Genomic DNA, 125,033 nt, shown 5'->3' with positions numbered 1-125,033 from the left:
AAATATCTTATATAGATATGGCTGCTCTGGGACAAATTTAGATTAACCAATATTTACCAATTAACTGCTGTGATTCTTGTACAGAAAAGGTACCAGCTTCGGACAAACAAGCAATCAGTGCCCCTCTGTTAGACGATAGCAGAGATGATGGTTACCCAAGCTACATTTGCCTTGCTGTCCTGTTCAAATGTTGAGAACCTTGATAACTCATGCACTGTTTCTGTGTCCATTTTCCATTTCTGTGTACCATATGTGGTATGGAATTGCAACCAAACCTTGGAAAATGGAGCTCAGTTGTGTCGTTTAAGGTTATTTTTGGATCCATAAAGGGCAAAGACTGCTTAAATTGGCATTTTAAACAATCTTAATTGAATCAGGACAAGTAATAGACTCTTAGGACATTGATACATACTGGCTATAATTTTTAACAAATAATGAAACCCCAACAGACCAAAAGAAGTTAAACAGCTATTATCGTTGAAAATGGAGTTTGTCCTTGACGTTCAGAGTAAACATGTATTTTTAAGGGTCTAACTATTATTGAGATCACCAATGTCCTGCATTTATAGCTCTAAGTACTGCATTATTACCATATGATTGTGTAAACCTGTACACAGATATCACCAATGCTGCAGTTGCTTGTTTGAGCCATGAAAAGAACCAGCCACCAGGCTTTCTCAGTCCAGATCTCATTCAGTAAATACAGGGTTTGGTTTAAGCAGTGGTGCAGCGTGAAACTGCAAAAGCCACCTCATCTGTACACCAACTCTACCCAACAGAGACTTCAGCTGCAGAACAGAATGAAGGGGAACTGGCTTGGACAGTGTCTGTTAGTGTTCACATGTTGTGAAGTATAATTAAGTCTTATCTGAACCAGTGCAGCAATGTTATCAATACCAAAACTCATGCATTTTATTTAATTTTATATCAACCCACAGGTGCAACCTCCTTTTGCCTGGTGCAACAAATTTAACACCTATGGTTGCACCTAGTGCAAGTTGCTTTCATTTCCCTAATTCAAGCCATGAATTACATTTACAATCCGAAAGCACTGAAGCAAGCCTGAACAAATCCTTCAAGAGATATTTCAACTAAGGTCCAGTGACTGGGCGAGTAGCATTTCGTGACCATTGCCACGAACAATAACACAAATATTGCATCAAAGTGGAAGTCAAACCCATGGCCAATAATTCTGACCAAACCCACTGTCTACTGGTCTTACCTTCTCAAAACCCTGAACACATAAGTTTAGTCTTCCTTGTATCAGTCATTTCATGGGTTATTGAAAAACACTTGTTTCAATAATCATTTAATAGGATTTGTAGTGTGTGTAAAATAAGCCACTCAGCAATGCCCTTTTTTGACCAGATGAGTTAATGCATTTTGAAGTAATAGCAATACATGATCAGACCTGTAAACTCTCCCATACATCCAGAGATTCAAGCAGGATTCAGACTGCCTATGCTACATTATAAGCTGTTCACTCATCACGAGGGGGGAATGGGTTGATGTACCCTCTATATTTGATCATAAACAAACATTGAGCGTACGTACCCATGGGCCCTGAGGGACCAGTGAACAAAGTACGTATCTTATCAAACACCTCATTGTTAATTTTGAAGTGTTTGAAGCAAGTATCGGATCGTACACTTCTTCAGCTAACCTGTGTGAATCAAACGATTTGAATCTTGCATATGACCCACAGGTGCAATTCCCCTTCTTAACATTCTTAATATTTATTGGAGTATTTTCATAGCCATCGCTAGATTTTGCAGACGAAACAAGAAAAACAGATTTGGAGTTATCTCCCTTCCATCCGTTTGCATTTGCACAACATCGGTAATTTCAGTGCATCATGTGTGATTCAATTTATTCAAGATAAAGAAGTACTGCCTCAAAGTATTGAACGAGTTGCCATTTTATGAGGGATACGTAATAATAGAAGAGCGCTTAGCCAGTCAGAAAGCGACATTTGTATGTGAGGTAAGATAATATAAGATGTTCACCGGTCAAAACGAAACATGGGTTGATGTGCCCTCGATGTTTGTTTTTGTTCCCTAAGGCCAAATGGTGAGGGGATCATAAACAAACATGGAGTGTATATCAAACCATGGGTCCCACGGGACCAGTGAACGTCTTTATCTTACTAAACACCTCAGTGGTAATGTTGAAATGTCTGAAGTGAGTTTTTGTAGCCAACTGATTTAGATTTATCTCCCTTCCTTAAATGTGCACCTGTAAAATGTCGTACACAATATGTGACAAAATGTTATTAGAGATGAAGATTACTACAATGAAGTACCAAATGGGTATTCCCAGCAGGGTACATAGAAATGTTACTTGCTTGTAAGCAGGGTACATTGAAAAGGAATAGAAGAGCACTCAGCCAATCAGAAAGCGACATTTATGTGTTTGGTACGATAACTGATATTCCAGTTTGCATGGTTTCATAACACTATATTGACCAGGTCATAGATTAATACTGTCTATTTACACGCGCCAGTTAACACAGATGCTCACAACACATACAAATCTCAAAAAGATGACAGGGCATCATTCAATAATAAATATAAACTCGTAACCTCCTTAAATCATTTGAAAATTTCAATACTGGATGTTTCGATGCTTCTATTATTTTATAAAGAGAATGTAAATGATCGGACTGAATATTTTCACAAGTATTTGAAAGATGTACGACTTTCTGATATTGTATGCAGTGTTGTTTTACTAAATCTTGATGCCAGTGATTTGCAATTTACATTACACACTTGACACTTTGGGGTTACACACTGACATGACAGACTGCCAATTAACATGGCTCCTATTAAATTTCATAATTTACATAAATCTTAAAATCCCTGAGCATAAGAACATGTCAAGTAACTGATGGGAAGGAGCTGTTCCAACACAATCTCAGTCACTGAAGGTACACAAGAATCCTGGTCAAGGCGACACAATAGAGGTCAAAGTGACACAAAACAGATCAAGGTGACTATACAGATGTCAAATTGACACTATGCAGGTCAAGGTGACCAGACGGAGGTCAAACTGACATAATTCAGGTCAAGATGACCAGAAGGAGGTCAGAGTGACACAATACAGGTCACTGTGACAAGTTACCAGGTCAAGGTGACCAGACAGAGGTCAGGGTAACACCATACAAGTCAAGGTGACCACATAGAGGTCAGGGTGACAGTACAGGTCACACAGTGACAAGCTACCATGCCAATGTGACAATATGGGTCAAACTGACAGAAATATGTCAAAGTGACCAGATAATTGGTCAATACCTAGAAGGTAAATTAACATTTATAGACTGCTGATAAAAACATTACATTTTAGCACAATATCTGTCAGTGTCTTGGATAAGCACTCATCCTGAAAACTGGATCTTGTTCCAAGAAACATTGATATCATAAGAATGGAACTGACAATTGACATACACAATGGTGAATGAATGGTATTGTTAAGACAAAACTAACATGATGTGTCTTTCGCTAAACATCGACAACTATAATTAACAAACCACAAAGTGACAAGTAGACGTGAACAATAGTCCCTGACAGACGTGGACTGAATTCACACCAGTGAAGATGGCATCTACCTAAAATCATGAAGACGAATGTCCAAAAGGGCAGTTTTTGTGACCATGGCCTTGACTCCTATGAATGTAATGGCAGCCGAGTGATTGGGTGAGTGAATGTTGTGACATGCTATATTAAGAAGTGATATCAAAAGTAAATCAAAGCTGGGCCTCCACACCTGCAGTTGACACGACAAACACTGAGTTGTTCAAGGTAAGCAAGCACTTCACTGAGCCAGCAGCCATTTTGACCACTTAATCTCTAATTTGTTAGCCCAAAGAGAACAGTATGACACATAACACCATCTTATGACTAACAGGGTCGAGGCCCGTTCACCAAGCGATTGTAGCGCTACAACTGTCAATGTTAAAGTGTGTGAGTTACGATGATCTTAGCACTACAATCACTTTGTGAAACAGGCCCCTGTTAAGCCCAAAAGGATTGACAGCATGTTAAGATTTGGGAATTTACATCAGCATGTGCAACAATGAAAACATTTCAACAAACGACTAAAATGGTGGCCATATAACGATGATTAAGAGCTGCCAGGGAGCTAAGGAAATCTCTCCTGTCAGAAAATACATTAAATAGAAATCCATGAATGATATGTCTAAAATGCCACTACGTAAATGACACAAATCGATTGTGTAACTGAAACAGTGTGAATAAATACATGGTTCATGCAGGTGAAACAATATATATCTACACACAGTAACCATGGCAACAACTGCCACGAAGCAGGGTCTTCATTGGTGACATTTCCAGCACAACAGACGTTCCCTGCCTCGATTACAGACAACCATCACAGAACTACATTAAAATCTTCAAAGACATTGCTACCAACCCATAATTCTTGTACTTGGTGTAATAAGTATCTCTAGAGCATCATATTTCTGATAAATAATTACAAACAATCCAAAAAATTACCAACAAAACATCATAATTTGATGCACACATATTTTCGTGATGTGACTGGAAATATTCAGACTGTTGGCACGAAGTTATTTTGGGTTTTTTATTGAGGACATTTAGTATTGAATATTCCTGTTTTTTCAAATGTTCAGCACATTGTTCATGTCTGCCAAGAGACTTTGAAATAACGGTTAATATGACCATATAATGGCCAGCAGGTCTAGGCCTTGCATCTCCTTCTGCCAAACCACTTTGCTACTGCCTATGTATGACTGTGATACCCTTTGTAACAGTGTGCGAAATCACGTAATGTTTGTTTAACCCATTCATGAGATCACTTTGTTGTATGGCAACTCTTGTGCATCTTGGGAGTCTTTGTCTTCTGTTTTCATCAATCACATGATGATCCAGCATATTCAGACTTTTCTGTGTGTAAGGAACACTTGTATGCAGTTCACCCAGAAGGTGCTGATGATGTCCATACGGTGTCTCTTACACAAGCCCATTGAACTGTAACCCTGTCATTTGTTGTGTTGAAGAGATGTCTCTGAGGAATAACATAATGCACTGTTACCATGGCAGCATGATGAGATCTCATTACAAGTTGTAACCATAGCAACAGCAGCTGTCACCATCAGGTAACCATGGCAGTTTGTCCACATCCTTCACTCTGAGATGCCATCACTAACACTTTAGATATTCTTCACGAATGATATTTACTATCCTTGCCTAGATGGCATTGGTTTCACATGACAACAAGCCAGGAGCAATGACCTTCTACTAGGTCCACTGATCTTCACCTAGATCCAATGACCTTCAGTCAGCACCAGTAACACCATATTCCTCCAATGGTTCCTGCATGTCATGGATCCATAGATTGCAGCTGATCTGTGCTCATGGTCAATACCTGAACATTTCTGTTCACCACAACGATGAATACAGGTTTAGTGAATTGTCTGCATCTTCACATACTGCATACACTGTTTCCCTGCATCCCATATGACCACCACAATGAATGCCATCACAGAATTTGGTACATGTATTCCAGAAGGTCACAGATCAAACAAACTCTTGTCCTAGAGACAGGTCTATCACAACACACAACATTGGTGGTGAATCTCAATTCTGCTGTCTTCACTGAATCCTGTGCCTGCACATTTACTTGTTGCCATCTGGTTGACTCTGACCCTGACCACCTCCATCCTGAGACATGGACTGTCCGTAAGAGTTCTGGCCATAGTTGGCCATCTGACTAGACTGTGACTGCATGGGGTTGCCCATTCCACTCATGGGGCCGAAGGGCATCATTGTTGGCATGCCATATGGCATGTACATTGAAGGGGAGTTCATGAATGACTGCATTCCAGGGTAGGGCAGAGGGTTTGGAGCCATGCCATACATTCCTGGGTGGAACGGCATTGGCATCTGAGGAACACTGGACTGGTTGCTAGATGTGGTCGGGGGTGCTTGAGTGGAGTTCAGGCTGTTGTCAGTTGTTGAGGCAGGTGTGGATGCTCTTGGAGTCTGCTGCTGGGACTGTCCCATCCCACCTCCCATCATCCCATGCCCACCGCCCATCATTGGCATGGAGCTAGCCATGGGGTTGGACATGGGGTTCTGCATGCCGAATGGCATGTTGTAGCCCATCCCAGGACCCTGGCCCAGCATGGACATGTGGGATGGGTAAGGGTAGGAGCTGATCCCTCCACCAGGGAAGTAGGGATTGTGCATCATCTGTGGGTTACCTCCCCCTGATGACCCTGACAACTGATGCGACATGCCAGCTCCCATATTGTAGTAGTTGTTGGAGCCACCAAAGCCTAGATTGTTGTTGCTGTTGTTATTGAGGTTATAGTTCATGGAGTTGTCAGCCTCACCGTAGCCTCTCTGACTCTGCTGTATACTGGTGTCCTCAGTGCCTGAAACAGTCAAAGGAAGAATGTCAGCCATCAGATGTTCACAGATGGTTATTTGTGTTGTTTTCAAGTCTAGACCAGACAATCCAGTCATCAACACCATGAGCATCGGGATAAGATGATGTGTCAAGTAAGTCAGCAAACCTGACCACCTGATCCTGTTAGCCGCCTGTTATGACAAGCAAGGCTTGCTGAAGACCAACTCTAACCCAGATCTTCACGGGTATGACCACAAAAGCATGTCTGAGGAGAACAACAGATTTTATAAAACAGCAGTTACCTCATGCAATGGAGTTGTGTTTCATGGTAAATAAACAGTAGTCTAGATAAACTGACAACCTGCCCAATTATTGTCGAAGTTGGGCTAATACCGATATGAATTGTTTCATCACTTACACAAGTATGCTGAATTCTGATTTTTGCTACTATCAAAGTCCAGTGCTAAAATGTAAGGAACTGGTACATTTCATTTGTTGATAACAGCACATTACATTTGCATACCACTATTTTGAATCTCTAATTACTCTCAGTTCAATCATACATGTATCTTGCACAATAATCTGCAGTCTTCCAAACTCACATTTGTCCAACAGAAAGCTGGGACACTATTAAACTGAGGTCTGACATGTTAAAAATCCAATGTAGGTCATGCTGACTGACTACCAAATCTTTGAATTATATCTTAAACCAATTCTCCACACTTCAGTTTTATCACACAGCAAACAGAAACTATGAACGTGAATTTCAAGATGGTAAACTTTGTTTTCTTGTTAAAGCAACTTAGTTTGGTATTAAGCAGCCTTAAGCAATATTCCAGCAATATCATGGCAGAGGACACCAGAAATGGGTTTCATATGAGGAATCGAACATTGGTCTTCGGCATGAGTGAATGCATTAATCTGATAATCATACAAAAATCAATATTTGATTTCATCAGCCACAAACAAAAAGCATAAGCACAAGTCCCAAAACCATTTGAGGTGAGAAAGAAAAATATAAATGAAATACGACCGTGAAAAACAGTCAAAATTTGTAATTCCATAATGTCAAGACTATTTTGTCACGCATGTAGTCAAATATAGGCAACAACGAAACAATATACGTACAATATAACACAAATTTTCAAAGCTAACAAATGAAGCTTTAGTGCTTAGATTATGATAAACCTAGCTTTAAAAAAACTTAACAGTTAAAGCGAGTCTTTTCAACACTGCTGTGAACAGCATTTCTAACACATCACAGCATGTTACCTTGATGGAGTGAGGGAATTTTACACCAATTTAGCGATATTCAAGCAATGTCATGGCAGGGGACACCAGAAATGGGCAACCTTGATGGAGGAAAGCTTAACGTAATGCAGATTTCAATGTTTACCACTTGAAAAGACCCCATAATGCATACGCATGCAGCTACCAAACCTATAACCCAGGATCTCCAGATCCTGGGACCTGTTTCAAAAAACTCTCATAAGATCTCGTAACTTTTCTCGTAGCATTCATTACATATATTACAGAATAGTTTGGAAAAGTGGTACAAGGATCTTAGGTTTATGAGAGATTTGTGAAACAGATTAGTTTCTGATAAAGTTCCACCCACAGCAGTGGCAAGTAAGTGAATTTAGGTTTTACAGCCACATGGCAGTGGTCTGTAAACAATCATATCTGGACCAGAAAATCCAGTGATCAACAGCATGAACATTGATCTAGGCACCTGGGATACAACAATGAGTCAACCAAGTCAACAAGATTGTCCATCCAATTGCGTTTGTCGCCTCTAATGACAAGCATCCGGATCTTTATGGGTCATGGTATCAAGTGATTACTTCCGAACACTACATGTGCAGTCTTGCAAATGAAAAACTGATGAACATGCAAGAGCAAAGATGGCAGGGAATAGAGAGCATTGTGCAGTGAAAGCATGTCTGTAAGTACACTAAAAGATACTGTCCACCACGGAGTGTAATGACAGTGTCATGACAGTGTCATGACTGTATTTGTTTTCAGTAACTCTGGTTAAGCCTATATTTTTAAAACCCTACTTCCTTGTCATTGCAACAAAATCTAATTTTCCCAAATAATTCTTCGAACCAAATAGTGTGGTTTAGAACCACTAAACATTATTTCTCGGTGGAGACCAGTTGCTTGAACAAAGTATCTTGATGGTTATGAAAATAGCATTTATGTAAATCCCCTGAGGGCTGACGAGTTTCGTTACCTGTTCAAATGTTCGTATTTCAATAACATAAGACGTATCTAAAATATTTCTGTAAAAGGCAAATCTTGTAAAATGTAAAAACCTTTTCCCACCTGTAAGTAATCTATAATAAAATCTCTAACAAAATTTTGTAATTTTAAATTATTGACAAATTTATTGTAAAAGAAACTGTGAAATTTAGTGCATTCATTTACCACAGTGATCATGCATTACCTAAATGTTCACACTGCAAAATATTGTCCTGATACCACTGAAGGAAACTTGTTGGAATAAAGGAAATGAATTGTACTAATATCATGCCTAGACTTATACGTCTCTCTTACACTGATTACTAATTTGTATAACCCATACACCCAACCTAGATTTTCTTAACAATTTTTGCACACGAAGCTGAAGAATTAATCTGGAAATCAGGACTAAAATGATTAAAAGATTCCTGCACCATTCAAACCCGATGACTACAATACACTTGGAGTTGAAACTTACTTGGCAGTTGTGAGGAGGCAGACTCTTGTGAGGTGGTGGAGAGGCCTGGGTACACTGGCTTGGGTAGGTAGGGTGACATGGATACCCCATTCGCTTGCTGGTTTGACCCGAACTGGGCTGTCAGGTGGGCCAGTGGGTTACCAAACATGGACCCTGATGGCACCGGCGGCTGGGAGGAGTGAGACTGAGGGTTTGGTGTTGGGTACTGTGACTGGGCCATAGGGTTCTGTCTGGAGGACTGTGATTGGCTCTGTGGCTGGACCTGAGACGTATACTGAGGATGTGTTGAGGACTGTGATTGGGCATATTGGTTTGAAGACTGATTCTGTGACTGATTGTGATTCTGCATGGTGGACTGTGAGTGTATCTGTGACTGTTCTGGACGTGAGGGCTCAGTCATATTGCTCTGGCCACTGTATTGTGAGTGCATTTGGTGTGATGACAGGCCAGCTAAGTTGGACATGGAGAAGTTGGAAGACTGTGAGTTGTTTGACATCATGGAGGGGCGGGGGTGTGTCGGCTGATGCTGGGGGTAGGATGATGACTGGGGCTGGGATCCAGACTGGGAGGGGTGGGGCTGGGTGACTGGGGTGGATGAAGGTTTCAGGGAGTCTAAGTCTAGGAGTGTGCTTGGGGGTGAAGAAGTTTGATTAGAGTGTGGAGGTTTTGGAGCAGCAGCAGCTGGTGTTTGAACAGGCTGTGGAGGAACAGGGTGAGTAGGGGCAGATGATGTGGAGACTGAAAGATGCACTGGAGGAGCATTAGGTTTGATGGAGGGTGGGTTCTGTGCAGGCTGGCTGAGGGTAGGTGGTGAGGGAACAGTTGACCCGATAGTTTTGGTAATGGACTGGTCAACAGGTAGTACCGAGGATGTGGCAGATGGACTGGGTTTGGAGGGCTGGCCAGAGGCTGGGGAGAGTGCTGTAGCAGAGCTACCAGACTGAGAAGCGATAGATGACATTGATACAACAGCTGATGAGTTGGAAGAAGATGGTGACGACTGCACCACTGTGCCGGCCTTGCTCCACCTACCAGAGTTCTGTACACCTAACACACCAAATTCTGGGAGTCTCAAGTCCTTGTCGCTACTTCCTGCAGGTGAGGAGCTCCCAGACACAGGTTGAGAGTCTGATGTGTGTCCAGGAGAACTCGAGGCTGATATATCTCGACTAGAGTCTCCAATCTCACTCATGCTGGACCTGTCAGCGCTTGATGAAGGTTCTGACTTAGAACTCCCGGGTTGATGGGACTTGTTGAGAATCTTGTTGACAGCCTGAGTCTGCGAGTAGATGGATGCCAGCATGGATGTCCCCTGGCCACTGGCCCCTGAAGCATGACCACGGGGCATAATCACACTGGTTGGGGGTGCTCCCGACTTGAGGGAGATGTTGGGGCGCACTATTTTGATACTTGCAGGAGTGTTTGAATTGAGGTTCTTGGTTTTTGGAATGACAATTGTAGTACATGTTGACTTTGCCTTTCCTCCTAGAGAACCTGAAGGACAACCATATCAAATTGGTTCATTAATCATCCCACATATCACTGACTTACAATGTACAGACTATCACTCCGCCATTCAGCTGGCAAACAATTACTATCACATATTGTTTACATACACTCACCAATGTTGGTGTTCAACGAAGAATTACCAACCACAGCTGTGACTAGTATCCTTAAACTGCTGGGGTAATGACAGCTAACTCTTAATCTTCAATCTACACACAATATTCATGTTTATAAGACGTATACTCTTTATACTACAACATTCTGCATTTTTCCCTATCTTAAACAAAAGTTTTAGTCCTACTAATAGACTGTAGGAGCCAGATGCTTGATGGACATTTGAAAGTGAAGGTAACATAACAACATATGGTATGGATCTACAACTTAAATATTTACAATACGTTTCTTATCTACGTATCTTCTTATTCACCGATCACTGTCACAACAAACATAGAACAAGGATAATATTACTCCATGTTTCACCTGTCACTGTCACAACAAACATAGAACAAGGATAATATTACTCCATGTTTCGTCTGTCACTGTCACGACACACATAGAACAAAGGCAGCTTTACTCCATGTTTCACCTGTCATTTTCGTTAATATGTTTACAATAAGGATCATTTTACTCAATGTCTCACCTGTTGATTTGGAAGTGGTAAGTGTAATGACACCTGTTGTCGTGGTAGTTGCGACACCAGTTACGCTGCTGCCTCCTGTTAAATTACCCGGAGTTTTGGAGCGCACTGCAAACAGCTTGCCATCACTGGTTCTAATGTAGACACCCTTCAATGTCTTTATAACAAGCACTTGTTGACCTGCTGGGATCCTCCTAGGCATACCAGCTTGTGTGTTTGTGTTGTTGCCAGGCAACACAATATCTGCAGCAACAATAAAATGTCATGAAATTCAAAATATTACTACAGCCATCATTTAAAGAAGACACCTTACTGGACACATGGCAATGCATTTATAAAAGGGAATGGGGAATTTCCAAGACGTGACCCAACCCCTATGAAATATGAGTATGTTTTTTCACTGCTTCTAGCAAATTCCAGCAGTATCATGCTGATGGTCACCAAAAATGGGCATCAGATTATTGTACACGTGGGGAATAGAACCAGAGTCTTCAGCGTGACAAGTGGACACTTTAACCATTTGGCTACCCCACCATCGCCCACTAATATCATGAGGTAAAGTTGATTCTGTAAATCTTTGCAGCTGTAGTCCTGGGTATACAAATATATTTCACAGAATTAAAGTGAGTGAATGGAGTTTTGAGTGATAAACAACAAGAACAGGATTATTGTAAATGGGCTACATTTGAGTTTTTTAAATGGACACTGTGCTAATTTCAAACTCTGGGCCTATGCTACACCAGATGGCCTGAAATTTAAGATTCAATCATTTTTAAAGTTTGAAATCTTTTACATGACCTTCAGTGAATCCATGGTCTGATTAGATTCAAAACAATATAAAATGAGTTGAGAGATTGTACCTGTCGTGGTGATGACCTGGTGAACTGTGACCCCTGGTCGCACGATTGTGCCGATTGGCGCTTTGCCGTCTGCCTTCAACCTCATCGGTACTGGAGTTGAGATCATCGGCTTCACACTTGCAACTGGGCGGGATGGACCCACACGCCGTATATACGCTCCCCTGCAATGTTAGAGATGACAATGATGAACAGGACAGAAAATGAGTCAGTGAGTGAGAAAGCAAAGACAGGGCCACAAGAAAAGGGCTTAACCCATCATACCCATGCAGGGATAAGAACCTGGGTTTGGGGCAAACACTTTTATCACTAACCTACCCTATTATCCCCAGAGCTTGTAATGAGATTCGTACCAGAGTTTAAACTGATGCCAAAATATGTACTGGCTTAACCCATCATACCCATGCAGGGATAAGAACCTGAATTTGGGGCAAACACTTTTATCACTAACCTACCCTATTATCCCCAGAGCTTGTAATGAGATACGTACCAGAGATCAAACTGATGCCAAAATATGTACTAGCAACAGCAAAAAAATGCAACAGTACCTCCAAAGAGCCTGATATTTTACTAGACTCCTGGATATTTTTAACATTACACAATCAGGCAAACATTCAAGGTACACTTTCCATCGCTGAGTGTATAAAGAGAAATCCTTGGTTAGAAATCAACACACAGTCAAACCTTGTTAATCCGACATCATCCTCTACACATCAATTTGTTGGATTAATGAGGATGCCAGACTAAATAAATGAAACTAAAACACATATATTCAATTTGATACCAACATAAGTATTCCATAAAGCCGATTGGCAGATAAATGGAGGTCGGATTAACAAGATTTGACTGGATATTATTACTGTGCTCCAGATAAGGGGCGTATTGGTGTCTCTACTACTAAAAAGAATGCAGATATGATTAAATTTGAAATATATCGGAGTCTCTGAAATCTGAAATGCATCACGTTCATAGAAAAAGATCACATTTTTGTTGTAGCACATGTAAACTGTGTCATGCTAAAGTCTTGGGGTTTTTTTCAAACATGGAAAAGTGGTAGTTTATTTATCAGAAGGTGCAATGAACAGCTGAGAGATCTTTCAAAATTACTGCAATATAATGTGTCTTTCATTGTCTAATACAGAGAAAATTCAGTGACTTGCTGTCACAGGAAGACAAATTGTACTCTTGTGGTCATGGAACTTTGGAAAAACAATCAAATACACATCTTTGTAAGACTAACATAGTGATGCAGATCTACACCAAAGCCAAATTTTACCCTGGTACTCCTGTTCAGCTTACTTCAGGGATACATATTTCTGGGGTTACAATGAAAGTAGTTTTACACTCAGGATGAAGGACACCAGATATAGGCATCAAACATAGGGGAATCTGAACAGGTCTTCAGCATGACAAGCAGACACAACCCATTAGGCTACCCCATTGCTCCCCTGGTTAAAAGAATCACGTGGAGCAATGTTAATGAAATCACCTATAGGATTTGTATATGGGGGAAAAATGTGTTCCGTATTTTTCTACCAGTCTTGATACTCTAGAAGGCCTTCACTCTGACACAAAACATGATGCTTACATCGATGACATGGGTGTGTTGGAGGGGCCATGAGGGTAGAACGCTGCATAGGATGGTCGTGTGTAGGAGATGTTCATCTTCTTGTCTCGAGCATATGCCTCCTTCGCCAACTGCTTCTCTCTCTTTGTCAGACGCAACTCTTTCTTGTCAATCAGCAGGGATTCATGAGAGAATGGTTCCTGGAACAAATATCTCTCATTACACCCCAAGAGCCGAAACAATGATAACACGAATAACAGTGTCTGTTCATTTTAACAACCTTGCATCCATACAGTTGTATTCGAGAGAACTACCCCACCTACAAATCAAATCAAGGTCATTTGCATGTTAGTATTAGTGTTGGGAATCGAAAAAGAAATCCACTGCCAATTATGAGTGGACTTGTGAATGATTGTTGATTATAACCAGAATATATACATCTTTATAAATCACCAATTATAAGGGCTTTTTTCTGAATTATGCTTTTGATAACTAATACTGTAATACAATGAAATAAAATGCATGCATGCACTAAAGACACTGGAATCGTAACTAAACAATAATAGTCAGTCAATAATACAAGGTGCATAGGTTTAAGCTTTGAGCACATGTTTGTTCGTGAACATTTATCAAGTTTAATGGTTATTTTACTTCATTCTAGTGTGATATACTAAAACAACAAAATTCGGATGAATAAAAAAAATAAATATAATTTTTTCAGTTGATAACCATTTCTAATCCTTCTTTCGATCGATTTTTGATAATCAGACTACCAATAGTTGGTATTGTTCATTTTGTTTGATTCCCAAGTCAGCAATATACCAAGTCAGCAATATGTGTTGTGACCGCATATAAACCATCAAATTTGGGGGTAATCCAGTACTCAGTGTTACACACAACATCCTACATGGTGTATGATGACGTGAGTGAGTGAGTGAGAGAGAGAGTGAGTGAGTGAGTTTAGTTTTAAGCAGGTATCCGCAATATTCCAGCAATATGGCAGTGTACTGTAAAACCTCAAGTCTGCACAAGACATCTAATGGTTAACAGCATGAGTATCGATCTACGCAATAGGATAAGATGACAGACATGTGTCAACCAAGTCTGCAGTCATCTAAAAGATGTATATGACATTGAGAAATATGTTGCTAGAAACAATTTCCATACGAATCTATCTGAGAGAAAATGGATTATACTTCAACACGTTCTGTGATTGTGATAACCAAATAGCTTATACCCCAGTGTTTTTGCCATTGTCCCAGTTTCAGTGAACTTTCACATGTTTGTTGGTTTTTTTCCCCCACTTGAAATTGAAACAAAGTGGCATGCCATTTGTGCTATACCATTACAAAACTTTGTCAATAGATCGTTCCATGCGAAGTGTATCCAAGTGAAGGTGAATTTTAAAAAACGTCTGATGGCCTGACTCTCCGATCCTATTAGTCACCTCTTACAACAAACATGGGTTACTAAAAGCCAATTCTAACCCGGATCTACGCAGGTCATTTAGTTCCGTGACACAGCCTGTCAGGTTTTGCATTGTTGTCTCATAAATCAACAGATTTCAAGCATGCGGTTCAAAGGACCGTATCTCTTTCAACAACAAGAAATATTACTTCCTTTCATAACCCTTAGACTTTCAATGATATTATGGCTCATTCATACGCACTATTAAAAGAATTATTTCTAAGCATTCAGGGTTTCGAAACTTTTTTAAAAGCGACTTGCCACAATACACAACCCTGTGCACTTAAAAGAACCCACAAATCCATTAGTATATGACGAGATGGTGGCCTCAAGAATACATGCAAACATCCAGCTACTGGTACAGCAATGTGCAGTAAATGTGGACAAAGTACTGTGACTATGTGTCGCAGTCCACTTCAATGTGATTGTGAATGGGTACCTCGTAAAGATCGGAAGGCCGAAATAACTCAGTGTGCCTTGTGGCAGCAAGAGTTGTATGATCCCTTGGGAGATGAGATTGATAGTATGTGATGTGCCATTGAGATTGAAAATCAAATGATCGAGGCAAAAATACCAGTGCCTTGAGCATGCACTACTGTGTGGATATGTGTGCGATATAAATATCCAATGATAATATGTAAAACACTCTTTCCAAGAATGAGGTTTCAGGACCTTGGGACCATGAAGACAGCAGTATAGCAAGGAATCACCATATTTATATTACATGAACTTTGAATAGGACTTAGCACGAGAGGAAAACACAGCACTCACCTTTGACACCCAGTGACCATGATTAGCTAACACTTTTCCTATCACAGTGTCCTTGTAAGTTTCCATAGCTTTGCTGAAGTCTATATTTGGCAACTCCTTGTCCTGTGCAGGAAACAAATATTTAAAATGAATTACATGACACCTGAATATTCCATTCATGCACTGCATTATCAATTCCATTCCAGGTATACCTTGGACCTATCCTCCACAGTTGCTTTGGTCCGCTGAAAATAGCTGGGCCTATTTATTCTTGACCAAAATAGAGGCAGATGATTGTGTACTGACCTGATAGTGCAACAGGTTCCCGACCTGGCTGTGTGTGAAGTGGTTCTCTGGATTCATCTCATCCACAACACGATCTGCACACATTATTATTCCATTTGAGTCAAATCTCATCATACTGATTTGTCTGATATATAAATTAACAACAAAATTCCATTTTGTTCAATATTTTAGAAAAATTGTCAAAAATCATCAAGGAAAATTCACAAACATATACAAGAACAGTTTACAATTGAAGAAACAATACATATTACGGGAACAAAACATCGACTTGTCACACTTGTTACAAGCTTCATGTACCAAGCAGCAAATATAACATTTACCAAACCCTGGATCAGATTTCAGCATTTACAGCGACTGTCAAGCAAACCTAAATAAACTATATCTTCACTTGTCGATGACACAGCATTTGAATTTAATTTCTGGTCATAACAAGTACACATAAAACTGTTAATCTTCTGAACTTGTTTACATGGTACTTTTAACTTCAACCCACCTGAAATGCCCTGTTTTGTGACCTGTCTGTCATAGATCTTCTTTTCTAGACTGTTGTCTGTTACCAGTCGGTAGATATAGGAGTTCTTTTCCTGACCAAACCGATAGACTCGACACACTGCCTGACAATCATGGCATGGGTTCCAAGATGCATCCAAGACCACAACTCTGTTGGCACCAATTAAATTAATCCCCAAGCAGCCAGCCCTGCAGATACGAAGGCAGAATGTTATATTAAAACTCAGAACCACCCCCAGCTGCCAGCCCTGCAGATATGAAGGCACAATGTTATAGAACCAGCCCCAGCTGCCAGCTGGGCTCCGTAACTATCATGTACAGCCTATCGTAGCCCGACCATCAACAGAGCTTCTGACAAAAATGAAAGACAACAAAGAGACCCAACACTTCCAAGACAAAGCCCCCGAGTTGCAAACAGGACAAAATTTGTTTTAGGTTTCAAAATGTGGAAAGCATTTAAGTGGCTGTGAAAAAATATAGTCTGATAACCAGGCATCACGACATCACATATAATCACGATTTCCATCTCCAAATATTTCCTGTGTGGAACTGTATTATGATGCAGAAAGTCTTGTAATGTCAGATCTTTTTCACTGGGGGACCTTCTGATTGTGGCAACTTTCACATTTTTAACTTCATATAAGACATCGTCTATCTTTAAAATCAATTTAGAAAAGGAGATGACTATTGCAGTACAACTTCTTTATTACAATGAATGTTTTAGAATTCTACTTGAGAATGGTGTCAGAAATTCATTGTAATAAGGAGAATTATCTCTTTGATCTTGGTTGTTGTTAGATCAGAGTCCTACCTAGTAGACAGGAGGAAAAGCCAGCATCGTTTGTTCTCAGGGTCGTTGAACTGGTTGATCAGCTTCTCTCTCTCCGTACCCGGCGTGCTCCCATCCAAACCTGGGGTTACAATGTAAACTAGTCAACATTCAGTTTGTGCATCAATAACCAGTGAAATCATCAAAACTTACGTATCTTGACTCCGATATACTAGTAAACACTATGGCCAAATGAATCTGGATATCAAATTGTTTTCAATCTTTCTCAAAATTACTTGATCAGGTATATATCAAAAGAATCATTCATTACTGAACAACCATTTACATAGTTTACAAGTTCCTGGGATATGTTCAATGAGCTCCCAAGTAATTTGTGCCTATCAGTATACATAACACCTCCCACAATGACGGAAAGCTTCTGAAAATTTTCAGCATGCATGGCTGCAATTACAAGGTGAGCTACATGTTCAAAAGATGAAAAATCAATCATGGAAGTAGAACATGTGCAGATGAGCTACAGTGCAAATGATGGAAAAGCTACTGATGGAAGAAGAACATGTTCAGGTGAGCTACAGCAAAAACGACAGAAACACTACTGATGGAACTAGAACACTTGTAGGTGATGTACAGTACAAAATCATGGAAAACAATTGAAGGAAGTAAAACTTGTTCAAAGGCAGTAGAACATGTTCAGGTGAGCTACCGTACAAAATGACAGAAAATCTACAGACAGAAGCTGAACATGTTCAGGTAAGCTACAGCACAAATAGATGGAAAATCTACTGACGGAAGTATGACTTGTTCCGGGCCCACTTTTCCTGCATGTCAGGGCATGGCACATCCACCTGGGACAACAGGTCCTCAATCAAGTTCAATGTGAACAGACTCTGACTGTAACAACAAGCATATAACACAATCAACACAAAATCTCCATTAATGACACAGAGAAATCCATATTTATTATCATCATTATAGGTTATTTATACCTCGCACATGGCCACACAACTAGTACATGCTCAAGGTGTTGATCAAGGCATCCCATCAGCAGCACAACTGAATCATAGGTGATCTAAATTTATCGGACATCAAATCGCTAAAAATAAGTCTACATGCATTGGTAATCTCAAGCATGAGAATTATTTCCCATTCTGCCATTTTGTATAAGGAATGCACCACAATGTCAGAATGTCAGTCCATGTTGGAAACTGAGACAAGTGTGAAAATGTTATCCTTTTAACTGTTTACCCAAAACTTGTTTATAAACCTAGAGAAAGTTTTAAAATTTCACTTCAGATGAACATTTTTCCTGATAGAGAGGAAATATTTTTATACATAATAGGCTGCTGATCATAATTTCAAGCAAACTGTTGGTGAGTGAATTCATCACGTGCCTCTACAACAGAGAAGCGTCCATTTGGGATCGTATATAAAATACAAACATGTTCTTCAATGTTCCAGCTAAATAATCAAGACTGGACCAGTCTGGACCAGTCAGTCCAGTGATAAACAGCATTAGCTTTGATCTACACAGTTAGGATACCATGACATGTGTCAACCAAGACAGTGAGTCTGACCGCCCAATCCTGTAAGTCTTTTTTGACAAGCATGGGTTACTGATGATCAATTCTAACCCAGATCTTCACACAATATAATGCACACTTACCATCTAAAAGATTACGATAATAGAAAAACATCAAGTACAAGAGATATTCTTAATACCCCTCATTGTTCATCAATATAGAACTAACAGTGATTGTGAAACATACCTGAAGATCAGCATCTTTTCACCCAGTGCAAGGGTCTGCTCAATCATTGAGAAGAGGATGGCCATTTTGCCTCCATTCTCAATCAGCCCTGGCTTGTAGTCCTTCATTAAGTCATGAGCCTACAAAACATGACATGGACTCAATTCAGGGCACTGACAACTGCTGGACCTGACCTGGCTAAATGCAACTCAGCAAAGACTGAAGTAGCTATGTATTACACATGAATATGGGGAAAATCACTCTATAAATTCAAATGGCGTCTTCTGTGTGAAATGGTGAAACTATAAAACATGTAACCCTACACGTCAACACAGATTCAAGGCTGAATCTGGCTGTTATGATATGAAGAGTGGGGAAACGAAATATCTGAACTTCAAATCTGGAAATCCCCTTGGTAGCTAACATACTGTAAATCAGAAATATTGCGAATTTGGCGTTTCTGTTCCCCACACGAAAAATACTCGGCGTAGTAATATTAACTCTTTCAGTGCCAGTTAACCAGATGCATTTACTTGTTATGAAATGATTTCTGAAACGATATGTATGGTTGTCTTTTCCCAATATCAGATACAACAGGAGAAAATACCTCTGTTTTGGAAGCTTCTTATCAATAACACGTAAGGCATCGTTTATTGGCGGGTATCGTTCAAAAGCTCTGAACATAAAAAATGTCACTATACCCTTGCCAAGAGTCTTTTAGCAGTTGTAAGAAGTGATTTTACTGGATAAAGACTGGTTGCTAATGATGCTTTTCTGCCTCCATTCTGCTATGAAGACCGTGATTGGTCAGAATCATGCATAAGTCATTAGACAGCCAATCATATTACAGCAGTGGATACTGTCCTCGCAAAAACAACACTTTAGATAGTGATGAAAGTTTTGGGTAAAATCAAGCTAATCTGAAGTAAAAAATCACTACCTACAGTATACTATTGAAGTAAGTGGATGTATCATTCTGGGTTACAACTGTGACAAAAATGCTTCTTGCATATATTTTAGCATTAAACATTGTGTCCAAACATGAAGTTCGAGGCGAGGAAAGCCGAGATGTCACTTGAATCATATTACACGATAACACAAAAAAATGAAAACAGTAAGCTGTAATGTATGTTAGGCAACTTTTATGAGTACTGTAATTGATTTTATACTTCAGTTTATTCAATTTCAATTCAACTATAGTATTGAAACAATAAAGTTACATTATGATGTAAGAAGCAATCTGTTAACTATGTTGTTTTTCGCAAAGCCTAATACTCTTGCAAAAATAATTCATTGCAGAACAGACTGGGGGTAGGTTGACCCAATATTAACAAGACACAGAATATTTCCGGTTAACAGTAAATCCCACAAAATGTTACTTCAGTACACTACACGTCATGTAACGCTGCTGTCACTCAACCTAGGATTCTGTCCTAAAAAGTTAGTAATGATTTACCCAATCATAGCTGATGACATTCTTTTCAGAATCGGATGCTTTTTGATTAGCTTTCTTCTTCTTAGCCCCTCCTCCATCTGGGTCAATGTCAAGGTCACTCTCTGGAGCAGCTTCGTTCTTTTGATGACTAACCAGCTTGTACAGAATGTCTGGGTGGTTCCAGATCTGAGGAGAGAATTGCAATCCAGTATCAAAACTGTGCTAAAGTACCAGATTAGGTACTGAGGAAGATAGAAGTTAGAATCCTTCTTCAGCAGCCCATGCTTGTTGACAGCGACAACTAACACAATTGGGCAGTTAGACTCGCCAACTTGGATGGCACATGTCATCGTATGCCACTTGTGTAGATCAATAAAGTTGATCACTGGATTGTCTTGTCCAGACTCAATAATTTGCAGACTGAGTGTGACGCTGAAGAACAAACACATCAGACTAGGTATCTCTAAGCATGAAGAGATTTGGTTGATCAGCGCTTTCCGTAACCAGACGGTCATTTTTACATACCAAACGCTAAATTATAGATATTTTTGTCATGTATATCCGGATGGCTGAGTACCTGTCAGTATGTTTACACAAGCAAATACCAACTGGCCTTCTGTGCCCTAACATGAAAGAAGACAGCAGTCTTTGAAAAGTGAGAAGATTAACTACCTGTAACTCACAAAGCATGTCAATTAGTTTGTCACTATAATTATGCTGATAAACTGTTGTTGGATCAGAAGTGTTGTCTGTCAAAATGGCATATCAACCAACAAAACATGATCGCCATGCCATTTCAGTGAGGGAGAAGAGAGAAATTTGTAAATTCAAGGAGCAGTATCCCTATGCAAGCCTGGAGCCCCTTAGTAAACATGTGTATGTTTTTATCAGTTTATTAGCTACTATGAGTATGCTGGCGACAGTGACAACAGGTATTATAAGTAAAGTCCTCTCGCTTCTCTACAAAGCCAGCAGAAAAAACTTAGACACATTTCTTCAAGCAAGCATGACTGCACGTATGTTTGCTAGATATTTTATGAATGCATTGATATCTGTTGAGGTTTTATCAATCAATAAAGATGATGTCCAAGGCTTATTACCTTTGTTTCTTTGTACATGTACATATGGTCCATGGTTCAGATATCCAGAAATTTGTTTATTCGGACAATTCAAGAAAAACACAAGTGTTCAGATGAACTGGGCACGACTGAATACAGAGAAAACCCGGCAACTTATTTAGATACATGGTGTGTCGGTTGTTGATTTTGCATGTTATCACACATTGTATCCATTGTATATCAAGTCATGACATACAAACACTTCTACCACTAGACTACCCCACCACCCCTATATGCTGAATGAGATTTTAAAAAGATGTGGGGCTCTTTTCTTTGCTAAAATAAATGATAATGAGACTGAATCGATACCATCAACTCTTTTACTGCCTAGATTTATTCTTCCTTGCTCAAGGATAGTAATGATAAGAATCTAATGTGAAAACATAAACTCTAAATGAGCTAGCAACAGCAGCAATAGTATGGGCAATCCTGGACATAACCCACCTTGCAGCAGACGGCGAAGGCCTTCAGAGCATTCATGGTGGCAAAGGGGCCATCGCCACTTGAGTCCTGGATGGTGTTCATGAACTGGTTGTAAAGTGTACGTTGTAGGGGAGACATTCTGATGAGGAAAACATGTTCATGCTTTGGCGGCAACGCGTTCTGTAATACTGTGTGTCCACGCCTGTAAACAGATAAACAAATCAAGATATGTTCTGTGTAACATGGTAGAAGTGATCTGTAACATGGCAGACATGTCCAGTACATGGTAGACATGTACTGCAATACGGTAGAAGTTATCTATAACAAGGAAGATGTGTCCAGTAAAGGATGTACTACAATATGGTAGATGTGTCCAGTAAGATGGTAGACATATACTGCTATATGGTAGATGTGTCCAGTAAGATGGTAGACATATACCGGTACTGCAATATGGTAGATGTGTCCAGTAAGATGGTAGATGCATCCAGTAAGATGGTAGACATATACCGGTACTGCAATATGGTAGATGTGTCCAGTAATATGGTAGATGCATCCAGTAAGACGGTAGACATATACAGGTACTGCAATATGGTAGATGTGTCCAGTAAGATGGTAGACATATACCGGTACTGCAATATGGTAGATGTGTCCAGTAAGATGGTAGACATATACCGGTACTGCAATATGGTAGATGTGTCCAGTAAGATGGAAGATGCATCCAGTAAGACGGTAGACATATACCGGTACTGCAATATGGTAGATGTGTCCAGTAAGATGGTAGACATATACCGGTACTGCAATATGGTAGATGTGTCCAGTAAGATAGTAGACATATACCGGTACTGCAATATGGTAGATGTGCACTGTTCATGATAGAAGTGACCTGTTACAAGGAAGATGTGTTCTGGTAGAAGTGTTCTGTAACATGGTAGATGTGATGTGTTACATGATCTGTTACAATGAAGATTCTGGTAGATGTATTCTATGACATGGTAAGTGTGTGCTGTTGCCAGGTAGATAGACTCACCTTTGTACAAATCCTCCCAGCAAGCTGTGCAGCACATACGCTCGATGCCTCATCAGCTTGATGTCACTCAGTGTACTGTCAGAACACTGGCCGTTCATAATAGGCCGCTCAAACATGTTTGAGAACTCAGTCTTGGTGCCAAGGAAGTTGGGCCTGACAAAATCCACCATGCACCAGTACTCCATCAGATTGTTCTGCAGCGGGTACCCCGTCAACACCACTCTCCGTCTGAACACAGAAGGGTGTGGTGAATCAACATACACGAAACATTATCATCATGATAAAGACCATTTGTTGCAGAGGCTGCACATGAAAATATTCAAGCTATACCATGCATGTTAATGATGTAGTCTGGCACAAGCCACTATCCACTACCCATGTCATACAATGACGTCTATCCACTGACATTCACCCATGTCATACAATGACGTCTATCCACTGACATTCACCCATGTCATACAATGACGTCTATCCACTGACATTCACCCATGTCATACAATGACGTCTATCCACTGACATTCACCCATATCATACAATGACGTCTATCCACTGACATTCAGCCATGTCATACAATGACGTCTATCCACTGACATTCACCCATGTCATACAATGACATCTATCCACTGACATTCACTCATGTCATACAATGACAACAACCAAGCCACTGAACTTGATCTTCCAAACCACAAAGTCATCACTTACAACCAGCAGGGGTTGGACTTTCTCCAACATGGAACTCAATGGTCATGTACTCAGTGTACTTTGGGCCAGCGGTTATTTCGAACGCTGTATGTACTGATACAAAAGAATGCAGACAGCTTTATCCTACCTTGTGCGGATGTTCTTTAGAGAATGAGAGATTCCTGTATGACTGTTCTTGATTCGGTGTCCTTCATCACATACCACTATATCAGGACCTGGGTTTACTAATGATGAAAACATATCTGAAATATAGATTAAGATTCTGCATGGTTTAAAGTCACACCATGGGTCTGTACATCTCAAACACACGTCAAACACACATGAAGGGTCTGTATGGCTAATACATACACCAAGAGCATCTGTGTCTCAAACACTGCAAGGGCCTGTATGTCTCAAACACTTATCAATGATCTCTAAATCTCAAACACACATCTAGGGTTTGTATGCTTTCAACACAAAGGTCTTTATGTCTGAACACACATGAAGGGTCATCTCAGACTCATGTCTAGGGTATGTACATCTCAAAGACACATCAAGGTTCCGTACACCTAAAACACATTTTGGGTCTGTATGTATCTAACACAAGAGCCCATGTGTCTCAAACACACATCAAGGGTGAATGTCTGAACACACATTGAGGATCTGTATGTCTCAAACACAAGGGTCTGTACGTCTAAAAACACATCAAGGATCTGTATATCTCAAACACACACAAAGGGTCTGTATGTCTAAAACACCCATCAACAGTCTGTATGTCTTAAACACAAATAAAGGTGTATTGAAGTGTAAAGATTATATGCAAAACTAAATTTGGCTCAAAGGAACATCAGCATCAACAATTACAAGAAGTTGGAGGTGCACGTTTTGATCACCTGTAGAGGATACCCCAAAACAATCACTCAGACGCACCCCCAGCATCTAGGGTACATTTGTATTTTTCAAACATACAAAAGATGCCAATTTGACAGGAACAGAATGTTATGTTTATCCTACTTCCCGTTAAAATTGATACATACCTGTCATTAATAACTTATTTTTATCCTCCTCATCAACATCAATCACTTCTGGCTCTTGTGACTGTGAGGAGTTTGTGGTTTTCCTGGATTTCTTTGGTTTTGCAGGAATGGATCTCCTCGAGGAGAGGAGACGATACATCTCGTATCCCATTAGTAGCACTCCTCCGGTTTCTGACCACTCACCTACACACAGACAACACATATGGAATGAGCAGGCACTGCTACCCTGGCCCTTTCCTGGTTTAAGGAACTTTCTCAGCTAGAAAATTACAAAAACAAGACACAGTCACCAATATCCCCCACATTAACTCCAACTTCAGTCTAAGTCACACTTGTTTCCAAAATGCGAAAAATATTTTATTAAGAATACCCAAACTACCAAACGGCACTAGTACACCACCAGATCTATCTATGTGCCAAGTTTGGTGAAGAAATATTGAATGGTTTTAAAGTTCTGCTCCAGAAAAGATAAATGTGCATGGATGGACGGACAGAGGGACGGACGGACGGGGTGCATTTTAATACCCCTGCAAAATACGTTGCGAGGGATAATAATGATATCTAGGAGTGCCTCCTGGCAATACTGACAATTTTCAGACTTCCCCCATACACCAACCATAGCTATCTTCACTTGAACAGTTTCCTTGGAAGCCAGCTGGACCATCCATTACAGTGTTTTTGAGATTAATTTGGCTCTGATTCAACACTACTGACATGAGCACAAAATTCACAAACTGCAGAAAAACAAACAGGAAGGCACAGTGAAATATAGAAACTACTGGAAAGATTAGATCCTATCACTAATTGCTTTAACTGTAGACCTAAGAACAACGGAGCTAAGGTCTGTTGAAGAAGGAACTATTTCCTTAACACTCCTGTATTTCTGTGAACATTCAGTGCTAGTCCAGCTGAAAAGAAACTCTAAAGAGTTCTAACTAGACTATCACGGTGTCTTTGGCAGTGCGGGCATGGGAACATTTTGTTAGAACTTGTGTTGATTCTTGCTGGAAATGTGAAAAACTGTAAAGTTTGTGTTTGTGTCGTAATAGTGATGTAGGTATTTATTTTCACAAAACCATAATGTGAATCAAAGATGTTTCCCATTCAATTATCTACAATTTGGTACCTTGAACGATGTAATCCATTGTGTTTTCTCACAGTTATGATATTTTTATGAACATTATGAAAAAGGTTCTTGGAAAAAAATAACCAAATTTCAAGGGGGATAACTCCAAACCTTTTCAAGATACCAACATGCCCTCAACAAATTACGCCTAATCGCTTCGAGTATAGGCAGGCACCGTCAAAATACAAAGATTGGCAAAATGTTCAGTTTTTTTCAAAATGGTGGAAAATCTATCATGGTGGTCAACTTCTGCTATGAGTTGAATCAACATTCACTGAAGTTCTCTTCAATGAGTGAAAATTTGGTCCATTTATCTCTTATAGTTTTGGAGAAATTGGGGTTGAAAGATTTTCAGATTTTGGATTATCTGCCCTTAATGGAAGTGGGAAGTGAGGATTTTTTGTTCAATGATTCAGTTTCAGAATACAGGCTATCATCCCTGAAAGTGTCATCGAAACCGCCCCAGTGGTTAAGTCAGGAGAGCTGGTACAAAATCTGCACGAATAAAAATAAAGATAACAATAATATTAAGATCCCTTTTGACAGCAATGTGATTGGCAAGATTCAGGAAAAGCATGATAAATATGCGGACCTTGCCTTTGAAATGGCTTGCTTGCATCCCAAATACACTGTCGTCAGGCTCCCCATTGTCCTCAGTGCCCTTGGTTTGGTACCTCCTGATCTCTTGGCGCAGAACAGGAGAGTGCCCAGGTTCTCCACTAGGAGCACAGCCCTTCTGACAATCTGGTTAGTGCAGAAGGCTGCAGTAGTGTTGGGGAGCCTCCATATTCTCTGGAAAGTTCTTGGTGGGTTTGACTAGGCAGTGTTTAGGAAGAAGTCCCATTCGCTGTCTGGGCTGCATGTAGAGGGGGCGAGGGCCCAGAGCTGATGATAAGCTTTACAGCCTGTGCCAGGATCACCTGAACCCTCTCTGCTGCATTGCTATCTCAGTCTATAAAAGATAATAACAATATGTCTTCCAGACTTTCATCTGGAGACCATATAGGAGTACCTTTATAGCACCTCATCCACACCACTAAGTTCTAAGCACATGACACATATACAGTCCTTATTACCCAGGAGGTCAATGTATGGGTATAGGCATACTGATCTCATACGTCACACGAGTGTCAAATCACGCTGACCTGGATCACCAATGACCTCTCAATTTGGCCACGTTGTGACAGAAGGACTTTTTCATCCATAACAAACATATGAATTCATTTTACAACTCATATGCATTGTGGGAAAGTAAACATTTTGAACATTGCCATTGCCATGAGTCGAACCGAGACATCATATCCGTCAAAAAACATAAACACAATGTTTCCACAAGTTTAACACCATCTTGACTACCATGGGACTGTTCATAGCAAAACAATATACGGTAAATGGATATGGTGAATCTATAGCAACAGTGTTAGCAAGGTGATGTGAAAGTCAACCCACACTATATCCATGAGTGTACAGATCAGGCATGTCGCTTAGCTAAAAACAGTTGAGAAATACTGTTAATGCAGGCTGTCATGAAGGATAAACAAAGTGGAAACCATCTAAGTAACAGCAACCTTAGGTAAGCAGACTGGGTAAGTAAACACTATACTTTGGTCCAGGTAAATTTCTTCATTAATTATCACCATTAGAGTCTGGTTTATTAAATTTGGATAAGAAAATTAAAACCCCTTAACTAAAAGTCTTCTCACTGTCCCTGGAGGTAAATTACGTAACAAAAGGTATTGGATAACAAAATTAGTGATCACCAGATAATCTGACATAAGGGGCACGTGTCAGTAGCTGCGAGTGTCAGTGAGTCGACCAATGTCAGAGAGTTTGTCCAAGTTACATGATGAATGACTTGAAGCAGGCCGCCATTAGTCACATGACAAGTAATAAAAGCTGCAATCTAGCAACAAAATCCTGACAATCCCTCCTGAAACCTTTTGTGGAATTGTAAGCTGGACAGTGACTAATCAATCACTGTTTACTATTTGCAAAAACGGGATGAGCATAAGAAACAAACCTTAATAGAACCAGCTGTCTCCATTTTATTCCTAACAGACTTATGATCTGCACAGAGATGGTATTTCATTGTATTTTGGTTGGCAACATTATTACCAATGTATTATAAGCACAACACTTGTTTGCAACATGAAAGATGTGAATGAAGGCTTGAAATTATACTGACTGCTCATTGTGACAACAGTACCCACAGTATAACTAAACACTTCAACTTATTTTCCTTACCAAGTAGTTTAGCCCTTGCTGCCATTGTCTTGTAGTTGTCATTCATCAGGTAGACCTTGTATGGTCTTGATACCATGCCAGGGAACTCCGGCGTCGGCTCTGTGGGTACCCATTGATTGAACTCACTCATCCAGTTCTGCAGAGTGTTGATAGGCACTATGCACAGGGCCGTTTTAGCACTGGTGCTACGCAGGAAGATATCAATGAAGCCTATCATCTGGATGGTTTTGCCGAGCCCCATGCTGTGAGCGAGGATGCAGCCGAAGCCGCTGCTGCTGCTGTAACGATCTAGTGACTCCACCAGATTGTCGTACAGGAACCGAACACCACCGATCTGAACATACAAACAACGAGTGTCACAGGGCAGCTCTTGGTTTCAAATACAAAGACCGTTATTTTTTCACAAGGAGCATGGGTCACAGGCTCATCAACACCAAGGTTCGATGACCCACATGGGTACAATGTGTGAAGCCCATTTCTGGTGTTCCTGCCATGATGTTGCTTGTATATTGCTCAAAAAGACATAAAACCACATTCACTCACTCACTCATATCTCACAAACCTGATGGGGCTTGATGTTTTTGGCAATCTTTGGTGAGAGGAAGATGTCAGGGTCAGTGTTAGGATGTCCAATGTTAACCTGAACACGACCCTGTTCATCTGCTCGGTTGAGAGCGTCATCAATGTGTCCTCCACCATTGTTCATGTCCTCCTCCTCCGCCTCATCTTCTTCCTCCTTGTCCTCAACAACCATGCAGTCTTCATCCGAGCTGATGTCGATCACATCTACAACAACACTCTCATGTAACAGAAGTATAACATACAGTCCTCATCCTAGCTGATGTCAATCACACCTACAACAACACTCTCATGTAACGCAAGTATAGCATGCAGTCTTCATCCGAGCTGATGTCGATCACATCTACAACAACACTCTCATGTAACACAAGTATAACACACAGTTTTCATCCGAGCTGATGTGGATCAGGTCTACAATAATACTCTCATATAACTCAAATGTAACATATTGTCTTCATCTAAGCTGATGTCCTTCACAGCTACAAAAATACTCTCATGTAACACAAGCATAACATGCAGTCATCATCCGAGCTGATGTCGACCATGTCTACAATAATACTCTCATGTAACACAAGCATAACAAGCAGTCATCATCCGAGCTGATGTCGACCATGTCTACAATAATACTCTCATGTAACACAAGCATAACAAGCAGTCGTCATCCGAGCTGATGTCGACCATGTCTACAATAATACTGTCATGTAACACAAGCATAATATAATGTCTTCATCAGAGCTGATGTTGACCATGTCTACAATAATACTCTCATGTAACACAAGCATAACAAGCAGTCATCATCCGAGCTGATGTCGACCATGTCTACAATAATACTCTCATGTAACACAAGCATAACAAGCAGTCATCATCCGAGCTGATGTCGTCCATGTCTACAATAATACTCTCATGTAACACAAGCATAACAAGCAGTCGTCATCCGAGCTGATGTCGTCCATGTCTACAATAATACTCTCATGTAACACAAGCATAACAAGCAGTCGTCATTCGAGCTGATGTCGTCCATGTCTACAATAATACTCTCATGTAACACAAGCATAACAAGCAGTCGTCATTCGAGCTGATGTCGACCATGTCTACAATAATACTCTCATGTAACACAAGCATAACAAGCAGTCGTCATTCGAGCTGATGTCGACCATGTCTACAATAATACTCTCATGTAACACAAGCATAACATGCAGTCATCATCCGAGCTGATGTCGACCATGTCTACAATAATACTCTCATGTAACACAAGCATAACATGCAGTCATCATCCGAGCTGATGTCGACCATGGCTACAATAATACTCTCATGTAACACAAGCATAACAAGCAGTCGTCATCCAAGCTGATGTCGACCATGTCTACAATAATACTCTCATGTAACACAAGCATAATATAATGTCTTCATCAGAGCTGATGTCGCTCACATCTACCCAATCTACAATAATTGTGCCAGAACACCCAATTCATTCAGTCACCTCTAATGACTATCATCAGTTGCTTGGGACTATTCCCTCAGAGGCAGAATTTTCCACCTCCACCATTCATCACAAACGTGTTTTGACTACAAAGAGGTGAAACTAAAGAAAACTAAGATTGGAAAGCTATACATGGTCAACAAATCATTAAATCAAGCGCAGTTACCTTTCTCCTTCTCTGGCTCCGACTTCTTGTCCTCCTCGTCCAAGATCACAACATCGTCATTCTTGGTGGCTTCCTCCTCCGCAGCTGAGCATAACAATGACATAATGAAGCATGTGTGTTGTGGACATGTAGCATTACTACTTGTTAATAGAGTTGACTTGTAGTGAGTGAGTTTAGTTTTACGTGGCACTCAGCAAAATGTCAGCTATATGACGGTTGTCAGTAACTAATAGTCTGGATCAGAGAATCCAGTGATCAACAGCATTAGCATTGATCTGCGCAATTAGGGAACCAATGATTGTGTCAAGCTTGTCAACAAACCTGACCACCCAGTCTTGTTAGTCGCCTATAAGCAAGCATGGGTTAATGAAGATCAATTCTAGCCCAGGGCCCCACTCCTCAAAGCAATCGTAGTGGTGTGTAAGTCTTAATGCTAAAGTAAGGGAGTTATGATCATCTTAGAGCTAAAATCACTTTGAGGAACAGGGCACAGTTCTAACAGTTAGCTACCTTGTAGTGGAGACATACAGTGTAACTATAGTTTAACTCTGTTGCACAGCAAAGCTATGTAGCGTTACCATTGTAACCAAGTAGCAGAACCATGAAGTGTTACCATCGTTACCTTGTAGTAAAGACTTGAGTTGGGAGTCCTTGTCCTTTTCCTTCTCCTCAGCCTTCTGACCCTGTGCCTTGGCAAGTAAGGTCTTCTGGATCTCTTGGAGACGCTTCTTCCTCTCAAACTCCTCGTTCTGGGCAGCCAGAGTTTCGGCATCCAGCTCATCTTCTTTGATAATGGACCTGAGCAGTATCACAGAAATATGGCGTGAGCATGACTTCTGACAAAATGAACATTCTACAGAGACAAGGTGAATGTGGTTTAGACATGGCTACTTTTCCCAGAATAACCACATTTGAGGTTTTTGTTTCCTCCCAAGTTTTATTTTTTGTAAGGAAGACCGATTTCCCAGTTTTACTTTTGTAAGTATGACCTCTTCCAAGGTTTTAGTTTTTTCTAACTCTATATTAACATCAACATTCAAATTCAGATGATATGTGAGTGTTTGAAATCAAATGAAAAATATTGTCAAAATCAATGAATTCAATTGAAAAATATTAGCACAGATCAAAGATCTACCTTAAAGTGTAAATGTTTTCTCTGGCAGGAATGTAACCACAGGTATCAGGTTACCAACAATGATACTAGGTTGAAATTATCTATTTATAGTTAGGTCTACGGTCATTATGCTGATTTTACTAGCGCTTCAGGTACTGTTAAGTAGGGTCATTGCATGAATTAAATGAGCATCGACTTGTCCGTCACTGATGGTTTATATGTACAATAAAGCACTACTCGGTTACGACTGGGCAAAGTAAGCCATCGACTATCAGGTGGCAGGAAGTAAGACCTCGAGTGCTACTGAGTCATGCTTTATCCTATACCTCAACAATATTCCAGCTAAATTATTTAGCAAATATCAGGAGCCTGAAAAGACTAGGAAAATCACTCACACGAAAACATGATAAATAATCCCACAGAATTCACAGAACCAGACAATCCAGTCCAATTTAGTTGCCAGTTACGACTGGTTCACTGGTTTGTTGCTTAACAGTGCACATAGCAATATTCCAGATGCATGGCAGCAGTGTGTAAATAATCAAGTCTGGACCAGACAATCCAGTGATCAATAACACAAGCACTGATATATGCAATAGTGGCATGTGTCTACCACAGATGCCATCAGTCTCCTCTTAAGACAAGCATGATAGCTGAAGATGAATTACAAATCGGACTGTCAATGGTATGTTGCTCATGAAAAGGCAAAGGTGACTTTAACCTATGTTAAGATACATAGACTGTTCAGCTTTGCAGAGTTCAAAAGAAAGCCAGGAGTACTCTTAGGGTAAATGACAAAGACATCTCTCTCTTATGGATGCAAAACATACTCAGGAACTATGATTTTTCAAATCAAAAGATGACTAACCTGATATTTTTTCTCCTAAATCCAGACTTCCGTTTCGCTTTTTTAGCTTTCTTTTCACCTTTCATTTTCTTCTTCCTCTTTTTCCCTTTCTTCGTAGTCTTCTCCTTTGCTTGACTGGTGCTGGGAACACTCTCCTCCGGTACAGTCTTAAGTTCATCGGGAAGAGCTGCTGCCAAGTCTGTATCCATGGCAACTGGCTCAGGACCATCAATGATGCTAGTTAAATCAGGTGGAGGCTCTATTTCAGTTGCCTCTTCCTCCTCCTCTTCTTCTTCCTCCTCCTCCTCTTCTTCATCTTCTTCATCTGACTCTTCTTCAGACTCTTCCTCTGATGCTTCACTTCCTCCATCCTCCTCATCCTCAACATCATCCGGCAATTCTAACTCATCATCTGGTATATTCAACGGTTCTTCATCAGGGAGACTCAGATCTGACTCTTGCAAGTTTATACTTTCTACTTCATCATTTTCAGCAGCCTGCACATTCTCAGCGGCCTCTACAGCAGCTGTTATGGCATCATCAACAACATCCGGTAGTTTTTCTAGATTGGTAAGTTCACTGGTGTCCTCATCAAGCTGCACATCTTTTTCTATAGTCTGTGCATCTAAGTAAGAATCTAGGGACAGTTCTTCTGATAACACTTTTGATAATGTACTCGGCTGAAGAGGAATGTTTTCCGTCGTACTTTCACCTGACATTGTGATCTGGTGATATGACGAACTTCAACACAAATCGCTGCTGCTGATTCTTCCATGCATCCTTCAACAGAAAACAAGAACATGGTATGAGTGAGGGAGTTAGGGAGTTGCGTTTCATGCCAGTTATAACAATATTTTGACAATATGACAGTGGGTGACATATGACACATTTGTTACATTTGACCTCTTTCTAAATGGCATTACATAATCATTGTGTACCCAAGTGATGAACTGATAACAACCACTCCAGTGCATATGTTCCAATAAATCTCCTCTATACTCTGGATGCATCTACGGCTCATGAATTTATTACTTTCCTTGGCTGTTTTTTAATCTTTTTAACTGATAAAACATGTCAGCTCAAAGGATGCAGAAGTACTCTGAAAGAGGTAGGAGGAGTTCTTGAATAGTTTGTAACAAAATCAGACCTGTCAGTTTGTCTATCTTAATGTTTGGAAAACACAAGTCAGAAAATGGCTATTACCACTGAAGTTACTTCATTTCACTTATGCATGGAACATCATCAGCTGAGCTTTCTGGACTGATCCATATTTCATAAAACTTAGGCTTCAGGCCAGTAGGCACAGTCAAGACTGAAATTGTGGCTGAATATGTACATAAATGCAGGAACATTAATAACTGGGGTGCAACAATTCATCCAGACATCAATTCAATTTGATTTCTATCTAGGATCCTTGACATTATCATTTTCAATTTGATTCTTCATACAAGTAAAAACGTCACATTTCAGACTCTCAGAATCGGCACTTTTGCCATGAAATCTATCATGAACTTCTCACTGTCTACTTACAACTATTCTCATTGAATGATTAGCCCTGTGTAAACTAAACATGTTTCACCTTATTCCAGTGCTCGAAATTGCTTGAGTTGGTTTAAATATCATGTTCCGGCAATGTGGAAATAATTTAAACAGGTATTCAAAATAGTGATAATGGTTACCTATGGTTTAACTAAGGTGCAATATTCGATTTTCGATAAATCAAACCAAATCACTGCAGCCGTAATTAATAAGCAAACAGTAAGGCATATTCATTACTGGGCATGACAAACATACACTGAACATAAAAATTCACTTTCAAATTTTAAAAAAACGTGTATTTTTCTTCAAAGAGTGAACATCCAAGAGGGATATTATCTTATGGCCTACAACTTTCATTAGTACATACACGATAACTCTAAAGCTGATCCTTTCTTATAGACTTGTGACAACATAACATATATTCTTGAGTCTTTGAGTATTCCTGGAGTAATTTAAACAACAGAGGCAGACCTGGGGTCTTGATTGGTGGGATTTAAAGTATATTTCCAGCATACTGCCACAAAACATACAGAGGAGGATCACTACTGACGAATATATCGCTAGGTTAATTACCACCTGCTCTCACCCTCACTAAATACACAACAAAGAGAATACACAAGATGCATGTACATCATGGTCTCTAGCCTTGTACTAGTCAGCTACCCTGAGTAAACTGAGTGAGTCTACCTTTATGCTGCTTTTAAAGGTCACATGCAATGAAAAAATCAGACATAATTAAATCACAGTTATCACTTATTCATGATACATAAAATGCATTGTTGGTTAAGAAAACACAAATCAACAAAATTATAAGCATATAATCACAAATCAAATGTGCAATATTTTGTTCTTGGGTTCACATCCCTTGAAACGAAGCAGCCGCGATACCGAACCCAGTGAGAGCCGTTGATTGTGCACAGACGTGCAAATTGCATTTCAAATTTCAATGATTAAAGTTGTACATTGCATAGTCAAAAGCAGAGAGACCGGCAGACATTTAAGTGTCAATAAACCAGACACTGGGTTTTCTCTCAATCAACATGTTATTTTATTTTTTTTATGTAACGAGTAGATTATTTACTTGTTTGTGACTACTGCTCTAAACCTCTTACTCCTGGCAGGCATACTGTTCCAAGCCCCGTGAACCTATTCACTGCACATGTGTTATAAGCGCAGCACAGCATAGCTGCTGAAACCACCTTTTCCCCCCAGCACTGGTGGAAAATTAGTGACTAGTGTCAACTCTGATTTTGTGGGCTCTTATTCATCACGGTTTTTATTTCAATTTTAAAGGCTGAATGGGCATTTCTGATGACTTGTTTCGGTAAGTGCATACCGAAAGGTATCAGAATCTGCAAAGTATCTGCAAATCTGCAAAGCATGTGACCTTTAACAATATATCAGCAATGTCACAGCAGGGCAAACCAAGAATGGGCTTCGTACATGACACTTCTGTGAAGAATCAAATTCGAGTGACAAAATGGAAGCCTATATGCGTAGGCTTGCCCACATGTTGAAATAGAGCAAAGGTAAGCCTAATAGCATTTTTTTTCTGTTGAAAAAAATAATCACAACCTGATACACCTCTACTGTAACACCTGTCTTCATTTTCAAACTTGTTTTAGGTGTTCTTACCTAATGCAGTTGCTAAAGTCACTTCTACTTTCACACTAGTACTTTCACAAAATATTTGATCAATTATAGTTTAATATGATAGCAGGTATTTTTGTCTTTGCATGACTTGAATCTTTTAATCAGTTAGAGCTGCTGAACAAGAGAAAATACATTTAATCAATCTTCAGACTGTGTAGCAGATGTATACTGGACAATATAATTCCGGTTTATTGGTATTTTTATGATTGATATTTCACCAGATTGTGAGTGAATGCATCATTAATCATAATTTCAAAATTTACATACATCCTGATCTATTTTTTGTCCAGTATATTATCCACATTTTAACGCAGAGCTCCAGATAAACTTCAGGTTATGTGTGTACTGTAACAACTGCATCTTTTGGGAGTGGGCTTAATGAATGTTGAGAGGGTACTTCATTTAATTTGTTTAAACAAGTGTGAAAGTAAGATTATTGATCATTATTGTCTACCAAAAACGGCTTAAGTGGTTTATGAATGCATGTGGTCATGTGTGTAATGTGTAAAATACCTCAAAATGCATTTGGGGACCCTTTCATGTAAACTTAATCTAACACATGATACTCTATGTGAAGTCTTCAAAGGTAGATAAACTTGGAAAAAGAACCCAACTCGAGCAGTTGTAATAAGGAACTGCTGTATATTTTAACTTGCGTTTCGTGTGCACTGTTCTTTCATTATCATGAATCCTGAATGCACCACTAAAAAATAACTCAGATCAGCACCAATGTTGAACTTGTCAGACACCAAGAACTATATTGCTTTTGAATTTTAAGACATTATCATATGATGCATCATTAATATGTATGATAAATAGTAAATAAATTCTTACAAATGTTACTTTTTAAACATGCTCTCCAGCTCCTTCTCCAACAAATACAATCGAGTATAGGTCATGCACTAAAATACTCTATTATTATTACTCTATTGTCAGACAGATATAACTAGTTTGCAAACATGCCATGTTCTGCAACTTTATGTGAAGTCATGTCAATGACAGATTTCATTACAACCAAATTCTGAAGTCTATTTTAAGATACCTTTCATTATGGATGGCCCTTTTGTGTAGTGTAGGGCTATACTTAAAAGCTGGGTAATAAATGTCATATTCTGAAATTAGACTTATGAATCAGTTAAACTGTAGTCAGAGAATCGTCATAACCATGTAACCCTAGTTGATAATATACACCATGCTCAGATAAGTGATTATCTCCATCCAAACATAAGACAATAATATTCTGGAATATTCTATGCATGGATTAAGTGATGTGACATTTCATTTTCCCTTAATCAACACTGAAAAATTGATTTATGATCATATAATAATAAGCTGTTGAAACATTAATTTACTAGGAAAACAATGGTGCATATTTCATGTGAGGATGAAACTGTGAACTGTGGCAAAATCACTGTCATGGATTATTAATTAGACTGTCTTATATTGTTTACAGTTCATCCAAAATCCATTCTTAAACAAGAAGAATTCTTTAGGTCATCACATTCCTGCTACTGTGATATTTGGTATGATCTAATGTATAATAATACGGGTGAAATGGGTTACTTACACAACAGAAATTGGCCTTTGACAATATCCTCAACCCATTTGCATGAAGATGTCAGTGACCTGTTAGCTGCCACTTTGAGTTTGATTGGCAAATTATCGGCGTTCCAGATCCATCAAATCACACGTTTCCTTGTTGAATGTAAACCAAACACCAATTTTGCGAAACACGGTATACAATAGACCCCTGCTGATTATGAACCAGGACAAATATCAAAATGAATTAAAATAGTCAGGAGAATCCCTCCACTGACCCAAGGAAAACTTCCGGTAAATGACGAAGGGACAAAAGACAGGTGCTTTACCAAAAAGAGTTACGCCCCTTTACGTACAAAATGAACCGAACTAGGTTGATTATGCATTTGTCTCGCAATCGTGTATTCTATCATCTCTGCACATGAACTATAGGTTGCGTTTGAATGCATCTAGAGAATCTGCAATACATCTAGGTTTCCATTGTATACATAAAGAGTTTTCTATTTGGTCAATCAGTTACTCGAGTTCCGTAAACCGGATACTTTAAACCGGAAACCCCAAAATATGCGCTTAGATATGCGCGGTGGACTTGAATTCCAAACACCGACAGCATAGGTGCTGAGTGTGTTTTACGGAAAGATGAGGGCTGTACCAACATGGGTAGATAAAGTTCAAGACAAGGATAAGATAGAACAATGGTATTTCCCCTTAATTTAATTTAGTGTAATTTTATTTCATTTTATCATGTGTCAAAACGTTTTTGCTGTCATAATTTGTTTGGTTGGTTACTAGGGAATCGACGGTATCCATCATTTGAAGTATGAACGTAATTGATTGAATAAATTAAATCATTTCATTTTTGCAACGACGTATTTGTTTATGTAATATTATTTGTATAGGTCAACTCATGGTGTGAAATAACTAGACTTGGCAGCATTAGACTATCATTTTTCCTACGATTTCTTAAAGTATGGACTACATGGATTTATACTCATTAACTTTTCACTATCCTGTGAGTGTGAGACTAGGGTCAGCAATACCAATACCATCTGTAATTTTCACTGTGCTCATGATACATAACTGTTATAGGAGCCCTGTGATATTTTTTGAGTTTGCATTTCTTAGCCATCTCCAATGGGATCAATGGTACAGTTGTATCAGTGGGTTATAGTTGAAATGGCCCCACAGCAGAACAGCCCCATACTTTTTTGGGGAAAACAGCTACTGATTTTTGAACCAAAACCGCACCATATATAAAAGTCTGATGTTGACTTTTAAGCTTTGTTTCATTTCATTTTAACATTAGCAAGATTAGGTCAACAGATATAGATATATAGATATATATATATATATATGAAATTGAGGTTTAATTTATGGTTCATTTCGTTTACATTTATGGTGTCCTAATAGTGGGTATTTAGTAATAGTGGGTATTTGTAACTGCGTCTGTATCGGTGCATTCAATGCTCGTTCAATGTGCAACAAAAAGGATGAATGTATGATTAACGTATACATGATGTTACTAATAGTTAGAATTAAAAAAGAAAGACAGATCTGAGAGAAGGCTATGGAGAAGTAATGAGTTTTCAGAAGGGACTTGAAAGAGTTCAGTGATACGACACATTTAATATCAGATGGCAGCGAATTCCAAGTCAATGCAGCCGTGTAGGCAAAGGTCCTCTGACCACAGGAGACAAGTCTGACTTTGGGGACTGTAAGTAATGCTGTCCTTTGTTGTGACATACTTGGAATATTACTAAAAGCGGCATAAAACCTTGACTCCCTCACCCATTTCATTAAAATAACAAGATTAATGGGTAATGGGTACATTTGTGCATTTTTTGTAGTTTCACTCTTAATATTAAGTTTAGGCAATTTCAGTAGAGTAAATGTACTTAAAATATGACATGATGCAATGTTTTCACGCTAAACTGGTATGCCCTTCCCATTTACTATCAGCACAGTAGATGTATTTACTGTCTAAATTTTCCGCAATTCATTTATTGGCTATGGGACGCCCTTTCCATGCAGTATTGACAGAATAGAGATATGTATCATCTAAACATTTTGCAGTCAGAATTATCTAACAGCAATCAACTTTCCCAATAACAATTTAGTTGATGCTGTTTTTGCCATAAGACTTGTAGCCATTTTTGCCAAGTTGAGGTTCCATCATGTCCAAATGGTGCTGTTTTTCACCAGGTGCTGTTTTGCTATGGTGATGTTTTAGCCTGAACCTGTATCACTATCATCTTTAACTTTACATTGATTTTGACACATCATTGCAAGATAATCAGTGAAATTATGTATCCCTGGCAATGTTATTGTGTGCATTCTGGTGAGTATATTATTACCCTTCTTGATCAGAACTAAAGATGTGTTGTGTTTTCACCTCTGTGCAAAAAATCATTTGCAGAGTTGACATCTACGTTCCTTATGGTAAAAGCGGTAGTGCATAAGGAAATTCAACTAGATGTTCTTGATGCTTGTTTGTCTTGTACCAGCGAACTTACTTGATTTCAAATTCTGGTGATTCTTTCATAGATCAGTAATCATTCTTCAAATTATGGATGCTAGTGACCCACATTCTTCATTTTTTTTCTAAATGTTTCATATTTGTCATTTCATATTCTTTCCCCAAAAACTGTTTTTTATGTTTGTAACACCAAGCCACTTGAAAATTATGATACACCAGCTGTTTTCTCCTAAAGTCTTAATTCTTCTATGATGCTAAATGACTGCACATTGACAAGATGAATATGACCCATCTCTTACCCAGGTCAAGCAATGTCCCACATGAAGCAGCTGCATCTGCTATATATAGTAAACTAACACTTTCATTCTTATCGTAGATAGAAATCTGCATTTTTCAGTATGCTTTTCAGGTAATGCTTGTTCAGTTTTTGAAAATAATCACTAGAGCTGAAACCAGTGTGATGAAGATGAAGTAGATCACCAATAAATGTCATGGCATTTGAATGTCAGTATGTGAAAATACTGTGTCATTTTGATACATTGTCTAAGTGAGGCATCCTTGTTAAGCAATTCTGTAGGTTTGCATTAGTGAAAACAAATTATGCATCCCTTTGTTCATGTGAAAATTCCTTTCAGAATGTACAGCGGGATAATCATTGTATATTTTGAGTAAAAAGACAAATTGCAGCTTCTGATTTCAGGATATTTTCCAACAGATAAAGAATATTTTAGGGTTTTATGTGACTCGCAAATGTGCGTCCAGCATGCAGAAATGTAGAGAATGGATGCAGAAAAAAATTCACTGCACCCAGAGAGACTCACAATTATCCATTGTACCCACAGCACATCTATAACTTTCCTAAGTGTTTGACAGTTTCTTTCATTTACTTGCATCATTTCATCCTTCAGTCCATTTTAATCACAGATTCATTCCAAACTCTAAAGAAATTTTAAACTTACAGTTCTCCACACTGTTACTTCACAGGACCCTTGTATTGATTGTGTGGACACTTGAAACTAATAATTAGGGGTACCCGACACCCCCATTTGTCTGAGTCGAGGTAAAACCCCGATACTTTGTGGATGTTGTTTTTCAACACATTCTTCATCCAGTGTTTCATTTTCAGTGTATGGAGCGTGTGTTTCAAGTCGGATGGCAGTCAGCTGGTAGTAGCTGCGGGAAATCGTGTGTTAGTGTATGATGCCAATGATGGCTCAATGATCCAGCCTCTCAAAGGGCATAAGGACACAGTGTACTGTGTAGCATATTCAAAAGATGGGAAACGCTTCGCCTCAGGATCAGCAGACAAGAGTGTTATCATCTGGACAAGTAAACTGGAGGGAATTCTCAAATACACGTAAGCAATAATATCTGTGCACAAGGAACCACTGTTCTTAACTGACATTAATCCAGACTGGTAATATTCAGCAAGGACTTTTGTTTGTGATTTGTGCAAGTTAAAGAATTTGCTCATGATGTGTAGGCTCAGATCGATTCACGATACTGTATATGAAGACCATTTCTGGTGTCCTTGTTGTGATATTGTCTGAATATTTTTTTGAAAGTGGCATAAAACCTAACTCACTCACTCACTCACTCACAAGCAGTTGTACACATCATTGTGAAGTAGGATTCATTTGAGAAGAAGGAAGAAGTTGGTATTTTTAGAATTACTAATTTGGGGTTTGTCTAAAATTATAGAATACTGAGAAGAAAGTTAGTTTTTTATTTCTATACTGGACTTCAGAACTGCCCATTAATATCAAATGCTATTTTGTTTCAGGCACAATGATGCAATCCAGTGCATGGCATACAATCCAGTGACTCACCAGCTTGCCAGTTGTGCTGTCAGTGACTTTGGTAAGGGCTACAGAAATACAGTCGTGCCCCGTTTATCCGAACCTCAGATATCCAGAAAACTCACCTTCTGAACGAAAATTCATTAAAACGAATTCACAACATTGTAAAATTACTCACCTATCCGTAAATCCGGTTTCTGTAATCGTATGGTCATTTTCACATCCAAAACACCAAATTACTGTAAAATCATTTATTTTCGCGTGGCTTAATTTTCGCAGAAACAGAAAAATTGACTAATTCGCGCGGTTTAATTTTCGCGCATCGTCAAAGTACAGAAATCACGAGAGTATAACACAGGTAACTGTAAACTGTAAAGAAAACACTGACCCTAGCTGTCGTCCTGTCACCTGCCTAATTAGCTGGGGAAACATGGACCTTCCGCTACGTTGAGACACGCAGTGGAGCACTGAAGAATCCATGTTGAGATTTGCGTAAGAAATCATTGACCTATGTGACCTCGACCCGTGACACGCTCGGCCAATCAGCTACTCAGAAAGCTCTGTGCACGTGTACCATTATTGTCAAACCACTACATGCCCAATGGATTATCCAGACCTACGGCAACATATCCAAGAGGAAGGATTTAATCCAAAGCGGATTTCGCCAAGCTGGACTTTCGGACTAATTCACTAGTAGCAGGTGACCTGACATTTTTAATTTAGTAAAGTCGTGTGTATCGTGTCAATCAGAGACACTGAAAATGACATGTGTTGAATCAACTATTTAATTTGTTTTTATGTATCTTTTTGTTTCACTGAGTCATGAATGAATGATGTGTACTTGTAGTCAAATTACTAGGAATACAAAACTAAAACTCAAAGCTCTTTGTTTGTTTTTATTTCCACAATTTATCATAATTATTCGCAGAGGTTTTATTTTCGCGGATAATTTTTTTGCGCGAAAAGCGCGAAAATTAAACCCCGCGAATAATAATGATTTTACAGTATGTGCATTTTTTGTCTCGTATATCTGAGCACCTATCTGCTTACACACGCAATTACCGAGGGCCTTGTGTGCCGTAACATGAAAGAAGTCGGCAATCTTTGAAGCGTGAGAGGATTAACTGCCTCTGAGTATCATGGTGACACTGAGTTAATTTTGAGGCGTGTCAATTTGTGGGTCACTAAAATTAATCCGGATGATCAAGCAAGCCTGGACAGCTGTGAGTGAAAAGACAATTGCTAACTGCTTTCGTCATGTGGATATTATCCAGTCAAATGAGGACCCACAAGAAGACATGGCCTTGTCAGAACTTCGTGATGCACTACGATCTTATGCATAAGTTACAACTGTGACTGTTACTGCTGATGATCCTATGAATGTCAACAGTGGTGAACTGACTGGTGAAAGTCCTCTCGCTTTTCTACACAGCCAGTGCAAAAAGCTATGACTGATTTCTTCAAGTGAGCATAACTGCATGAACAGGCATGAGGCATTTTATGTATGCACTGATATTTGTTTATGTGTATTCAATAAAGATTATGTCTGATGCCTACTATGTTCGTTTCTTTGTAAGTTTCTTTGTACATATGGCCCGTGGTTCAGATATCCGAAAATTCGCTTATCTGGACAATTTCAATAAAAACACAAGCCTTCGGATAAATGGGGCATGACTGTATACAGCTTTATCCCTGTCATTAAAATTGTCATATCAATTCCAGTCCTTGCAAAACTGAATTTTCAATTTCCTAATAAGTAATTGAAACAATCATGTGTTTCTCATGTCACCTGTAAAGGTGCGGTTTAGAATCTACCCATGCTTATTGTAAGAGACGTCTTGGGATCAGGTGGTCAGACTTGCTGACTTGGTTGACACACATCAATTTCTCATTTGCTTAGATCAATAGTCTTCCTGTTGATCATTGGATTGTCTTGTCCAGACTCGATTATTTAAAGAGTGATTATTGCTGAGGGCGCTGTGATCAACAAACCAGTGATTTGTGAATGGTCCCTGAACTTTATTAACCACTGAATCCATTTGAGAATGCGAACTCAGGACCAGATATTGTCCAGATGCCTAGACAAACACACTTTGAAACTTTACTCTAAAGTTTTGTAGGAGAAGATCTCTTTCTTTCTAACTGCATCTATCAGCACATTTTAACATTTAGAGTCACTCAGCAATATTTCAGCTTTGTGGCCCTGGGTCTGCAAATAATCAAGTCTGAACCAAACAATCCAGTGATTAACTGCATCAGCATCGATCTAAGCAATTGTGGTGCAATGATATGTGTGAACGATATGTTTTCAGGTCTGTGGTCTCCGGAGCAGAAGTCTGTGTCCAAGCATAAAGTGAGCAGCCGTGTAACCTGCTGCAGCTGGACAAATGATGGACAATACCTTGCCCTGGGCTTATACAATGGCCTGGTCAGCATCAGAAACAAGGTAGGTACTTGCTAGTCCCTGACCAAACAGTAGCTGAACACATAGTGGTTTCCCCCATAACAAAATCTTAACATGCTGGTCTTTTCAAGCACTAGCATTATGGTTCATTATGATATCTTGCACAGTGACCTTGGTGCCAAGCAATTTTAGTGCTGAGATGATTGTAAATCCTGTATTTTGACACAGACTTACAACTGTCGTGACGCTGAGATTGTCCAATGGTATCCTGGTCATCATCTGTTGTGGGTCATCATCTGTTGTGGGTCATCATCTGTTGTGGGTCATCATCTGTTGTGGGTCATCATCTGTTGTGGGTCATCATCTGTTGTGGGTCATCATCTGTTGTGGGTCATCATCTGTTGTGTACTGACTGACTGAATTTGGGTAGATTGATGTGTTTCATACTGATTTTAGCAAATTGCTCTCATTTCTTCCATTTAAAAAACACTCTTATGTCAAATATATAGAAGCGTTAAGTTCGTTACAAAGTGGATCTGTGAATAGGTCTTCAGCAATCCATACTTACCATAAAAGGCGACTATGCTTGTCGTAAGAGGCGACTAACGGGATTGGGTGGTCAGACTCGTTGACTTGGTTGACACATGTCATTGGTTCCCAATTGCGCAGATCGATGTTTATGTTGTTGATCACTGTGTTGTCTTGTCCAGACTTGATTATTTACAAACTGCTGCCATATAGTTGGGATATTGCTGAGTGTGGCATAAAACTAAGCTCTCTAACTCACTCATTATAGAGAATATTGACCGGTCTTCAGCAACGCATGCTTGCTGCAAGAGGCAGCCAACATAATCGGGTGGTCAAACTTGCTGGCTTTGTTGACTCATGTCGTCATATGTGTAGATCAGTGCTCGTGGTGTTGATCACTGGATTGCCTGGTCAAGACATAGTTATATACTAACCACCAACATATAGCAGAAATATCGCTGAGTGAAGTGTTTCACAACAAACAAATCAACAAATAAAGTATTCTGATTCTATATCTATTGTTTGTAGGGAGGAGAGGAAAAGGTGAAGATTGAAAGACCCGGTGCTAACATTGCCCCTGTGTGGTCTCTGTCGTGGAACCCCAGCAGGTAGGTCACTGATACCATCACTGGTGGTTTTGGACATTTCCCTTTGATCAATATTTATAATGCCAGTCATAACGGCTGTACATAAAGACTAAAGTCTATGTTATATCAAAGCTTTGGTACAGACTTTAATGGTAATTCCGAAAACTGTAACAAACCTGCTCATCATACAGTTGTTATAACACAGTTATAGATGGCCCTATGACATTTGTTAAACATCAGTTTGATGTATGTGGTTTCAGCTGGGTCTATTGTCAGTGCCATGTGTAGATTGATTTTTAATATACTTGAAATAAAAGGATTGGTACTGACATTTTGGTTGAATTGTCAGACTATGTACATGAGTTCTGTTCCTGGTTTGTTCCAGAGATGAATCCTATGATGTCCTAGCAATAGCTGACTGGGGACAGAGGTTGTCGTTTTACCAGCTGTCTGGCAAACAGGTCAGTACCACACCTGTCGGAATGAATCCAATCCTCTCTTATAGGGCTGGTTAGAAATATTGGACATCGAAAATATGAATAATGGGAAGAGTTATTGGTATTGATTATCAATATGAAAATTATGTCATTGATAATGTTTTAAATAAGTGTTGAGTGGTCTCAATTGTGTATATTCTGTTGATTGTATGTCCATGTTTCCTGTTAGCATGGACCCTCATTTGTGTATTGTCTGTTGATTGTATGCTCATGTTTCCTGTTAGCAAGAATCCTCAATTGAAAATTGTCTGTTGATTCTATGTCCATGTTTCCTGTTAGCAAGAACCCGCAACTGTGTATTGTCTGTTGATTGTTTGTCCATGTTTCCTGTCAGTATGACCCTTATTTGTGTACTCCCTGTTGATTGTATGTTTCAGATTGGCAAGGACCGCACCCTGGGCTATGATCCCACGTGCGTCAGCTGGTTCTCCAAGGGGGAGTATGTGGTGGTCGGGGGTTCAAACAAACAGTGCTGTCTCCACACCAAGGAAGGGGTCAAGCTTGGAGTCATTGGGGATCAAACGTCATGGGTGTGGTGTGCTGCTGTTCGACCTGACTCCAATTATGTTGTAAGTTGAGGTTGCACATACACATGATAACAAGAAAAATGTAAGCACCATGTTCCAGGTTGGATGTTTGGGATGGTGGGGAAGCCTCATGGTTTTAAAACATTCGCCATTATATTGATGACCCTGTTTGATTACCCATGTGGATTCACTGTGTGAGGCCCTTTTCTGGTATCTCTCATTATGATTCACATTATGACATTGCATGAATATTGCTAAAGAGTGGCATAAGACTAAACTCGTTCACTGTTAGCTGTCAGAATTCATCTATAGGTTGTGTGTAACAGTGTACACAACACCAGCATCCCACAACAAACTCTTGTACTGTGTTACACTTACTTGATGAAATAACTGAAATAATATTCAAAGCAACATTAGCCTACTACCATTGTTGTCTAATCCATGCAGGACAGTGGGGTAGGGTAGTGGTTAAATCAGCACATCCAAGACCCGGATTCGGTTACCCACATGGGTATTGTTTGTGAAGCCCATTTCTGGTGTCCCCCGTCACGATGTTGCTGCAATTTTGCTAAAAGCATCGTAAAACCACATTGAGTCAGTCAGTGATGGTACTGTCATATCCCTTTTCTAGGTTGTTGGCTGTCAGGATGGTACTATCGCCTACTACCAGCTCATCTTCAGCACCGTGCATGGTCTGTACAAGGACAGGTATGCCTACAGAGACAACATGACCGATGTCATCATCCAGCATCTCATCACTGACCAGAAAGGTGAGGTAATCAGTGACACTTGTTGAGGTCACAAGGTCACAGATAGGTGACATTTTGCGGGATCATTTTGACTTTTTGTTAGTTACTGGTGCTTCTTTTATTTTGTGTCATGAGGGAATCCCAAGTTTAATAGGTCCATGCGTACACTTCGTCTAATCATGTGCAGCTTTCATTTTGTGGGTTTCAGTTTGTAATTCAGTACTACTGGGCCTAGATTTTTTAAGCTCTCTTAGCGCTATTAAGCTAAGATAATCGTAAGTTTATGTTTATGAATGCCACTTACAACTATCTTAGCGCTAAGAGAACATTGAAAATCTGGCCACTGACCTCTGTCATGAAGGAATACTAAGTTGAATAGGTCCTCCGCTACATCGGAAAAAGTGGCTCAAGTCAAGTGGTCAGTATAAATCGATTAAATGCCACCAAACACTGCAGTGATTTTTGTTGTTCATATCAATCTCTAGTTCTTCAGTACCTGCCATGATATTGCTGCATGATACTGCTGGAATATTGCCAAGACTGACATTATATGCTGATTCTGAACTCTTTTTAGTCTACTCGTCTAAATTTTCAGTTCGTATCAAGTGCCGTGACCTTGTGAAGAAGATTGCAATCTACAGACACAGACTGGCTGTAAGTGTACACTATTGGGATAGACTGCTGTCTAATTTCACAGAGATGAATGTCAAGGACAGTCTAGGAAAGGTCACCCTTTGCCACACCCATGAAGATATGGGTCAGAATTGATCTTCAGTAACCCATGTTCATCATGAGTGATGACTAACAGGATTGAATGGTCAGACTCACTGACTTAGTTGATATGTCATTGTATCCCAACTCCACAGATAGATGCTCATGCTGCTGATCACTGGATTGTCGACTCTGACTCGAATATTTACAGACTAACGGGATTGCCATATAGCTGGGATAATGCTGAGTGTGGCGTGAAACTAAACTCACTCACTCACTCACTCACTCACTCTTGAAAGTTTTTGAAGTGGATGAGACAATAATGATGGCCACGCCACTGTGATACAGTTACTTATTTGACTAGTGTGCGAAGTTTGCCGAATAAGCTTGTTTTGTCCTTATTCTTATGAGGTGACCTTGGATAAACAATCAGACAATGGTACATGACAGGAGCTGTTTGTTTTCATCAATGTCAGTGTGTGACATTTGCCACTAATTGTAAGGACATCTCTTCTAAACTTCTGTTCAGACAGTTGAGAGTCCACATAATAGCACTGAATTTCACGAAAAATAGTGCCTTTCTTTTGGTTAGTAGTTTCCAAAGTGTTTGATCAGACGTTACTCATATGAAAACTATTTTCCACCATGGAATGCTTTCATTATAGTTGAGGATTGGATGGTCACAATGTGTGCCAGTGTGAATACAATATAAGGTCACAGTTATATGGCCCACAAATGTTTACTTACATTGTAGCAGTTTGAGTACTTTCTACTGCAGTGTCCAGCAACATAACAATGTCTGATTAAGAGAAATTCCCTTAGCTTTAGTAACTGAGTTAACTTTCAATTATGACTCCAGGTTCAGCTACCAGACCGGATTGTCATCTACGAGCTGTACACGGACGACTCAGCAGACATGCACTATCGTGTCAAAGAGAAGATCAACAAAAAGTTGGACTGTAACTTGCTGGTGGTGTGCTCACAGAACATCATCCTCTGTCAGGTATGTCAGTGTAACCATGGTAACCTCTTGATAGTCAAACTCTGGTATTTGAAGGCCACCGTCATATAGCATAATACAACTGTTTTTCAACACTATTGTTCTCTTCCTCACTCTTAGGTATTGTGTTCCAGGAAAAGAAACTGCAGTGTCTCTCCTTCCAGGGGGTGAAGGAGAAAGAGTGGACAATGGAGTCCCTCATTAGGTACATCAAGGTCATCGGGGGACCCTCAGGCAGGGAAGGGCTGTTGGTCGGACTCAAGAATGGACAGGTCAGTCTCTTGGACAGGGGAGGATTCAAATCTTGCTCAGTTACATTGAGCCGAAAGTCTCCAAGTTTAGCCTTTTTTCAGAATATAGTTCTGGTCTAATTACATCACTTACGCTTGTCGTTATACATGTTCCCAGAATGAGATCTACTGATCAAGTTTGTTCTTGTAGACACATGTGTTTCTGGCATTTGTTCCTGTGTCAGAATGATTTCACTCTTATTCCATTGGTATTACATGGGGACTGTTCTCTTGCAAATGCCCAGTCTTTGCAAGTTCCCTTTAAGTCTTGAACACATGACTGTGTCATTGTGGAACGTATTAAATCCATAACAATTTGACACATTACCTCCACAATTTCACAGGGAGAACAATATCAAGGCACTAATTATAACCGATACTCAAAATAGACGACAGAACATGGAACACAGCACAGCTTAATAATAAGTTAAAGTTTTAAAATGATGGACAGTTTCGTGTTGACTAACTTTCTTCACTTCTCACTGTGGTACAGATCATGAAGATCTTCGTTGACAACCCATTCCCCATCCAGCTACTGAAGCAGTCAACCTCTGTGAGATGTCTGGACCTCAGCTGCAGCCGTGCCAGACTGGCTGTTGTTGATGAGAACAACACCTGTCTTGTGTATGACCTCAGTTCAAAGGAACTTCTCTTCCAGGTTACTCCTTCCTCTATTTACTTAGTCTACTTGTCGCGATGGATGTAGGTTTGATCCCACATTTCTTCTGATAATGTTTCTTGGTTTGTCTGTCCTATTCCCAATCATGGGCCATCGGTTAGATTAGTGATTAAAGCATTGACACGTTCCAGGTTTGATTTCCCACTTCGGTGAAACCCATTTCTGGTGTTCCTGCTGTGATATTGCCAGAATATTGCTAAAAGCACACAACAAACTGTCTCATTTACCTATACCTTAGTCCATGGGTTTTACCAGATCAGTTTAAATGGTGACTTGCTTCACTTATGAATTACTTCTTGTGGTTCTTTTTGTTAACTGTTTGTGGTATAATGTTTTTGTAATACTTCAGTAATTGTTTCACAACTGAATTTGCTTTTTGTCAATTCAGGTTCACTAATGATATTGTTAGAGGTGGTTAGATGTCAGAAGTGCATCTTCATGTGTGTTGTTGAATATTTCAGGAACCAAATGCCAACAGTGTAGCATGGAACACACACTATGAGGACATGTTGTGTTTCTCTGGCAACGGTATGCTCAACATCAAGGCCAGCAACTTCCCCCTGCATCAGCAGAAACTGCAGGTCAGGATCTGCACCATCCACAACTAGAAATCGTGATACAACTCTGTTAGGATAACTCTTTATAGCTTGGTTCTATTTACTCTTCAGATTGAAAATCTGTCTGAGGTTCAATTTCAAAATGGCTACCTTGTATGAGTGAGCACTTGCTCAAGTAAAGAAGTAGTCTACAGAAATTTTTGAATGCTGTAAAAAATTAACCAGAATGCTGTAAAAAATGAACAATCAGCTTGAAATTTTCTTTTCCTGTGGAGGTTGTGATGTTCTCAAGGCAGCACAAGTGAAATATTAGAGGCATGTCATTCATGAAAGAACAGTCTCATTTTAAGGATCACAAAACGTCACAAAACATTGCTATGATTGAAAGTCAGTGTGGGTTTTTATCACAACAGAATGGAGATACAATACAGTCATGAGACAATACTGTCCTTACAACCCCTACAGCAGCGTGCTGTCATGTGTTAATTTACAGTGGTCTCCATTGAACAGTCCTGTGCTATGTGTTTCAGGGTTTTGTGGTTGGGTTCAGTGGCTCAAAGATATTCTGTCTCCATGTATATGCCATGTCCTCGGTAGATGTACCCCAGTCTGCTCCCATGTACCAGTATCTCGAGAAGAAGATGTTCAAGTAAGTATACAGTTATTTGTGAACAGTAATAAGAAAGGCCTGTGTATGTTGCATGCATGTCCTATAACATGCTCCTTGTTTTCCCTGTCAAGGATCTGTTGGCATACGGATTCCATTCTCATCTCCCGGGGGAGTATACAACACAAGCTTCAGTTTAGGTGCGAAAAGGGTTGTATTCACATTACCATGGCATCCAGCTGCATTTGCTTTGTTACACTTTTTGGAACCTGGGATTCAGCATGGAGGCAATAATGAAGCCTTCAAGGAATGATCTCGTCTACAGGGATCCGCGTTTTTTTACATCCCCAGGGTCATTTTTCTTAAACGTCTAAATATATATACAGTGTTAATATTGATTTTAGAAGCCATATTTAGTGTGTAAAATGCCAAATCCCAGGAGCTTCCGGGGGGCTTCGCGCCCCTGGGCCCCCGACCAGGCTCCGCCCTGGACCTGGCTGGGGTCCCGTGGCCCCCAGACCCCCGACTAGTTTTCAGCTGTAAATGAAAATTTCCATTCTCATCCCTGCTTCTAAGTGGGTCACAAATTCACCTACTCTCCACCATCCTCCACATCTCCAGGGTACATATTCAAATAAATTTCTGCTATACGCTGGATGCATCTCCCTTGGCTGGCTTTTTATCCAATTAGATGTCTACACTGGGAAGTTGAGCATACCAATCACAATTCCTTTTCACTTTTAAATTATCTAACCGATTAAACTTGGTAAAAAACGCAATTCCTGCAGAGGAATTCTGAAAGAGGTAGAAGGAGTTCTTACATATATTTTTTTAAAGTTTCGGACCTGACAATTTGTCTTTATGATTTCCCCTAAAATCTGAGTTGCACTGCAAACAAACCTTCAAAGCTGCGAGTGCTATCTTTGTTGATACTGGCAAGCTCAGTTGTAATGGCAGCTTAGCTGACAGGCTACTGTGAGCATGTGGAGCCAGAAAAGGGAGGTAATATATTAGATGCAATATATTGGAGATTTATCTGAACGTATACCCAGGAGATATCGAGGATGACTCTCCACTGCCAGTGATGCTAAGCTTTAGCTGATTTGTTATCTGTGGACTGTGAAGGTGCTACAATGCTCCATGCACCATGTCCCTTGCTTCTGTTAACGGTAGTGGGCAGTATCAGCCCCCACCTCTCTGGTGAACTATCATGGTGTGATTCACTAGTACATTCCAGTATGATACTTGATAGCTTGAGTAAAATATTGATTTGATGGCTTTATGCCAAGGTCGCTATCCAACAGGCTAGAGACAGCATTGGGTGACAGGGAGTATTTTATTTAGATATACTCATGGAAACAAATAAGGAAAAGTGAGAGAACAAGTGTTCTTTTATTTTTTTCCAGATTGTCACCCACAGTGCAATATAAAACATGACATGAAACCCTAAAAAGAGTATAGGAACACTTGCACTTTTCTTGGTTTCCATGAGTATATTGACATTAAATATAATAATAGTTCCAACTAAATAGCATTAGCTTAGAATCTTTTCTGTTTGCCTTCTTATTGCACCCATTTAGTAGTTCAAATGTTGTTCTGATCATTTATGAAAAACAGAATTGCAGATTGGGTTAATGCATGACATTTCCTGTTTTCCTTATGAACTGAACTTACACTAGCCTGAATGAATTACCATGCTGTCTTGTCTGTCTGTACAGGGATGCGTACCGGGTGGCATGTCTAGGTGTCACTGAAGGTGACTGGGAGGCTCTGGCCCATGATGCTCTTGAAGGTCTCGACTTCGACACTGCCAAGAAAGCCTTCATTAGGATAAGAGATCTCAGATATCTGGAGCTCATTCACAACATTGAGGTAGAAAATTACGTATCAAAATGAAGTCAAAGGCCTTGAATTGGTAGTCTATCCAAGTCTATGATTCAGTTTAGAAAGAGCTTTACAAAATTCTGTAAAAAGTATCGAAGTATCAATAGAGGCCTTGAATTGGCACTCTTTCCAAGAAAAGTTCTTATAACTGACCCTGAAAAGGGCGTTGTCATTCTGTAAAATATCTTGAATTCTCTTTATGCATGAACTGTGATGTTAATCACTTTGCCTTGTTCCTCAGGAGCGGAAGAAGAGAGGCGAGACTGACAACATGGTCTTCATGGCTGATGTGTATGGCTACCAAGGCAAGTTTGGAGAAGCCTCCAAGTTATACAAGAAATCAGGCCAGGAACAAAAGGCCCTGAGCATGTACACTGATCTCCGCATGTTTGACCAAGCAAAGGTATGTCACTTAAACACTAAAATCAGCATTAGACCATGTTCACTCTCTGAGCCAGTGGCCTTTTGAGGACACCATATATCCACTGAGCTTCATAAATGTATGAAAACAGTTGTTCTGCATGCAATACACACAACCTAAATCTGAATACTTCCGAATACCTGCAGGAATTCTTGGCAATTCTTGACCAGATGCACAACCATTGTTTTTTTTATCCTCAAACCTTCAATCTTCTCCAGTATTTGTGCATTCTTTGATGTAGTGTCCATGACATTGACTGTATGATGCTGTAGAGTACATTTGTAGGAAACCATGTATGTTGACGTGATGGTTATGTTGCAGGAGTACATCGGGTCTGGGGATCCCCATGACAAGAAGCTCCTAATCACCAAGCAGGCTGACTGGGCCAAGAGCAGCAATGAGCCCAGGGCAGCAGCTGAGATGTACATCAGTGCTGGGGAGAATCTAAAGGCTATTGAGATCATTGGGGAGCATGGATGGGCTGATATGTAAGGGAAAATAAGATGACATAGTTTTGTGGCTGTTTGTTGTTTACTGTTGTAGTGAGCAATATTCCATATATATATTTGTTTCTGAATAACCTGGTCTTTATCAGACAAACCAATGGTTGATATTGTGAACAAAAGGTTCTGATTGGACAACGTCCAGTGCAATATATGCTTACCATACAAGGCAACTATATGGACTCTATACAGACTCTGTTGCTTGTTCGATTACTTGTCATTGTAACTTTATAGTGTAATTTATATTTACATCCCTGGTCCACAGCCGTGCATTTACATCATAAAGATCAGCTGGAATACTGCTGACTTTTTTACTGTTTAAGTGGGGTTTTTCCCATTTCTGGTGTCCCATGCCATGAATAATGGTAAAAGCAGTATAAAACCAAACTCACAGTGTGTAATGTAGTGTAACTGGAAAGTATTTTGCAAGATTTGCTTAATACCACTATGCAATAAGTGAAGCCCATTTCTGGTGTTCCCTTCTATGATATTATAGAAATACAGCCAAAAGCAGCATAAAACTGAACTCTCTCATTCAATGACACAAGAAATCTGGACTCAGTATACAACTGGTTCCCTGCTTACTTCTAGGATGATTGACATGGCCCGGAAGCTGGACAAGGCTGACCGGGAGGCACTGGGTCGGTGCGCCCATTACCTGGCTCGCATGGAGGAGTATGGCCTTGCTGCTGAGGTCTACAGTAAGATGGGAGATGTGAAGGCTTTAATATCCATGCGTGTCGAGGCCAGGCACTGGGATGATGTGAGTTATCTCCCTTTTCTGTTTGATACTGCCAGGTATAAGTTGATTATCTATAGCCCATAAAAGCTTTAATGTTAAGATAAATTGAAAAAAGAATAGTTACAAATGATAGTAAGACTTCAGGACTTTGTCGATTAAGTGCTTGATTTGAGTAGACTCCCCTTGATCACTGACCACAGAGATGTAGATATTTAGTTGTTGACATTCATATGAAATTTTGCCTGGTAACATCTGGATGTGTGAACGGTCTGCATGGTTGAACCTAAAGGTCTCTGTCATTGACGTACATCTAAGATCCCAGCTGCCAAAGTTAATCATACTGAACATGCAGTAATACGAAAGTTTTTGTTATATCCCAATAAACCATGACAGAGCATAAAAAAATCACAACTGATGTTTTTAAGTTGCATTTGTTTTCAAAGATATTGTGGTACTGATGGCTGGTGATCCATGCTCTTCCTTCAGATTCTCTAATTATTTCTTGACTGCAATTTCACTGGTGACATGATTTTTTAAGGCCTTCACTTTGGTGGAGAAGCACCCAGAGTATCGTGAGGAGGTTTATGTGCCATATGCTCAATGGCTAGCAGAGAATGACAGGTTCGAGGAGGCCCAGCAAGGTACGGTATGACATTGTGTCATGTTTTAGTAGTTTGGGGGACATTTTCGGTGGGATATTTTCGGTGGGATATTCTCGTATTATTGTTACTTAGTCAACTTTATTCTAAAAGAATCTTAGTCAGACATTGCACACACTTGTGTGTGCTCTTGTAGACTCGTTCTTGTTTGCTGATAGCACAGCCTCCGGATGAACTTGTTGATAAGTTGTTCACTGTTGATTGCTCCAGCATTCCACAAGGCAGGCTTACAGGCTGAAGCAGTGAAGGTGCTGGAACAGTTGACGCTGAATGCTGTTGTGGAATGCCGCTTCAATGATGCAGGCTACTACTTCTGGAAGCTGTCCATCCAGTGTCTGGACATTGCCAGAGGTATGTCACTTCACATCAACACATGAGCATCTTAAAACATAGGTCTAAATCCTTATAAAATAGGACTAGTGTTTGTTTTGACTCACTTGTACCGAAGTGTTATGTAACCATGGTAACGAGACATGTACTGCATTTACAGAGGACAAGGATCGCAAGGAGGAGATGTTGGAGAAGTTCTTTGACTTCCAGAAGAAGGCAGAGATTTACTACATCTATCACACAATACACAGACATGTGGTGGGTTTCATATACAACCATGTCTCATAACAGTGTATGCATCTGTAACCGTGTGTCTCTGTGATTAGCTCTGTTTGCTTGCTATTCAAAACAGCTTTTCATCTGTATATAACAAAATGTTATGGATGTTAATTTCTTTATTGTTTACACAACGTTTCTGATGAAGGGGCAAGGAATAGTCCAGAAATGTTGTGTAAACAATAAAGAAGTTGACATTCATAACATGTTGTCTTATACCTGAATACCAACTTGTACTTGCCTCCCAACCTTTTCATCTGTACGTAAATGAGTCTGAACCAAACAATCAAGTGATCGACAGCATGAGCATTGATGTATGCAGTTGGGATACTATGACACGTGTCAAATAAATCGGTGAGCCTGACCGCTTGATGCCATTCGTCACCTCTTTTGACAAGCATGGGTTGCCAGGTGACCAGTTCTAGGCTGAATCTTCATGGGTCATAGTTGAACTGCGATGGTCTGTTAATGATCATCATCGATCTACACAAATTGGATATGAAGACATTTGTCAACTAAATCAGTGAGCCTGATCCTGCTAAAGCTGTTAGTGTAATAGCATGAATGGTCGGTTTATGATAATATCACCACTTTGTGTTATCCACATTCAGTTATTTACATGGGACTGTCACAGGTTTCATACAATCTTGATGAAGATTGATATTGGCCTTAATTTTGCCCAGAAAACTTTGGAAAAGTTTTAAAATCCTTAAATCTTGGTCTTGAAATTCCATACGAACCCTGAGACATACAGCTGGAATTTGGCTGAATCTGACATCAAACAATCAAAAATGTTTTACTGTAGTGTAACAGTTGTACTTGTGTGTAGGTGGAACCATTCACGTCCGTGCTGCCCGAAGGGCTCTTCAACATGTCCCGCTTCCTGCTCCACCGGCTGCCCAAGGCAACTGACATCCCACACGGAGTGTCTAAAGCGTATCCTTGTCTAGAGATGAGCTAACTGATGAGTCACCCAGACCTTAGAGCTTGTTCAGCTTGACCTGAGCATGTCGTGTTAACTTCATTAAACAGGGGAGGAGAGAATGTTGTTATTGTTTCGTTCGTGCAAAGCGGCCCAAACATTGAACCACCTGTGGCTTCTTTTTTAAAGAAACTTTTCTCGACACTGACATGTCAAACACCAACTTTATCTCGGCTGTTCGAACATGCAGACAATCAAGTGATGAAGGTACACCCCGCCACAATAATAGACCCAACCAGTTCTGACACGGTCACGCAATGCATTCATTTGATCAGGTCAAGCTGAAGAAGCTATATGTTCGTTATTCTTAACATCACTGATGGAAGAACTCTTTTCCATCTCTTTTGATGAAAGTGTTAGCTATGTTAGCTGTGTTATCTCCGCTAGTTATATTCGATCACTTGTCAAAGTGTCCACATGATGATCCTAGTTTTATACTTCTTGGAATATGCGGGGTCATATACTACAAGAGACCTTAAGGAGCCTATCTTAATTTTGAACATGTTGACTATAATGTGCATTAATGAACTCAGTAGTTTTTGTTTCATAACCACTTCTGAATTAAAACTGTGTGTACTTAAATATGGAACACTTTCAAATAGATTAAACAAGAACTATCACACCTTGTCATCGAGATTCTGGGCATATGTCAGATCATTGTGTGGTATAGCATGCTGTGGCAACATGTTCGCCTTAACTGGTCAGTTCAGCTCTGTACACCCTGGCCAAGCAGAGCAAGAATCTTGGAGCATACAAGCTGGCCCGCCATGCATACGAGAGTCTTCAGACTCTGAGAATTCCACAACGATTCCAGGAGAATGTTGATGTGGGCAGCATCACCATCAGAGCCAAACCGTTCATGGATGCAGACGTAAGTAGACGTCATTTGTAGAATCTTTGAAGCAACAACTGTGAACAGAACTTTATCGTTACCTCACTCGATGTGACGTGCTAGCGTTTGTGTATATCTGAATGGCATATCACAGTAAATGGATTGTGCAGTGATCTTATTTATGGTCTGTTCAGGAGTTACTTCCCCTTTGTTATCGCTGCTCAACCACCAACCCCCTCCTCAACAACAGTGGTAACCAATGTGTCAACTGTAAGCAGCCATGTGTCAACTCCTTCGTCAACTTTGGTGAGTGGTCAAACCTGTTTTGTTCAGCATGCACTGAGTGAGGCTTCAGGTGTCTTTGTGGTCACAAAGGAAGCTGGAATGAATATGAACAATTCAGAAGTTTTTCACTACATCATGTAATTAATATAATTTGCTCATGACAAACCAGTGATTGTTACCATGAACATACATCCATGATTCAGTTGGCCTTAATAGACACTTTTTGCTGGTCATGAATGTTACATGCATCCCATTGAATGCCTGTTTTTTACCTTTCAGATGCATTTAAATTCTAAGATGTGGTATGAAATATAAATGCAAAGCTTATGAGATATATAAGACCCTATGCCTCATTCCACAAAGCAGTCTCCACACTATAGTGATCATAAGTCTGTGTTTTAGAGTGGGGGTAGCACTAACATGAGACCCCGGATATTTCAGTATGATGAAGAATGTTCCTGACATCCCAGCAGCTTACTGCTGCAGATATATATTCCATGTACAGTAGATTCTAGAATACTTTTAACACTCAAGTTACAATGAGTAGGACTTAAATGACAATCCCACAACAGTCTAGTTTGATCACTGTAGTCATTTATGACCATATCAACTTTTGAAAATGGAAGCTACCATTTTCAGGAGTGATATCATCAGACTTGTAGGGATTGGGAATTTCCCTGTGTCTCATCTTTGTATGTTGTTTGATTATGTATAGAGGTGTTGCCGCTGGTGGAGTTTGTTATCGAGGATGGAATAACGGATGAGGAGGCAGTCCACATCCTAGACATGTCTATACCCAAACAGAAGAAGGACAACCAAGGAAACTGGAACGAGTCTAGAATGGGCAGTATCCTTCCTAACTGGCGCTGTGTGTAGTGATGGTTTTCCCTGGTTTGTCTCAGTCAGTGCAGTGATGATATGTGACAGTTGTTTGAAACATCTAGAGTCCATAAAAGGTTTCCACATGCTGTATTGCTTTTAAATTAGTCTGCATTTGTAACCATTTCTTGGGTTAAGTTTGGATGGGAATGAGAAGGTTGGTCTGTGTGGTGCAAGGGAGTTAGCAAGTGTTCAATTCAGGGCACCCAAAATTTATCATCTCAGTCCACATACTCACCTTCACAAACACAACAATCCACCTTTGTATATAGAGTATTACCATGTGTTAAGTAGATTAGCACATTTGAATCCAGGATTTTGAAATATGTGGGCTATATAGCATACTAAAGTCATGAAGTAAATAAAACCACTTTGGCTGACATGTACAGTGCCTGAAAAAAGCAGAGGTAGGTACCTGCTATGCATAATCTAGTTCTATCAGAGTGTGGTATGAATAGAGAGATCCTTAACAGTACCCAGACGTGCAGTCGCTGAGACTTGGTGACGAGCCTGAAGAGGATGAGGACCCGTTCACAGCCAGACTCAAAACATATGATGTAAGTACACATTCATCTCATTCATGAAACACCATTTTGCTTTCCATGACAACCTTCATTGTGTAGTGGTTAGATTGCCAACCTGAAAGAGTGCATATATCAATGACTCAAATTCAACTCCTTGGGGAATATACAGCACTTGCAGCCACTAGGCACACCGAGTTATTGCGGCTTTTTCATCCTTACAAAGTACTTATTTACAGCTGGGTGGACTGGGACACATAGTCACAGTACCTTGTCCAAGTTTTACTGCATGTTGCTTTACCCACATCTGGGTGTTGGCACATACATGTGGCGACCATCTGGTCATATACCAATCGATTCATGGGTTCTTTTAAGTGCACAGGGTTGTGTACTGTACACTATGGGTTGTGACAACATGGAAGGAGTCTGCACACAAAGTAGACTCCAAGGCTTTTACACCCGGTCACAGGTGGGCTTGATTCCAACACCTCAACCACACTGGATCACTAGTCTGGTCAGCTCATCTACAATTTCCCCTTTGTTTCTATGAGTATATTATCTGAATGACCTTTGACCTGTAGATATGCTATTGTGAAAACAGATCTGAGTGGAAGGATTTGCTCTGATAATATTTCAGGATGGTACGAGTGAGTTTCGTCCAGTGGTGGTGAACAAATCTATCCTACAGTCCATGACACGGTCTGAGGTGTATGTATTGAAGTGGCCCAAACCATTGCGTTACCAGTTCTTCAGATCGCTACTGCCAGACGTTACCATTACACTATGTCCGTCCTGTAACAGGGTAAGTGCAGCCTTGACCTTATACACAAAGGGGTGAAACATGGGATGTTATATGTGCACTAGAATGAATACCATGTGTATTGTCTCATATAAACAGAGTCTGAAGTAGCTATCACCTGTTCACTGGTTTTTACCATGATGACTAAAAACACTTTAACCACTAAGCTACCCAGCCACCCTTCAATCAGTCAGTGATCTGTATAGAGCATACCAAACGTGTCACATACTCCATGTTGACATAATTACATAAGTCTACAACAAATATGACCTTTAACAAGTCCAAGGATGGCATGTGAATAAATGCATCCATTCTCTGTCTGCTAAAGTCTGTTACATTGCATCAGTAATCTGACCATGGGTAGTATAAATAATGTTGAGTTAGTGTCATACACTGGAATTTTGGTGTACACATTTATATTTTGAGAGTGTGATAGGTGAACAGTTTGACCTCTTGGTTACCTCACTGGTTCATGGTCAAGTTATCTCGCCAATACCCAGAGCAGTTAAGAATAATTTATGCTTCATGCGACTGCACTAAATTCAGTCAAAATGGCACAGTGTTAAGAAAATATGAACTAGAGATGTTCCTGTTGTAAAAAAGCAACAAATTGGTTACATTTTGACTCTTGTTCACAGCCATAGATAAATCCCTGCTCATTGTCTGTGTATTTGTCTCCAGTTATTCCACACTGATGACTTTGAGCAGCAATACCTACAGAAAGGCTTCTGTCCTTTCTGCCGCACCCAGCTAGAAGACTGAAGACTACCATACCTACCAACAAGGAGAAACACCGTCCACATCAGTGTTCAAATGTACAGCATGAAATAGTTTTCCAGTTGATGACATTGTGAGATGACTCTTTCACAATGATTCATTGTCTGTCTGAGTGAACACACTATGGAGTCCTAGAGATCTGAATGTAAATTTCAATCTTTCATCTTTGGTGGAAACTTTGATCTGATTGCAATCTGAGTACAAAACATTTTTGAATTAAGTCCTGCAGCTATGTATGACAATATTTCAGTTCTTGTATAACAAACTACCCTCAAACTACAAGTTATTGTAACTTAGTACCAGGCGTTTGGCGTAGTGGTCTCATTTTTCGGGCAGTAATTGAGGTTGGATTCTTTTCTGAAATTTGATACTGGACTATGTTAAAAAAATTATCTCTGTCACTACCATTCTCACAGCTCCTGTACTACAACATATGTTAGAGTTTGAATTAAAATTTTCTCAAAGGAGTACAACCTCTTGCTAAGATGGTCAGATTGATGTTAACCCTGCGACTTTTGTCATGTCTTTTCCCTAACGGCTTACTATATTCAAACATCTACCCTTTGCACAGGCAGTCCTTGATGCTGTGTAATTGAGCTGTTAAATGAATCATCTAGGGCTGCAATGATTCACCCAGACCTTGATTCAGTTTTCAGTATTGGACCCTCAGTTTGATCATTTTCAATTCATACGTTTTCTTCATATAAGGAAAAACATCAATCTATCAAAAAATTGACAATTTTTACTAGCAACAATTCTCACTGGATGATAAGCCTGGCATCAACCAATCACATTTTTCCCTATTTCAGCGCTCGAAACTGCTTTAGTTAAAGTTGAAGTTATGTTCTAGCTGTGTGGAAAAAATTCAAATAGTTATTCAAGTATCAAATCTAAATAGTGATAATGATTATCGAAAATCAAAATGGAGGTGTCAGATTGGATTTTCTATGAATCAGACAGAATCGTTGCAGCCCAACAATCTCCTGTCTGTGTCAGTCATTGGCTGAATTGTCTCCATTACACTATGATTCTTTGACTGGAAGATATGGAGCAGCAACTACTTATATATTGCTGAGGGGACTAGATATCTGTTACAAAAATAATTTGTTCCAGAAAATACCTGCCGAATGGTTGGCCTCTAAAGGAATCTGGTGTTGAATGATGCTTCAGTATATATGAGACAAGATATCAGTGCATTCCATCCATACCTGTTGCCATGTTACATGTTGAGCAGATCATGTATTTCTGTGATGTTATTTCTATTTATTTACATAATTCTATGTTATGTAGAATTTTACAATTGTAAAATAACTGTACAATAAATTTTTTATATTACAAAACTGTTTGTTCCTTTACTCTGTCTTGGTCTTGGAACAGAGGGATGATAGAGGGACTGACTGGCTCAGTCAGTATACAGTGACTCTAGGGGGGATTTATGGTAAATTGTGGCATAGCCTGTTGGACTAGAACAAGCAGAGAGAGAGAGAGATACACAGGCATGCACATGAAATAGTCTCGAACCTAATCACTTCATACCTATTAAGATCTGGGTTAGAATTTGTCATCAGCAAGCCATGCTTCTCATAAAAGACGACTAATGGGATTAAGGTTGTATCCCAATTGTTAGTTCAATCAATGCTGAAGTCAATCAATGGATTGTCTGGTCCAGACTTCATTATTTACAGACCTCTGCCATATGGTTGGCATATTGCTGAGCAAAGTGTTAAACAACAAATGAATATTTCATCTGACTTGATGTTCACCAAATCACAAGAGCAACTTCCACAAGGAGCCACTAACAAAATCATACCAACAAAAGTGTACATGTAGACATATTTATTACTGTGACATGTTCACATGAAGCAAGATTGTTAAATGGCACAGGGTAGATTCAGCTTCTAGTGTATATCAATGCACACAATTATCCCGAGGAAAACATGCATACCATTGCAATGCGTATTTCACGCCACACTGACCATTGCAATTGGTCAAGATACAATCTTATTACAAATCATACATGCAAGTTAGCATTCCATGGATGCTGTATCTGAAGAGAACATGTTTTTGAATCTATCACTTCAATCTTCCCAAACAAGCTTCCACTGCATTGCTTCATTGAAATTGCAACATCAGTTACTATGATGTCACAATCCAATAACATTACTAATCTCTGCCACTGAAGCAGTTACGTGTACTTACATGACACAGTTTATTACTTGTTACACACCGAAAAATTATTTTTGGATGATCAATGGAATCTCCTGGATTAAGTGTCAATTATATCTAAACTTAAAGTTCCACTTGAGATTCTTTTTCGTAAACTTAAGAGGAAAAGAGATGCATCACAAATACTTTCATATATAGGTAGAATGTGGTATTCATTAGGAGCAGAAGGATCAGCGTATTCCATACACACGATGGGTTGTCAACTGCTGCCAGCGTAATGGCCAAGTGTGCATTAATATTGCATTGCAATGACCGAGGTAGGTCTTCATGTGGGTGTGGTGGTTGTGGATGGTGTATTTTGTGTAAGGAGGATGTTGCATGTCAGGGTGCATCTTGTAGTCCTTGTAGTGGTTTTTGTAGTTGTAGTGGTAGTCTCTGTTGTGGTACAGTTGGAGGTGTTTCTAACATAGTGTCCATAGTTGTTGCTGTGGCCATGATGGTAGAGCAAGTTTCGAGGTTTGTGTGGTCCTAAATGTTTGTGTTCACAAAATGTGAAATGTTTCTTCTAATGTTCTACAAAGATCACACTTTCAAGGCTTTAAATAAAAGCACAAACAGCAAGATATGTTGTTAAACAGGTCTTCGCATCATTTTCCTTTTGTCAACAAAACAAACAACCAATAACAAACAAATATCAGTAGCAATGACGAAAAGTTAAAAGTACAAAACAGATTAGAACAAAGGCATCATTATTTTCACAGTAAAAATACTCTGATAGTGTCCAAAAGGAAAATCAACTACACTTGAAACACAAGGGAAGGTCGTTGTTGTGAAAGAAAAGAATTGAAAACAGAACAAAATGCATAGGTGAAAAACTTCGAAGTACTACTTCAGCAACTATGACAAGCTGCTGAGTACACACTGGCAAACGTGGACACTGTTTTCATCCTCCACCTATTTATGCAGAGGAGTCAACACAAAGAAAAGCACTTGTGGAAGGTGAGTTCTTTGCAGACTAGGTAAGATGGCAGCATTTTGACCAGCAGTCTGCATTTGCATTTCTCTTCAAGGACAGGGGCTTACAGAAAAATGTTGTTGACTAGTTGAAGCATTCCACCATGTTTAACTGAATATTTCCCATTACTCCAGAATATTGCTAAAAGCTGTTTTGAGTAATACTCACTGTGAAGTGATCAATGGTGATGGACAATTTGCTACATTTTACGTTCAAACTACACCACTGAACAAGACATTAAAGATGGATTCCTTTCTCGAAGTGCTGGGATTGTACATTACTAATTTCTCATGTTTTTTACATATAACACTGGTGGATATTAGGATGAGACAAATTTACTAAAATGTGATGAAAGCCTGTTACTGATAACTGAAGCAAGCTCATCCCTACAGACAGACCCTTCTTCATTCATATTCAAGGTCACAAGGTCATCTGAATATAGCTACCAAACAATGAGGCTCAACTTCATGGTGGACATACAACATATTCTGCACCAATAAAAAAAGTGTACATAAAATACCACTTTTGACTACATCAAGGTCTGGGGCCTGTTTCACAAAACTCTCATAAGCCTAAGATCTTGTAAGTTTGTCGTAGCCATTGTTCCTCCACTACTGCAACATAGGAGCTACAGATCCTACGAGAAAACAAGAAAAGATACGAGATCTTAGGCTTTTAAGAGCTTTGTGAAACGGGGCCCAGGATAGTCACCGGTCAGTACACCCCTAGACGCACCGGTATATAGAGTACATATTTCCAACATTTAAACAAAGCACCATCATAAATGCAAGGTCATCTAAAAATACAACTCAAACAAACAAATAAGTATAAAGAGTAAAAACCTGCATGTACCTTGATGACATATTGACCAACAGTTTCCTGAGTAAGTTAATGTACCAAGATTTCAGCACTTACTGCTGGAATGAGGGCATTCAGCAAGTCAAATAATCAAACAATTCCAAAACATCGATGACAAAATCATTACACAACAGGAAAAGTGGCTTTCCAAAAATGTCAAGTTACTTTGTAATCAATCAGCTATTAAAATATGCCTATCAAAGTAAAATAGTCGTTTACGAAGATCCTGTTTTGGGATAAACCATGTAAAACTTGTCCGCTAGATAAATGCCCTTAAAAACTCTGAAAGTTTCACATATATGAAATACAATTCCATAAAGAATAATAAACATTATAGCATCTTGATGTAAAACATATTCCATCTGTTTTGCAACATTACGAGCTTAGAATTCTTAGAGCTTCTCGCGTTCCCGTTCCTCAAAATATCACTGAGTTACAATTCACTGGTCCTGTTAGTGAAGAAAGTATGTAGCCAAACTGTGTTCCAATGTTCTGTCAAAGTGAACTGTTGATAGAAAATGATATTTGCATCCAAACTATGTGAATGAGACATTCTACCTGACTTTTTTACTCTATCTCTTGCTTCAGCAGATCAAATTGTGATACAAGAAAAAAATGAACTGATTTGGAAGAAAGACAATAAAAATTGTTGACTGCTTTCAATATATACTACTCATCAAAAGTTTAGACTCACATAAAGCACAAATTATGTGTTATGTATATATACATATGGTTACATCGAAGATGAATTTCTCCACCTACTTGGGGGAACCAAATGAGAACTTTATGCCGATTAATTGCATGAACATCATGCATCAAACATCCGAACAGCATGTGCTAATATTGTGCATGTGAACAGCGTTTTTTTGGTGTAGAGTTTTCTTAAGAATTCACCAACTTCATTCATTACACTCATGTCAATAATCTTTTCAATGATACAAATTTATTTTATAATACATCAGTTCATGTATAAACAGTACCTTTAGACAATATGGAATATTTTGCAAAATCTAGTCTCAAACAGTTGACTGAAGTAAGTGGCTACATTTACACTTGAGTCTAAACTTTTGATGGGTAGTGTAGTTTGATGTTTTCAATGTGGAATCACTCCTCAGAAGGAGCTAGGTCATGTCCTAGCATCCCTGAACACCACGACTAGTTCAGCAATGTTTAGCACTCATCTGATAATAAAACCCTGATTCTTGCAACTACCACAAATGCAGATGTCATGAACTAGAAAGAAACACCTGTAGTATCACAATATGAAATAAATAAACTGACTGCCACAACTGATCTTCTGTCGAAACGTCTGTCCTTCCACCTCTCGACTTCTTCTTTAATTCATAGCAAACAGGAGTTCCAAACTTGGAGAAATCACAGCCATAGGAGATGTTCATCATTTTCACATTTTCATGCTCTCACACTATCAGCAGCCTTTCGAATCATATCAGCTGTCCGCTGATGTGGCCTTCTTCCTTTGGACAGTTGGTTGATGGCTTTGGTAATTTTGACATCGTTTTTGCGCAGGTAGAGCTGTGTTTCCTGCAACATCTGGTCGATTTTCTCTGGGCGGATCTCGTCCAGGTGGAAGTACTCAGACAGGTAAGGGTTGAACCGGTAGTATGTGTTCTGAGGTAGGAGATCATGGAGAATGGAGTGGACAGCTGGAAAAAGAAGATGATACATTCTTGGTATCTTTCTGTGACTTTTCACACCACAGTACACCAAAGTCAGAAATACTAAAATGTTATCACAACAGCCTGTGAATATCCAGTGGTTGATAATGTGACAACGATCCACACCAATTTCACACACCAAAAAATATACTAACAATGATGAAATCACCGTAACACAACTCAAACATGTTTTGTTAGAACTTGGATGGAAAAGACACAGAACTTAAGAATTAATGGGAAATTTATTTTATCTATCGCAAAGATGTATTTGAGATAGTTTATGCGGAAACCAATAAAAATGAAAAAAAGAATATGACAAATCTTCATTCACATTGATGGTAATGTTTACCTTTGTCTAAACATGTTCAATCATTTCAACCCTTACAGAACATTAGACTCTGCTACTATGATTTGCCATATGCTAAGAAAGATTTTTCATGCACTAATGCTTTGAAGGGATGGCCATCCCAGATTCTTGTCATGACTGTCTTCCAATTCCATCTGATTCACCAGCCCCATTATAAATCACAGGACCTATGAAATAAGCAATCATCTCCCACAACCTCCCCAGAAAATTATTGAACACAACTGAACAGTGCCATTGGCACTCTAATGGTAGAAACTTTGAACTTTAAGCATCACATCCTTTATATCACAAGAATGTACAAAGCTACAGTACTGGCTTCCTTACCTTCTGTGTCTGTGGCACTGTCTACTATTTTCATCACCTTGTCTTTTAGAGCAAGCTTGGAAGAAAGGAGTTCCATGGCAGGCTCGTATCGACCAGTGCCAATAGAAATAACACACTGAATTGACTCATTAGGCCACAAAAGTCGTCCTTCGTGAATGGCAATGGCTGTTGGGTTGTTGGTCATGAGACCACCATCCTGGAAAAACAACATCAGAACATTTATCAAGGTGTTTCATACATATTCTGAGTGAGTGAGTAAATGAGTGAGTGAGGGAGGGCAGGAGCAAGCAAGCAAGCAAGCATCACCAAAAACTGTGGAACTTAATTACCAAATCCTGTCACATTTTAAATAGCAACTGATCAATTTCACAGAAGACAACAGGGGATTTCTACCTTGACTCTAGTAGTACAATTCTTCACTGACCTGATGGACATAGTCTCCAAGCTTGAACTCCTCAAAGTAGCCTGGCGCTGCTGATGAGGCTCGGATCACCTCCCAGATGGAGTGCCTGCACCCCCCAGGGTATCGCGAATAAGACTGAGGAGGCAGGTTGTAGTTACGAAATATAAAGTTCTTCAACTTCGGCACATTCATCAGAGTGGACATCCCTGAGTACTGCAGAAAACATCAAAACATTTGTCAGTCATAAATGAAACTTTGGCTACCATTCTTGATTATCCATGTACATGTATATATTATTTTATGCTTGATATACTCTGTACAATGTGCTTCCATAGCACTGGTTCAAATGACCTGGTATCAATAGTTACATACAGTAACTCTAATATACAAGAGAAACTCTCAAATAGACAAGAGTTGGACACAGGAGCAACTAGTCTGCCATACAGACCCTGAAACAAACACATCGCATACAACCCATGCAAATCTCTAACATTTGGCAAGTCTGGATTACAACAGGCTCTTGGCTCATTGTCATTACCTCTTATTAAGATAATTTTAGAACCATTCCAGGATAGGGAAATCAATTTTTATCATGAACATATGGAGGCACAATAGGCCGGAGAAGCTTGGATAGCTGCATACTTGTTTAGTAATACTTTAATAGTACAAGTAATATTTATCTTCACTGGAAGGAAGATTACAAAGTGACACTGAGGAATTCAAAGTTAAAACTCTGAAATCACTGCATAAATATAATATGTTCTGTATCACTGAAAACTAGTCTCACCTTTGGTAGCTGCTTGTCCTTGGCAAACTCGATCATCATTTGTTCTCCCAGTTCCTTCCTGTAAAATAGGGAAAATAACTCATTAAAAACTCACCCCAACATGTAATTTTCTGAATAAAATTGGTATTTTATACTTATCCTGACTCATGCTTAATTGCTTACTCTCCTCTTCCTGGCGAAGGTAGTGGAACACCTGAAATCCCCTGAAGTTCCCATCTAAAAGTTAAGCGAGTTAAGTCAGCGTTATCGGGGAACTGTCTGTCTCTGCTGAGTAACGACAAGTGGTCCAAACTGATGAATGCCAGTGACATCCTCCATGGCTATGTCTCACAGATAATGGTTGGCGAGTACTGTATTTGACTTCCAAAAACAGCCTTCCATAATACTAGATAGCGAGCAATTACCATGTAGCGCTAGTCTCTGACTTAATGTGGGTTAGAGGCTCGTGGAAAGTCTAATCCTGCTGCTTTATATGCTCTTAGTATAACAGCTCTGATCCAAACTGAGACAGTGTTGCGGGATGCTTCCGTAAGTGTCTCAGTATATATAGGGATAAACAGGCGCTTGAAACGTCTTCAAGACTTGGTACTTGCGATGCATATCTTCAATGCTCTGACTAGACATAATGATAAATCTTGAGTATTATGAGGTCTAAGGATTGAAGATAGTACCGGTTTGTGGAATTGTCTATCCGGTTGACCTGGCAGTTGATTTTCTGCAATAACATCCCATCGTGGACCCAGATGAGCTGTCTGCTGATGACTTGCATCAAAGCTCATGTGGTTGAAATCTAGAGCATGAATTTCTGACATTTGTGCAGCTGTAGTCAAGGTAAGTAAAAAACAGCGTCTTCTGAGTTAGCAGTTCAAATGAGGTCCAATAAAATGGCTTGTACGCATCACTTGTGAGATGTTGGAGTACAATGTTTAGATCCCATGCTGGAGCTCTAAATCTACGTTGTTGATCTTCCAACTTAAAGGAGCGTGGTAAGGCAACTCAGGTACTTTAGTCAGCTTGGTCCCCGTTTCCATGGTGACAACTGAGCTGAGAGTTACCAAGCATATAAATAATGTAGAGCCTTTCAGACCTCTGGAATGTCATAAGTGACATAAATATTCTGCTATCTGCGGATATGTTGCCTTCATCGCCATGAAGCCTTTCTTCTTGGCATATGTCTCAAACCGCTTCCACTTGCCATCATAAAAGGTTCAAATGGACAGAACGGACTAGGGACAGAAGTCGAAGTGTGGATTTTATCATCATAACCTCCCTTGAACCTTGACTAACCCGTCTTGCTACCCCTTCCATCCTTCTGTTGAATACCGTAGGTGCAGACCATGGGACTTGATAAAAGGGTTTTGTGAAGCCCTTGAATACGAAGTAGATTAATTCCCGCAGTGGTAGAAGCTAGATGTTCAGACATAAACTGCTGATCCTTCCTCGGTGTAACGAAAGCTGACTGGATCATCCTCTCTTCCTCATTTGCTAAACTTAGCAATGAGAGTCTCGTTGATGGCTGGGGGAAATGACGTGCGTTAAAAGACAGCACATGTTGCTGTTAAAACTTGGTTGCTGTCTTGAATGCTGTAGACAAAGTTTCAGGTATCGTAGATACAGGAGGTATCAGTGGAAATGTTAACGTATCAGTGTCGTCATTCTTCATCTTGTACGTGTTGAGCTCGTTGGTATCCTTAGATGGGGAAGCCAGGTTTAAACCATCTGTGATCCATGATGTGATGTCATTCACCCGCGTATAACTACTCGTGTGAGTGCACTCACTCGGCATGGGTATATCCTTCTCTGTGCTGCGATCTGATGATCGGGACCTGGATCTTCTGGAGTGCTTGCCTGCATGCACCTCTTCTTCATCCTCAGACGTGAGTGCAGGTCTAGATGAATGCTCTCTCTGATTCACAGTCAACATCGTTGAAAAGTGCAGTCGTCTTTCCTCTTCCAATCTTCCATGAGGTTCCTCTTCTGCATTGTGAATTGTTGCACGAAGACGCCTGTGTCAAATGCATGTAGTGCGTGCATTGACGACTGTGTTGAAGAGTCTGCGATGTCTGTTGTAGATGAGATGTGTTCTGAGGCGTTGATGATGCAGTCGGTGTCAATCTAGTTGCCAAAGTTCAATGGCTGGTGTCTTCTCTCCGTATCATTAACAGCAACTCGTAAAAAAAATGACATTCTTCTAAGGGGACTATCTCGTCCCCGAATGACTTCTTTATCAGTGAGGGATGATTCTGCTATGATCTTGCAGATGACAACTTCGACTTCTTAAATTTCTTAGTCTGACATGGTCCTGTCTCAACGGATGATCTCTTCCGAGTCTTGGGAGGGGACTCGCCTGACCTTGGACACAACCTTGAAGATACATCTGGCATCTAGCTGGAATGAATCTCAGCATCAACAATTAAATGGTTACCCAACTTTATCTCACTAGATTTAGACATGGTTAATGTGAGCCAACACTGCTTGTCTCTAGCACGTCTCTGAACAGACTGTAAATATAATAAACATTCTGCTTTAGACAATTTAAAGCAAAATACACAACAAGTATGAGCAGAACATCTGGCTTACATGCTGGTGAAAATACGTGCGGGTCAACGGCCAACAGCCGTAATCTGCACTGAAAACATGATTTCGACTAAGTCTCAGTTGACGAAATATGTGTTAGAAATAGTCACAATAATTACAAAATTGTATAATAATAATAAATCTATACAGGCCAAAAACCGTATACAGCACAAATTTAGGTAGAAAAATCAAAAGAATGTAAGACTTATCGCCATGTAAGGGACCCCAGGTGCATCCAGCCACTCTCGTCGGGTGATTAAAGGAGAGAGTGAAGTAACATGGTGGTCAGCTGACCATATGCGCGGGCAAAGGGAGGTAATACTTAGGTGAGTGTGATTTTACGTCCGCTTCTTACAGAAGGAAACTTTCAGGTGTTCCACTACCTTCGCCAGGAAGAGGAGAGTGAGCAATTAAGCATGAGTCAGGATAAGGAAAAATAATGTATAGTGACATATGGGAAATATCTCTAAGAGGCAATCTGACAATAAAGCTTACAACCTTAAACCAACCCAAAAACAAAAAAAATTCATATTTTGAGGGGACAAAAACTGGAAAAAATACAGATCACTTGAGCTTTCACAGGAAAATACATTTCAGGTGACCGTTTCCTTCTCCTTACGTGAAACTGACCTTGTCAGTACAGAACCATCATCGACCATATAGAATCTATCAATCAGTAAGCAGGGAAAGTGAAAGATTGATAATATGTACTATTGCTATGAAAACTATAAAACATGTTCAAATTGCTGAAGAACTAGCCTTCATTTCTTTCTATCATCTGAAACTTTGGATCACTGATATGATCAAAAACAATACTGAAACATATTATACTACAATCTTACTTAAGTATGTTCTCCCAAGCTTCTGTGTCATAGAAAGCATGATTCCAGACAAGCTTGCTGGTTCCAAGAACTTTGTTTCGAGTGAACATCTGCTGACTGAAGTCCTTGTACAGGAGTTCACACTCAGCAAGAGGAACACGATACAGGAACACCATGGCAGCAACCAGCGCCCCCGTGCTCACTCCACAGACGTAGTCGAACATGTCACGGATGTCCGTCTGGCAAGCTTCTTCCAGCTTCTTCAAGCATTCGATTGCCAGCAGTCCTCTAAAGAAACAATTCACACATGCTTTACTCCAACTTTGAAATGGGGTTTAACTTTCATCCTGGCACCTCAGCTTGGTGTTTAAGGAAATTGCGAACCCAAATGGTGAAACCCACAAGCATGAGGCCACAAAGCCAAACAACAGTTGGCCTTGCTTCCCCAATACAGATCATGGTCAGGCATTTTCATTTGCAGCCAGTCTATGAAATAATCACCAGCCAGTAGCATGTCAATTTGCATGGGGTCATTTTGTAAATATATCACTATCTCTGACTTGTTATGTTACAATACATTTTTAATTTGTGCAAGATTACGGCCTGATAAAAATGTTCATCATATTAGCAGCTTAATAATGAAACCTGTGTCATGCCAACAAGATCTTAATCTTACATGCTCTTGAGACCTTTTCCTTAGTTTCTACATTCAAATTTCAGGCTAGTGAATTATTTTGTGGGGTAGCAGCTTTCAGGCATAGCTAGCTGGACTGTCTAGAAACTATTTTCCACATTGCTTGCAGCCACTATGAACGTTTGGTGCCACATAGTACATAGGGATATTTAATGTACTTTATACATGGGATAAACAGATGAAAGGTTTAGAGCATCTTCACTCACCTTGTTCCACCTCCATCGATGGTCAGCATCCTGATTCCCTGTCCCTTCACTGGGTCTACGTAGCCAATCTGAGCCAGCGCCTGGTTGGCCTGGCTCGACAATGCCTCATCCTGGCTACCTCGAAACTTCAACAGGTAGGGCACGACTTTCTCCTTAAACAATGACACAACAGCGAGGAAGTTCAGTAATGGTGACATTGCGGCTTCTTTCAGTTTCAGTCACAAAAACCAGTTGGATTGGATGTCTATTAAAGAAGTGTGATCTAGCGCTGTGTCATTTGAAGCTAACTTCACAAATAGTCCAGGGTATTTATCAGAATAGATTTAGGAGACGAACATCAAATGCTGACAAATACTGTCGGTACCATGTGAATTCCTGTATACTCAATAACAATAAAATTAGCAAACACATAATTTTTATCAACATAGTAAACATGGTAAACAAAACCGTGCATGCACTTTTTTCTGTTTGCACTCACTGAAGAAAGTTCTGATTGTTTGTACATATTAATACGCAGTGAATAGTCAGGGATTTCAACCAATCAGATTAAACAACAAATAACTTTTGGGATTCTGGGCACGTAATAATGATAATACACTCAGCAATGGGCAATCAAGGCTCATGGGCTAGATATGAACAACACCTATACTGGCTATACACAAACACAAACCACTTAACATAGAATCCGTCGCACCAGCTGTCACTGAATATGAAAAGTATCTGCAGTATCTGATTCTTCCCTGTTGCCATGGTGAAGCAAATACAATATCTGACATGTGTTTTCATTAGCATCTAGAGAAAATATGCACCAAACTGGTAAGAAATAAGACACTCCAAGTGGGGTTATGAATGAATACAAAATGTAAGTATACATTACAATGCAAAGTATTTCACATTTTTCACTAATACATAGGTGTTGCATCTAGTAACTTATGTAAGGGGGGAGAGGTAGCATTGTATCTATGCAGCTTGCAAAATACAACAGATGAATCTATAACAGACTGGCAGATACTCTGACATTCTCACAGATGGAATACGCTTCTCTCCAATGATCCATCTGTGCCAAAAACATTTTAAGCGTTTTCACTAAAACTTTAGTGGCATGCTTTTGCATCCACTAGCTTATTTTACCACACCATATCATAGATCACAGGCCCTTGGATGAACAGTTACGATCACAGACATGATGAGCACTGAATCTTCTTGCATCCTACTGTGAACTTACATGGTCAGACCAAGGTTCAATTTTACGTTTCAACAAAACCCTGTCCTTTGCAGTTGACAACCCAAGTACACACTGAGAATAACCTTCATACCTACAATTTCTGCAACAGCACTGCACATTTTGTGAGTGAGTTTACGTTCTTAGTACTATTCAAGCAATATCATTGTGAGTTACACCAAAAATCGACTTCACACATTGTACCCATGTGGGGAATCGAACCCAGGTATTTGGCAGACCTTTTGCCACTAGGCTTCTTGTATACATTTCGAACACTGCTAACATCCTTCAAAGTATATCCAAAGTATACTAGTATCAGGAGTTCTAAGACCTTGCAACAGTATGGACTAAGGTAAACCATTTCAACTATCAGTACCTTTGTAGCTGTAAATCTTGAGTTAGGGTACTGAAGAATGTGTTTGCAGAAGTCCTCTGTCCTGCGTAATTTTGACTGTAACGTAGATGCAGTCTTGATTCCTTCTACCAGTGCTTTTGTTCGACTGTCTATAGCAGTTTTTGAGACAAAATCTCTCTGTACCAATGGCTTCTTCTTGACCACTGTCGATGCGTCATCTGGATCTTTGTCAGCTTTAATAGGCCATACACTTTTAAAAATACTCGTCATGAGATCATCTTCATTTACTGTCTTTGATTTCACACCAGGTTTGTTTAGTGAGTGAGTAGTATCAATAGTGTCATAAAATTTCACTATACTTTCGTTTGTATCTTGCATTGCTCTTGCAAATGACTGCTGCTCCGCTGCCCTTGGATCCTTAACTTCATGTGCCATCATCTTGTCTTTTACCCGTCTCTCCAAATTTCTTAACTGAGCTTTCTGTTCCTCTATACTTTCTTGTAAATCTTTCTGAACATTTTCTCTCAACTTGCTAGAAAATGGAACATACTTCTGAAATTCATCCGCAAATCTCGTCGAAACAACAGCATTAATCACGCCTACATTTGGCAAATTGTTGGCAATACTGTCTTTAACCTTTTCTAAATACTTGATTTGTTCTTTTAGTGAATCCATATATGACTTGGATTTTGACTCCTTTTTGTGATTTTCATCTTTCTGATCAGCATTCTTACTATCTGTGTGGTTGTGGTACATCTGTTGCATTGTGCTCATTTCCTGACATCCACAGACTGTATCAGTTCCTCGCCGCCACCGGTCAGGCGATGCTGTCCTCCAGTGTCCACCAGAACTGACCTGGCCAGGAGGTGGAGCTAGCAGACGAGCACATGCAGATGCTGAGTTCCTCAAACTTGCCATGGCGAATCAGCAATTCTGTAAACTATGAACAATGAAATAAAATAGTGTGATGTTACAATGTACATCTGCCAAGACAACAATTTCTAAATGCCAATGTGGTTTCAAATTAATTTACAAATCTTTTATTCTGACAATACGTCTGAAAGATCACCTAACAAATCCTCTGTCAGTGAACCATCAGTAAACATTGCCCACCCAACCCAAATGAAGGATGCAGAACTATTGAGTCACTCAGCTGTATACTTTCAAAATCAATTCTTTCATTTCTTTTATTACCTCAGTTCATGACTTTTCAGTACTTCAACCACCAAGATATTGCAAATTACTGGGAACACCTTATTGGTTTAAAATGCCAACTGTGGATACCATTGTAGTTCTTGCTAGCCACTCCACTCTTAGTGTTAAGGTGAGTAAATCAGGGATCCAGATAATTTTTCAATATCAGGAGTATGTACTCCTTATTTTTTCAATATACATGTAGGACTTATAGGAAACCTTTAGAGTACATTTAGAGTATTGAATGGAATTTAATGGAGTACCAGAACCTTGTCATTTGTTTCATACATACACAACATTGCTACTATTGTGTAAAGAAGTCAATAAACAATAAAACAATGCTTTGTCAGATAAATCCATCTGGAAATGTTTCTGATGATGAGGTACAGAGCTGCTGTGGTGCATGTCTGCAACAGTTTCTAAATTATTTCCTACCATATCATGCATATTTTTATCAGTACATACACCAATACAGCCTTTATCTGGAGCCCTGGGCCTTGACTCACAAAGCTCTCATAAGCTTAACTTTTCTCGTAGCATTCGTACCTCCTATACTGTAAAATATGAATTAGGAATGCTACGAGAAGGGTTGTGAGACCTTACGCTTACGACAGTTTTGTGAAAGGAGGCCCTGGTAAGTCCTTTCCAGTCAAAAACGATTTCATGATTCTTAGGGGCAGACACAGATGTTTCACCAACCAGACACCTTTTCATGATCATGCTATGTCTTTTAATAAATCATTCCACACCAAATTATGGAAATGTACATTTTTATCAAGTTTCTACTTTTGCAACTAAAATATGCATGCACATAAAGGCAAATAACCATGTGCTCAGAAAATAGAAAACAGCCGTGATTATAAATGACTGTGATCAAAAGGAAGAGAGCAGGCATAATTAGAATTTAAGGTGAGTTTGGTCCTCTGTGCAGTGCCAACTGAAATCAGAAAAAGCCATACACCTTTGCAGGAACACTACGTTAGCTGTCTGAACTATTTATTTTATCAGTGTTAACACTTTGTTAATTATTTCACATAAAAACAACACTTCTTCATCACATACTCTCACAGCAGACCAAAGTGAAACACTTGCAACAGACATCTCATCTGTAGGAAGTGATGTATTGAGTATGGGTGAAAAATTGGTGTTGCTCTTCAGAAAGATTTCATCAATAACAGTCGTGAAGTATATATTGGGCATGTGTATTGCACTAGCCATGTTAAAAATATAGCCTGATACTTATTTAATCGGTAATTCTGAAAACTTAAGCTGACAAGTGGCAACACTCATGGTCAAGTCGTGATGTCTGACACGTACGTGAAATGTTCAGTTGTACAGACATGCCGAGATACTAGTATTCAGTCTGTTATCTTGTCTTATTGTAGTCATCTGACAGTATGAATGCTATAACATATCTGTTTCTACTAGATCTATACATATGAAACAAACACCACTGTAATAGGAAACTAGAATCACTTAAATATGTCAGTCTTATCATGAAATAATAACAGAGGAATGATGAAAAATACAACTGGATTGACATCACCTCTTATGTAATAAAAAAATCAAATTGTTTAGTCTCGTAAAGGACTAACGTAAATATTCTTACCTTGATTGCTTAAGACTGCTCGTTGTTCGGCACCGTTACCTGTGATGTCTAATAACTCTATGTTGATATTTTGAGTCGGAAAATCATGCCATGGCTAAATTAATAATACTTCCCCGAAACTGCCTCCAAATCACTAAACCATATCTCGTTTACATGTTGTCTAAAATAGAAATTATACAGTTCCCATAAGAAATAAAATATTACATTTCAATATGCGCTTATACACGTTTAGCAAAAATACATCAAAATACAAAAGGCTATTTATGTTATGTTGAAATGTAAATTATATAAGCAGTGTCTAAGGTAATAGTACATTATTTACAAACCGCAAAATGACAACATTCTGGCGTGATAAACAGTGATCACAAGGCAGTCGCTGATTGGTCGAAATCAGGTCAGCTGGAAAATGGGTCGAAGAAATGATTTCTGCTTCTAAACTTCTCATTAGAAGGCCAACACATAATAGGTTTCAGTGAGCGTTTAATTCCATACGAAAGTATATTTTGATCAAGTTGAATATGGCAATATCATAGAAGTTTGTAGGGGAATCGTGAAACAAAAATAAAGATCCAGTCTAATGAATATGCATAAGAGACGACGCCTTCTTTGTAGGCCAATGGGACAACGCCTTGCTTCTGTTTATATACACACCAGACACGTGTGGCACTTCTAACGAGCTAAACATAGTTGTTACCAATGGGATTGGCCTTGACAAAACGTGTTATCTTGCGAAGAACGCGAACGAGTAACGCTGATAACCTCATTGCGAGCAGGAACAACAATATTCAGTCCGTAAGACAATATTTGGTAGGCATGCACAACGAACGATTATAACCACATAACAATTCGTCCTGCATATGTCGTTAAAATACAACATTTAATAAACTCAGCCATGTATAACTTCGTGTAATTTCAAATAATACTTTTCGGTCGCTAATTGTTATTGGTTGAATTGGTCTAGCATTATCAACTGGTAGGAAAGATTCCTATCAACATGTTGATAATTTGTTTCAAACGTCTATTTTAGTGAGTTTAGTTGTACGTCGGTTTTAGTAATCTTAGAATATATCTAGAGCACACCTGAAATGGGCTTCACACACTTCCAAAAGGGAAGTGAACCCGTGTCTTCAGCGTGATGAGCGTACCCTTCCTACTAGCTAGGCTAGCTACCCCACAATCCAATGTCGTTTCTGTAGGGAGAAACGTGTATACTATTATGGGGACGGACTGGGTAGGGTTGGCGTGGGGGGGTTGCAAGACAAAACGGATGGTCACAGGCTATGAAAGCTATTGTGGGCCAAATGAACAGAGTTCCATGTTACAATTGATGGTATGGTGTTATCTCTTCCAAACCACAGTTTCTTACAAACACGGTATTGCAAACTGCATGTCTCTACCCTGTAACCGTCATAAATACTTCGTATATGTCATTGGTATAGGAACATAATGACGGTGAGTCGATCAACAACAGCGCCCCTTGTTCTATGTTAGTCACCTGTTTATCTGCTGTGATTAACTGATATAATTACCAATCAACCACTGACGTCACAGGATTTAAGGCCCAGCACCCTGGGTAACTGCTATAAACTACAGCCCGTGACGTATTCATTCAGACTGACTAACCGTAAATCGCACGCCTATCTGAGTCAGTGGGTCATTCATAGCTGAACCACTTGTAGCTTCACTGCTGTTATGTACACTGGCTCATGCTGGTGCGTACTTCACTCTATACCAAGGCGTGCTCCAGGACTGTACTGAATGGTGAGCCCATGTACGTACAATAAGTTTATCCTTCGAAGAGACAAGTCCACGTAAGCGGACAGTACAGTGACCCCTGCCGGTTATTTATCTTCTTTTTTTTCGAAAAAATCTTTTAAACTAATTTTTTTTTATTCCAGATAACAACCTGATACATTTATAGATCCGTGCCCAGTTTAACAAAGGACCCCTTAGAGCATAATGTTACATCGTATTTAGTTGGGTTCTTTTTAAAGGATTAGAAAAGACACACGCACACAGACATCCACTTATACATGACCAAATATTGTTTGTATTTTTCAGAAATGTATTAATTTTGAAAAAGAAAATTATGTTGACCGATCCCTTTGAAAGAAATTTAAAACTTAAATACAGTATATTAACATTCAACACTGGGCTGTTTCGCTCTCAAGAACCATTTTCATAAAACTTGAGTTGATCGCTAATACTACCTTTAAATGCTTAAGAATGAAGATTTATGGATATCAACTTCTTTATGAGAACACAGCGTTTCGGAGTAATGCTTACTCCTTCAAAGACTTACCTTTAAATGCTATTTCTCTCTCGTACGTATATCTATATGGAACTTCTTTTTCATAAAGAGTAAAAAGTAGTTGTTGTGTTTAGGAATTTGCACCTATAAAAAACTTTGCAACAAATCATAGAAAGAAAAGTACCTTGCAGTGTTAGATTTGGGTGAAATTTTGAGTGGGTCCAAATTGATGAAAAGAATGCTTCTGGGCCCCTCCAGTGTTAAATAGATGGGCAGACGTAAAATAGAGGGGATCCTCACTGAATTTGATGAGTCAAAACACCCTCTTGAGCCAACACTGACCTTGTCAGCAACAATATTTTCCTTTACACCGAAGTAGACCAACTCTGAGGATAGTTGCATGTTGCACATATATTTTATGGTCACGGTCCCTAAAATGGACCCAAAATGTGCTTTAGAGTACGCATAGTGTTCTCTAGATTACTGGTTTCTGACAGAATTGCCTAGTAACGATTCTTAAGTTATGAATAGAATTGCTTGTTCAATACCACGAGACCTCTGAAAATACACTCGTTTATGGTCCAAAGCGCTCGAGGCTTGTATTGCAGCGAATGCGTCATTCTAGGGAACACGTCAAGAAATCTGACGCTTTACCGTTCAAATTTACGAGTACAAGTATTAAGAGACTGAGAACCTAACCCAGAGGGATTCTGGTATTCAAACCGTCGGAGAGTATAACGAAGCAATAAGCCGAGTTTTTAAACTTTTTAAACATTTTTAAAAATTATTTTGTTTATGTGTTTTTTTTATCTTTTCGTCCGCAATGGTGCTTATAAAGCTGTGATATATACTATTCATTACTGTCTGTTTTTAATTTAATGTAGTGTCTTGTGTATCATAAGTCATATGGCTGGATGTTATATTTTACCGAGCGTTTTAAACTATATATATGTATTATTTATAACATGTGACACACAATTATAACAAACTATTTTTCTCATGCAAAGAACGTGACCGAGTACAGCTGACAACGTCATTCAAACTTGTGGGAGAAACAACACACCTTTAGATGATATTTGGTAGGCATAATTAACGATTGTAAACACATAGCATGTCGTTGTGTATTAGTCATTTAATAAACTCAGACATATATAACTATATGTGTAAGATTAATTAACGAATGATACTTGGTTGAACTGGTATTGGCAATTGGTAGGAAAGATTCCCATCAAGATGTTATTTGTTTTACGTGAGATAGCAAAGTCAATACGTATTTTGGTGACGGATTGGGTTGGTCTGATGACAAAAATGAGAACTAAGGGCGGATTGGGGTGAAATTGATCAAAGCTATTGTGTGCTGGAGTCTAAAAACGGTTCAGTTTTAACAAAACAATTACAACCTCTGTAGTGAATTACCAATAATATAATATGATACATTAAGGACCCAAAACATGGCCAGGCCGTGAGGAGTTTGGGAGTAGCCGAGTTACAGCCATGGTTTGTATCCTCCTGACGAGCTGTATTATGATGATGACGTCATCAGTTTCGTCAGTCTTACTGTCACCCGATGGACAGTGTCAAGACGACTGCACCGGAACAGCATTATGGTGCTGTACAAAATAAACCTTAGCGCTAAGACTGACTTGAGTCTGTGATAAAGTGTGCACGTTATAAAGAACGTAACACTGGGGTGAAGTAAGATCGCCTTGTATGACGGACCCCATCACAAGACATTTCTGGCAATGGAACACAGGCGCGGAAACCATCCATGAGACCCAACACAGGATCGCTGGTAGAACATGTGAAGATCCGAGTTAGATGTAACCCATGCTTATCGTAATAATTAAGCGAGTAACAGGATCGGGTGGTCAGACTCGCTGACTTGGTTCATTTGTCATCGTTTCCCAGCTGTGTAGATCGATGATCACTTGATTATCTGTTCCAGGTTCCATTATTTACTGACCGCCGCCAGATAGCTGGAATTTTGCTGAGAGGGGCGTAAAGCAAACTGGCTGAATGAAACTGATCGGGAATGATCGGGAAGCCTTGGCAACACACTGACTCTAGAATTGGCAAGGTAGCAGGGCGTGAAAAGAGTTGTATGTGAAGTAGCGTTGTCATGCTAAACAGCTCCCTCTCTCTCCTATAATCGGCACCATCAAGGACTTGGTTGATGTACTGATTTGCTGTTAAATTCACTTGCACCACCACTACATCAGATCCTTGTGCGCTGGATTTCACCCCACACCATGACACTTCTTCCACCGAATCTGTCGACCTGTCTTAACTGAACTTACATTCAATATTTTTCTGCAGAACTTGGTAGATATATCAATCGGAACCTAAAGTGGTGCCTTTTGCTATTTCTCAGTTTCCATGGAAATGTTTCGGACTTAGTCTCAAAATGGAGGAATGGGCTTCGTTTCCGGAGCATAACTCAAAAACCGTTCAATATTTTTCTACAAAACTTGGTAGATATACCGACCAGAAGCTGCAATGGTGCCTTTTCCTAGTTACAGGTTTTTGTGATTTCGTAGTTTCTCGGTTTCCATGGAAACGATTCAGACTTCGTCTCAAAAGTGAGAGGTATGTTTCGTCCTTAATATCTGTCGGTGTAACTTGGTACATATGTGTGGCAGACCCCAAAGTGGTGCCTTATGCTATTTACACTTTTTTATGACGTATTATTTTCTCGGTTCCATGAACACGTTGCTGACTTCGTTTCCGGAGCACAACTCGATAACCATTTCATATATTTCAAAAGATCTTTGTACATATATACGAGACAGATCTTCAAATGGTGACCTTTTCTGATGACAGATACGTGGCATTTATATTTTTCATGAATTCCATGGAAACAATTCATACATAGTCTAAAAACACAAAAACTAACTATCGGATGATTTGCCCTTTCAAACATGTCGGGGGATTTGTCATCTTCTGATGACTCTTGTTATCATCCGGCGCATGGTTGCGAATGCATCAAAGTATATTGTACCATTTGGGGAATTAAGACCATGAACAACAGGGAAAGAAAATCATAGCTGTCGAGACAAAAGCAAAGTTCTTTTAGAAAAGGAAGCAGATCCCGGTGTGTGGGCTGTCGTCATGGTTTCCGTCGGTGATAAAAAGAAGGGCAGGTTGAGTGTATTTTGACCCCGAGTATTAACTGGTTAACTGCAGAATATATTTAATTTTCTGGCCAAGACACTTCGTCTCAGCCGGGAAAGGTCTGCTGGTGTGTGACTGATGCACATTAAAGTTTGCCGTGACTGTTGCACTCATGACTGTCGCGGAAGGACAAGCGTGTAGATTCCTCTAACTCCGCGCTTGTAACTGGCGCTAATAAGGCAACAAGAGTGGTCTCCCTTCACTAAGTGGTCGAAAAGAAGCTGGATGAGGCGCTGGTGCATTCGTTCCTCTCACTTACAAATGAGCTGAAAGGTGATGAAGCTTGTGGCTGAATCATCTGGTTTGCACTTTTATTTTGTACACGGTATAACTGAGAATTGGCCGCCAGCACCACTTCGTATTGCCAGTTATATCGTCGCTCACCCAGCTTCAAAGTCGGGATCCCTGGCCTTTAATTGTCAGGCATGGTATTTGAGAATCTGGTCATAATGACGTGTTGTTACATCCCGCACTGGTTGTCTGTGTATGTATATAGCCAGAGTACCCTGATTTACTATCTATCCTAGAGATATTACATTGCTCAATGGGTACATACAAAGCAACAGAGAATATTTAAGGTTTCTCTTTGTTATGAAGCTTTCTTTCTTTGATTTCAGATGGAAGACGGTAAGCCCGTTTCCTTGGCAACATGTTTATTAAACCAGTGCATGTATATCATGCTATACGTCTAAACATAAAGCAAAGATTACATGTTCACCTCCAGTATTTAACATGATGGGTCAGTGGGGTAACTTGGTGGTCAAAACACAGACTAAGTTACCGAAGTCTCAGCTTCTAATTTTCTTTCATGCTTGAAACACGTGATCCCACCTGGGTGTTGCTCCAACCCTAGCCGCCCGGATAAAGTTGGGCTAACACTTCAGGCAGCGTAAATTCATACTCACTCACCCACTCACTCATCATTTGGCACGCACACACAGGGGGAAAATTACCATTTTCGTCTCTGAACACTGAAAGGGAGACTGGGCCGGTCTAAATATTTATGAGTGCCTTAACTGCCCCAGCATCACACAAGTCGCTTATTTCGTCGTGTCGACCAGGACTGAAAAAAAAGACCGCTAGACGAACAGCACTGCCCTGCTGTTGGTATCGGACAATATAGAAATGTCCAAAGACCCTTCGATACAAGAAACACGCAATAAGGGTCAAGGGAGACCGCTCTCCATCCCCCGTCAGGTGTGCTGTGACCTATAGTGAGCGAAGTGATCGTAAAATAACCAACATCCCGGTACCAGCTTGTACAGTGACTTCCCATGTGTATATACACTTCGAAGTTTCCATAGCAGATTCAGATTGTAAAGATTGAAGACAGCAACACAACGGATGGGCGTCGGTGCATGAATGACCCACACTTAAATATCAGTAAAACGCTAATTAACGTCTTGTCTGTATCAGTTGGTCTGCATGTTTATTTTGTACATTGCCCTGTATTACATTTTCAAGATAGCTCGATGCCAGAGTCTGTTCAGCTGCCTCTACTGCTGTGTTGCTGTCACCTATTCTTTAAAAAATACACTAAAGGAAGAACAACAGACTCATGTGTATACCATTCACTGACATTTATTCAGTTTAAACCAAGAAATAAAATTGTATGTACCAAAGAAAGCATCAAAATCGGGGCCGAAAAGGAAGCGCAGTCAAGAGAGGAATAAAGAAATGTCAGCCAAAGGCTATGCCAAAACATTAATTAATAGGTCGAAAGGGTGTGTCCACAAATAGGCCGAAATATGTAGTCAGATCAGTCCAAAATGGAAAAGGCACCACAAAACATCCTACCACACAAACACACTCAATCGTGCACGAAAACGTCAGTCACATGCAAAACACAACTCTCACACAGCCACCCATACTTACACGCGAAACGCTCTCACACATTCAGATACACCCTCACACATTCACACATGCAAAACATCGTGTTCACAGACATTCAAACATGCATTTCTCTCTCTATCTCTCTCGCTGTCTCTCTCTCTCTCTCTCTCTCTCTCACACACACACACACCACACAAAAACACATCTCTCTACCATGCACCAATTTACAAACGCAAACGTACCTGACACAAACTTCCTGTTATGCTTATTACAACCTCTAATACATACACGCACTCAAACTTTCAAAACAAATCACACCCTCATACACACACACATATATAGACACTGGATGAGCAATCTACGAGAAGATTCTCCTAAAGAAGGCAGCCACTCTCCTCAGCGCCTTCCTCACAGGATGAACCTCTCTGTCCTCCACGAAACTGTCCTCGTCCTCGTCTTCATAGACCCAGTAGTCACTGTCGTCGTCACTTGGGGCAGGATAGTGGTCGACGTAGGTGATGGTGACTGGGGCGGGGAGCGTCTCACCGTGGTCAGGGCGGGCCCAGAATGGGGTGAAAACACTCAGGGGATCATGAGAAGGGGTCGGGGAAGCAGCCAGGGGACGCTACATCGGTCAGTGGGGAGGGAGGGAGAAAGGACGGGCATTTAAAGGAGTTACAGGAGGTGTTAGAGTTGAGTAAGGCAAAAGGAAGTCATAGTCCCAGATTACACATGAAAAATAATTTTAATGTGTACATGAGAGAGGGGTGTGAGGGGGCTATTTCTGGACATTAGTATAACAGTGTCCAGTGCAGTAGCACGTGTAAGAGATCACTGGCTCATGGACTAAAGCAAACTATTCCACCGAATAGGAAGCAGGTGTAGATGGGATGTACATACACAGTCGGACTCCTCATCCAGCGACGGCCATAGACTAGCAGCAGGAGTGACATGATACCGGATCATGTCTTCCCGTGCTGAAAATAATCCAAACAGCACATTCAAATACACAGTAACTACATATACAACAAAACCTTTAACATGTTCAAAACATAGCAAGATATTCGTTCTTCCAGATAAGCGCATTGCACAAATTAGGACTGCGGACCAATAGATCTGATCATCAGATTGTCAAGAGTTTTAAAAGGTCTAATATACATAAAATAAATCACAGATTAGTTTACATTATCCCCCCCCCCCCACCCCCATCATATGCATACACGGAAAGTTCACACTTCAAGAGCAGAAAGGCTATATAAAGATAGTCATTAATGAAATTTAGTAAAAATTGCAAATGGCGGCCATGTACAAATGTCATCACTACCGATACTGCTGTCACACTGCGGCCGATTCCAGTATAAATCTACGTCTTTCACACGTTAAAATACAATAGTGTCTTCTTAAATACCTTGAATATGCAGCCGTGTAAACATCTTGTCGGTAGAAGATCTTGAAACGATGCTGTAGTCAACGAAATGCAGAGCGATAGCGAGTAAGAGCAATGGCGGTTCTGTTAAGAACAGAGGGGACGTTGGTAACGGCAACGGTAACTAGTGTGGAGACGAGGTCAGAACGAGGCGTCATCGTCCATTTCCGGTAAGGACAATCGGCCGGCTGTAGTTGCATGACATGTGGCCAAAGGCTGGGCGATTTGTAGGTTTCCGGTCATTGCCAATATATTCAAACGTCGGATATGCTACTTAAGCACCAAATCGGGCTCATGGGCTGACAAAAATACAACACTCACCCGCTAAAGTAATGCTAGTACAAAATAAAAAGAGCATTCCTTTTCAATCAAAAGTATTTCGGATTCCTTTTTCTTACCTCTTTCGTATATCGTCATCCCAGACACAGAGGTCGCTGTACAAACTCCGGCAGCGAAGGTTAAGATTGGCAGACCATTATTATCATCCGGCGCATGGTTGCGAATGCATCAAAGTATATTGTGCCGTTTGGGGAATTAAGACCATGAACAACAGGGAAAGAGAGTCATAACTGTCGAGACAAAAGCAAAGTTCTTTTAGAAAAGGAAGCAGATCCCGGTGTGTGGGCTGTCGTCATGGTTTCCGTCGGTGATAAAAAGAAGGGCAGGTTGAGTGTATTTTGACCCCGAGTATTAACTGGTTAACTGCAGAATATATTTAATTTTCTGGCCAAGACACTTCGTCTCAGCCGGGAAAGGTCTGCTGGTGTGTGACTGATGCACATTAAAGTTTGCCGTGACTGTTGCACTCATGACTGTCGCGGAAGGACAAGCGTGTAGATTCCTCTAACTCCGCGCTTGTAACTGGCGCTAATAAGGCAACAAGAGTGGTCTCCCTTCACTAAGTGGTCGAAAAGAAGCTGGATGAGGCGCTGGTGCATTCGTTCCTCTCACTTACAAATGAGCTGAAAGGTGATGAAGCTTGTGGCTGAATCATCTGGTTTGCACTTTTATTTTGTACACGGTATAACTGAGAATTGGCCGCCAGCACCACTTCGTATTGCCAGTTATATCGTCGCTCACCCAGCTTCAAAGTCGGGATCCCTGGCCTTTAATTGTCAGGCATGGTATTTGAGAATCTGGTCATAATGACGTGTTGTTACATCCCGCACTGGTTGTCTGTGTATGTATATAGCCAGAGTACCCTGATTTACTATCTATCCTAGAGATATTACATTGCTCAATGGGTACATACAAAGCAACAGAGAATATTTAAGGTTTCTCTTTGTTATGAAGCTTTCTTTCTTTGATTTCAGATGGAAGACGGTAAGCCCGTTTCCTTGGCAACATGTTTATTAAACCAGTGCATGTATATCATGCTATACGTCTAAACATAAAGCAAAGATTACATGTTCACCTCCAGTATTTAACATGATGGGTCAGTGGGGTAACTTGGTGGTCAAAACACAGACTAAGTTACCGAAGTCTCAGCTTCTAATTTTCTTTCATGCTTGAAACACGTGATCCCACCTGGGTGTTGCTCCAACCCTAGCCGCCCGGATAAAGTTGGGCTAACACTTCAGGCAGCGTAAATTCATACTCACTCACCCACTCACTCATCATTTGGCACGCACACACAGGGGGAAAATTACCATTTTCGTCTCTGAACACTGAAAGGGAGACTGGGCCGGTCTAAATATTTATGAGTGCCTTAACTGCCCCAGCATCACACAAGTCGCTTATTTCGTCGTGTCGACCAGGACTGAAAAAAAAGACCGCTAGACGAACAGCACTGCCCTGCTGTTGGTATCGGACAATATAGAAATGTCCAAAGACCCTTCGATACAAGAAACACGCAATAAGGGTCAAGGGAGACCGCTCTCCATCCCCCGTCAGGTGTGCTGTGACCTATAGTGAGCGAAGTGATCGTAAAATAACCAACATCCCGGTACCAGCTTGTACAGTGACTTCCCATGTGTATATACACTTCGAAGTTTCCATAGCAGATTCAGATTGTAAAGATTGAAGACAGCAACACAACGGATGGGCGTCGGTGCATGAATGACCCACACTTAAATATCAGTAAAACGCTAATTAACGTCTTGTCTGTATCAGTTGGTCTGCATGTTTATTTTGTACATTGCCCTGTATTACATTTTCAAGATAGCTCGATGCCAGAGTCTGTTCAGCTGCCTCTACTGCTGTGTTGCTGTCACCTATTCTTTAAAAAATACACTAAAGGAAGAACAACAGACTCATGTGTATACCATTCACTGACATTTATTCAGTTTAAACCAAGAAATAAAATTGTATGTACCAAAGAAAGCATCAAAATCGGGGCCGAAAAGGAAGCGCAGTCAAGAGAGGAATAAAGAAATGTCAGCCAAAGGCTATGCCAAAACATTAATTAATAGGTCGAAAGGGTGTGTCCACAAATAGGCCGAAATATGTAGTCAGATCAGTCCAAAATGGAAAAGGCACCACAAAACATCCTACCACACAAACACACTCAATCGTGCACGAAAACGTCAGTCACATGCAAAACACAACTCTCACACAGCCACCCATACTTACACGCGAAACGCTCTCACACATTCAGATACACCCTCACACATTCACACATGCAAAACATCGTGTTCACAGACATTCAAACATGCATTTCTCTCTCTATCTCTCTCGCTGTCTCTTTCTCTCTCTCTCTCTCTCTCTCACACACACACACACACCACACAAAAACACATCTCTCTACCATGCACCAATTTACAAACGCAAACGTACCTGACACAAACTTCCTGTTATGCTTATTACAACCTCTAATACATACACGCACTCAAACTTTCAAAACAAATCACACCCTCATACACACACACATATATAGACACTGGATGAGCAATCTACGAGAAGATTCTCCTAAAGAAGGCAGCCACTCTCCTCAGCGCCTTCCTCACAGGATGAACCTCTCTGTCCTCCACGAAACTGTCCTCGTCCTCGTCTTCATAGACCCAGTAGTCACTGTCGTCGTCACTTGGGGCAGGATAGTGGTCGACGTAGGTGATGGTGACTGGGGCGGGGAGCGTCTCACCGTGGTCAGGGCGGGCCCAGAATGGGGTGAAAACACTCAGGGGATCATGAGAAGGGGTCGGGGAAGCAGCCAGGGGACGCTACATCGGTCAGTGGGGAGGGAGGGAGAAAGGACGGGCATTTAAAGGAGTTACAGGAGGTGTTAGAGTTGAGTAAGGCAAAAGGAAGTCATAGTCCCAGATTACACATGAAAAATAATTTTAATGTGTACATGAGAGAGGGGTGTGAGGGGGCTATTTCTGGACATTAGTATAACAGTGTCCAGTGCAGTAGCACGTGTAAGAGATCACTGGCTCATGGACTAAAGCAAACTATTCCACCGAATAGGAAGCAGGTGTAGATGGGATGTACATACACAGTCGGACTCCTCATCCAGCGACGGCCATAGACTAGCAGCAGGAGTGACATGATACCGGATCATGTCTTCCCGTGCTGAAAATAATCCAAACAGCACATTCAAATACACAGTAACTACATATACAACAAAACCTTTAACATGTTCAAAACATAGCAAGATATTCGTTCTTCCAGATAAGCGCATTGCACAAATTAGGACTGCGGACCAATAGATCTGATCATCAGATTGTCAAGAGTTTTAAAAGGTCTAATATACATAAAATAAATCACAGATTAGTTTACATTATCCCCCCCCCCCCCCCCCCCCCACCCCCATCATATGCATACACGGAAAGTTCACACTTCAAGAGCAGAAAGGCTATATAAAGATAGTCATTAATGAAATTTAGTAAAAATTGCAAATGGCGGCCATGTACAAATGTCATCACTACCGATACTGCTGTCACACTGCGGCCGATTCCAGTATAAATCTACGTCTTTCACACGTTAAAATACAATAGTGTCTTCTTAAATACCTTGAATATGCAGCCGTGTAAACATCTTGTCGGTAGAAGATCTTGAAACGATGCTGTAGTCAACGAAATGCAGAGCGATAGCGAGTAAGAGCAATGGCGGTTCTGTTAAGAACAGAGGGGACGTTGGTAACGGCAACGGTAACTAGTGTGGAGACGAGGTCAGAACGAGGCGTCATCGTCCATTTCCGGTAAGGACAATCGGCCGGCTGTAGTTGCATGACATGTGGCCAAAGGCTGGCGATTTGTAGGTTTCCGGTCATTGCCAATATATTCAAACGTCGGATATGCTACTTAAGCACCAAATCGGGCTCATGGGCTGACAAAAATACAACACTCACCCGCTAAAGTAATGCTAGTACAAAATAAAAAGAGCATTCCTTTTCAATCAAAAGTATTTCGGATTCCTTTTTCTTACCTATTTCGTATATCGTCATCCCAGACACAGAGGTCGCTGTACAAACTCCGGCAGCGAAGGTTAAGATTGGCAGACCATTATTATCATCCGGCGCATGGTTGCGAATGCATCAAAGTATATTGTGCCGTTTGGGGAATTAAGACCATGAACAACAGGGAAAGAGAGTCATAACTGTCGAGACAAAAGCAAAGTTCTTTTAGAAAAGGAAGCAGATCCCGGTGTGTGGGCTGTCGTCATGGTTTCCGTCGGTGATAAAAAGAAGGGCAGGTTGAGTGTATTTTGACCCCGAGTATTAACTGGTTAACTGCAGAATATATTTAATTTTCTGGCCAAGACACTTCGTCTCAGTCGGGAAAGGTCTGCTGGTGTGTGACTGATGCACATTAAAGTTTGCCGTGACTGTTGCACTCATGACTGTCGCGGAAGGACAAGCGTGTAGATTCCTCTAACTCCGCGCTTGTAACTGGCGCTAATAAGGCAACAAGAGTGGTCTCCCTTCACTAAGTGGTCGAAAAGAAGCTGGATGAGGCGCTGGTGCATTCGTTCCTCTCACTTACAAATGAGCTGAAAGGTGATGAAGCTTGTGGCTGAATCATCTGGTTTGCACTTTTATTTTGTACACGGTATAACTGAGAATTGGCCGCCAGCACCACTTCGTATTGCCAGTTATATCGTCGCTCACCCAGCTTCAAAGTCGGGATCCCTGGCCTTTAATTGTCAGGCATGGTATTTGAGAATCTGGTCATAATGACGTGTTGTTACATCCCGCACTGGTTGTCTGTGTATGTATATAGCCAGAGTACCCTGATTTACTATCTATCCTAGAGATATTACATTGCTCAATGGGTACATACAAAGCAACAGAGAATATTTAAGGTTTCTCTTTGTTATGAAGCTTTCTTTCTTTGATTTCAGATGGAAGACGGTAAGCCCGTTTCCTTGGCAACATGTTTATTAAACCAGTGCATGTATATCATGCTATACGTCTAAACATAAAGCAAAGATTACATGTTCACCTCCAGTATTTAACATGATGGGTCAGTGGGGTAACTTGGTGGTCAAAACACAGACTAAGTTACCGAAGTCTCAGCTTCTAATTTTCTTTCATGCTTGAAACACGTGATCCCACCTGGGTGTTGCTCCAACCCTAGCCGCCCGGATAAAGTTGGGCTAACACTTCAGGCAGCGTAAATTCATACTCACTCACCCACTCACTCATCATTTGGCACGCACACACAGGGGGAAAATTACCATTTTCGTCTCTGAACACTGAAAGGGAGACTGGGCCGGTCTAAATATTTATGAGTGCCTTAACTGCCCCAGCATCACACAAGTCGCTTATTTCGTCGTGTCGACCAGGACTGAAAAAAAAGACCGCTAGACGAACAGCACTGCCCTGCTGTTGGTATCGGACAATATAGAAATGTCCAAAGACCCTTCGATACAAGAAACACGCAATAAGGGTCAAGGGAGACCGCTCTCCATCCCCCGTCAGGTGTGCTGTGACCTATAGTGAGCGAAGTGATCGTAAAATAACCAACATCCCGGTACCAGCTTGTACAGTGACTTCCCATGTGTATATACACTTCGAAGTTTCCATAGCAGATTCAGATTGTAAAGACTGAAGACAGCAACACAACGGATGGGCGTCGGTGCATGAATGACCCACACTTAAATATCAGTAAAACGCTAATTAACGTCTTGTCTGTATCAGTTGGTCTGCATGTTTATTTTGTACATTGCCCTGTATTACATTTTCAAGATAGCTCGATGCCAGAGTCTGTTCAGCTGCCTCTACTGCTGTGTTGCTGTCACCTATTCTTTAAAAAATACACTAAAGGAAGAACAACAGACTCATGTGTATACCATTCACTGACATTTATTCAGTTTACACCAAGAAATAAAATTGTATGTACCAAAGAAAGCATCAAAATCGGGGCCGAAAAGGAAGCGCAGTCAAGAGAGGAATAAAGAAATGTCAGCCAAAGGCTATGCCAAAACATTAATTAATAGGTCGAAAGGGTGTGTCCACAAATAGGCCGAAGTATGTAGTCAGATCAGTCCAAAATGGAAAAGGCACCACAAAACATCCTACCACACAAACACACTCAATCGTGCACGAAAACGTCAGTCACATGCAAAACACAACTCTCACACAGCCACCCATACTTACACGCGAAACGCTCTCACACATTCAGATACACCCTCACACATTCACACATGCAAAACATCGTGTTCACAGACATTCAAACATGCATTTCTCTCTCTATCTCTCTCGCTGTCTCTTTCTCTCTCTCTCTCTCTCTCTCTCTCTCACACACACACACACCACACAAAAACACATCTCTCTACCATGCACCAATTTACAAACGCAAACGTACCTGACACAAACTTCCTGTTATGCTTATTACAACCTCTAATACATACACGCACTCAAACTTTCAAAACAAATCACACCCTCATACACACACACATATATAGACACTGGATGAGCAATCTACGAGAAGATTCTCCTAAAGAAGGCAGCCACTCTCCTCAGCGCCTTCCTCACAGGATGAACCTCTCTGTCCTCCACGAAACTGTCCTCGTCCTCGTCTTCATAGACCCAGTAGTCACTGTCGTCGTCACTTGGGGCAGGATAGTGGTCGACGTAGGTGATGGTGACTGGGGCGGGGAGCGTCTCACCGTGGTCAGGGCGGGCCCAGAATGGGGTGAAAACACTCAGGGGATCATGAGAAGGGGTCGGGGAAGCAGCCAGGGGACGCTACATCGGTCAGTGGGGAGGGAGGGAGAAAGGACGGGCATTTAAAGGAGTTACAGGAGGTGTTAGAGTTGAGTAAGGCAAAAGGAAGTCATAGTCCCAGATTACACATGAAAAATAATTTTAATGTGTACATGAGAGAGGGGTGTGAGGGGGCTATTTCTGGACATTAGTATAACAGTGTCCAGTGCAGTAGCACGTGTAAGAGATCACTGGCTCATGGACTAAAGCAAACTATTCCACCGAATAGGAAGCAGGTGTAGATGGGATGTACATACACAGTCGGACTCCTCATCCAGCGACGGCCATAGACTAGCAGCAGGAGTGACATGATACCGGATCATGTCTTCCCGTGCTGAAAATAATCCAAACAGCACATTCAAATACACAGTAACTACATATACAACAAAACCTTTAACATGTTCAAAACATAGCAAGATATTCGTTCTTCCAGATAAGCGCATTGCACAAATTAGGACTGCGGACCAATAGATCTGATCATCAGATTGTCAAGAGTTTTAAAAGGTCTAATATACATAAAATAAATCACAGATTAGTTTACATTATCCCCCCCCCCCCCCCACCCCCATCATATGCATACACGGAAAGTTCACACTTCAAGAGCAGAAAGGCTATATAAAGATAGTCATTAATGAAATTTAGTAAAAATTGCAAATGGCGGCCATGTACAAATGTCATCACTACCGATACTGCTGTCACACTGCGGCCGATTCCAGTATAAATCTACGTCTTTCACACGTTAAAATACAATAGTGTCTTCTTAAATACCTTGAATATGCAGCCGTGTAAACATCTTGTCGGTAGAAGATCTTGAAACGATGCTGTAGTCAACGAAATGCAGAGCGATAGCGAGTAAGAGCAATGGCGGTTCTGTTAAGAACAGAGGGGACGTTGGTAACGGCAACGGTAACTAGTGTGGAGACGAGGTCAGAACGAGGCGTCATCGTCCATTTCCGGTAAGGACAATCGGCCGGCTGTAGTTGCATGACATGTGGCCAAAGGCTGGGCGATTTGTAGGTTTCCGGTCATTGCCAATATATTCAAACGTCGGATATGCTACTTAAGCACCAAATCGGGCTCATGGGCTGACAAAAATACAACACTCACCCGCTAAAGTAATGCTAGTACAAAATAAAAAGAGCATTCCTTTTCAATCAAAAGTATTTCGGATTCCTTTTTCTTACCTATTTCGTATATCGTCATCCCAGACACAGAGGTCGCTGTACAAACTCCGGCAGCGAAGGTTAAGATTGGCAGACCATTATTATCATCCGGCGCATGGTTGCGAATGCATCAAAGTATATTGTGCCGTTTGGGGAATTAAGACCATGAACAACAGGGAAAGAGAGTCATAACTGTCGAGACAAAAGCAAAGTTCTTTTAGAAAAGGAAGCAGATCCCGGTGTGTGGGCTGTCGTCATGGTTTCCGTCGGTGATAAAAAGAAGGGCAGGTTGAGTGTATTTTGACCCCGAGTATTAACTGGTTAACTGCAGAATATATTTAATTTTCTGGCCAAGACACTTCGTCTCAGCCGGGAAAGGTCTGCTGGTGTGTGACTGATGCACATTAAAGTTTGCCGTGACTGTTGCACTCATGACTGTCGCGGAAGGACAAGCGTGTAGATTCCTCTAACTCCGCGCTTGTAACTGGCGCTAATAAGGCAACAAGAGTGGTCTCCCTTCACTAAGTGGTCGAAAAGAAGCTGGATGAGGCGCTGGTGCATTCGTTCCTCTCACTTACAAATGAGCTGAAAGGTGATGAAGCTTGTGGCTGAATCATCTGGTTTGCACTTTTATTTTGTACACGGTATAACTGAGAATTGGCCGCCAGCACCACTTCGTATTGCCAGTTATATCGTCGCTCACCCAGCTTCAAAGTCGGGATCCCTGGCCTTTAATTGTCAGGCATGGTATTTGAGAATCTGGTCATAATGACGTGTTGTTACATCCCGCACTGGTTGTCTGTGTATGTATATAGCCAGAGTACCCTGATTTACTATCTATCCTAGAGATATTACATTGCTCAATGGGTACATACAAAGCAACAGAGAATATTTAAGGTTTCTCTTTGTTATGAAGCTTTCTTTCTTTGATTTCAGATGGAAGACGGTAAGCCCGTTTCCTTGGCAACATGTTTATTAAACCAGTGCATGTATATCATGCTATACGTCTAAACATAAAGCAAAGATTACATGTTCACCTCCAGTATTTAACATGATGGGTCAGTGGGGTAACTTGGTGGTCAAAACACAGACTAAGTTACCGAAGTCTCAGCTTCTAATTTTCTTTCATGCTTGAAACACGTGATCCCACCTGGGTGTTGCTCCAACCCTAGCCGCCCGGATAAAGTTGGGCTAACACTTCAGGCAGCGTAAATTCATACTCACTCACCCACTCACTCATCATTTGGCACGCACACACAGGGGGAAAATTACCATTTTCGTCTCTGAACACTGAAAGGGAGACTGGGCCGGTCTAAATATTTATGAGTGCCTTAACTGCCCCAGCATCACACAAGTCGCTTATTTCGTCGTGTCGACCAGGACTGAAAAAAAAGACCGCTAGACGAACAGCACTGCCCTGCTGTTGGTATCGGACAATATAGAAATGTCCAAAGACCCTTCGATACAAGAAACACGCAATAAGGGTCAAGGGAGACCGCTCTCCATCCCCCGTCAGGTGTGCTGTGACCTATAGTGAGCGAAGTGATCGTAAAATAACCAACATCCCGGTACCAGCTTGTACAGTGACTTCCCATGTGTATATACACTTCGAAGTTTCCATAGCAGATTCAGATTGTAAAGATTGAAGACAGCAACACAACGGATGGGCGTCGGTGCATGAATGACCCACACTTAAATATCAGTAAAACGCTAATTAACGTCTTGTCTGTATCAGTTGGTCTGCATGTTTATTTTGTACATTGCCCTGTATTACATTTTCAAGATAGCTCGATGCCAGAGTCTGTTCAGCTGCCTCTACTGCTGTGTTGCTGTCACCTATTCTTTAAAAAATACACTAAAGGAAGAACAACAGACTCATGTGTATACCATTCACTGACATTTATTCAGTTTAAACCAAGAAATAAAATTGTATGTACCAAAGAAAGCATCAAAATCGGGGCCGAAAAGGAAGCGCAGTCAAGAGAGGAATAAAGAAATGTCAGCCAAAGGCTATGCCAAAACATTAATTAATAGGTCGAAAGGGTGTGTCCACAAATAGGCCGAAATATGTAGTCAGATCAGTCCAAAATGGAAAAGGCACCACAAAACATCCTACCACACAAACACACTCAATCGTGCACGAAAACGTCAGTCACATGCAAAACACAACTCTCACACAGCCACCCATACTTACACGCGAAACGCTCTCACACATTCAGATACACCCTCACACATTCACACATGCAAAACATCGTGTTCACAGACATTCAAACATGCATTTCTCTCTCTATCTCTCTCGCTGTCTCTTCTCTCTCTCTCTCTCTCTCTCTCTCTCACACACACACACACACCACACAAAAACACATCTCTCTACCATGCACCAATTTACAAACGCAAACGTACCTGACACAAACTTCCTGTTATGCTTATTACAACCTCTAATACATACACGCACTCAAACTTTCAAAACAAATCACACCCTCATACACACACACATATATAGACACTGGATGAGCAATCTACGAGAAGATTCTCCTAAAGAAGGCAGCCACTCTCCTCAGCGCCTTCCTCACAGGATGAACCTCTCTGTCCTCCACGAAACTGTCCTCGTCCTCGTCTTCATAGACCCAGTAGTCACTGTCGTCGTCACTTGGGGCAGGATAGTGGTCGACGTAGGTGATGGTGACTGGGGCGGGGAGCGTCTCACCGTGGTCAGGGCGGGCCCAGAATGGGGTGAAAACACTCAGGGGATCATGAGAAGGGGTCGGGGAAGCAGCCAGGGGACGCTACATCGGTCAGTGGGGAGGGAGGGAGAAAGGACGGGCATTTAAAGGAGTTACAGGAGGTGTTAGAGTTGAGTAAGGCAAAAGGAAGTCATAGTCCCAGATTACACATGAAAAATAATTTTAATGTGTACATGAGAGAGGGGTGTGAGGGGGCTATTTCTGGACATTAGTATAACAGTGTCCAGTGCAGTAGCACGTGTAAGAGATCACTGGCTCATGGACTAAAGCAAACTATTCCACCGAATAGGAAGCAGGTGTAGATGGGATGTACATACACAGTCGGACTCCTCATCCAGCGACGGCCATAGACTAGCAGCAGGAGTGACATGATACCGGATCATGTCTTCCCGTGCTGAAAATAATCCAAACAGCACATTCAAATACACAGTAACTACATATACAACAAAACCTTTAACATGTTCAAAACATAGCAAGATATTCGTTCTTCCAGATAAGCGCATTGCACAAATTAGGACTGCGGACCAATAGATCTGATCATCAGATTGTCAAGAGTTTTAAAAGGTCTAATATACATAAAATAAATCACAGATTAGTTTACATTATCCCCCCCCCCTATCATATGCATACACGGAAAGTTCACACTTCAAGAGCAGAAAGGCTATATAAAGATAGTCATTAATGAAATTTAGTAAAAATTGCAAATGGCGGCCATGTACAAATGTCATCACTACCGATACTGCTGTCACACTGCGGCCGATTCCAGTATAAATCTACGTCTTTCACACGTTAAAATACAATAGTGTCTTCTTAAATACCTTGAATATGCAGCCGTGTAAACATCTTGTCGGTAGAAGATCTTGAAACGATGCTGTAGTCAACGAAATGCAGAGCGATAGCGAGTAAGAGCAATGGCGGTTCTGTTAAGAACAGAGGGGACGTTGGTAACGGCAACGGTAACTAGTGTGGAGACGAGGTCAGAACGAGGCGTCATCGTCCATTTCCGGTAAGGACAATCGGCCGGCTGTAGTTGCATGACATGTGGCCAAAGGCTGGGCGATTTGTAGGTTTCCGGTCATTGCCAATATATTCAAACGTCGGATATGCTACTTAAGCACCAAATCGGGCTCATGGGCTGACAAAAATACAACACTCACCCGCTAAAGTAATGCTAGTACAAAATAAAAAGAGCATTCCTTTTCAATCAAAAGTATTTCGGATTCCTTTTTCTTACCTATTTCGTATATCGTCATCCCAGACACAGAGGTCGCTGTACAAACTCCGGCAGCGAAGGTTAAGATTGGCAGACCATTATTATCATCCGGCGCATGGTTGCGAATGCATCAAAGTATATTGTGCCGTTTGGGGAATTAAGACCATGAACAACAGGGAAAGAGAGTCATAACTGTCGAGACAAAAGCAAAGTTCTTTTAGAAAAGGAAGCAGATCCCGGTGTGTGGGCTGTCGTCATGGTTTCCGTCGGTGATAAAAAGAAGGGCAGGTTGAGTGTATTTTGACCCCGAGTATTAACTGGTTAACTGCAGAATATATTTAATTTTCTGGCCAAGACACTTCGTCTCAGCCGGGAAAGGTCTGCTGGTGTGTGACTGATGCACATTAAAGTTTGCCGTGACTGTTGCACTCATGACTGTCGCGGAAGGACAAGCGTGTAGATTCCTCTAACTCCGCGCTTGTAACTGGCGCTAATAAGGCAACAAGAGTGGTCTCCCTTCACTAAGTGGTCGAAAAGAAGCTGGATGAGGCGCTGGTGCATTCGTTCCTCTCACTTACAAATGAGCTGAAAGGTGATGAAGCTTGTGGCTGAATCATCTGGTTTGCACTTTTATTTTGTACACGGTATAACTGAGAATTGGCCGCCAGCACCACTTCGTATTGCCAGTTATATCGTCGCTCACCCAGCTTCAAAGTCGGGATCCCTGGCCTTTAATTGTCAGGCATGGTATTTGAGAATCTGGTCATAATGACGTGTTGTTACATCCCGCACTGGTTGTCTGTGTATGTATATAGCCAGAGTACCCTGATTTACTATCTATCCTAGAGATATTACATTGCTCAATGGGTACATACAAAGCAACAGAGAATATTTAAGGTTTCTCTTTGTTATGAAGCTTTCTTTCTTTGATTTCAGATGGAAGACGGTAAGCCCGTTTCCTTGGCAACATGTTTATTAAACCAGTGCATGTATATCATGCTATACGTCTAAACATAAAGCAAAGATTACATGTTCACCTCCAGTATTTAACATGATGGGTCAGTGGGGTAACTTGGTGGTCAAAACACAGACTAAGTTACCGAAGTCTCAGCTTCTAATTTTCTTTCATGCTTGAAACACGTGATCCCACCTGGGTGTTGCTCCAACCCTAGCCGCCCGGATAAAGTTGGGCTAACACTTCAGGCAGCGTAAATTCATACTCACTCACCCACTCACTCATCATTTGGCACGCACACACAGGGGGAAAATTACCATTTTCGTCTCTGAACACTGAAAGGGAGACTGGGCCGGTCTAAATATTTATGAGTGCCTTAACTGCCCCAGCATCACACAAGTCGCTTATTTCGTCGTGTCGACCAGGACTGAAAAAAAAGACCGCTAGACGAACAGCACTGCCCTGCTGTTGGTATCGGACAATATAGAAATGTCCAAAGACCCTTCGATACAAGAAACACGCAATAAGGGTCAAGGGAGACCGCTCTCCATCCCCCGTCAGGTGTGCTGTGACCTATAGTGAGCGAAGTGATCGTAAAATAACCAACATCCCGGTACCAGCTTGTACAGTGACTTCCCATGTGTATATACACTTCGAAGTTTCCATAGCAGATTCAGATTGTAAAGATTGAAGACAGCAACACAACGGATGGGCGTCGGTGCATGAATGACCCACACTTAAATATCAGTAAAACGCTAATTAACGTCTTGTCTGTATCAGTTGGTCTGCATGTTTATTTTGTACATTGCCCTGTATTACATTTTCAAGATAGCTCGATGCCAGAGTCTGTTCAGCTGCCTCTACTGCTGTGTTGCTGTCACCTATTCTTTAAAAAATACACTAAAGGAAGAACAACAGACTCATGTGTATACCATTCACTGACATTTATTCAGTTTAAACCAAGAAATAAAATTGTATGTACCAAAGAAAGCATCAAAATCGGGGCCGAAAAGGAAGCGCAGTCAAGAGAGGAATAAAGAAATGTCAGCCAAAGGCTATGCCAAAACATTAATTAATAGGTCGAAAGGATGTGTCCACAAATAGGCCGAAATATGTAGTCAGATCAGTCCAAAATGGAAAAGGCACCACAAAACATCCTACCACACAAACACACTCAATCGTGCACGAAAACGTCAGTCACATGCAAAACACAACTCTCACACAGCCACCCATACTTACACGCGAAACGCTCTCACACATTCAGATACACCCTCACACATTCACACATGCAAAACATCGTGTTCACAGACATTCAAACATGCATTTCTCTCTCTATCTCTCTCGCTGTCTCTTTCTCTCTCTCTCTCTCTCTCTCTCACACACACACACACACCACACAAAAACACATCTCTCTACCATGCACCAATTTACAAACGCAAACGTACCTGACACAAACTTCCTGTTATGCTTATTACAACCTCTAATACATACACGCACTCAAACTTTCAAAACAAATCACACCCTCATACACACACACATATATAGACACTGGATGAGCAATCTACGAGAAGATTCTCCTAAAGAAGGCAGCCACTCTCCTCAGCGCCTTCCTCACAGGATGAACCTCTCTGTCCTCCACGAAACTGTCCTCGTCCTCGTCTTCATAGACCCAGTAGTCACTGTCGTCGTCACTTGGGGCAGGATAGTGGTCGACGTAGGTGATGGTGACTGGGGCGGGGAGCGTCTCACCGTGGTCAGGGCGGGCCCAGAATGGGGTGAAAACACTCAGGGGATCATGAGAAGGGGTCGGGGAAGCAGCCAGGGGACGCTACATCGGTCAGTGGGGAGGGAGGGAGAAAGGACGGGCATTTAAAGGAGTTACAGGAGGTGTTAGAGTTGAGTAAGGCAAAAGGAAGTCATAGTCCCAGATTACACATGAAAAATAATTTTAATGTGTACATGAGAGAGGGGTGTGAGGGGGCTATTTCTGGACATTAGTATAACAGTGTCCAGTGCAGTAGCACGTGTAAGAGATCACTGGCTCATGGACTAAAGCAAACTATTCCACCGAATAGGAAGCAGGTGTAGATGGGATGTACATACACAGTCGGACTCCTCATCCAGCGACGGCCATAGACTAGCAGCAGGAGTGACATGATACCGGATCATGTCTTCCCGTGCTGAAAATAATCCAAACAGCACATTCAAATACACAGTAACTACATATACAACAAAACCTTTAACATGTTCAAAACATAGCAAGATATTCGTTCTTCCAGATAAGCGCATTGCACAAATTAGGACTGCGGACCAATAGATCTGATCATCAGATTGTCAAGAGTTTTAAAAGGTCTAATATACATAAAATAAATCACAGATTAGTTTACATTATCCCCCCCCCCCCCCCCCCCCCCATCATATGCATACACGGAAAGTTCACACTTCAAGAGCAGAAAGGCTATATAAAGATAGTCATTAATGAAATTTAGTAAAAATTGCAAATGGCGGCCATGTACAAATGTCATCACTACCGATACTGCTGTCACACTGCGGCCGATTCCAGTATAAATCTACGTCTTTCACACGTTAAAATACAATAGTGTCTTCTTAAATACCTTGAATATGCAGCCGTGTAAACATCTTGTCGGTAGAAGATCTTGAAACGATGCTGTAGTCAACGAAATGCAGAGCGATAGCGAGTAAGAGCAATGGCGGTTCTGTTAAGAACAGAGGGGACGTTGGTAACGGCAACGGTAACTAGTGTGGAGACGAGGTCAGAACGAGGCGTCATCGTGCATTTCCGGTAAGGACAATCGGCCGGCTGTAGTTGCATGACATGTGGCCAAAGGCTGGGCGATTTGTAGGTTTCCGGTCATTGCCAATATATTCAAACGTCGGATATGCTACTTAAGCACCAAATCGGGCTCATGGGCTGACAAAAATACAACACTCACCCGCTAAAGTAATGCTAGTACAAAATAAAAAGAGCATTCCTTTTCAATCAAAAGTATTTCGGATTCCTTTTTCTTACCTATTTCGTATATCGTCATCCCAGACACAGAGGTCGCTGTACAAACTCCGGCAGCGAAGGTTAAGATTGGCAGACCATTATTATCATCCGGCGCATGGTTGCGAATGCATCAAAGTATATTGTGCCGTTTGGGGAATTAAGACCATGAACAACAGGGAAAGAGAGTCATAACTGTCGAGACAAAAGCAAAGTTCTTTTAGAAAAGGAAGCAGATCCCGGTGTGTGGGCTGTCGTCATGGTTTCCGTCGGTGATAAAAAGAAGGGCAGGTTGAGTGTATTTTGACCCCGAGTATTAACTGGTTAACTGCAGAATATATTTAATTTTCTGGCCAAGACACTTCGTCTCAGCCGGGAAAGGTCTGCTGGTGTGTGACTGATGCACATTAAAGTTTGCCGTGACTGTTGCACTCATGACTGTCGCGGAAGGACAAGCGTGTAGATTCCTCTAACTCCGCGCTTGTAACTGGCGCTAATAAGGCAACAAGAGTGGTCTCCCTTCACTAAGTGGTCGAAAAGAAGCTGGATGAGGCGCTGGTGCATTCGTTCCTCTCACTTACAAATGAGCTGAAAGGTGATGAAGCTTGTGGCTGAATCATCTGGTTTGCACTTTTATTTTGTACACGGTATAACTGAGAATTGGCCGCCAGCACCACTTCGTATTGCCAGTTATATCGTCGCTCACCCAGCTTCAAAGTCGGGATCCCTGGCCTTTAATTGTCAGGCATGGTATTTGAGAATCTGGTCATAATGACGTGTTGTTACATCCCGCACTGGTTGTCTGTGTATGTATATAGCCAGAGTACCCTGATTTACTATCTATCCTAGAGATATTACATTGCTCAATGGGTACATACAAAGCAACAGAGAATATTTAAGGTTTCTCTTTGTTATGAAGCTTTCTTTCTTTGATTTCAGATGGAAGACGGTAAGCCCGTTTCCTTGGCAACATGTTTATTAAACCAGTGCATGTATATCATGCTATACGTCTAAACATAAAGCAAAGATTACATGTTCACCTCCAGTATTTAACATGATGGGTCAGTGGGGTAACTTGGTGGTCAAAACACAGACTAAGTTACCGAAGTCTCAGCTTCTAATTTTCTTTCATGCTTGAAACACGTGATCCCACCTGGGTGTTGCTCCAACCCTAGCCGCCCGGATAAAGTTGGGCTAACACTTCAGGCAGCGTAAATTCATACTCACTCACCCACTCACTCATCATTTGGCACGCACACACAGGGGGAAAATTACCATTTTCGTCTCTGAACACTGAAAGGGAGACTGGGCCGGTCTAAATATTTATGAGTGCCTTAACTGCCCCAGCATCACACAAGTCGCTTATTTCGTCGTGTCGACCAGGACTGAAAAAAAAGACCGCTAGACGAACAGCACTGCCCTGCTGTTGGTATCGGACAATATAGAAATGTCCAAAGACCCTTCGATACAAGAAACACGCAATAAGGGTCAAGGGAGACCGCTCTCCATCCCCCGTCAGGTGTGCTGTGACCTATAGTGAGCGAAGTGATCGTAAAATAACCAACATCCCGGTACCAGCTTGTACAGTGACTTCCCATGTGTATATACACTTCGAAGTTTCCATAGCAGATTCAGATTGTAAAGATTGAAGACAGCAACACAACGGATGGGCGTCGGTGCATGAATGACCCACACTTAAATATCAGTAAAACGCTAATTAACGTCTTGTCTGTATCAGTTGGTCTGCATGTTTATTTTGTACATTGCCCTGTATTACATTTTCAAGATAGCTCGATGCCAGAGTCTGTTCAGCTGCCTCTACTGCTGTGTTGCTGTCACCTATTCTTTAAAAAATACACTAAAGGAAGAACAACAGACTCATGTGTATACCATTCACTGACATTTATTCAGTTTAAACCAAGAAATAAAATTGTATGTACCAAAGAAAGCATCAAAATCGGGGCCGAAAAGGAAGCGCAGTCAAGAGAGGAATAAAGAAATGTCAGCCAAAGGCTATGCCAAAACATTAATTAATAGGTCGAAAGGGTGTGTCCACAAATAGGCCGAAATATGTAGTCAGATCAGTCCAAAATGGAAAAGGCACCACAAAACATCCTACCACACAAACACACTCAATCGTGCACGAAAACGTCAGTCACATGCAAAACACAACTCTCACACAGCCACCCATACTTACACGCGAAACGCTCTCACACATTCAGATACACCCTCACACATTCACACATGCAAAACATCGTGTTCACAGACATTCAAACATGCATTTCTCTCTCTATCTCTCTCGCTGTCTCTTTCTCTCTCTCTCTCTCTCTCTCTCTCACACACACACACACCACACAAAAACACATCTCTCTACCATGCACCAATTTACAAACGCAAACGTACCTGACACAAACTTCCTGTTATGCTTATTACAACCTCTAATACATACACGCACTCAAACTTTCAAAACAAATCACACCCTCATACACACACACATATATAGACACTGGATGAGCAATCTACGAGAAGATTCTCCTAAAGAAGGCAGCCACTCTCCTCAGCGCCTTCCTCACAGGATGAACCTCTCTGTCCTCCACGAAACTGTCCTCGTCCTCGTCTTCATAGACCCAGTAGTCACTGTCGTCGTCACTTGGGGCAGGATAGTGGTCGACGTAGGTGATGGTGACTGGGGCGGGGAGCGTCTCACCGTGGTCAGGGCGGGCCCAGAATGGGGTGAAAACACTCAGGGGATCATGAGAAGGGGTCGGGGAAGCAGCCAGGGGACGCTACATCGGTCAGTGGGGAGGGAGGGAGAAAGGACGGGCATTTAAAGGAGTTACAGGAGGTGTTAGAGTTGAGTAAGGCAAAAGGAAGTCATAGTCCCAGATTACACATGAAAAATAATTTTAATGTGTACATGAGAGAGGGGTGTGAGGGGGCTATTTCTGGACATTAGTATAACAGTGTCCAGTGCAGTAGCACGTGTAAGAGATCACTGGCTCATGGACTAAAGCAAACTATTCCACCGAATAGGAAGCAGGTGTAGATGGGATGTACATACACAGTCGGACTCCTCATCCAGCGACGGCCATAGACTAGCAGCAGGAGTGACATGATACCGGATCATGTCTTCCCGTGCTGAAAATAATCCAAACAGCACATTCAAATACACAGTAACTACATATACAACAAAACCTTTAACATGTTCAAAACATAGCAAGATATTCGTTCTTCCAGATAAGCGCATTGCACAAATTAGGACTGCGGACCAATAGATCTGATCATCAGATTGTCAAGAGTTTTAAAAGGTCTAATATACATAAAATAAATCACAGATTAGTTTACATTATCCCCCCCCCCCCTATCATATGCATACACGGAAAGTTCACACTTCAAGAGCAGAAAGGCTATATAAAGATAGTCATTAATGAAATTTAGTAAAAATTGCAAATGGCGGCCATGTACAAATGTCATCACTACCGATACTGCTGTCACACTGCGGCCGATTCCAGTATAAATCTACGTCTTTCACACGTTAAAATACAATAGTGTCTTCTTAAATACCTTGAATATGCAGCCGTGTAAACATCTTGTCGGTAGAAGATCTTGAAACGATGCTGTAGTCAACGAAATGCAGAGCGATAGCGAGTAAGAGCAATGGCGGTTCTGTTAAGAACAGAGGGGACGTTGGTAACGGCAACGGTAACTAGTGTGGAGACGAGGTCAGAACGAGGCGTCATCGTCCATTTCCGGTAAGGACAATCGACCGGCTGTAGTTGCATGACATGTGGCCAAAGGCTGGGCGATTTGTAGGTTTCCGGTCATTGCCAATATATTCAAACGTCGGATATGCTACTTAAGCACCAAATCGGGCTCATGGGCTGACAAAAATACAACACTCACCCGCTAAAGTAATGCTAGTACAAAATAAAAAGAGCATTCCTTTTCAATCAAAAGTATTTCGGATTCCTTTTTCTTACCTATTTCGTATATCGTCATCCCAGACACAGAGGTCGCTGTACAAACTCCGGCAGCGAAGGTTAAGATTGGCAGACCATTATTATCATCCGGCGCATGGTTGCGAATGCATCAAAGTATATTGTGCCGTTTGGGGAATTAAGACCATGAACAACAGGGAAAGAGAGTCATAACTGTCGAGACAAAAGCAAAGTTCTTTTAGAAAAGGAAGCAGATCCCGGTGTGTGGGCTGTCGTCATGGTTTCCGTCGGTGATAAAAAGAAGGGCAGGTTGAGTGTATTTTGACCCCGAGTATTAACTGGTTAACTGCAGAATATATTTAATTTTCTGGCCAAGACACTTCGTCTCAGCCGGGAAAGGTCTGCTGGTGTGTGACTGATGCACATTAAAGTTTGCCGTGACTGTTGCACTCATGACTGTCGCGGAAGGACAAGCGTGTAGATTCCTCTAACTCCGCGCTTGTAACTGGCGCTAATAAGGCAACAAGAGTGGTCTCCCTTCACTAAGTGGTCGAAAAGAAGCTGGATGAGGCGCTGGTGCATTCGTTCCTCTCACTTACAAATGAGCTGAAAGGTGATGAAGCTTGTGGCTGAATCATCTGGTTTGCACTTTTATTTTGTACACGGTATAACTGAGAATTGGCCGCCAGCACCACTTCGTATTGCCAGTTATATCGTCGCTCACCCAGCTTCAAAGTCGGGATCCCTGGCCTTTAATTGTCAGGCATGGTATTTGAGAATCTGGTCATAATGACGTGTTGTTACATCCCGCACTGGTTGTCTGTGTATGTATATAGCCAGAGTACCCTGATTTACTATCTATCCTAGAGATATTACATTGCTCAATGGGTACATACAAAGCAACAGAGAATATTTAAGGTTTCTCTTTGTTATGAAGCTTTCTTTCTTTGATTTCAGATGGAAGACGGTAAGCCCGTTTCCTTGGCAACATGTTTATTAAACCAGTGCATGTATATCATGCTATACGTCTAAACATAAAGCAAAGATTACATGTTCACCTCCAGTATTTAACATGATGGGTCAGTGGGGTAACTTGGTGGTCAAAACACAGACTAAGTTACCGAAGTCTCAGCTTCTAATTTTCTTTCATGCTTGAAACACGTGATCCCACCTGGGTGTTGCTCCAACCCTAGCCGCCCGGATAAAGTTGGGCTAACACTTCAGGCAGCGTAAATTCATACTCACTCACCCACTCACTCATCATTTGGCACGCACACACAGGGGGAAAATTACCATTTTCGTCTCTGAACACTGAAAGGGAGACTGGGCCGGTCTAAATATTTATGAGTGCCTTAACTGCCCCAGCATCACACAAGTCGCTTATTTCGTCGTGTCGACCAGGACTGAAAAAAAAGACCGCTAGACGAACAGCACTGCCCTGCTGTTGGTATCGGACAATATAGAAATGTCCAAAGACCCTTCGATACAAGAAACACGCAATAAGGGTCAAGGGAGACCGCTCTCCATCCCCCGTCAGGTGTGCTGTGACCTATAGTGAGCGAAGTGATCGTAAAATAACCAACATCCCGGTACCAGCTTGTACAGTGACTTCCCATGTGTATATACACTTCGAAGTTTCCATAGCAGATTCAGATTGTAAAGATTGAAGACAGCAACACAACGGATGGGCGTCGGTGCATGAATGACCCACACTTAAATATCAGTAAAACGCTAATTAACGTCTTGTCTGTATCAGTTGGTCTGCATGTTTATTTTGTACATTGCCCTGTATTACATTTTCAAGATAGCTCGATGCCAGAGTCTGTTCAGCTGCCTCTACTGCTGTGTTGCTGTCACCTATTCTTTAAAAAATACACTAAAGGAAGAACAACAGACTCATGTGTATACCATTCACTGACATTTATTCAGTTTAAACCAAGAAATAAAATTGTATGTACCAAAGAAAGCATCAAAATCGGGGCCGAAAAGGAAGCGCAGTCAAGAGAGGAATAAAGAAATGTCAGCCAAAGGCTATGCCAAAACATTAATTAATAGGTCGAAAGGGTGTGTCCACAAATAGGCCGAAATATGTAGTCAGATCAGTCCAAAATGGAAAAGGCACCACAAAACATCCTACCACACAAACACACTCAATCGTGCACGAAAACGTCAGTCACATGCAAAACACAACTCTCACACAGCCACCCATACTTACACGCGAAACGCTCTCACACATTCAGATACACCCTCACACATTCACACATGCAAAACATCGTGTTCACAGACATTCAAACATGCATTTCTCTCTCTATCTCTCTCGCTGTCTCTTTCTCTCTCTCTCTCTCTCTCTCTCTCTCTCACACACACACACACCACACAAAAACACATCTCTCTACCATGCACCAATTTACAAACGCAAACGTACCTGACACAAACTTCCTGTTATGCTTATTACAACCTCTAATACATACACGCACTCAAACTTTCAAAACAAATCACACCCTCATACACACACACATATATAGACACTGGATGAGCAATCTACGAGAAGATTCTCCTAAAGAAGGCAGCCACTCTCCTCAGCGCCTTCCTCACAGGATGAACCTCTCTGTCCTCCACGAAACTGTCCTCGTCCTCGTCTTCATAGACCCAGTAGTCACTGTCGTCGTCACTTGGGGCAGGATAGTGGTCGACGTAGGTGATGGTGACTGGGGCGGGGAGCGTCTCACCGTGGTCAGGGCGGGCCCAGAATGGGGTGAAAACACTCAGGGGATCATGAGAAGGGGTCGGTGAAGCAGCCAGGGGACGCTACATCGGTCAGTGGGGAGGGAGGGAGAAAGGACGGGCATTTAAAGGAGTTACAGGAGGTGTTAGAGTTGAGTAAGGCAAAAGGAAGTCATAGTCCCAGATTACACATGAAAAATAATTTTAATGTGTACATGAGAGAGGGGTGTGAGGGGGCTATTTCTGGACATTAGTATAACAGTGTCCAGTGCAGTAGCACGTGTAAGAGATCACTGGCTCATGGACTAAAGCAAACTATTCCACCGAATAGGAAGCAGGTGTAGATGGGATGTACATACACAGTCGGACTCCTCATCCAGCGACGGCCATAGACTAGCAGCAGGAGTGACATGATACCGGATCATGTCTTCCCGTGCTGAAAATAATCCAAACAGCACATTCAAATACACAGTAACTACATATACAACAAAACCTTTAACATGTTCAAAACATAGCAAGATATTCGTTCTTCCAGATAAGCGCATTGCACAAATTAGGACTGCGGACCAATAGATCTGATCATCAGATTGTCAAGAGTTTTAAAAGGTCTAATATACATAAAATAAATCACAGATTAGTTTACATTACCCCCCCCCCCCCCCCCCCCCCCCCCATCATATGCATACACGGAAAGTTCACACTTCAAGAGCAGAAAGGCTATATAAAGATAGTCATTAATGAAATTTAGTAAAAATTGCAAATGGCGGCCATGTACAAATGTCATCACTACCGATACTGCTGTCACACTGCGGCCGATTCCAGTATAAATCTACGTCTTTCACACGTTAAAATACAATAGTGTCTTCTTAAATACCTTGAATATGCAGCCGTGTAAACATCTTGTCGGTAGAAGATCTTGAAACGATGCTGTAGTCAACGAAATGCAGAGCGATAGCGAGTAAGAGCAATGGCGGTTCTGTTAAGAACAGAGGGGACGTTGGTAACGGCAACGGTAACTAGTGTGGAGACGAGGTCAGAACGAGGCGTCATCGTCCATTTCCGGTAAGGACAATCGGCCGGCTGTAGTTGCATGACATGTGGCCAAAGGCTGGGCGATTTGTAGGTTTCCGGTCATTGCCAATATATTCAAACGTCGGATATGCTACTTAAGCACCAAATCGGGCTCATGGGCTGACAAAAATACAACACTCACCCGCTAAAGTAATGCTAGTACAAAATAAAAAGAGCATTCCTTTTCAATCAAAAGTATTTCGGATTCCTTTTTCTTACCTATTTCGTATATCGTCATCCCAGACACAGAGGTCGCTGTACAAACTCCGGCAGCGAAGGTTAAGATTGGCAGACCATTATTATCATCCGGCGCATGGTTGCGAATGCATCAAAGTATATTGTGCCGTTTGGGGAATTAAGACCATGAACAACAGGGAAAGAGAGTCATAACTGTCGAGACAAAAGCAAAGTTCTTTTAGAAAAGGAAGCAGATCCCGGTGTGTGGGCTGTCGTCATGGTTTCCGTCGGTGATAAAAAGAAGGGCAGGTTGAGTGTATTTTGACCCCGAGTATTAACTGGTTAACTGCAGAATATATTTAATTTTCTGGCCAAGACACTTCGTCTCAGCCGGGAAAGGTCTGCTGGTGTGTGACTGATGCACATTAAAGTTTGCCGTGACTGTTGCACTCATGACTGTCGCGGAAGGACAAGCGTGTAGATTCCTCTAACTCCGCGCTTGTAACTGGCGCTAATAAGGCAACAAGAGTGGTCTCCCTTCACTAAGTGGTCGAAAAGAAGCTGGATGAGGCGCTGGTGCATTCGTTCCTCTCACTTACAAAAACATGCATTTCTCTCTCTATCTCTCTCGCTGTCTCTTTCTCTCTCTCTCTCTCTCTCTCTCACACACACACACACCACACAAAAACACATCTCTCTACCATGCACCAATTTACAAACGCAAACGTACCTGACACAAACTTCCTGTTATGCTTATTACAACCTCTAATACATACACGCACTCAAACTTTCAAAACAAATCACACCCTCATACACACACACATATATAGACACTGGATGAGCAATCTACGAGAAGATTCTCCTAAAGAAGGCAGCCACTCTCCTCAGCGCCTTCCTCACAGGATGAACCTCTCTGTCCTCCACGAAACTGTCCTCGTCCTCGTCTTCATAGACCCAGTAGTCACTGTCGTCGTCACTTGGGGCAGGATAGCGGTCGACGTAGGTGATGGTGACTGGGGCGGGGAGCGTCTCACCGTGGTCAGGGCGGGCCCAGAATGGGGTGAAAACACTCAGGGGATCATGAGAAGGGGTCGGGGAAGCAGCCAGGGGACGCTACATCGGTCAGTGGGGAGGGAGGGAGAAAGGACGGGCATTTAAAGGAGTTACAGGAGGTAAGTAAGGCAAAAGGAAGTCATAGTCCCAGATTACACATGAAAAATAATTTTAATGTGTACATGAGAGAGGGGTGTGAGGGGGCTATTTCTGGACATTAGTATAACAGTGTCCAGTGCAGTAGCACGTGTAAGAGATCACTGGCTCATGGACTAAAGCAAACTATTCCACCGAATAGGAAGCAGGTGTAGATGGGATGTACATACACAGTCGGACTCCTCATCCAGCGACGGCCATAGACTAGCAGCAGGAGTGACATGATACCGGATCATGTCTTCCCGTGCTGAAAATAATCCAAACAGCACATTCAAATACACAGTAACTACATATACAACAAAACCTTTAACATGTTCAAAACATAGCAAGATATTCGTTCTTCCAGATAAGCGCATTGCACAAATTAGGACTGCGGACCAATAGATCTGATCATCAGATTGTCAAGAGTTTTAAAAGGTCTAATATACATAAAATAAATCACAGATTAGTTTACATTATCCCCCCCCCCCCCCCCCCACCCCCATCATATGCATACACGGAAAGTTCACACTTCAAGAGCAGAAAGGCTATATAAAGATAGTTATTAATGAAATTTAGTAAAAATTGCAAATGGCGGCCATGTACAAATGTCATCACTACCGATACTGCTGTCACACTGCGGCCGATTCCAGTATAAATCTACGTCTTTCACACGTTAAAATACAATAGTGTCTTCTTAAATACCTTGAATATGCAGCCGTGTAAACATCTTGTCGGTAGAAGATCTTGAAACGATGCTGTAGTCAACGAAATGCAGAGCGATAGCGAGTAAGAGCAATGGCGGTTCTGTTAAGAACAGAGGGGACGTTGGTAACGGCAACGGTAACTAGTGTGGAGACGAGGTCAGAACGAGGCGTCATCGTCCATTTCCGGTAAGGACAATCGGCCGGCTGTAGTTGCATGACATGTGGCCAAAGGCTGGGCGATTTGTAGGTTTCCGGTCATTGCCAATATATTCAAACGTCGGATATGCTACTTAAGCACCAAATCGGGCTCATGGGCTGACAAAAATACAACACTCACCCGCTAAAGTAATGCTAGTACAAAATAAAAAGAGCATTCCTTTTCAATCAAAAGTATTTCGGATTCCTTTTTCTTACCTATTTCGTATATCGTCATCCCAGACACAGAGGTCGCTGTACAAACTCCGGCAGCGAAGGTTAAGATTGGCAGACCATTATTATCATCCGGCGCATGGTTGCGAATGCATCAAAGTATATTGTGCCGTTTGGGGAATTAAGACCATGAACAACAGGGAAAGAGAGTCATAACTGTCGAGACAAAAGCAAAGTTCTTTTAGAAAAGGAAGCAGATCCCGGTGTGTGGGCTGTCGTCATGGTTTCCGTCGGTGATAAAAAGAAGGGCAGGTTGAGTGTATTTTGACCCCGAGTATTAACTGGTTAACTGCAGAATATATTTAATTTTCTGGCCAAGACACTTCGTCTCAGCCGGGAAAGGTCTGCTGGTGTGTGACTGATGCACATTAAAGTTTGCCGTGACTGTTGCACTCATGACTGTCGCGGAAGGACAAGCGTGTAGATTCCTCTAACTCCGCGCTTGTAACTGGCGCTAATAAGGCAACAAGAGTGGTCTCCCTTCACTAAGTGGTCGAAAAGAAGCTGGATGAGGCGCTGGTGCATTCGTTCCTCTCACTTACAAAAACATGCATTTCTCTCTCTATCTCTCTCGCTGTCTCTTTCTCTCTCTCTCTCTCTCTCTCTCACACACACACACACCACACAAAAAGACATCTCTCTACCATGCACCAATTTACAAACGCAAACGTACCTGACACAAACTTCCTGTTATGCTTATTACAACCTCTAATACATACACGCACTCAAACTTTCAAAACAAATCACACCCTCATACACACACACATATATAGACACTGGATGAGCAATCTACGAGAAGATTCTCCTAAAGAAGGCAGCCACTCTCCTCAGCGCCTTCCTCACAGGATGAACCTCTCTGTCCTCCACGAAACTGTCCTCGTCCTCGTCTTCATAGACCCAGTAGTCACTGTCGTCGTCACTTGGGGCAGGATAGCGGTCGACGTAGGTGATGGTGACTGGGGCGGGGAGCGTCTCACCGTGGTCAGGGCGGGCCCAGAATGGGGTGAAAACACTCAGGGGATCATGAGAAGGGGTCGGGGAAGCAGCCAGGGGACGCTACATCGGTCAGTGGGGAGGGAGGGAGAAAGGACGGGCATTTAAAGGAGTTACAGGAGGTAAGTAAGGCAAAAGGAAGTCATAGTCCCAGATTACACATGAAAAATAATTTTAATGTGTACATGAGAGAGGGGTGTGAGGGGGCTATTTCTGGACATTAGTATAACAGTGTCCAGTGCAGTAGCACGTGTAAGAGATCACTGGCTCATGGACTAAAGCAAACTATTCCACCGAATAGGAAGCAGGTGTAGATGGGATGTACATACACAGTCGGACTCCTCATCCAGCGACGGCCATAGACTAGCAGCAGGAGTGACATGATACCGGATCATGTCTTCCCGTGCTGAAAATAATCCAAACAGCACATTCAAATACACAGTAACTACATATACAACAAAACCTTTAACATGTTCAAAACATAGCAAGATATTCGTTCTTCCAGATAAGCGCATTGCACAAATTAGGACTGCGGACCAATAGATCTGATCATCAGATTGTCAAGAGTTTTAAAAGGTCTAATATACATAAAATAAATCACAGATTAGTTTACATTATCCCCCCCCCCCCCCCCCCCCACCCCCATCATAAGCATACACGGAAAGTTCACACTTCAAGAGCAGAAAGGCTATATAAAGATAGTTATTAATGAAATTTAGTAAAAATTGCAAATGGCGGCCATGTACAAATGTCATCACTACCGATACTGCTGTCACACTGCGGCCGATTCCAGTATAAATCTACGTCTTTCACACGTTAAAATACAATAGTGTCTTCTTAAATACCTTGAATATGCAGCCGTGTAAACATCTTGTCGGTAGAAGATCTTGAAACGATGCTGTAGTCAACGAAATGCAGAGCGATAGCGAGTAAGAGCAATGGCGGTTCTGTTAAGAACAGAGGGGACGTTGGTAACGGCAACGGTAACTAGTGTGGAGACGAGGTCAGAACGAGGCGTCATCGTCCATTTCCGGTAAGGACAATCGGCCGGCTGTAGTTGCATGACATGTGGCCAAAGGCTGGGCGATTTGTAGGTTTCCGGTCATTGCCAATATATTCAAACGTCGGATATGCTACTTAAGCACCAAATCGGGCTCATGGGCTGACAAAAATACAACACTCACCCGCTAAAGTAATGCTAGTACAAAATAAAAAGAGCATTCCTTTTCAATCAAAAGTATTTCGGATTCCTTTTTCTTACCTATTTCGTATATCGTCATCCCAGACACAGAGGTCGCTGTACAAACTCCGGCAGCGAAGGTTAAGATTGGCAGACCATTATTATCATCCGGCGCATGGTTGCGAATGCATCAAAGTATATTGTGCCGTTTGGGGAATTAAGACCATGAACAACAGGGAAAGAGAGTCATAACTGTCGAGACAAAAGCAAAGTTCTTTTAGAAAAGGAAGCAGATCCCGGTGTGTGGGCTGTCGTCATGGTTTCCGTCGGTGATAAAAAGAAGGGCAGGTTGAGTGTATTTTGACCCCGAGTATTAACTGGTTAACTGCAGAATATATTTAATTTTCTGGCCAAGACACTTCGTCTCAGCCGGGAAAGGTCTGCTGGTGTGTGACTGATGCACATTAAAGTTTGCCGTGACTGTTGCACTCATGACTGTCGCGGAAGGACAAGCGTGTAGATTCCTCTAACTCCGCGCTTGTAACTGGCGCTAATAAGGCAACAAGAGTGGTCTCCCTTCACTAAGTGGTCGAAAAGAAGCTGGATGAGGCGCTGGTGCATTCGTTCCTCTCACTTACAAAAACATGCATTTCTCTCTCTATCTCTCTCGCTGTCTCTTTCTCTCTCTCTCTCTCTCTCTCTCACACACACACACACCACACAAAAAGACATCTCTCTACCATGCACCAATTTACAAACGCAAACGTACCTGACACAAACTTCCTGTTATGCTTATTACAACCTCTAATACATACACGCACTCAAACTTTCAAAACAAATCACACCCTCATACACACACACATATATAGACACTGGATGAGCAATCTACGAGAAGATTCTCCTAAAGAAGGCAGCCACTCTCCTCAGCGCCTTCCTCACAGGATGAACCTCTCTGTCCTCCACGAAACTGTCCTCGTCCTCGTCTTCATAGACCCAGTAGTCACTGTCGTCGTCACTTGGGGCAGGATAGCGGTCGACGTAGGTGATGGTGACTGGGGCGGGGAGCGTCTCACCGTGGTCAGGGCGGGCCCAGAATGGGGTGAAAACACTCAGGGGATCATGAGAAGGGGTCGGGGAAGCAGCCAGGGGACGCTACATCGGTCAGTGGGGAGGGAGGGAGAAAGGACGGGCATTTAAAGGAGTTACAGGAGGTAAGTAAGGCAAAAGGAAGTCATAGTCCCAGATTACACATGAAAAATAATTTTAATGTGTACATGAGAGAGGGGTGTGAGGGGGCTATTTCTGGACATTAGTATAACAGTGTCCAGTGCAGTAGCACGTGTAAGAGATCACTGGCTCATGGACTAAAGCAAACTATTCCACCGAATAGGAAGCAGGTGTAGATGGGATGTACATACACAGTCGGACTCCTCATCCAGCGACGGCCATAGACTAGCAGCAGGAGTGACATGATACCGGATCATGTCTTCCCGTGCTGAAAATAATCCAAACAGCACATTCAAATACACAGTAACTACATATACAACAAAACCTTTAACATGTTCAAAACATAGCAAGATATTCGTTCTTCCAGATAAGCGCATTGCACAAATTAGGACTGCGGACCAATAGATCTGATCATCAGATTGTCAAGAGTTTTAAAAGGTCTAATATACATAAAATAAATCACAGATTAGTTTACATTATCCCCCCCCCCCCACCCCCACCCCCATCATATGCATACACGGAAAGTTCACACTTCAAGAGCAGAAAGGCTATATAAAGATAGTTATTAATGAAATTTAGTAAAAATTGCAAATGGCGGCCATGTACAAATGTCATCACTACCGATACTGCTGTCACACTGCGGCCGATTCCAGTATAAATCTACGTCTTTCACACGTTAAAATACAATAGTGTCTTCTTAAATACCTTGAATATGCAGCCGTGTAAACATCTTGTCGGTAGAAGATCTTGAAACGATGCTGTAGTCAACGAAATGCAGAGCGATAGCGAGTAAGAGCAATGGCGGTTCTGTTAAGAACAGAGGGGACGTTGGTAACGGCAACGGTAACTAGTGTGGAGACGAGGTCAGAACGAGGCGTCATCGTCCATTTCCGGTAAGGACAATCGGCCGGCTGTAGTTGCATGACATGTGGCCAAAGGCTGGGCGATTTGTAGGTTTCCGGTCATTGCCAATATATTCAAACGTCGGATATGCTACTTAAGCACCAAATCGGGCTCATGGGCTGACAAAAATACAACACTCACCCGCTAAAGTAATGCTAGTACAAAATAAAAAGAGCATTCCTTTTCAATCAAAAGTATTTCGGATTCCTTTTTCTTACCTATTTCGTATATCGTCATCCCAGACACAGAGGTCGCTGTACAAACTCCGGCAGCGAAGGTTAAGATTGGCAGACCATTATTATCATCCGGCGCATGGTTGCGAATGCATCAAAGTATATTGTGCCGTTTGGGGAATTAAGACCATGAACAACAGGGAAAGAGAGTCATAACTGTCGAGACAAAAGCAAAGTTCTTTTAGAAAAGGAAGCAGATCCCGGTGTGTGGGCTGTCGTCATGGTTTCCGTCGGTGATAAAAAGAAGGGCAGGTTGAGTGTATTTTGACCCCGAGTATTAACTGGTTAACTGCAGAATATATTTAATTTTCTGGCCAAGACACTTCGTCTCAGCCGGGAAAGGTCTGCTGGTGTGTGACTGATGCACATTAAAGTTTGCCGTGACTGTTGCACTCATGACTGTCGCGGAAGGACAAGCGTGTAGATTCCTCTAACTCCGCGCTTGTAACTGGCGCTAATAAGGCAACAAGAGTGGTCTCCCTTCACTAAGTGGTCGAAAAGAAGCTGGATGAGGCGCTGGTGCATTCGTTCCTCTCACTTACAAATGAGCTGAAAGGTGATGAAGCTTGTGGCTGAATCATCTGGTTTGCACTTTTATTTTGTACACGGTATAACTGAGAATTGGCCGCCAGCACCACTTCGTATTGCCAGTTATATCGTCGCTCACCCAGCTTCAAAGTCGGGATCCCTGGCCTTTAATTGTCAGGCATGGTATTTGAGAATCTGGTCATAATGACGTGTTGTTACATCCCGCACTGGTTGTCTGTGTATGTATATAGCCAGAGTACCCTGATTTACTATCTGTCCTAGAGATATTACATTGCTCAATGGGTACATACAAAGCAACAGAGAATATTTAAGGTTTCTCTTTGTTATGAAGCTTTCTTTCTTTGATTTCAGATGGAAGACGGTAAGCCCGTTTCCTTGGCAACATGTTTATTAAACCAGTGCATGTATATCATGCTATACGTCTAAACATAAAGCAAAGATTACATGTTCACCTCCAGTATTTAACATGATGGGTCAGTGGGGTAACTTGGTGGTCAAAACACAGACTAAGTTACCGAAGTCTCAGCTTCTAATTTTCTTTCATGCTTGAAACACGTGATCCCACCTGGGTGTTGCTCCAACCCTAGCCGCCCGGATAAAGTTGGGCTAACACTTCAGGCAGCGTAAATTCATACTCACTCACCCACTCACTCATCATTTGGCACGCACACACAGGGGGAAAATTACCATTTTCGTCTCTGAACACTGAAAGGGAGACTGGGCCGGTCTAAATATTTATGAGTGCCTTAACTGCCCCAGCATCACACAAGTCGCTTATTTCTCCGTGTCGACCTGGACTGAAAAAAAAGACCGCTAGACGAACAGCACTGCCCTGCTGTTGGTATCGGACAATATAGAAATGTCCAAAGACCCTTCGATGCAAGAAACACGCAATAAGGGTCAAGGGAGACCGCTCTCCATCCCCCGTCAGGTGTGCTGTGACCTATAGTGAGCGAAGTGATCGTAAAATAACCAACATCCCGGTACCAGCTTGTACAGTGACTTCCCATGTGTATATACACTTCGAAGTTTCCATAGCAGATTCAGATTGTAAAGACTGAAGACAGCAACACAACGGATGGGCGTCGGTGCATGAATGACCCACACTTAAATATCAGTAAAACGCTAATTAACGTCTTGTCTGTATCAGTTGGTCTGCATGTTTATTTTGTACATTGCCCTGTATTACATTTTCAAGATAGCTCGATGCCAGAGTCTGTTCAGCTGCCTCTACTGCTGTGTTGCTGTCACCTATTCTTTAAAAAATACACTAAAGGAAGAACAACAGACTCATGTGTATACCATTCACTGACATTTATTCAGTTTACACCAAGAAATAAAATTGTATGTACCAAAGAAAGCATCAAAATCGGGGCCGAAAAGGAAGCGCAGTCAAGAGAGGAATAAAGAAATGTCAGCCAAAGGCTATGCCAAAACATTAATTAATAGGTCGAAAGGGTGTGTCCACAAATAGGCCGAAGTATGTAGTCAGATCAGTCCAAAATGGAAAAGGCACCACAAAACATCCTACCACACAAACACACTCAATCGTGCACGAAAACGTCAGTCACATGCAAAACACAACTCTCACACAGCCACCCATACTTACACGCGAAACGCTCTCACACATTCAGATACACCCTCACACATTCACACATGCAAAACATCGTGTTCACAGACATTCAAACATGCATTTCTCTCTCTATCTCTCTCGCTGTCTCTTTCTCTCTCTCTCTCTCTCTCTCACACACACACACACACACCACACAAAAACACATCTCTCTACCATGCACCAATTTACAAACGCAAACGTACCTGACACAAACTTCCTGTTATGCTTATTACAACCTCTAATACATACACGCACTCAAACTTTCAAAACAAATCACACCCTCATACACACACACATATATAGACACTGGATGAGCAATCTACGAGAAGATTCTCCTAAAGAAGGCAGCCACTCTCCTCAGCGCCTTCCTCACAGGATGAACCTCTCTGTCCTCCACGAAACTGTCCTCGTCCTCGTCTTCATAGACCCAGTAGTCACTGTCGTCGTCACTTGGGGCAGGATAGTGGTCGACGTAGGTGATGGTGACTGGGGCGGGGAGCGTCTCACCGTGGTCAGGGCGGGCCCAGAATGGGGTGAAAACACTCAGGGGATCATGAGAAGGGGTCGGGGAAGCAGCCAGGGGACGCTACATCGGTCAGTGGGGAGGGAGGGAGAAAGGACGGGCATTTAAAGGAGTTACAGGAGGTGTTAGAGTTGAGTAAGGCAAAAGGAAGTCATAGTCCCAGATTACACATGAAAAATAATTTTAATGTGTACATGAGAGAGGGGTGTGAGGGGGCTATTTCTGGACATTAGTATAACAGTGTCCAGTGCAGTAGCACGTGTAAGAGATCACTGGCTCATGGACTAAAGCAAACTATTCCACCGAATAGGAAGCAGGTGTAGATGGGATGTACATACACAGTCGGACTCCTCATCCAGCGACGGCCATAGACTAGCAGCAGGAGTGACATGATACCGGATCATGTCTTCCCGTGCTGAAAATAATCCAAACAGCACATTCAAATACACAGTAACTACATATACAACAAAACCTTTAACATGTTCAAAACATAGCAAGATATTCGTTCTTCCAGATAAGCGCATTGCACAAATTAGGACTGCGGACCAATAGATCTGATCATCAGATTGTCAAGAGTTTTAAAAGGTCTAATATACATAAAATAAATCACAGATTAGTTTACATTATCCCCCCCCCCCCCCCCCCCCCCCTCATATGCATACACGGAAAGTTCACACTTCAAGAGCAGAAAGGCTATATAAAGATAGTCATTAATGAAATTTAGTAAAAATTGCAAATGGCGGCCATGTACAAATGTCATCACTACCGATACTGCTGTCACACTGCGGCCGATTCCAGTATAAATCTACGTCTTTCACACGTTAAAATACAATAGTGTCTTCTTAAATACCTTGAATATGCAGCCGTGTAAACATCTTGTCGGTAGAAGATCTTGAAACGATGCTGTAGTCAACGAAATGCAGAGCGATAGCGAGTAAGAGCAATGGCGGTTCTGTTAAGAACAGAGGGGACGTTGGTAACGGCAACGGTAACTAGTGTGGAGACGAGGTCAGAACGAGGCGTCATCGTCCATTTCCGGTAAGGACAATCGGCCGGCTGTAGTTGCATGACATGTGGCCAAAGGCTGGGCGATTTGTAGGTTTCCGGTCATTGCCAATATATTCAAACGTCGGATATGCTACTTAAGCACCAAATCGGGCTCATGGGCTGACAAAAATACAACACTCACCCGCTAAAGTAATGCTAGTACAAAATAAAAAGAGCATTCCTTTTCAATCAAAAGTATTTCGGATTCCTTTTTCTTACCTATTTCGTATATCGTCATCCCAGACACAGAGGTCGCTGTACAAACTCCGGCAGCGAAGGTTAAGATTGGCAGACCATTATTATCATCCGGCGCATGGTTGCGAATGCATCAAAGTATATTGTGCCGTTTGGGGAATTAAGACCATGAACAACAGGGAAAGAGAGTCATAACTGTCGAGACAAAAGCAAAGTTCTTTTAGAAAAGGAAGCAGATCCCGGTGTGTGGGCTGTCGTCATGGTTTCCGTCGGTGATAAAAAGAAGGGCAGGTTGAGTGTATTTTGACCCCGAGTATTAACTGGTTAACTGCAGAATATATTTAATTTTCTGGCCAAGACACTTCGTCTCAGCCGGGAAAGGTCTGCTGGTGTGTGACTGATGCACATTAAAGTTTGCCGTGACTGTTGCACTCATGACTGTCGCGGAAGGACAAGCGTGTAGATTCCTCTAACTCCGCGCTTGTAACTGGCGCTAATAAGGCAACAAGAGTGGTCTCCCTTCACTAAGTGGTCGAAAAGAAGCTGGATGAGGCGCTGGTGCATTCGTTCCTCTCACTTACAAATGAGCTGAAAGGTGATGAAGCTTGTGGCTGAATCATCTGGTTTGCACTTTTATTTTGTACACGGTATAACTGAGAATTGGCCGCCAGCACCACTTCGTATTGCCAGTTATATCGTCGCTCACCCAGCTTCAAAGTCGGGATCCCTGGCCTTTAATTGTCAGGCATGGTATTTGAGAATCTGGTCATAATGACGTGTTGTTACATCCCGCACTGGTTGTCTGTGTATGTATATAGCCAGAGTACCCTGATTTACTATCTGTCCTAGAGATATTACATTGCTCAATGGGTACATACAAAGCAACAGAGAATATTTAAGGTTTCTCTTTGTTATGAAGCTTTCTTTCTTTGATTTCAGATGGAAGACGGTAAGCCGTTTCCTTGGCAACATGTTTATTAAACCAGTGCATGTATATCATGCTATACGTCTAACATAAAGCAAAGATTACATGTTCACCTCCAGTATTTAACATGATGGGTCAGTGGGGTAACTTGGTGGTCAAAACACAGACTAAGTTACCGAAGTCTCAGCTTCTTAATTTTCTTTCATGCTTGAAACACGTGATCCCACCTGGGTGTGCTCCAACCCTAGCCGCCCGGATAAAGTTGGGCTAACACTTCAGGCAGCCGTAAATTCATACTCACTCACCCACTCACTCATCATTTGGCACGCACACACAGGGGGAAAATTACATTTTCGTCTCTGAACACTGAAAGGGAGACTGGGCCGCGGTCTAAATATTTATGAGTGCCTTAACTGCCCCAGCATCACACAAGTCGCTTATTTCTCCGTGTCGACCTGGACTGAAAAAAAAGACCGCTAGACGAACAGCACTGCCCTGCTGTTGGTATCGGACAATATAGAAATGTCCAAAGACCCTTCGATGCAAGAAACACGCAATAAGGGTCAAGGGAGACCGCTCTCCATCCCCCGTCAGGTGTGCTGTGACCTATAGTGAGCGAAGTGATCGTAAAATAACCAACATCCCGGTACCAGCTTGTACAGTGACTTCCCATGTGTATATACACTTCGAAGTTTCCATAGCAGATTCAGATTGTAAAGACTGAAGACAGCAACACAACGGATGGGCGTCGGTGCATGAATGACCCACACTTAAATATCAGTAAAACGCTAATTAACGTCTTGTCTGTATCAGTTGGTCTGCATGTTTATTTTGTACATTGCCCTGTATTACATTTTCAAGATAGCTCGATGCCAGAGTCTGTTCAGCTGCCTCTACTGCTGTGTTGCTGTCACCTATTCTTTAAAAAATACACTAAAGGAAGAACAACAGACTCATGTGTATACCATTCACTGACATTTATTCAGTTTACACCAAGAAATAAAATTGTATGTACCAAAGAAAGCATCAAAATCGGGGCCGAAAAGGAAGCGCAGTCAAGAGAGGAATAAAGAAATGTCAGCCAAAGGCTATGCCAAAACATTAATTAATAGGTCGAAAGGGTGTGTCCACAAATAGGCCGAAGTATGTAGTCAGATCAGTCCAAAATGGAAAAGGCACCACAAAACATCCTACCACACAAACACACTCAATCGTGCACGAAAACGTCAGTCACATGCAAAACACAACTCTCACACAGCCACCCATACTTACACGCGAAACGCTCTCACACATTCAGATACACCCTCACACATTCACACATGCAAAACATCGTGTTCACAGACATTCAAACATGCATTTCTCTCTCTATCTCTCTCGCTGTCTCTTTCTCTCTCTCTCTCTCTCTCTCACACACACACACACACACCACACAAAAACACATCTCTCTACCATGCACCAATTTACAAACGCAAACGTACCTGACACAAACTTCCTGTTATGCTTATTACAACCTCTAATACATACACGCACTCAAACTTTCAAAACAAATCACACCCTCATACACACACACATATATAGACACTGGATGAGCAATCTACGAGAAGATTCTCCTAAAGAAGGCAGCCACTCTCCTCAGCGCCTTCCTCACAGGATGAACCTCTCTGTCCTCCACGAAACTGTCCTCGTCCTCGTCTTCATAGACCCAGTAGTCACTGTCGTCGTCACTTGGGGCAGGATAGTGGTCGACGTAGGTGATGGTGACTGGGGCGGGGAGCGTCTCACCGTGGTCAGGGCGGGCCCAGAATGGGGTGAAAACACTCAGGGGATCATGAGAAGGGGTCGGGGAAGCAGCCAGGGGACGCTACATCGGTCAGTGGGGAGGGAGGGAGAAAGGACGGGCATTTAAAGGAGTTACAGGAGGTGTTAGAGTTGAGTAAGGCAAAAGGAAGTCATAGTCCCAGATTACACATGAAAAATAATTTTAATGTGTACATGAGAGAGGGGTGTGAGGGGGCTATTTCTGGACATTAGTATAACAGTGTCCAGTGCAGTAGCACGTGTAAGAGATCACTGGCTCATGGACTAAAGCAAACTATTCCACCGAATAGGAAGCAGGTGTAGATGGGATGTACATACACAGTCGGACTCCTCATCCAGCGACGGCCATAGACTAGCAGCAGGAGTGACATGATACCGGATCATGTCTTCCCGTGCTGAAAATAATCCAAACAGCACATTCAAATACACAGTAACTACATATACAACAAAACCTTTAACATGTTCAAAACATAGCAAGATATTCGTTCTTCCAGATAAGCGCATTGCACAAATTAGGACTGCGGACCAATAGATCTGATCATCAGATTGTCAAGAGTTTTAAAAGGTCTAATATACATAAAATAAATCACAGATTAGTTTACATTATCCCCCCCCCCCCCCCCCCCCCCCCCATCATATGCATACACGGAAAGTTCACACTTCAAGAGCAGAAAGGCTATATAAAGATAGTCATTAATGAAATTTAGTAAAAATTGCAAATGGCGGCCATGTACAAATGTCATCACTACCGATACTGCTGTCACACTGCGGCCGATTCCAGTATAAATCTACGTCTTTCACACGTTAAAATACAATAGTGTCTTCTTAAATACCTTGAATATGCAGCCGTGTAAACATCTTGTCGGTAGAAGATCTTGAAACGATGCTGTAGTCAACGAAATGCAGAGCGATAGCGAGTAAGAGCAATGGCGGTTCTGTTAAGAACAGAGGGGACGTTGGTAACGGCAACGGTAACTAGTGTGGAGACGAGGTCAGAACGAGGCGTCATCGTCCATTTCCGGTAAGGACAATCGGCCGGCTGTAGTTGCATGACATGTGGCCAAAGGCTGGGCGATTTGTAGGTTTCCGGTCATTGCCAATATATTCAAACGTCGGATATGCTACTTAAGCACCAAATCGGGCTCATGGGCTGACAAAAATACAACACTCACCCGCTAAAGTAATGCTAGTACAAAATAAAAAGAGCATTCCTTTTCAATCAAAAGTATTTCGGATTCCTTTTTCTTACCTATTTCGTATATCGTCATCCCAGACACAGAGGTCGCTGTACAAACTCCGGCAGCGAAGGTTAAGATTGGCAGACCATTATTATCATCCGGCGCATGGTTGCGAATGCATCAAAGTATATTGTGCCGTTTGGGGAATTAAGACCATGAACAACAGGGAAAGAGAGTCATAACTGTCGAGACAAAAGCAAAGTTCTTTTAGAAAAGGAAGCAGATCCCGGTGTGTGGGCTGTCGTCATGGTTTCCGTCGGTGATAAAAAGAAGGGCAGGTTGAGTGTATTTTGACCCCGAGTATTAACTGGTTAACTGCAGAATATATTTAATTTTCTGGCCAAGACACTTCGTCTCAGCCGGGAAAGGTCTGCTGGTGTGTGACTGATGCACATTAAAGTTTGCCGTGACTGTTGCACTCATGACTGTCGCGGAAGGACAAGCGTGTAGATTCCTCTAACTCCGCGCTTGTAACTGGCGCTAATAAGGCAACAAGAGTGGTCTCCCTTCACTAAGTGGTCGAAAAGAAGCTGGATGAGGCGCTGGTGCATTCGTTCCTCTCACTTACAAATGAGCTGAAAGGTGATGAAGCTTGTGGCTGAATCATCTGGTTTGC

General features: G+C 41.2%; 3 protein-coding genes across 3 annotated transcripts; 1 reads left to right on the top strand and 2 right to left on the bottom strand.

The window, feature by feature from the left end:
- Window positions 1-5,578: 5,578 nt before the first annotated feature.
- Window positions 5,579-37,563, bottom strand: LOC137297023 (helicase ARIP4-like). The gene is made up of 22 exons (XM_067828967.1): window positions 37,284-37,563; window positions 32,546-33,304; window positions 31,186-31,361; window positions 30,564-30,647; window positions 28,901-29,124; window positions 28,339-28,672; window positions 24,969-25,151; window positions 24,080-24,194; window positions 23,251-23,478; window positions 22,245-22,425; window positions 20,704-20,868; window positions 19,269-19,387; window positions 18,290-18,393; window positions 17,524-17,623; window positions 16,696-16,901; window positions 16,203-16,276; window positions 15,918-16,019; window positions 13,701-13,879; window positions 12,116-12,276; window positions 11,259-11,498; window positions 9,113-10,606; window positions 5,579-6,415 (listed from the first exon to the last, which is right to left on the bottom strand). The coding sequence occupies exons 2-22, from the start codon at window positions 33,241-33,243 to the stop codon at window positions 5,655-5,657; spliced, it is 5,928 nt and encodes a 1,975-aa protein (XP_067685068.1). The 5' UTR covers window positions 33,244-33,304; window positions 37,284-37,563; the 3' UTR covers window positions 5,579-5,654.
- Window positions 37,564-37,836: 273 nt separating this feature from the next.
- On the top strand, window positions 37,837-61,896 carry LOC137296042 (intraflagellar transport protein 122 homolog). Its single transcript, XM_067827685.1, has 28 exons — window positions 37,837-37,953; window positions 40,858-41,088; window positions 41,515-41,591; window positions 43,843-43,976; window positions 44,991-45,070; window positions 45,435-45,510; window positions 45,924-46,115; window positions 46,705-46,843; window positions 47,418-47,476; window positions 48,393-48,536; window positions 48,668-48,805; window positions 49,317-49,481; window positions 49,964-50,083; window positions 50,590-50,708; window positions 52,385-52,538; window positions 52,792-52,953; window positions 53,293-53,459; window positions 54,066-54,237; window positions 54,755-54,857; window positions 55,086-55,226; window positions 55,366-55,463; window positions 56,311-56,417; window positions 57,169-57,334; window positions 57,490-57,601; window positions 58,296-58,427; window positions 58,940-59,016; window positions 59,618-59,782; window positions 60,461-61,896. Exons 1-28 carry the CDS (start codon window positions 37,895-37,897, stop codon window positions 60,539-60,541), a joined length of 3,570 nt encoding a protein of 1,189 aa, XP_067683786.1. The 5' UTR covers window positions 37,837-37,894; the 3' UTR covers window positions 60,542-61,896.
- Window positions 61,897-62,377: 481 nt separating this feature from the next.
- On the bottom strand, window positions 62,378-76,937 carry LOC137296282 (calcium-independent phospholipase A2-gamma-like). Its single transcript, XM_067828039.1, has 8 exons — window positions 76,831-76,937; window positions 74,049-74,967; window positions 72,451-72,602; window positions 71,572-71,838; window positions 68,153-68,210; window positions 67,387-67,578; window positions 66,963-67,158; window positions 62,378-66,259 (listed from the first exon to the last, which is right to left on the bottom strand). Exons 2-8 carry the CDS (start codon window positions 74,943-74,945, stop codon window positions 66,006-66,008), a joined length of 2,016 nt encoding a protein of 671 aa, XP_067684140.1. The 5' UTR covers window positions 74,946-74,967; window positions 76,831-76,937; the 3' UTR covers window positions 62,378-66,005.
- Window positions 76,938-125,033: the final 48,096 nt, after the last annotated feature.

This window comes from Haliotis asinina, chromosome 9 (genome assembly GCF_037392515.1).
Source record: "Haliotis asinina isolate JCU_RB_2024 chromosome 9, JCU_Hal_asi_v2, whole genome shotgun sequence".
Taxonomy (NCBI): Eukaryota; Metazoa; Mollusca; class Gastropoda; order Lepetellida; family Haliotidae; genus Haliotis; species Haliotis asinina.
Note: the sequence above shows the minus strand (reverse complement) of the source record. Positions and strands in the feature narration are given on the sequence as shown.

Bases quoted from the DNA above. Each gene is read 5' to 3' on its own strand.
- LOC137297023 (XM_067828967.1), bottom strand. From the start codon at position 33,243: ATGTCAGGTGAAAGTACGACGGAAAACATTCCTCTTCAGCCGAGTACA. The intron at 23,479-24,079 runs GTAGGATAAAGC...TTCTGTGTTCAG, and splicing joins CTAAAGAACATCCGCACAAG to ACGGAGAGTGGTGTTGACGG. The intron at 16,902-17,523 runs GTAGGACTCTGA...TCGTATCTGCAG, and splicing joins CTTTTCCTCCTGTCTACTAG to GGCTGGCTGCTTGGGGATTA.
- LOC137296042 (XM_067827685.1), top strand. From the start codon at position 37,895: ATGAGGGCTGTACCAACATGGGTAGATAAAGTTCAAGACAAGGATAAG. The intron at 46,844-47,417 runs GTGAGGTAATCA...CTAAATTTTCAG, and splicing joins TCTCATCACTGACCAGAAAG to TTCGTATCAAGTGCCGTGAC. The intron at 59,783-60,460 runs GTAAGTGCAGCC...ATTTGTCTCCAG, and splicing joins TATGTCCGTCCTGTAACAGG to TTATTCCACACTGATGACTT.
- LOC137296282 (XM_067828039.1), bottom strand. From the start codon at position 74,945: ATGGCAAGTTTGAGGAACTCAGCATCTGCATGTGCTCGTCTGCTAGCT. The intron at 68,211-71,571 runs GTAAGATTGTAG...CCTATTTTACAG, and splicing joins GCTTGGGAGAACATACTTAA to GAAGGAACTGGGAGAACAAA. The intron at 67,159-67,386 runs GTCAGTGAAGAA...TTGTTTTTCCAG, and splicing joins TTGGAGACTATGTCCATCAG to GATGGTGGTCTCATGACCAA.